The following is a 128,962-nucleotide window of genomic DNA, read 5'->3' on the forward strand; positions in this document are numbered from 1 at the left end:
ATAGATAATTTTTCCGGCCGCAATCTGTGTTCATAATGGAGAGAGAGCTATCAGAGTTTAGTAGATGGAGGAAAGAGATCGGAGATCGTGACTCCTAAGGGAGGCTTTGGTGGAGAAAGAGAGAAGAAGCAGCCATGGTTTTGGGAGGAAGTGTGTGAGAGAAAAGGGAGAGATACAGAAGAATCGTAGATAGAGAGAGAGAGAGAGAGAGTCTGAAAATGGGTGACTTTCTCTGATTAAAAAAAAGTGGGCGTGTGAGGGGAGAGAGAGAATAGGAGCGAGAGAGAGAATATGAGCAATTTAGGAGTGATTTGTAGCTTTTAGGGGTAAAACAGTAATTGTAGCCATTAGGGTTTTGGAAAAATTAGGGCTTCAAAATTGACTTGGGACAACTTTTATATATAGATAGATTCACACAATCAATATGAACATGAATCGGTGGGAGAAAGAGAGTTACAACTTACCGGTGACAATTACGAAGGTCGTTTGTTGTTGCGGCGACAATTGCGGAGTCGGCGAGATGTGCGTGGATCAGTGCGATAAATAATTTTTCCGACTGCAATATGTGTTCATAATGGAGAGAGAGCTATCAGAGTTTAGTAGATGGAGGAAAGAGATCGGAGATCGTGACTCATAAGGGAGGCTTTGGTGGAGAAAGAGAGAAGAAGCAGCCATGGTTTTGGGAGGAAGTGTGTGAGAGAAAGGGAGAGATACAGAAGAATCGTAGATAGAGAGAGAGAGAGAGTCTGAAAATGGGTGACTTTCTCTGATTAAAAAAAAAGTGGGTGTGTGAGGGGAGAGAGAGAATAGGAGCGAGAGAGAGAATAGGAGCGATTTAGGAGTGATTTGTAGCTTTTAGGGGTAAAACAGTAATTGTAGCCATTAGGGTTTTGGAAAAATTAGGGCTTCCAAATTGACTTGGGACAACTTTTATATATAGATAGATATATTAAGATAATAGGCCTGAGTCACATTATTTATAACCTGATGACCCATGTGAACACACGGGTGTGAACGCATGAGTGTGAAAACACGAGTGTGAACGCACGAGTCTTATAATAATAATTATTTCTTCAAAGATATACCAACACTAAAAATGTTAATTTAACGATAGAAAACAATAAGCATTATCCACATGCAAGATCAATATCATTGACTATTTAATAATTTTGATAAATATATAGAGATACTTGGAAATCTTGAAAATAGGTCCAAATATAAAAATGTAGCTTCTTCAAGATGATCTTCTATGTTGATGATTCTTCAACAGATGACATAATTTTGATTTCAAAATGTAAAAAAAAAAACATAAAACCTAATAAAGTTAGCGAAATGAAACTTAATGAGAAAAAAATAGGCGTGAATCACAGTATTTATAACTAAATCAGTGACGCGTGCGACAAACAAGTCTTACAGTAAATATTATATGATGTAAATATATACCTGCACTAAAAATGTTAATTTAACAATATAAAACAATAAGCATTATCCAAATGCAAGGTCACATCATTGATTATTTAAAAATTTTGAAAAAAATTATATAGATACTTAGAATTATTTAAAACGGGTCGAAAGCAAGCTAGGGGGCGCAGATGGGCTTGGTTCAGGCCGGTTCAAGGCTGAACCGGTTCGGCCTGTTGGTCTATATATGGGGGAGTGCTGGTTTTTTATCATTTTTCAAAGAAGTTTCTCTCTCTTCTCTTCTTTGAGAGCAGAAAGCTCTCTTCTCTCTCTGTTCTTGTTCTTCATAAAACTCAAGAACACTTGAGTTTTCCGGCGAGCCTTGATGAAGGCCGTCGTGGTTCTCCAGATTCCGGCGAGGTAGGTGGTGGTTTCCGGCGGTGGTCGATCTCTCTCTTCTACCTTTTTGTTTCTTTTCTTTCTACTGTTTTTAAAATTAAAACTTTTAAACTAAATTTAAAAAAAAAAAGATCTGGATCTAAAGATGAGACAGTTTTGTTGGTGTCGATTTTATGTGTTAGGTTTGGTCGTGCGGTGTTGTATGGTTTAGAGACTGAATGTGTTGTGATTTGAGTCTGGTGTTGGTGTCGGTTGTTATAACGTGTTGTTTGTGAGGGTTCTTGTGTTGTGCTGTTGGGTTTTGCGATTTGTAACTGTGATATGGGGTTGGGGATTGATTTCGATGGTTTTTTAATGGCTGATGTGTTTTGATGTACTGGTTTCTTGAGGAATTTTGTGCTTCTGTCCTTGTGTGTTTTTGTGATTACAGGTTATTTGTGATGGTTGTTCCCTGGCTCGGTGTTCTTGTGAATTTCTTGCAGGTTTTAATTTCTTGCGTGTAATTTCGGCTTTTGTGTTGGATCGAAATTGGCTCTTTGGGTGTAATTTTGCTGGTTGCAGGTGGTTTGTATTTATAGAGTTGGATTCAGACATACAATTTGCTAAAGCAGTGGCTTGGATTAAGGGGACAGGACAGGCTGTCTTTGAGTTGGATTTGGATATTTTCGGACAAGCTTTGATTTTTTTTTTAAAAATAAACAACAACAATACTAATAATAAAAAAATTAATAATAATAATAATAATAATAATAATAATAATAATAATAATAATAATAATAATAATAATAATAATAATAATAATAATAATAATAGAAAGACTAATAAATTAAAACAAAAATGAGATAAAAAATAAAAATAAAAATTTAAAATGAGTTCAAAATTAATTAACTAAAAGAAATTTTTAAATAAAAAATGAAAATTGAGAGAAGAGGGCCCGACTCGGAACCAAATATGAGGTATTTTAAAATACCTCTCTGCCGAATTTTTATTGAAAAGGTTGGGACCGGTCGGGGTTAAAGAACACGTGTCTGTTCCATCTTAGGTCAAAAATTGGGGTATGACAGGATTGTAAGTTGGTTCTTTTAAGGAAATTGGTTGGTCTTAATCAATGTTCTAAAGTGAAGTGAATAATCCCATTCCACCTCCAAAGGTCTTGGGGGTCTTTCTAATTGTTCTTACAATCGAAGGGGATTCGTTTACCGGACGTATCATCGAAGACTTGAGTGAAGAGTTCGAAGGGGTGCACGGGTAATCATGGATTCGAAGATTCAAGGAGCACCAAATTCAAAGGTTATTTGAAGTTTGGGGGGTGCTTACAAGGAACTCTTGTAATCACATTTGTATTCAACATTGTTACTGTTAGTGGATGACCTTAGTGGAGGTGTTTTTCACCAAGAAGAGTTGGCGTAGCACGAAGCAAGGATGAAAGGGTGAACAACTATAAAAATATCGGTGTCGTTCTCTTTCCTTATCCTCTTTAATTTTCTTTAATTGTGTATGCATGTTAATTGATTAATTTATAGTGTATAAAATTGATAATTGATCTAACTAATTTTGATAAAAATTGATCTAATTCATTGAGTTAGGTTTTACTATTGTGCTTGGATCAATTAGTTTCAATTCCTATACAATTCATCAATTGCATATACATTGTGATTTTGATTGATAGCTTCGTTATATTTCATTATAGGTTTGGATTTGAAATTGTCTTGTTGTGAAAATTGTCAAGAACTATTAATATTTGATTGTAATAAGATTTATATTGTGAATCTCTCAATTCTATATGGGCAAATTACACTTACCTCCCCTGAGGTTTAATGAAATAGAATAAACACCCCCTCTAGTTTTCAATTGAACACTAACTACCCTTAATTGTTTGATTAGTGACACATTCCACCCTTGCTTAACGCCTGTCTCTTGACAGAATTAGAGAATCTCTTTTTCTTAAAAAATAATAACCAGAGATTCTCTTTTAAACGGGGTTCCGCCACACCATTGACACCTTCCTCTGCAAGAGTGCTAAGTTTCCCCAAATTTTGAGCTAATTAAAAATATGGGTTTGATGATAAATATCAAGATAATCTCAAAACTACCGGTATCAGTGCGAGAGCTCTGAATTAAAAACACACAAAAGTGCATTTTATTACAAATTTAGTAATCAATTTCTATTATCAAATTTAATCATGAATTACTGGTACATTCTGCACCAAATTGGTTATTGTTTCAAACACATAACATATATCTCGAGTATTTCCAAAAGAAAAAAAAAAACATATATCATGAGAAAGGAACAGCGGCGTCCAAAATTTCAGAGTTGTTCCAAATTTTAATGCTCGGGAATCATGGAAGAAAGCCAAGACTATTTCAGATTCTAGGTATAAATTTTCGACAAGAATATGCTTCTTTTTCTTTCCTCTCTCCATCTAACTGATGTTTAACAGTGTTAGTAACAAGGGAGGTAAATGTGAATTGAAAACTAGAGGGGGTGTGTGTGCCATTTCACTATACCTCGAGGGAGGTCAATGTAATTTCCCCATTCTATATTGAATCTTATTAGCACATAGTTTTTAGCTTTTTGTAATTGTTGTGATTGTTCAAGTTTGTTTCCACTTAGTCAAAACCTTTCAAATCTATTCTAACAAAACTCTGTAAAACTTTTTCAAAAAGCTATTTGATGGTCAGATATGGCAAGTGTACCAAATCGTTTACCAAATAATAAAGTGATAAGTAGAGTATCGTATCCACAGGGATTGTCCTTTCGTCCAAACAATTCTCGTTACTTATTTTTGTAAGTTTGACGGTATAAAAGATAGGTTACAATTTTTATCTGTTTGCAACAAAGCAAGTTACCTGTTTTTAGTTGCATAAAAATAAGCAATGGTTAGGATTCTTCGAATTCCCTCTGTCTATATTGTTGGATGTTAAATAACAGTAGTGTCACGTTTATTTATCTTAGGTAGACTATACAAATGATAAAGTCGTTGGGACATTACTAACCTACTTTGGTTTATCCCTCCGATGGCTAACTGCACCTGCTGATGATCCTTAGGTGCGGGGTCTTGCTAATTCAAAGGTAATTGAAACATAAACTTAAATTGACTTTCCAGTGTTTCCCGACGCAATGAAGGCCAAGGTTTTCCTTAGGTCTGCCCATCTATGAATCTTAGGACACTCATAACACATTCTTTGGACGCTTACTTAGTAGTTCTACAAACGGGAAGCCATATTCTACAAATTAAATTAAATAAGTAGTGAACAAAAAATAAAATATAAACGACCTTAAATTAAATAAATATCCAACAAAAATAAATAAAGGTTCATCTTAGAACTCTAACCTATAAAGATTTAGTTACACATGGTAACTAAAAACAAATTACTAAAGATAAAAACATACCCTGGAAAATCAAGGAGAAGATAGAAACTCTCTCGAAGCTCCAAAGTTGCTTTCCTCTTGAACGACCATAGTTCTAAACGAGAACTTCTAAATCAGGAAGGCTGGTACTTATAGTGATAGTTTCTACCTGGGTTTGGGCTAAAAGCGTGGGCTTTACCCAAAATAAAAGCATGAAAAGAAGTTTGTGCTCTGAATTTTCAGTTGCACGCGGCACATACATAGTGCTCCTAGCGCATGGGTGTATGTCAAAATCCATCCCCTAGGCGCATGAACAATGCCCTACGAGCATGGGTGCCACTCCCATGTTCTAGGCGCATAACTCATATGCTAGGCGCATTGTTCATGTGTTAGGCGCATGAGGTCTTTCCTGGGCCCAAATTCTTCGATTTTCCGTCGTTTTAGGTCTTCGTCTTCAAATAACTTGCCTCGGAACTAAGGAACAGAATTCCTCCCCGTTGTAAGTCTTTTGAGGCCATTTGAATCTTCATTCTTTATTACCTTGAATCTTCACAATTCTTCAGATGTTCTTGATTTGCCGATTTGCATGAATTCTTCGAGAATTACTTCAAAACCCCCTAAAATTGTCATGTTTCGGGAAAACTAGAATTACAGACTAAAATATAGAAAACATTACAAAAGTCCCGAAATCATAGGCAATCGTTCTAATACTCCTCCTTTTTGCTGCTAAATCCTACTGAAAATAACTGAAAAACATGCTAAGAATAACGTGAGATGACATGTCATCACTATTCACCCCCTTTAACTTATAACCTTATTGGCCATATAGACCAACACCTTCTTGTGTTTTTCTCACCTTCAAAGACATATGGGATTACATCAAAAAATAATATAAGGGAAATGAAAGAACCAAAAACATGCAGATACATTACTTGATTCAGGAGTTCGAGATGCTAAAAATGAAGGAGGCAAAAACCATATAAGAGTATGCATATAAGTTGTTAGGCATTGTTAACAATGTGAGAATACTTGGTAATGATTTTTTTTCTGATGAAAGAATTGTGCAAGAAAATTTGGTTTTTGTGTCTGAGAGATATGAATCAAAAATTTCTTCATTAGAAGAAACAAAAGATTTGTTGAGCATTTCCTTGGTAAAATTGGTGAATGCATTGCAAGTTCATTGTGGTTTACTTTATTCCGCTCTTTGGGGGTCTTCGTTGCGTTTTACTTTGATTTTCTGCCTTCATTGCAGCCTACTCTATTCTATCTTCATGATCACCGGCTCGACTGTAATGAAGGCAGCCCAAATGCCGCAGTTAGGCAGCTAGTGGTGGACCAAAATAAAGGCGGAATTTTAAACAAGTTAAAGGGAGAAGAGTAATTTTGCAGGGGAACTGAACAAAAAGATGGAGACAATTTGATTTGAGCCTTTAAATATTGAAAGAAGTGTCTTATAATTTCCTCATTCACGTACAGATGGTATTAAAGCTATATATAAGAAGTTACGAAGCATAAAACAATAATGACAAGCTTGATTGTTATAGATTGAAAATTATTGTGTTTGCATTGATATTGAAAAATCATATTCAAATCCTTATTGAGGTTAACCTATGAAGCAAGGATACGACACTGACAATAATACGCAGAAACCGTTGATAATTTGAAAAAAAATCACATATTCAGTGTAATTATATGTGTCAATGTCCTATCAGTGTCGGACACCGACGCGTGTCCGACACTGGGATATGTCTAATCTGAGGATTGTCCGTGCTTCATAGAGGCTAACTATCTTAAGCTACAAGGAATTGAACAATCAGCCATCCAACCTTATAATTAAATTTAAATTAGCAACAAGCCTAATAATGTTAAGGAATATTCAGGAAAAAAAAAAAGGAAAAAAAACATGGCATTCAAAATGGTTTTGGTTGACTTTAATTCATTTTATAATTCAATTTAAATTAGTAACACGCCTTATAATGTTATGACCATTGTATGTCATCAAATTGTATGATGACAATAAGTTTCTTTTAAGTAATCAACTCACAATTTCAAAATTTAAACAATCTGTCTTAGGCTTCTGCGGCTGGCTGTTTGTATCCGGATCAAAAACACTTCCAACGAAACTGTAAAATTCAGCCAAGCCCAGCAAACTTGTTATTCATACATTCTTATATCTTAGATCAGCGTAAGAAACCGAATACCAACATAATAAATAGAAATGGATATTTATAACGAATAGAAAACTTATATCAACCAGATTCTGAACAGATCAATAAAATTGACGAACAAGTGAAAATTGGAAACTAAATCAAAGAAATGAAAAGTTCACTGATTTGATGTATGTTATCTGAAAATCTTGAAGAATCAGAAGAAAAAATCAAACAAGTTTATCTTATGGAAATATAAAGTACCGCTTCCAGTTGCTACATCTCTTTCTAGAATCGAGAGCAATAGTTCCGAGTGAGTTCTAAAACCAAATCAAGAGTGACTGACTACACAAAACCAATCTCATGGATCTATGTTTGAGGCGTGGCGCTAGAGGTATAATGGTACGTGAGAGAGTGACGAGAGAATTGGGAGAAAGTGAGTAAAAGAATCAATCAATTTTGGACGAGAGCGAGAATTGTAAAAAATCGAATGAGAGCCAGAATTGGTAACATGGCAAAACTACGGATCTTGCAACATTTTATAAAACATGTTGTAGGTGGACATTAGCAACATTAAAAAATGTTGATCATCAAAGTTTAAAACACTAGTGCTGTACCCGTGCATACGCACGGGTTGCGCCGTTGGCGCATTTTTTTTTGCCAATGTTTATATTTTAATTCTAGAGTTTTTTAAAAATGCTAATTTTTTTAAAAATAATTTTCTTTGGCAGTAATTCTATTTTGTTTTGGAATAAGTAAGATTTGGCTAACTTATAATTATCATAAATTCATATAAATGGTAGCTTGGTGAGGAAGTAATAGGAAGCAATGTTCCCATCGTAAGTTTTGACAAAGTAAATGGAAGGTATTATAAAATATATTCCCGAGTCAACATGGTACTTAGCATTAAGCAAGATTAGTAGTATTGGATAGATGATTTTAAATAGGTAGATTTATGGTAACAGAAAGCAAAATGCAACTTCATCAATGAACATATTCGAATGTGGATTACACCACTTGCGGACGCACGGGTTGTACGGTTGGCGAATTTTTTTTCATCATTGTATAAATTAGATTAATGGAATAATAATTTGGGTAAATAAGAATGTATAAGGACTTTGGACTATCTTTTGCTCAAAAAAAAAAAGGACTTTGGACTATCTGTTTAGATTTTATTATAGATTAAGAATATAGAAGATTAACTTTTTGTAAATTGAGTATATAAATTTAGGACATGGATTCTCTAAAAAGCATGGATCCTAGCAATATCCATTGTTGAAAATTTTAAAGTGAATATCTTATTTTTGTAATAGATTTAATTTAAAATCAGTAACAACTTCTCCCGGGTATTTTAATTCTTTTTCAAATTGTAGTCAATGTCAACTTCTTTTGTGCTTTGTAGCAAAAGAGGGCTTAAGAGCAATGACTCTTTTGTGGAAAATTATTTTATCAATGACCACTCAACAAAAATTATTTTATCAGCGACAACTTGTCTCTTTTATCAAATTTAACTCCATTTGTGACAACTTATCGCGTATACTTGAGTTATTTCTAAGATTTTATAGGTGACAACTTGTTTAGCGTATTCCTAAAATAAACTTGTCTTATGTATGAAATTTAACTTTATTAATGACAACTTATCACTTTTTTCTTTGTCAAAAAAAAAAAACTTATCACTTTTTTCATGCATTTTAGTTAAAGAGAGTTTAATATCGTTGTATAATAAAAGTTATGGTATAAATAATTAGTGAAAGAAGATACTCTACATTGAATCTTATTTAATATATCGATAACAAAGAGTATTTTATTAATGACCACTCAACAAAAATTATTTTATCAGTGACAACTTGTCTCTTTTATTAGAGTTAATTCCATTTGTGACAACTTATCATATACATTTGAGTTATTTCTAAGATTTTATAAGTGACAACTTGTTTAGCGTAATCGCTCTTAAAAAAAAGTTCTAATCTTATGAAATTTAATTTTAGTACTGATAACTTATCACATTTTTCATGCTTTTTAGTTAAAGGGAGTTTAATATCGTTTGTATAGTAAAAGTTTATCAGAGCAAATTTCATTTGTGACAACTTATTCCGTACATTTGAGCTATTTCTAAGATTTTATAAGTGACAACTTGTATTTTTTATCAAAGTTTTTTTCATTTGTGACAACTTATATTATACATTTGAGTTATTTATAAGATTTTATAAATGACAACTCATTTAGTGTGTTTACTCCTAAATAAAAACTTGTCTACCGTATGAAATTTAACTTTTCCTAGTGCTGTACCCGTGCATACGCACGGGTTGCGCCGTTGGCGCATGTTTTTTTGCCAATGTTTATAATTTAATTGGGGAGTCTATAAGCAATGCAATTTTTTTAAAATAATTTTATTTGGCAGTAAATTTTGTTTGTTTTTGGAATAAGCAAGATTAGAAGAAAAAAAACTAAACTTATAAAATTTTAATTTGATTGGTAGCTTGGTGAATAAGTAATTGGCAGATTTGTTCCCATAATAAGTAAATAATTGGATTGAAAATGATGGAAAGGATTATAGTTATATTTTTCAGTCAACATGAGAGTTAATAATAGTAAGCAAAATTTCTGGGACACACAAAGGAAAGGGCAATTTCATTAATCAGCATATGTAAATTTGGAGTACACCACAGTTTATCATTGCATAAATTAGATTAATGGAATAATTGGTAAATAAGGATGTATAAGGTCTTTAGACTATCTATATAAGGACTTTAGACTATCAATTTAATTTTTATTATAAATTAAGAATAGAGAATATGACCATTTTATCAATGACCAAAATATGTTATTAATGACAGTTTATCTATTTCATCACAGCTAATTTCATTTGTGACAACTTAACAGGTGCATTTGAGTTATTTCTAAGATTTTAAAAGTGACAACTTGTTTAACGAATTTACTCCAAAAAAAAACTTGTCTTTTGTAAGAAATTTAACTTTATTAGTGACAACTTATCACTTTTTTCATGCATTTTAGTAAAAGAGAGTTTCACATCGTTATATAATAAAAATTACGGTCTAAATAACAGTAACATTGTTATAGTGACATCATGTTTTTTTTATATATTAGTGAAAGAAGATACTCTACATTGAATATTATTTAATATATCTATGAAAAATATAATTTTATCAATAACAACTTAATAAAAATTATTTATCAATGACAACTTTAGAGCTAATTTGATTTGTGACTATCTATTTAATTTTTATTATAGATTAAGAATATAGAAAATGAACATTTTGTCAATGACCACTCAATTAAAATTATGTTGTCAATGACAATTTATCTCTTTTATCAGATATAAACTTATCATGTGCATTCGAGTTATTTCTAAGATTTTAAAAGTGACAATTTGTCTAACGTATTTACTCCTCAAAAAAAAAAAATTGTCTCCTGTATGAAATTTAACTTTATTAGTGACAACTTATCACTTTTTTCGTGCATTTTAGTTAAAGAGAGTTTAACATTGTTGTATAATAAAAGTTATGGTCTAAATAATAAGAACATCGTTATATTGATATCATGTTTTTTGTATATATCAGTGAAAGAAGATACTCTACATTGAATAATATTTAATATATACATAAATATGAAAATATCATTTTATCAATTACCACTCAATAAAAGTTATTTATCAATGACAACTTCAGAGTTAATTTAATTTGTGACTATCTATTTAATTTGTATTATAGATTAAGAATATCGAAAATGAACATTTTATCAATGATCACTCAACAAAAATTATGTTATCAATGACAACTTATCTCTTTTATCAGAGTTAAACTTATCATGTGCATTCGAGTTATTTCTAAGATTTTAAAAGTGACAACTTGTCTAACGTATTTACTCCTCAATAAAAACTTGTCTTCTGTATGAAATTTAACTTTATTACTGACAACTTATCACTTTTTTCGCGCATTTTACTTAAAGAGAGTTTAACATTGTTGTATAATAAAAGTTATGGTCTAAATAGAATGAACATCGTTATAGTGATATACTTTTTTTTGTTATATATCAGTGAAAGAAGATACTCTACATTGAATATTATTTAATATATCTATGAAAAATATGATTTTATCAATGACCACTTAATAAAAATTATTTATCAATGACAACTTTAGAGCTAATTTGATTTGTGACTATCTATTTAATTTTAATTATAAATTAAGAATATAGAAAATTAACATTTTATCAATGGCCACTTAACAAAAATTAAGCTATCAATGACAACTTATCTTTTTTATCAGAGTTAAACTTATCATGTGCATATCAGTTATTTCTAAGATTTTAAAAGTGACAGCTTGTCTAACGTATTTACTCCACAAAAAAAACTTGTCTTCAATATGAAATTTAACTTTATTAGTGACAACTTATCACTTTTTCCGTGCATTTTAGTTAAAGAGAGTTTAACATCGTTGTATACTAAAAGTTATGGTCTAAATAATAGGAACATCGTTATAGTGATATCATGTAACTTTTATATATCAATGAAAGAAGATACTCTACATTGAATATTATTTAATATATATATATATATATATATGAAAAATACCATTTTATCAATGATCAAGCAATAAAAACTATTTATCAATGACAACTTCAGAGTTAATTTTTTTTTTTTGAAGTAAACTTCAGAGTTAATTTGATTTGTGACTATCTATTTAATTTGTATTATATTAAGAATATAGAAAATGAACATTTTATCAATGATCACTCAACAAAAATTAAGCTATCAATGACAAATTATCTTTTTTATCAGAGTTAAACATATCATGTGCATTTGAGTTATTTCTAAGATTTTAAAAGTGACAACTTGTATAACGTATTTTCTCCTCAAAATAAAAACTTTTCTACATATGAAATTTAACTTTATTAGTGACAACTTATCACTTTTTTCGTGCATTTTAGTTAAAGAGAGTTTAATATTATTGTATAATAAAAGTTATGGTCTAAATAGTATGAACATCGTTATAGTGATATAATATTTTTTTTTTTATATATGAGTGAAAAGAGATACTCTACATTGAATATTATTTAATATATCTTTGAAAAATATCATTTTATCAATGACCACTTAATAAAAATTATTTATCAATGACAACTTTATAGCTAATTTTATTTGTGTCTATCTATTTAATTTTTATTATAGATTAAGAATATATAAAATTAACATTTTATCAATGACAACTTATCTCTTTTATCACAGTTAAACTTATCATGTGCATACAGTTGATTATATATACATGAAAGAAGATACTCTACGTTTAATATTATTTAATATATCGATGAAATATATCATTTTATCAATGACAAATAGTCTCTTTTATCGGAGTTAATTTTATTTGTGACAACTTACCCCGTGCATTTGAGTTATTTTTAAAATATTATAAGTGACAACTTATCTAGCGTATTTGCTCCTAACTTATCACTTTTTTCATGCATTTTAGTTAAAGAGAGTTTAATATCGCCGTACAATAAAAGTTATGGTATAAATAATCGCAACATCTTTATAGTGATATCATGTTTTTTTTATATATCAATGAAAGTAGATACTCTACGTTGAATATTATTTAATATATCGATGAAATATATCATTTTATCAATCACCAGTGAACAAAAATTATTTTATGAATGACAACTTGTCTCTTTTATCATTGTTAATTTCATTTGTGACAACTCATCCCATGAATTTGAGTTATTTAATTTCATTTCTCACAACTTACCCCATGCATTTGAGTTATTTTTAAAATATTATAAGCGACAACTTATCTAGCGTATTTGCTCCTAACTTATCACTTTTTCATGCATTTTAGTTAAAGAGAGTTTAATATCGTTGTATAATGAAAGTTATCGTTGTATAATGAAAGTTATAGTATAAATAATCGGAACATCTTTATAGTGATATCATTTTTTTATATATATATCAATGAAAGAAGATACTTTTCATTGAATATTATTTAATATATTGACGAAATATATCATTTTATCAATCACTACTCAACAAAAATTATTTTATCAATGACAATTTGTCTCTTTTATCATAGTTAATTTCATTTGTGACAACTTATTCCATGAATTTGAATTATTTCTAAGATTTTATAAGTGACACCTTATCTAGTTTATTTGTTCGTAAAAAAAAAAACTTGTCATCTGTATAAAATTTAACTTTATTACTGACAACTTATGACTATTTTCATGCATTTTAGTTAAAGATAGTCCAATATCGTTGTGTAATAAAAGTTATGGTCTGAATAATAAGAACATCATTATATGGATATCAAGTTGTTTTTTTATATATCAATGAAAAAAGGGACTCTACATTGAATATTATTTAATATATCGATGAAATATATCATTTTATAAATGACCACTCAACAAAAATTATTTTATAAATGACAACTTGTCTCATTTATCAGAGTTAATTTCATTTGTGACAACTTATCCCGTGCATTTGAGTTATTTCTAAAATTTTATAAGTGAAAACTTGCTTATTTGTTCTTAACTTATAACTTTTTTCATGCATTTTAGTCAAAGAGAGTTTAATATCGTTGTATAATAAAAGTTACGGTATAAAAAATCGGAACGTCATTATGATATCGTGTTTTTTTTAAAATATCTCAATGAAAGAAGATGCTCTACTTAGAATATTAATGACCACTCAACAAAAATCATTTTATCAATGACAACTTGTCTATTTTATCAGAGATAATTTCATTTGTGACAACTTATCATGTGCATTTGAGTTATTTTTAAAATATTATAAGTGATAAACTTATCACTTTTTTCATGCATTTTAGTTAAAGAGAGTTTAATATCACTGTGTTAATTCGTTATAGTGATATCATGTTTTTATATCTATCAGTGCAAAAAGATACTCTACATTAAATATTATTTAATATATCCATGAAATATATCATTTTATCAATGACCACTCAACAAAAATCATTTTATCAGCGACACCTTGTCTCTTTTATCAGAGTTAATTTTATTTGTGACAAATTATCCCGTGCATTTGAGTTATTTTTAAAATATTATAAGTGACAACTTATCGAGCGTATTTGATCTTAACTTATCACTTTTTTTCATGCATTTTTGTCAAAGAGAGTTTAATATCGCTGTATAATAAAAGTTATGGTCTAAATAATAAGAACATCGTTATAGTGATATCATGTTTTTTTTTTATATATCAATGAAATAAGATACTCTACATTGAATATTATTTAACATATCGATGAAAAATATCATTTTATCAATGATCACCCAACAAAAAATATTTTATCGATGACAACTTGTCTCATGTACCAGAGTTAATTTCATTTGTGACAACTTATCCTCAGCATTTGAGTTATTTCTAAAATTTTATAAGTGAAAACTTATCTAGCTTATTTGTTCCTAACTTATCACTTTTTTCATGCATTTTAGTTAAAGAGAGTTTAATATCTTTGTATAATAAAAGTTACGGTATAAAAAATCGGAACGTCTTTATGATATCGTGTTTTTTTTTTAAAAAATATATCAATGAAAGAAGATACACTACTTAGAATATTATTAAATATATCGTTGAAATATATCATTTTATCAATGACCACTCAACAAAAATCATCTTATCAATGACAACTTGTCTATTTTATCAGAGATAATTTCATTTGTGACAACTTATCTCGTGCATTTGAGTTATTTTTAAAATATTATAAGTGATAACTTATCTAACGTATTTGCTCCTAACTTATCACTTTTTTCATGCATTTTAGTTAAAGAGAGTTTAATATCATTGTGTACTAAAAGTTATGGTATAAATAATCATAACATCGTTGATTCGTTATAGTGATATCATGTTTTTATATCTATCAGTGAAAAAAGATATTCTACATTAAATATTATTTAATATATCCATGAAATATATCATTTTATCAATGACCACTCAACAAAAATCATTTTATCAGCGACACCTTGTCTCTTTTATCAGAGTTAATTTTATTTGTGACAACTTATCCCGTGCATTTGAGTTATTTTTAAAATATTATAAGTGACAACTTATCGAGCGTATTTGCTCTTAACTTATCACTTTTTTCATGCATTTTAGTCAAAGAGAGTTTAATATCGTTGTATAATAAAAGTTATGGTCTAAATAATAAGAACATTGTTATAGTGATATCGTGTTTTTTTTTATATATCAATGAAAGAAGATACTCTACATTGAATATTATTTAACATATCGATGAAAAATATCATTTTATCAATGACCACCCAACAAAAATTATTTTATCAATGACAACTTGTCTCATGTACCAGAGTTAATTTCATTTGTGACAACTTATCCTCTGCATTTGAGTTATTTCTAAAATTTTATAAGTGAAAACTTATCTAGCTTATTTGTTCCTAACTTATCAGTTTTTTCATGCATTTTAGTTAAAGAGATTTTAATATCGTTGAATAATAAAAGTTACAGTATAAAAAATCGGAACGAATTTATGATATCGTGTTTTTTTTTTTAAAATATATCAATGAAAGAAGATACTCTACTTAGAATATTGTTAAATATATCGTTGAAATATATCATTTTATCAATGACCACTCAACAAAAATCATCTTATCAATGACAACTTGTCTATTTTATCAGAGATAATTTCATTTGTGACAACTTATCTCGTGCATTTGAGTTATTTTTAAAATATTATAAGTGATAACTTATCTAACGTATTTGCTCCTAACTTATCACTTTTTTCATGCATTTTAGTTAAAGAGAGTTTAATATCATTGTGTACTAAAAGTTATGGTATAAATAATCATAACATCGTTGATTCGTTATAGTGATAACATGTTTTTATATCTATCAGTGAAAAAAGATACTCTACATTAAATATTATTTAATATATCCATGAAATATATCATTTTATCAATGACCACTCAACAAAAATCATTTTATCAGCGACACCTTGTCTCTTTTATCAGAGTTAATTATATTTGTGACAACTTATCCCGTGCATTTGAGTTATTTTTAAAATATTATAAGTGACAACTTATCGAGCGTATTTGCACTTAACTTATCACTTTTTTCATGCATTTTAGTCAAAGAGAGTTTAATATCGTTGTATAATAAAAGTTATGGTCTAAATAATAAGAACATCGTGATAGTGATATTGTGTTTTTTTTATATATCAATGAAAGAAGATGCTCTACATTGAATATTATTTAACATAAAGATGAAAAATATCATTTTATCAATGATCACCCAACAAAAATTATTTTATCAATGACAACTTGTCTCATGTACCACAGTTAATTTCATTTGTGACAACTTATCCTCAGCATTTGAGTTATTTCTAAAATTTTATAAGTGAAAACTTATCTAGCTTATTTGTTTCTAACTTATCACTTTTTTCATGCATTTTAGTTAAAGAGAGTTTAATATCATTGTGTACTAAAAGTTATGGTATAAATAATCATAACATCGTTAATTCGTTATAGTGATATCATGTTTTTATATCTATCAGTGAAAAAAGATACTCTACATTAAATATTATTTAATATATCCATGAAATATATCATTTTATCAATGACCACTCAACAAAAATCATTTTATCAGCGACACCTTGTCTCTTTTATCAGAGTTAATTATATTTGTGACAACTTATCCCGTGCATTTGAGTTATTTTTAAAATATTATAAGTGACAACTTATCGAGCGTATTTGCACTTAACTTATCACTTTTTTCATGCATTTTAGTCAAAGAGAGTTTAATATCGTTGTATAATAAAAGTTATGGTCTAAATAATAAGAACATCGTGATAGTGATATTGTGTTTTTTTTATATATCAATGAAAGAAGATGCTCTACATTGAATATTATTTAACATAAAGATGAAAAATATCATTTTATCAATGATCACCCAACAAAAATTATTTTATCAATGACAACTTGTCTCATGTACCAGAGTTAATTTCATTTGTGACAACTTATCCTCAGCATTTGAGTTATTTCTAAAATTTTATAAGTGAAAACTTATCTAGCTTATTTGTTCCTAACTTATCACTTTTTTCATGCATTTTAGTTAAAGAGAGTTTAATATCGTTGTATAATAAAAGTTACGGTATAAAAAATCGGAACGTCTTTATGATATCGTGTTTTTTTTTAAAATATATCAATGAAAGAAGATACTCTACTTAGAATATTATTAAATATATCGTTGAAATATATCATTTTATCAATGACCACTCAACAAAAATCATCTTATCAATGACAACTTGTCTATTTTATCAGAGATAATTTCATTTGTGACAACTTATCCCGTGCATTTGAGTTATTTTTAAAATATTATATGTGACAACTTATCTAGCGTTTTTGCTCCTAACTTATCACTTTTTTCATCCATTTTAGTTAAAGAGAGTTTAATATCATTGTGTACTAAAAGTTATGGTATAAATAATCATAACATCGTTAATTCGTTATAGTGATATCATGTTTTTATATCTATCAATGAAAAAACATACTCTACATTAAATATTATTTAATATATCCATGAAATATATCATTTTATCAATGACCACTCAACAAAAATCATTTTATCAGCGACACCTTGTCTCTTTTATCAGAGTTAATTATATTTGTGACAACTTATCCCGTGCATTTGAGTTATTTTTAAAATATTATAAGTGACAACTTATCGAGCGTATTTGCTCTTAACTTATCACTTTTTTCATGCATTTTAGTCAAAGAGAGTTTAATATCGTTGTATAATAAAAGTTATGGTCTAAATAATAAGAACATCGTTATAGTGATATCGTGTTTTTTTTTATATATCAATGAAAGAAGATGCTCTACATTGAATATTATTTAACATACAGATGAAAAATATCATTTTATCAATGATCACCCAACAAAAATTATTTTATCAATGACAACTTGTCTCATGTACCAGAGTTAATTTCATTTGTGACAACTTATCCTCAGCATTTGAGTTATTTCTAAAATTTTATAAGTGAAAACTTATCTAGCTTATTTGTTCCTAACTTATCACTTTTTTCATGCATTTTAGTTAAAGAGAGTTTAATATCGTTGTATAATAAAAGTTACGGTATAAAAAATCGGAACGTCTTTATGATATCGTGTTTTTTTTTAAAAATATATCAATGAAAGAAGATACTCTACTTAGAATATTATTAAATATATCGTTGAAATATATCATTTTATCAATGACCACTCAACAAAAATCATCTTATCAATGACAACTTGTCTATTTTATCAGAGATAATTTCATTTGTGACAACTTATCCCGTGCATTTGAGTTATTTTTAAAATATTATATGTGACAACTTATCTAGCGTTTTTGCTCCTAAAACAAACTTGTCTTGTGTATTAAATTTAACTTTATTAGTGATAGCTTATAACTTTTTTCATGCATTTTAGTTATAGTGAGTTTAATATCGTTGTATAATAAAAGTTAAGGTATAAATAATAGGAACATTTTATAGTGATGTCATGTTTTTTTTATATATCAATTAATGAAGATACTCTACTTTGAATATTATTTAATATATCGATGAAAAATGTCATTTTATCGATCACCATTCAACAAAAATAATTTTATTAATGACTGCTTGTCTCTTTTGCCAGAGTTAATTTCATTTGTGACAACTTATCCCGTGCATTTGAGTTATTTATAAAATTTTATAAGTGACAACTTATCTAGTGTTTTTGCTCCTAAAACAAATTTGTCTTGTGTATTAAATTTAACTTTATTAGTGACTATATATAACTTTTTTCATGCATTTTAGTTAAATTGAGTTTAATATCGTTGTATAATAGAACCTACGGTATAAATAATAGGAATATCTTTATAGTGATAACATGTTTTTTTTTAATATATCGGTGAAAGAAGATACTCTACATTGAATATTATTTTATCAGAGATAATTTCATTTGTGACAACTTATCCCGTGCATTTGAGTTATTTTTAAAATATTATATGTGACAACTTATCTAGCGTTTTTGCTCCTAAAACAAACTTGTCTTGTGTATTAAATTTAACTTAATTAGTGAAAGAACATACTCTACAGTGAATCTTATTTATTATATCGATAAAAAATATATCTTATCAATGACAACTCAACAAAAATTATTTTATTAGCGACAACATATGTTTTTTATCAGAGTTAATATCATTTGTGACAACTTATCTCATGCATTTGAGTTATTTCTAAATTTTTATAAGTAACAAATTATCTAGCGAATTTGTTCGTCAGAGAAAACATGTCTTACATATCCAATTTAACTTTATTAGTGACAACATCTTTCTTGCATAATAGTTGAATTAATCAATATAAACTTATGAAAAACATTTTGGGCTATACATGATACACACATTTTGGTTTCCACTTTAAAACCAAAATAAAAAAACCATTTTTATGATTTTGAATATATTTAAAACCATTTTTTCGTATGCTTATTTGTACATACATATAACTTTATTTCTTTGTTGAATTAGTAGTATAACTTATATGACTTTGTTGTAGGATAACGATGCTAGTTAGCAATCCAGATTATTTTTTATGTAAATAAAAAAACTATATTTTTTCCTTAAATTTTTATGTTCTTATATAATGCTTTTATTTTAAATAAGTTCTTATATAATGTATATTTTTGAAAGAACCCACACATAAAAAGGCCAACCCAGTAACCCATTAAAGCCCAACCCAAGAACCCACACATAAAAACCTATCAGCAACACACAATCTCTAACCCTAGCCGCCGCTCTCTCCCAGTCTTGCATGTATGTGGTTTCTTCCTCCTCTCCGACAACCATCATCTTCTCTCTAAATTTCAACAAAATCCAACCATTAAAACCAGCATTCTACTCCTCTCATTGTCCTCAAGAAAACCCATAAATTTATTTTATGTTTTGAGGAGTTAAAATTTTGAGTATCCATCTTCTCTTATATTTTCCGGCCACCGCGAGCCACCGATGCAAAAACCAAACTCCAAACTGACAATCTGCTTATGCTGAGCATCAACAACAGAAACCCACAAAAAATGACCGTTGGAGTAACTTCGCCTGACACAGCAACACCGATGATATCCTCTGTCATGCCAGCATACATGCAACAACAACAATCAAAACATGAAATTAGATTTGCTTCTGTTGTATTTTTAAGAGATGTAAGATTCTTTTTTCTTTCTTTCAAAGATGTAAGAATTTTTGTGTTGATCGTTATGTTTTTCTTTCTTTCAAAGATGTAAGCTTGTTTAGAGATCTGGTACGAATGGTAGTCTGTTGGTGATCCATCTATTAGATCTGGATAAAAAACGTTTTTTTTTTTTTTTTTTTTACTTTTGTTCAGCAAGAATCAGTAAAAAAGATTAAAAATGAGGACTTTTCTAATCAGGAAATAAGAAGATTTTTTTAATGGATGAATAATATTTTTTAACAAAAATTATTATACTTTACTTTAAAAATTAAGCTAAAAATGACACTATTAGGAAATCGAATGACGAAAAGAATGTAATAAGGGGAAGATTACTTTTCAGTCATACTTTTTTTATTTTTTTTTTATTTTCGCATAAATAAAGAATAGAATCGGAGATGAGAATTATGATTTTTTTTAAAATAGTAACGGGCTGTAAAAACAAATTAATGGTAGTGAAAATTGTAGACACACATTTTATATCATGCAAAGTTGCTGTATCTTTTTGATGTTGTACTCATCTTCATTTTCTTATGTTTTTTTCCTCTTCTTAATCCTTCACGGTAGTTTTCATTTTAATTTATACTCTATTTTTTATTTATAAAAAATAGTATCATCTTTATTTTTACTCTATTTCTTTCTTCAAAACTTTTAATAATCTAAAGGAAGATTGTGCAAGTTTAGAAGTATTTGAAAAAGTTTGTACATAACATTATAACACAATTTTACTTTTTTGAAAAAGCTTTTTTTCTCTTGAAAAATTATGTCTGACCATATTTCAAGTGGTATTTATTTTGTTGCCTATGAAACATAATAATTTTAAAAAATTGATTTTTATTTTGCAGAACATCGGCTTCTACTGTTGACTGGAGAATGAGCAACTTGTAGATCTCCTGCAACATTAAGAAGAACATAATATGAAGTTTAGGAAAATGTATAAGAGGATAAAGTGAACAAAAGCTCTTAATGAGAGAAGTAAGATTTTATTCCTGAAAATATTCTTGAAAATATAATTTTGAATAAAGGGATATTATTCTTGAAAATATTCTTGAAAACAATCACAGATCTGAATATTCCTTCAAAAAAAATCACAGATCTGAGTATTATAATTTTTTTTATAAATGTTATTATAAATTTTTATGACAATTATCCCATTCAACTCACCTTTTTTTTATAGAAAATATTGGTATAGCATAAAATATAATATTTTTTGTACAACATAGAATATATTTTGATTGAATGTATACTTTTTTCCCTCAAATGAAAAAAAATTAATTGTGTTGTTAAACTTTCAGATTACCTCTTTGTATAAAAAAAAAACTTCAGAATGAAATAAAAAAACTGTGGTTACTTCCCCATGTGAACTCTCACACACATATGTATATGTTGGCTCTTCCTCTCGGTCTTCTTGTATCTTCAATAATTCTTCAATAAAATCACAACAGAAATATTGATATTTCTTTTGATCCTTGTATTCATCTTCCCTTTCTCGCTCATTTTCAGGTTCTTACTATTTCATACCGGTATTCATCATCTTCATTTGTTGTTTATTTTTTCTGTCCAACAAAACAAAGGAAAAACTGTGCAAGAAAATAAGTATTTGAAGAAGATTGACTATGGTGTAAAACTTTATTAGATATTTGAAGTAATCTATTTATTATAATTTGAATATGAATGTTGTTTGATACTTTGAAGTACAACTTGTTATGTTATACAGTTGGAAAAAAGTAAACTCAGTTTAATATGATGATACTTTGGACATAAAGAAACAAAGAAGACAATTTTACAAAGGAAAAAGAGTTCTTATTACCTTACCATTGTTCTTCCTGCAACAGTAAAATGAAGACAAAAAAAATAAAATAAGTAGTTTAGTGATAATTTTGATAGCTTTGTTAAGAAGAAAATGAATTCGTGTACCTGCTGTGTTCTTCTTTTTAAAATAAACAATGTTCCTGCAATTTGAGAAAAGAAAATGGAGTTCAAAGAATGAGGCAAAGACAGAAGAGAAAAAGGAAAATGAGAGAAGAGAGACATTTGAGAGAATGAGAGTATTTTTATTTTTTGAAAGAGAGAGAATGAGAGAGTATTAAATTATCAAAGAGTATTGAATGAAGAGTATTTGAAATTTGAAATTGTAAATTTGGCTCCATTGTATTTGAAATTTGAAATTGAAACTTTGCCTCCATTGATATTTCAAAACTCTTTATCTACCTTTCTTTGCCACGTGTCACATAATGAAGCTACCCACTTGTCAAGCAAAGCTGCAGCCAATTGGCACATATACACGCTGCCAGATGTCGCCTTGTGGATGAGCGTGCACTACTTTCTTATATTATAGTAGATGTTGTAGGTGGACATTAGCAACATTAAAAAATGTTGATCATCAAAGTTTAAATGTAGTAGTGTATGGTATGCAATATCAATGTTCAAATGGACTCTAGTCAGCCTCAAGTAGCAGATATTAATCAAAGAATTGAGCAGGAGAGGATATATGGTCCAGTGCTTCCCAAGTATGACTTAAAAAAACACAATTTAAAAATATTCAAATGAAATAGGAGAATAAATTTTGGATATGCTAGTATCAATAGAAACCTATATAATTATAACCTGGTAACCTACTAAAGATAAAGTAGTCATAACCTTAATATCAATAGCAATTCCTACGATCGTGTCATCAATAGGTTTTGGATATAAGGCAAACAATATTTATAAGTTACAGTTGAATTATGGTACAAATAGCATTTCATACATATGTAACTTTGAATTCCTTATAAGATGTTAGAAAATATGGAATATAGTAAAAACACATATTCAATAGAATCTGCATAAAGAAGTTACAGTTGGCAAGATAGATTGAATTATGGTACAAATAGGAATAAATAGCTTGAAATTAATTGAAGTTATTTCATTACCAGCTGTACTGAAAATGCCATGGATTCGTGGAAAATATAACATGAAATTTCAAAGTTATTATGTATGCCTATCTAGACAAAATGATAGAGAACAACATGTTGGGTGATAAAGGTGTCCGGAGATCTTCATCACATTAGGCTTTGAGCAATCACATAAGTGAGTTCAACATTCACTCTTCCATGTATCCAATGTGAGACTCTAACTCACTTTTGATGTACCAACACAACATTGATACCTCATAAGAACAAATTCAATCATCGTAAATGATTAATAGATTCAAATATTGTTTTTGAAACAAAAAAATTTATTGCACAAGCAAAAACCCAAGAACATAAATTGTATGTGATAGTAATTACAACAATTGAAAAGCAAATCCGCAAAGCGAAGGTATTGCGTAAACGAAAAAACAAAACAACAGCAGCAACAACAACAGCAACAACAACAACAACAGCAACAAAAAACCAGGGCCTCTCAAACGTCTTTGACTCAACCAAAATCTAACAGCCAACACTACCTCAAAATAGTGAAAAACAGGCACTCGTAACCACAAACCATAACAGTCAAACAACTAAAAGAAAACACCTTGAATCAACCCTGAAAAACACAGAAATACAGTACTAAAACGGCACTGAAATACCCTCCATATGGTAGGTCATGGCCAGCGATAAGAATCAAAACATAACCTATAAATACCACCCACAGTGCAGAATTCAATTATTTGGCCTCAAAAGTAACTCTTTCGCCAACTTCAAAATAAGTAAGAAAAATTGATACCAAAGCATTATATAAACTGAAAGAAAAGCAAGCACTAAGCATATATATAACGACATTGCAATTCATTGATGAATAAAACGAAGCAAAACATAAAACCAACAGAACAAATCCTTGACTGAAATTGTAAAATGTTGAAATAGAGTCTCTTAGCTATCTTTAAACTAGGAAAATATAAAGATAGAGACTAAACCCTAAAATTTAATCATTCAAAAGCCCATTGATTTTCGCGACGAAGTTCCTCCTCCTCTTCTTTAGTGAAATCATTCTCAATGTTCAAAGTGTTGCGAATCTCCTTCGGTGTCTTACCCTTGATCATGTCTGCTACAGTCATACATGTAAGATCCAATACTCTTGATATGTAAATAGTTAGCTGCCATGATGAGATCAAAGAGTGTAGGCTTATCAACATTGACGAATTCAGCATCCCATTTCTTCAATTCATCCTTAGAGCAGTTTCCATTGGAACTCTCAGCCTCAACATGCTTCTTGCAATACTCAATAACCTTCGCCAAGATCCTCCCGGTTACCTCAGAAATAGGGATTCCAGTGTCGCTGCCAACATCCTCGATCAAATTCTTGACCGTTTCAGATTTCATAGCCACCGCCTTTGCAATTACGAAGGTTTCGCCGTCGGAACTCTTCAACATGATCTTCTTAGTCGATGATTCTTCAACACCTGACATGATTTTGATTTCAAAAGGTAAAAAAAACCCTAAATCCTAATAGAGTGAGTGAAATCAAACTTAATGATAAAATAATAGGCCTGAGTCATCGTATTTATAACTGGATAACCCGTGTGAACGCACGAGTGTGAACGCACGAGTGTGAACACATGAGTGTGAACACACAAGTCTTAAAATAATAATTAATTCTTCAAAGATATACCATCACTAAAAATATTAATTTAACAATAGAAAACAATAAGCATTATCCAAATGCAATATCAACATTATTTTTTTGAAGGAACAATATCAACATTATTGAATATTTAAAAATTTCGACAAATATATAGAGATACTTAAAAATATTGAAAATGGGTCGAAATATAAAAATGTAGCTTCTTATCTTCTTTGTTGATGATTCTTCAACAGATGACATGATTTTGATTTTAAATGCTAAAAAAACCTAAACCCTCATAGAGTGAGTATAATGAAACTTAATGAGAAAATTATAGGCGTGAATCACAGTATTTATAACTAGATCAGCGACATGTGCGACACACAAGTCTTACAGTAAATACTTAATTTTGTAAAGATATATCTAGACTAAAAACGTTAATTTAAGAAACATTATCTGAATGCAATGTCAAGTTAGCACTAAGGTGCAAGTTAGCAAGCTACACCCACCTAAAATTATTAAGGTGCAAGTTAGCAACCTATACCCACTTGATTATTTACACTCATTTTTATAAGTATTATTAAGGTGCAAGTTAGCAACCTTTACTAATTTACACCCACTTTCATCATTCCAAATATTGTTTCCTTAAAAGTTTGTCTTTATTACATGTTTTGTACCTTAAGCATGTCATTGTCATTTTTGTTTCTTTTTTTAAGGATCTTTTTTAAGCTAGTTACAAAATTGCCCTTTTATTTAAAATTAATTAGAATATAAACAAAAGGGTGTTTTAGTAAATTATAAGTGGGTGCAGCTTGCTAACATGCACCTTAGTGTTTTTAGGTGAGTGTAAGTTAGCAGCCCCATATATATATATATATATATATATGGGTTATTTAGCTTCTTCAAAAAAAAATTTGTTGCTGCCTCAATCTTCTTTTCTACTGTGATTTGTAAATCGACAACGGTACTTCACATAGAAGGTAATACACATGACTATTGATCTTTCATTTTGAAAATTACTACTCCGGTCCTTGAGAATTGGTGGATATTTCAATACGTGGTATTAGCCAACACCATTGTTGGAGAGTTGGTTTGCGTGCATCATCACCACCAATTGTGTGGAGTTATTTATAACTCAATTACATTAGCCTGGCTCAATCATACTTCCGATTTTGATTGCTCTACTGGTTCGTTGTTTCATCTATTCTCCATATGTTGGTTGTTGCTTTCTACCCACCAACTGTTTGTGGAATCGCCTAAGGCAGCCCGCATAGCCTACAAGTGCCAATGGCCATGTGTTTCTGAAGCTGCACCTACGTCAGATATGGTGCACCAATCTGTTCCAGCATCAACAATGGACTTGGCAATAACAGAACAACCTGTTTCAGCACCAGCAATGTCCTTTGCAGCAGCTCTTGCGGGGAAGACGGTAATTGATGACAAACCCTTCCCTTCTCCATGCATTAAAGGTGGTGCGTTGAGCATCAAAATCTGCCAGGAGGAATACCGTAAGGGAGTAGAAGATTGTCGGAAGGTGTTAAGGGCTCGGTTGACTCTTAACAAAGGAGACAAACCTTATTCGGCACGTGATCTCAGTATTAAAATTGATAAGACTTGGAAGACAATGGCAGGATGGAAAATGGTGCCTCTTGGCAAGGGGTATTATGACTTTCATTTTGACTCGGCGGAGGATTTAAAGAAAATATGGGCAACAGGCACGGTAAATCTCAAGCCTGGTTTGTTGAGATTTTCACAATGGACCAAAGACTTTAAACTTTTGACGCAGAAATAGACTCATGCTTCGCTTTGGATTCGTTTGGTGGAGCTACCACAAGAGTATTGGCGGGAGAGAACCTTGATGGAAATTGCAAGTGCAGTTGGTACTCCTATAGATATCGACGAACCAACTAGAAATCGTTCCTTTGGTCATTATGCTCGCATTTTAGTGGACATTGATTTATCTAAGAAAGCATATGATGAGGTCCTTGTGGAACGTGATGGTTTTGCGTTCATAGTGGAGGTACAATATGAACGGAGACCTTTGTTTTGCCATCATTGTTACTCAATTGGGCATAATATCACCACTTGTAGATGGTTAAATCCGCAAGCTGCCAAAGAGAAAGTGGATCGTGGGAAACAACCGGCCAAAGATACTGTTGTGGCGCCCCCTAAGCTTAATGGTGAGGGTGCCTCTACTATGGCTATTGGAGGCAATGGATCGTGGATTCCTATTTCTGTCAATTCCACAATTACAACCACTTCTAGGACTATGGTCCCAGTTCCTCAAACAACACAGGCTACATCTTCTCAGATTCCAGTCAACACTATTACTCAATCAATTCCGGTTTCTTTACCTGTAGTGTCGGTTTCAGACATTACCTCAAATTCGTTCAGTTTTCCGCTTCATAATGTTTTTGACCGTATTAACCGTATTCCGACTGATGAGTTACCTTTGACTAGTACTGTGTTGGAGGAGGTTGTTCCCCTTGTAGCGCACGATGTCGTGCAACCCATAGAAGTGGGGAGGTCGTATCAGACACGGGAGGTGTTGGAGAGCCCCAAGATGGCTGATGTTACTAATCCGCTTCTGGATAGTGTGGATCATAATCTTGTGAGCCCGACGGAGCTGGTGGAGAGTCCTAAGGGTTCTAATGAGCGCGATACACACTCATCCCCTCTTGGGCGTGAGGACATACGACCCGACAGAGTGGCACAAACAAATCAGACATCGCGGGGGGTGTTGGAGAACCCCAAGGTCGATGATTTTTCTGAACCACTTCAGGATGGTGTGGTACATGATCATGTGAGCCCACGGGCGCTGGTGAAGAGTCCCAAGGGTGCTCATGAGAGTGTTGCACGACCATCCTCATTTGAGCATGATGACATGTATGAGGTATATGTTTGTTTCGAAGACCATCACGATATATCTCTCATTGATCCTCCAATTGTTACACTTGAGAACTCTTATGGGTCTCTGGATGGTATAGATGATGTTCTTGTTGTTTCACAAGCCTTGAAATCACCTATGGTTACCGAAGCATCAAGCGTGGTTGATGGGGGTATGCCCACGGCAAAGGAACAAAATGTGGTCATTTTGCAAAGACAAGAGGTTCATCCTAGCAATAATATCCAGCATGGTTTAGATTTGTGGGAACGAGTCCATGCTTATGATGCAAGATCAGTAGCTGAAGCAACTGATGGTTTCATGTTTGTTCTTACACGAAATCAGAAACTGAAGCTTAAGGTACAACACATCTTATCAAAGCAGCCATCCAAATCCCGTGCACAGGGTGACACTCAACCGTCTGCTCAATGAATTTTCTCTCGAACTTTTCTTCCATATGAGGTGAAGATTGGTTTTTTTTTTTTTAGGGTCAAATGTGGGTTACCTAATTATAGATTCCCTTAATCTAGTTTTGGGCTGTTTTGTTGTTTTTCAGTTTCTTTTTCTGTTTTTAGCTGGGTTTTTTTGGAGGGTTTTGGTATAGTCCCCCCTCCTTTTGTAAATTTATTTTCCCCCTTTTTTAATAAATTTTTCGAGATTGGCGGCATAGGATGGAGGTATTTCGGGGTGCCAACCTAGTTGGGATGCCGATGATGTCTCCTAATGTCTGTCCTCTTTCCTTGCTTATCAAAAAATATTTATATATATATAGGGGGCATATCACATGAGAATGGCAATCATATGTGAGAATGATAGGAATAAATTAGAGCCATTAGATTAAAAACAAGGGCTGAGATTAAAACACAATCTCCTTTAATATAAGAAAAAACTATGTTGTGGAAAATCTAATTATACCCTAATCCTTTTATATGTTAATTTACCATTTTTAGGGGTATATCTGGTCTTTTCTCCTACATTGAACAACTATCTGTCTGCAAAATATATTTATGCCCTTATCCTTTTTATAGTAAGCATTGTCATTGACCCATTTTTAGGGGTAAGCATTGTCATTCACCCATTCACCCATTTTAATATTGCAGTGAAATGGTATGGGCAATCTCCTCATTTAATCAAAAGCTTTTTGAGGCATACTGACATCCAAATAACGTGAATGAGGGAATAATTTTTTTTTAATTGCTTTTTATAAATTCTTGGATGCCGTTAAACTATACTTATTTTTGTACTCTTATCCACCTTTTCAATTTGAATCCTTCTACAAAATTTTGGCTCTCAGATTTGAAATTCAAATTTGTTTTGCTCATTCAAATGTTTCCCACACATTTCATTCTTTCTTCATACTATATTAATCCCTTTTTCAGTTTCTTTTTCTCTCTACATCTCCTCTTCTATTTCTATCATTTTGCTCTTCATTTTCCTCCTCCATGTGTAATCTTAAACTCCCATATCTAACTGTTGATTGTTTTTTTCTGCAGAAAACATTAAAGATATCCAACTCTGCAAAACCAAGAAGGAAACCGGTAAGTAAATGACAATAACACCAATTTCTTTTGCAAGTAAACACTCCAACAACTGAAGATAACATCTATAATTTCTTTTGTAAGAAAGATAACATGTATAAATAAATAGTTGAGCTTTTGTTTGCAGGACATGTTGGATGAACGAATGGCGAGAAAAAGCCATAGATATTGGTAACACCTTTGGTAGGTGACGGATAAATGTATGTTACCGATAAGTGAGAACAAATAAACTGAATACCTTGATTTTTAACCAATTTTATTTGCTAGGTTTTCAAACTTTTATAATCTCCATCTTCTCTTGAAAGCTGTCCTCTTGAAACTTGAAAGTTTTTTTTTTATAGGGAACTTGAAAGTTGAATATTTTTCAACTGCAAGTTGAAGTCCTGTAAATAAAAATTAATTTATCAGATCTACAAGTATATTTGATGTCTAAACTTTACTCTTTTCATTAAATTAAATAAATACATACATAAGAATGTTATTCATCTGAGTCTTATTCAACTGACATTTTTTGATCTATAAATGTTATTGCACTCAAGTTGAAGTCTCTTTATTGAACTAATAAATCAAAAAATAATAATATAAAATGAATTTTGAAAAAAATAATTGTTATGGTGAGAAATATTCCAAACACCAATAAAAAAACCTTTTAGTTCTTAAACAGAAAAGTCTGAGAGAATTTGTGGTTTATTCACCTGTGAAGATCTGTAAACAACAACTTTCAATTCTTAAAGTCTCCATTTAAATCTTTTGATTGTTGTTGTTGTTGTTGTTGCTGCATGTTTGATGACTAAACTGAGGCTATTGTTATCAATAGTATTCATTGAAAATAAAACAAAATAAACTTGGATGAAAACATACAAGATTGGGGCATGTATCAGATGAGTGTTTGTGTAAAAATTCTGACCTAGATCTGGTCCAAAACATACAAGATTGCAAGCTCCGCTACGGTGGTAACCGGAAGGTAGTCTGATCCTTTTTTTTTTACTGGGTTTTGTAGAGAAGATTGAGAGGACTCTTTTTATGGTGATGGTTTTTCAAAAGTTTGTATGTGGTTGTCGAGATCTAGCCGAAAAGATGATTGTAGGGAAATTTAAAATTATCTTTGACATGAAAATAAAATTGATAGAGTAAAATTTATATACATTAATGTTTTTTGCCGATTTGTTATAAATTATTTATTTTTTCAAACATAAGTTAAAATCTTTTTTTCTATACACATAAATATAATAAATTATACAAAAAATATAATAATTAGGTCCGCACATGAAAAAAAAATAGTTGAAAACAACTCAACTTTCGACCAATTATGTTTCCTCACAAGAACAATGGATACAAATCAATGCCTTTTTTCCTTTGATAAATGTGATTTTGTTGTTGCCTGTATGTTTGAAAGAAGATATGAATATATAATCTGACCTTAACCATGACATTGAATCCTCATCAACTAAAACGGACGGAAAAAAATATCTTTATTTTGACTTAATTATGATCTTTTTGCAGGAAAAAATTAAAAAAATTATGATCTTTTTATTTGACAAGGGTTGAAATCTCAAATTAATATCAAATCTTAATGATTTTTTTTTTGGTTACAAATCTTAATGATTTCGATGCACAAACAAAGACAAATGATATAATTAAACAAAATAACATGAGAATAGTTTGTTTGTGCATGTTTAGTTTCAGATTTCAGTATGTAGATTTAATAAAAAAATAAGTTAGATGTTTAAATAAAATCAAAAATCCATCAATTTAAAGTAGAAATATGTGAATGCTGAGTTATTGTCCCAATACAAGTTATTGTACCGGTAAAATAGAGAAGGAGGAGGACTTACCAAGAACAAGAAAGATAATACTCCGAAACTTTGATAGTAGAAAGATTTAATACTGCAGTTTGAGAAAATTTCAAGATATTTCCTTTTGAAAATCTATTTTGATAGAAAGAAAGAGGAGAATGAGGTGATGAATAATATGTAATTATTTTTGAGTAAAGGTCGTCGGAAAGATATAGATCTGGCGTAAGTTGTCGGTGACAGTGGTTCATGGTGAAAGAGAAGAAGAAGGGATGGTTTCAGGCGAGAGAGAAGGGAAATATGTGATAGATTCACTTAACCGACAGATTTTGTTAAAAGTAAACAAAATATTATTTTTTGAGAAAGAAAGTAAACAAAATATTGAATAATGTACAAGTTGAATGCACATGAATATAACATAGTATATGCCCACTAACTAATAGGTTCATGATATTAAATAGGTTCATGCAGAGCGAGAAGATAATATAGCATATGTGATACTACCTCCGTCCCTAATTATAGGACCCTTTTGAAAAAATAACGGGAATTAAGATAGTGGATATTTGTATTAAATATGTTTGTAATTGCTATTGTTTTTACAATTTTATCCTTTAAGAGAGAGGGTTGGTTTATATTTTCAACATGTTATTTATTGTTGATTGAAGAAAAAGATGTATAATAAATAGGGGCATGTATGTAAAGAAATAATTAATGTAGTTGGAAATAGCAAAAGGGTCTTATAAAAAGGGACAAAAAAAATTCTCAAAAGGGTCTTATAATTAGGGACGGAGGTAGTAGTATATACCCACTTTTAATAATATTGAATGCACGTGAATTAAAATCCTATTGAAAATAATTACTTATTCAAAATGTTAACTTGATAAGTTTTTAAATGGGTCCTGCTAACCTGTGCCCCGAGGACTGGTTAAGCATATCATAAAAGGGAATTCAACTATAAAAAACACACGGGATCAAAATTTGTGAATAATCAATTTATAAAATACGGGACAAAGATTTGTGAATGATAAATATAAATAAAACGGAACCAAAGTTTCGGAATGATAAATTTACAAAAAGCATGAGACTAAAATTTGTGACTTATAAATTAAAAAAAAAATACGGGACCAAGTAAATTTGCTAAATTTAAATTTGGAACCACAAAAATATTGGAGACCAATATATTCTAAATATGGAGACCAATATATTCTAAAAATATTGCTTTATAAAAATACATGACCAATATATTTGAATGATAAATATAAAAAAAAAATGTGGAACCAATTTTTATGTATGCTAATTAATATATCCAACAAAAATATATTTATAAAAAATTCTATGTTTACTATTTTCACTGTACCCGTGCGTCAGTGATTAAACTAACCCTGCACGGCTAAGGTTTTGTTGCTAAACCTTGAAGGCCACATGAAATAAAGTGTTTTTCGATGAAACTACGACGTCAACTTCACGATTTTGAAAAAAAAATAAACGAATGGATAGAAAATACAACATGAGAGGAAAAGATTGAAAGTGTTGGTATGGTTATTGAAGGTCGGACGGTGCGTGGTGGCTGCACAAGAGGGAGGCGGCTAAGGTTTTGTTGAGAGAAGAGGAAACCTGATGGGTTTTTCAATAAGTGAAGAGAGATAGAAAAAAATCCAAATGATACAATTATTGTGTGTTGTACGTGAGGAATGCAATATTTTTTTTTGAGTAACATAAATCAACGGGATAAGTTGTCGCTGATTAAACTAACTCTCATACACACAATTCAAAAAAAAATTGTTCCTACTAAAATTATAAAAATTACTCTAATACATGGGCGAAGTCATCAGTGATACACATTTTAAAATAATTGATATAGACGATACAAGTTGTCATTGCTCAATATTTAAAAAATTTATTCTAATACACGGGCGAAGTCGTCACTGATACACATTTAAAATATTTGATATAGATAAGACAAGTTGTCATTGCTCAAAAATGCACTTGACAGTTTTTAGCTAATAAATTTTCAAAATTGATTAAACTAACTTTAATACACATGACATGTTGTCACTAACTAAAAATAACGTAAATACATGAGAGAAGTGGGTATTGACAAAAATTACGAAAGTAACTCAAATACACGGGATAAGTTGTCACTAACTAAATTTACTCAAAAGTAACATAAATAATTAATGTCATATTGATAATTAAAATATACATTAAATTTTAATTCTCAAATTATAATTGCACCCGTGCGTCAGCACGGGTTTTTTTACTAGTTAAGTGAATCATGTGCTACAGAATTAAAACACCTTTAATCCTGCGAGGCCTCATTCTTCTTCTCCCTTTATTCTGGGTTGTTGTTCCAGCTTTCATTCCTTCCTCTAATTTCTTTCATCTTCGTTATAATTTCTCTCGCCCTCTTTTGCCCTTCCCATTTTTCTTCTGGGTTGTAATTTCAATCTTATTTCTTGAATTGTTCTTGGGTTTTTGTGTTGAAATCTTTTTTATTTCAATCTAATATTTTATAATTATTTTGTTTTTGAGGGGTAATTTCTTATAACTACTGGACTTCTTATTCAATCTTCAGTAGCAACATACAAAATAAATTTTAGAAATTCAATCCTGCTTATCTAATCTCTAACAACAACATACAAGAAAAATTCCTAAATTCTCAAATTACAAGATCTGCACTTGAAGAGGAGAGGGTAGAAAATGATTTAAAAAAATTGAGTTATTCTATGTTTTATAAAACAGAAAATAACTGAAGGCATGAGATAATTCAGGCTCCAAATCTTCGAAAATTGGACATACAGAGATCTATAGTAAGGGTTGAAGAAAATCGACCTTAGCCATGGAGAACAAGTAGTGTTGTCGGTGGAACGAAGGAGGTGAACAGGTGAGAATGAGAAAGAGTGCACGTGAGTGTTTATTGTGGTGTTTTAATCTCGGCCCTTGTTTTTAATCTAATGGCTCTAATTTATTCCTATCATTCTCACATATAATTGTCATTCTCGTCTCGTGTGATATGCCCCATATATATATATATATATATATATATATATATATATATATATATATATATATATATATATATATATATATATATATATATATATATATATAGGGTTTTGCTAGAAGCCACCCATGAAGGTGTCTTTTAGCAACCCACACCTTAAGGTGTGATTTCCACTTTTTAGTTAGAACTTTGCTAAAAGACACCTTCATAAAAATTAGTTGGTGTCTTTTAACAAATGCTCATAGAATAACTTGCTAAAAGACACCTTCATAAAAGGTGTCTTCTAGCAAAACCCATATATATATATATATATATATATATATATATATATATATATATATATATATATATATATTGAACATAGATAAATTGAAGAATTCCTACACAACAAGTTTTAATCTTAAATGCTTTAAAAAAAAAAGTTTTAATCTTAAAGATACTGTAGCAATGTTTTCTCCATGTAAAAAACAGTAATGCATCAATAAAACCTACATATGCTAGTTTTTTTTTTTTTTGATGATACCTACATATGCTAGTTAAAAGCTAAAAATATATTAAAAATTGCAAATAATAAGGAGCGAGGCTCCTCCTCGTGTGCTTTCCTAGAAGTAGTACCCATTCCATAAAGAGGACCTTTCTTTGCAGCAGCCGTGTGAACACGATATCCATCTGCGTATGGAGGTGGGAAACCATTGATCGCTGTCGTGCACGATCAAAAATAAGTATTTTAAAACAAATAGCACAAGGCAGTTAACCTTGGTCGTCTTTCAAGGATTTCTGATTTAACAATTACCAATAACAAGAACAGCAACTATGAATTCAAAAATATAAATTGGGGGTTTTTATTTTGTTGTAAAGAACAGTAAATAGGATGATGAATTCAATTAATAGGAAAGCAATCCACTGGTTTTAGGAAACTTTGTTTATCATCTATCACAGGTTCTCAGAGAATATTTGTTTAAGAGTTTATGCTTTGGTTGATTATAAAACTCATTTAACTAGCGAAAATCAGTTTTATATAGAATTCGTTTGATTAAGCTGTTAACAATACAAGTACAAAAGAGAGAAAGAGTGAATAACAGAGACGGTGGTTAGAGTTTCATTAGAATAACAATAGCTTAACATTACAAAAAGTTATAAGAGAAAATATATACTAAAACCTAATGGACTGCTAACTTGCTAATATTAAGGCCCAATGACTTAAGCCCAATACTTTATTATCTAACACTTACCCTCAAACTCATAATGCATCACAAAGAAACATTGTGAGTTTGTCAAACAAAATACGAAGAAACATACTAAATAATATAAAGTTCTAACACTACCCCCTCAAGCTGAAGCTTACTAAGCTTTAAGCTTGTTACAAATTAACCCAGAAAAATAAACCAAATCAGCTGGTAACAAAACCAATGGAGAGTAGCAACCAAAGTGAGTTATTTTCATAGAGAGAGCAGCAAGAACCATCACTATCAACCAATCAAAGAGAGAATCATCCAAACAAAAGAACTGATAGAGAGAAGCAATCATACAGAAGAACAAATAAAGGAGCAATCAGAGAATCATCAAAAGTGGGAGAAGTGCAATCAGAAGAATCAAAAGGGGGGAGAAGTGCTATCAATCAGAAGAATCAAAAGGGGGGGGGGGGGGGGGGGGGGGGGGAAGAAACCAAATTATGAGCACTCGACTCACCAACCAAATGTGAGAACTAGACTCACTCACCAAACAACCAAATTGAAGAATCAAAAGGGGGAGAAGAAACCAAATTGTGAGCACTCGACTCACCAAACAACCAAATTGTGAGAACTAGACTCACCAAACAACCAAGTTGAAGAATCAAAAGGGGGGAAAAACCAAATTGTGAGCACTCGACTCACCAACAAACCAAATGTGAGAACTCGACCCACCAACAAACAAACGAACCAATTGTGAGCACTATTTTGACTCACCCAACAACCAAACAAACTAAACCAAACGAAACTAAATCAAGACAAATTGAAGAAGCAAAACGAACCGAACCAAACAAACCAAGACAAACTGAACCAAAGCAACCAAAGACAGACATAGACGAACAACCTATTAACCACACACAAACACAAAGAAACACACGAAGACTAAAAGAACAAACAAACCCACAAACAGAGGACTAGACTCAAATAAATAAACTAAAAATAAAGGAGACGACCCGAACATAAAACTTAAACAAAAATAACCAAATGGAGCCAAATGGAGAGACAATTAACCAAATACAAAGGAGACGACCCGAACATAAAACTTAAACAAAAATAACCAAATGGAGCCAAATGGAGAGACAATTAACCAAATACCATCGCACATGAAAACAAGACACCTTTGTACCGGAATGATCACAATCACGAGGAAGAACAAAGCAATATCCGAAACTGTAGAAGGACAATAGATATCCAAACAATAAATTCCAGAGCCCAGCAAGTTACCAAAACCAATGCAAATTAGTGTTTGGAGAGAACAATGAGCTATGGGATGACATCATCACACCAATTTGAATCCCTTTACTAAATTTTGCAGTTTTTTTTTTATCAAATCCAACCTCTCAATAGCCGTGACCACCAAATCAAACCATGATTTTTTTTTGAACAATATATACTATTATTCAAGTAACAAAGAACGACACATATACGAATATCGACATTTGACCAATACCCACAAAACACAAACACTTGGCCAATACCGAAGCTGTGATTTTTACTTCGGACACACTAAACACACAATAGCCACAAAGCACAAAACACAAAACTTGACCAATATCGAAACTGTGATTTTTACTTAGGACACACAAAACACAGTAGCCACAAAGACACTTCCCACCTCAAAACTTGACCAACAAAAAATTCGAAAAGACTAACACTATAAATTAAACCAAATCAATCACACAACATTCTCAAACGTTTGAGAATTCGACAGCGGAAGCAACAAGTTGTTCAAGGCGGATCGAACCATGCTCTTGATACCATGTTAACAATACAAGTACAAAAGAGAGAAAGACTGAATAACAAAGACGGCGGCGGGTTTCATTAGAATAACAATAGCTTAACATTACAAAAAGTTATAAGAGAAAATATATACTAAAACCTAATGGACTGCTAACTTGCTAATATTAAGGCCCAATGACTTAAGCCCAATACTTTATTATCTAACATAAGCATCATACGTGTTCAACTAACTATGGTGATGATCAAGCGTCACCAAGAACAAAGTTAATATCATAACAAGATTCGATCAACCCTTTTTACAAGCGAAAAAAGCATAGTTTTCTGTTCAAATTAATTTAAACAAGCGATGAATTAATTCGAACAATCTCAATGGTATGAATATGAAACAGAATAATTAAGCATCAATTGTACCAAATTCATACACATAAGTGAGGCAAGAAAATTGATATATGATCAGCATAAACATAACAAATTGCTATTAAAACCGAACCTCAAGAGTAACAACAAAGTTCCTTCACCAATGGATCGAAAGAGAGATTAGTTCTCCATAGCAAGCGGCTGCCTTAGGGTTTCTATTTTCTGAAATGTGAATACAGAATGAGCAGCCCTAGCTGTGTTTATTAGTTTTTATATTACATGGGAAAAACGGGCCTTACAAGTATCGGGCCGAAAAACAAATGTTGTCTCGAAATTAATTATTTAAAATAACGTCTGGAACAAAACACGATTATTTGACTCCTTTTCGCTCCGAACTGGGTTCTGGCCTCAACATGAAAGTTGTAGCATTTTCTCTTAGCTTTCCAACGCATGGTCGCGGGCCTCAAACCGATAAACGCAGCTCCAGTTATGCCCTGCGCAATGAAAGGTGTCAAATTACTGTTTATTCAGAAAATAAGTAGCGAAAATATAATAAATGCAAAACTAAACTAAACTTAGAAAACACATTAAAAACACTAAAAATAAAGGGAAAAATCATAGAATTGCCATAGCATAAGATAGAAGAAAGTACATTAAAAATACACTGATCAACCACCTTCTGGACTACCAAAATTTGTTCCATAAGGCACACCATCTCCACAATGTCTTCCATATATGCGAACAAGCTCAGCAAAAAAATTGATCTATAAACCACCCTCTGGAAACCGTGTTTTTCTCCATTGACTGTCTCTGTTAGTAGCTCTATATTTTTCCATGTTCATTAACCAAAACCCAAAATTCTACGTGACATTATTAACCTAATACTTTAGGGCAATAACTATGCTTATTTCTCTCTTTTTCCTTGTAATAATGCATATAATGTATTCAATTGTAATCAAAATTAAGCGTCGTGTACAGATTGTATATAATTGGATATGTACTAAATACATTTCATATGTAATGATATATTTTAACAATGTATCAAATTAGCCTTGTTTCTATTATGCATTATGGGTATTTTAGAAAAGAGCATTTAACAAAAAAAATTATTAAGAAGTTACAAACACTTAATGCTCAGTTCAATGAGGATGGATGAGTAGCAACAATGGCGGAAAGTTCTCTGGTATGACGGTGACGGTTTCAGGTACGGCGGGTGACGAGTCTTCGTGGTGGAACGAAAGGTGCATGCAGGCACGTTAGTGCTCCAACGCTCAAGTCAGTAATGGAATTGAGTAAGTGTGTGTAGAAAGTGTTGTGAAAAGTGAATCATACCTTGAGGGTGAAGCAAGGTCACCCTTATATATCCGCGCGTTGGGAATAACGGCCTCCGGGTTTCACGGTGTGTGTTGCGGCGCATCAAAGTTGGTGTGTTCCCTCAAGCGCGGAGCCTTAACACGGTGTAAGTTAGGCCATGTGTCAACGTGTAATTGGTCTTCAGACCAGTCTAGAACACTTAACTAGTTTTTACAATCACTATAAGATAAAAATGAACTAGTGTAACACTAACTAGTTGTAATCAAACTAGTAATGTTATACATCAAAATCTTCTAAGAATAGATCTCATATTGTACCTCCAGCATAAATAGAAAAAGGTAAATCACAATATGTTCCACTTTTCCTGAATGGCATTACAAATCCCTGTAACACAGTAAGCAACATTTAAAGGAACCAGAAACTGCAATCAGAAAACACAATGAAGTAAGAAAACAAAGGGTCATGCTACCTAGTTTCCCTACAGAACTTGCTAAGAAAACAAAAAAAAGTAAATTTTATTTTGAAAAGAACATTTTTTTACACTTCTAAATGGTTAAGTTACAAGATAATTTTGATGAAAGTTTTAGTGTTTAGTCATAGATCACTAGATACAAATTATAGCATATCATCAGTAACAAAGAAGGAACAAGAAATTGTATACCTTTGAATTAGGTTGATGAAGGATAAACGTAGACAACTCCGACAACTATGAGAGGGATAACTTCCCTCATTCTGTCTAGCTCTAGGTTTTCACCATGACATTCAGCATAATTAACCGTCTGATGGGATGACGAATAAATAGCTAAACGGCTGAGGGCAGAGACCGGACTTATCTAAATGGTCCAACCCATCACGGTCCATTTAGTAACAATAGCCCAATCTCTCAAATTCATCAATTAATTAGTGCTTAACACAATAGACCATAATTTATAATATAATATTAACTTATAATAATTGATTATTGTCAATCCATAATTGATTAATTAAATAATTAATCCAACCGTCTCCCACTTGGATGACAATACTCAATTACTGAAAGAATTCAAAATTTCACTTGTCATAAAGAATTTGGTCAAAGCACTAATAAATCAAAAGAGAAGTGAGCTTTAATGCTGCAGAAATTGAATCCGATAGGGAAAACAAATCATACAGATCAAAGATTCATTTTTCTAACAAATGATGATTTTATAGTGACACGTTTGAATTAAAAAGAATGTGTCACTAAAGAATAAGCATTTTAAAAAATGCTATAACAAACTCCCACTAACCCAAAATAACATAGACTTGATCAAATCATTATGAGTTACAATACTCATATATATAAGTCTGTGGTTAGTGGTTCTGCCAATGAGTTTTCAATATTACAGAAGTCTTATATCCACATAGGTACACGAATAGTAATTACTTATAGGGATAGCCTATTAAGAGTGTAATTACATATAGTCAAAATCAATAAATGTTCTACGACATTCAATTAATCCAAGTTTTACAAAAAATGTGACTATGAAAATCCATAAAAGGAAAATAGGAAATTCAATAATCCCCAAATTGGATTAACATAGACACTTAGTTTAAAGAAAAAATGTGGATTAATGTGGCCACTAGAATGTCAATAACAAAAGAACATCTATGATTATCTCAAATTATAAGTACCACAAGAACACAATATCATACTCGATAGGAGTATTGATATTATACATTGTACTTACTATTTATGACCTCAAAAAATGTGGAATGTTGGTAAAACAGAAGCACAATGTATATTTGCATGCCAAGAAGTTATTGTGCATATTCCAACACAATTGACTTAAACATCCAATTATGATGCTCATTGAGATCGATAGAATTTTAACATATATCTCAATATAATAGAATGAGACTAAAGTTTAAAATTTAAAGTCTCTTAAGATATGCCATATTTTATAGTGTGCACAAGAGTATATGGCGATAACGAGAATAATATTGTGTGCACATTTCTCTTGATCTCACATATATATAAACAAGAGTGAGATTTCTCATTTGAGCTCATAATATATAATGGTGTGTACACACTCCCACTAATCCCACATATATATAAACAAGAGTAAGTGAGATTCTCATTAGTGATCACTAATACAAAAATATTATAATAATGTAATATTCAACAGTGGGATACTTAATTACCAGTGCAAGATTATCAGCATAAGTGGTTATATAATTTTAGCCAATAGAGTTTCATGAACTCAACCACATATTTTGCACATGAGCATAGCAGAATTATTAACACAAGTGGTAACTCAAAGATAATATGAAACCCCATAAATACATATTTTATCAATGACAGATATTATCAAGAATTGGGTTTCTTAGTTAACCACATATTCTGCATTTACAATTAAGGAGAATGTAAATTTTTCATTTAAGAATTTTATAACACAAGATCTCTTTTTTCACAATTAAAATTCCAAAGAATTTTATAAACATAGTAACCGTTATATGACAGAGTATGATGATTATATAAAAAGTTTATCATCATATGAGTGAGATGAGTCTCTAATTATTATAAAATAGGATATAAGACTCTATTCACAATTCTAATAACTCACTCAAAACTCAAATGTTACAATTATACTTACACACATTTGAGAAAAAAAACATTAGGTTACAACCAGCGGAAATACACAAGACTTATATTTTATTATTATTGAGGATATAAGAGAAAATAGTCATAAGCTTCCATAAGTATTAAAGAATAGCAATAGCATAACTAATATCCTCAATATAAGTCTCTACAAAAATTTCATATCTAAAAATATGAAACAAATAAATATATTTGTTTATGAGATATAGTTAGTTGACATGTAGAATTTTCCTCACTTGTTGAAGAATTATATTTTCTCCACTTGGTGGAGAATGATACTAATAAGGTATTTTTCTTACCCACAAAAGGATGATTATGTTAAGTAATGTCATACCGATAGGGTATGTCCATCACGTTACACAATACATAGCAACGATTCTCCCACTTGATAGAGAATAAACAATGATAGTTGAATTAAAAGGTTTGAAATATATTTTAAATAAATTATTCAACTATTTCTCTATCACAAAATGATATGTTAAGTAACGTCACACCGATAGGGTATGTCCGTCACTCACATAACAAAGGGATAGTAGCAATCCAAAATATTTATATATATAAAAATCACATTTAGGTAGAAATTTAATTCAAAATATAATAATATTGGATTGCAAAATTTATACAATTTTCTACATATCTTTTAATAGAGTAACTTACTTATTGTAATGTCATTCGAGGACCTTAAGGATAATAATAAGTAAGAACTATATCATCACAATGTCAATTCTTATGTCTCAAAATTTAAACATTGATAGAGTATTATAATTGACATGAGTATAAACATTTTAGGTACATTGAATAAGAACAATTATATTAATAACAACACACCGATAGGGTATGACTGTTACCAATATAATGCTAATCTATTTAACAAAATTTGCATAATTGTACCCACGATAGGTGAGATTACAATTATACAAATAAATAATGTTTATGCTTAAGAGAGTATGATAATAATATCATGCATAAACAATTGTACTTAATTTACTCAACTTCGGTCATATTCAAATGATAGAAAAATGTGCTTAACAATATTTTAAATTAGCACATCATAAATATGACTTTAGAATTTCTTTTATATGAAGTAGTATAATAACAAAAGTTATTATTTGAAATACAAGTGTGTCAAATAGTTTTCTAATATATCCAGAATAGAACTCTTAGAATAAAATTTTTCAATACTCCCACTATAAATTAGAAAGAACATAAATACAAAATGGAGTATTATAGTAAGAAAATAGTATATAACAAAAGAGTTTTGTTTAGAATATTCTGGAAAAAATGATTTAATTTCTATAGGATATCATAATTGCACAACAAAAGAGAAGAAGAACTAAATTTCTTCATATGTGCAATAATAACCATGACGGATACACCGTCCGTGGTGTGTATCAAATGCTCATGCGGCAGGAGATGCATAACCATGACGTCGTTTCGGATGCTCCTTGGCATAAGAATGCTCCTTTGAAGGTTTCTATTTGCGCATGGCGTCTTCTCCGCAATAGATGGCCAACAAAGGATAACTTGATGCGACGAGGTGTTATGTCTAATGATTCCCAATTATGTGTTACAGGATGTGGACAAAATGAAACAATAGATCACTTAATCATACATTGTCCTTTTTTTGGTGACCTATGGCAACAAATTAAGACTTGGATTGGTTTGTTTTCTGTGGACCCTCGACAGGTTTCGGAACATTATTATCAGTTTGTTTACTCTTCAGGTGGTTATGCTCCAAGAAGGTCTTTTCTTCATTTGATTTGGCTATGTGGTATTTGGGTTCTTTGGAATGAAAGAAACCAAAGACTCTTTGCCAACACAACAAAAACAACAGAGCAATTACTTGAAAAGGTTAAGATTACATCTCTCAAATGGTTGAAAGCAAAAAATGTATGCTTTCCATTTGGTTATCATATGTGGTGGCAGCGTCCCCTTGCTTGTTTGGGGATTGGCTGATGTATTTTTCCTTGCTGTCTTTTTTAGTTTTGATCAGTACTATTTTGTAATCTTGTTTTGTTTCCTTTGGCACTCCTTGTGCTAGGGACCAAAACTTTTTGTTAATATATCTCATTTTGGCTTGTTCAAAAAAAAATGTGCAATAATAAGCAATAAGTCACAAGAAGATAAAATAATTAAATAACAACTTACCTCGCAGAGTGTGACATTCATCCTTATACTTAGAGCCAATGCCTTTTGATGACTTAACGAGAATATCTTATAATATAGTCATCTCAAAATATTCCACAATAGAGAATAAACAATTATAAATAAGCATATGTGAGACTCTAATTAAAAAAATAAATCAATATGATTTATATAAGAATTCAGATGTAAGGATGATACATATTTTAAAAATTGCCTCAATTCTTAATAAGTTGTTTTGATAATAGTTGACGGATAAACAACAAAGAGGGGTACAAATTTTAATTCATAATTAGAATTTTAGCATTATTCACTATATATAAAATATATAGTTTAATATTATTGTGATCCAAATATTTAATTACGACAAGACACATAATAATATTTGTCACAAAATTTAGAGTAATAAACTACGGGTCTAGATTAGAGAGTATAGTAGAAAGCATAATATATATTAAAGAGAAATATGCCAATTTTAAATTCAATTAATACAAATGACATATATATACAACTCACTATACTCATTTTGAAAACAAAATATTATGAGGACCCGTCAAAACAATTTGTGACAAGAATCAAAGACAAGTGTCTTAGTTTAAATATGTCGCCAAAAAATGATCAATTAGTAAATTTTGGATCTTTATGCTAAAACAATATGAATTAAAGAATATATTATATTCAATATATTTGACATTAGAATTAATAAATTGAACCTTCTAGAAATTCACAATAGTAACATTTCAATTGATTAAATAGTTAGTGTTACATGAGAATATATGATTTGAAGAGAAATTATTCTCAACGATCCTTTTAAGATTTGACAAAATTTTTGAAACCCATAAATCAAGAATAGTATAATAGTCAAGTTATTCTTGACACGACAAATAATTTTGAGGGTATCAACAAATCTCAAAATATATATTAGTATAGAATATTTGATGCAAGATAGAATATTTGATGCAGGAATATAAGTCTGAGTCTAAGAATTTTTCACAATTATAACACTTTAAAAAGAATAAATTTACATAAGTGTTATATTTTAGACTCAAATCTAAAGAATTCATGATTCAAAAGAACATAAGATTCTCATATTAGTATACATCAAATATTTAGAGATCTCAAAAGTAATTTAAATCCCAAATTTTAAGGGTATAAAATAAATCAAATCTTCCGAGTATTTTGGGTACAAGATAAATTATATTTTTATCCCAAAATAATATAATATTTACTAATTAATTTGGAGATGTAAAATTTTCCATTGACACATTAATCGCATATGAGAAAGTGAGATTTCTCACAGTGTCAAATAAGAGTAAGGAATCTTACCGTAAGAGAATATGATATTTTAGGTGTAACACCCATACTAGACGTATCTAGAAAGTCTAGCACGTGCGTTGAATTTAGTACTAGATACATTAAAATATACAACAATAAAATTCCGAATGAATTTCTATACGACAAAACGCGTTCGTACTATATCAATACATCATAACTTATCTAATTTAAAATGAGTACATCCTTGAGATCCATATTCTTCATGCTTCGGGTACGAACGAGCTCTTGCTGAAAAATCCATCCGGCTACTACCTTGACGTCCAACCTGATATCTGAAACAAATAAGGATTGGGATGAGACATAATGTCTCAGTGAGTTCCCCTAAATCCTAGGCTATAGGTAACCTCAGGGGAAACCTACGGTCACCACGTGTCTACATTACAACCTGACGGTTGATTATACGTGTGTGGTCATGCTTTCCTAGACGGTAGTGCATGCTAGACCCGTCATAGGCTTATCTCACTTGTTATAGGCTTCTCTCCCTATACGTGTCATGGCGGTCGAGAGGGAACCTAAACCGCATTGCCAAGAATACGATCTATGTATCAAGGCCTAAGCATAACATAATCATGGCACGATTCTAAACCTGACGATTAGGGGAAACCTAAGATCGTCACCGGCATCATATTTCTTTTCTAGCTTCTACTTGCCTGAGTATGTTGTATCTAACAACATGACCTCTCTTATCTCATAAGTGGTTCTTTCTAACTTACTACTTCTTGACAAAGTACGCCAAGTCTCTATGACATAACATATACATGAATAATAAATATGCATAGTCAGCTTCGTTAATTATGTTAGCGTGTAACAAACATCTTATCTGAGTTCATTTTACAGATTAGTTCCGAGTGGAGTAACCCCGGAAGTTCATCCCTTACTACCGGTGAAAATGCTTTGCAATAGCGCACCGGACTCCCTTAGTGAACGTGCGGGTCCCTTACGGCTTGCCCCATTCCCCTAGGAGAACCTTTTATATCCAACCTTGGAAGGTATATAAAAGACACGACACTTTAACTTAGTGAAATGCGGTTCCCTTTCGGCTTAACCATTCCCCTTGGGGAACCCCTTGAACCCAACCTTGGAAGGAATTCAAGAGACATAACACTCTTATTATAATCTTGGTCTTATGCATGTATGAAGTTTAAACCTAATTATACTATCTCTTTTACCTCGGATCCTTGAACGATCCCACTAGAGGTAAACTAAAGGCTTGCTTAACTTACTTTGTGAATGAATATGAAATCGATTCACGTCTTGCCATACTCGTATGGCCCTTGCTTCTTCAAGAAGATAATACTCTTAAAATATATATACGAAGAGCTTAAACTTCACGTCTTATCATTCCAAGGATTCTTGCTAACTAGCTAGTTCTCGACGACTATGTCGAGGCTCTAGTTTTCCCTTACTTAATGGATAACTTACTACCCGATTCATGACTTGTTTCTCTCGTATACTATGCCTTACTAACATGCATAATACTTGCCTCTTTAACATAAGAATCTTGCTTTCCTTGATCATCATTTGGGACCTTGTTTTGAGGGGTTTACATTTATAAAAGACTGCACAAAAGATCCGGAACGAAAATCACCAAATCTGCCAGAACGAGCAAGCAATGCCAGGAGACATCACTTGCTCGCCATGGCGAGTAACATTACTGGGGAGGCGAGCAACTGCTCGCCATGGCGAGTAGGAGGCGAGCAGACCCCCCTGTTTGACCTTCTAGCTCGCCGTGGCGAGTAATGACAGTCCAGAACCCCTAAAACTGGTATTTTTGACCCAAAAACCTCAAATCAAGTGTCCCTAAGTGTTTTGAAACATATTTGATCATAGGAAACTTGTAAAACATTCATTTGGAAAGTATAAACATGTTTTGTAAGCATGGCAAGAAAAGGGCAACTAACACAATACATATTCCTAGACTTTTTCATAGTTTTTATAATAAACTAACATGGCATAAACATGGTCCCAAAGGTTAGGAAAACTAGCTATGGAACTCACCTAAAACAAGTTCTTGAAGCATCACTATGTGCCAAGCCCAAACATGCCAAAACCCTAGCTTTGTCCCTCTTGCTTCCTTTGCTCAAACCATCACTATCTTGATGTCTTTTTTTGCAATCTAAGACATCATGATCCTTGATTGATCATGAAGAAACCATACTTGAAGCATCTTTGAACTTACTAACCAACAACCCTAACTCTTGCTTCTTGCCTTTCTTGAAACCTAGCCCTTGATTCCAACTTCTATTCATCTTCTATATTCATGGAGGAACCACATCTTGCACTAGATCAAGCTCCCACTTCCAACATAACCAAAACCCTAAATTCTTGATTCACTTATTGAGGGAAAGAAGTAGAGAAATCAAACACAACACAAGCTTCTCTTAGTTCAAAAGATCATGAGGATACTTAGTTTAGAAGCTTGCCAAAGATGGGAGAAGATTTGGAAAACTTTGGTTGAGAGAGGAAAGAAAGATGGCGTGGGAGAAGAGAAGAGAGAAGGAGAAGAAAATATTTTCCCAACCCAAAACATATAAATATTCCTCTTCGTGAAATTACGAAAATACCCTTGCCTTAGGCGTATTTAATACGTCATTGATACTTTATCCGTAATAAGCTGGCATCTCATAAAATATTTCCATTAACTTACTTTCCATGATTTTAAATCCTCTGACACGGTCGACTGGTAATATACCGATATTGACTGGCGGGATATTACATTAGGAAACAATTTATTCCCCAAATAATAATATATAAAATATTTATAAGTGTCAATAAAATTCCAAAATAATACCAAAATATTCAGAATAATAAATATTAATTATTTGGTAAAAAAATTAAATTAAATTTGGAATATTGAAGGGTTGGCACCCACGCGCTTGATGAGTGAGTGGGTGTTCTCAACAGTTTTTATTTTTATTATATTTTTTTTTATTATTTACCAATTTCCCCCTTAAGCGGATTCTATTGACCCGATACGATCTCGTTGAACAGGGAACATAAAAGAATTGGCTTGAATCATAGATGGTGTTCACGTTTATGTAGGTAAAACAAAATTATAATACCTCATCATGTAATTGAGAATGTATATTCCAATAAAACTATCAAACATTAATGCATCGACTTTATGAGAATGAACACGGTACAATTGGAAAACACAAAGTTCATATATACACACAATTCAATCAGTCAAAAAAGGTTTCAATTGCAATCAAATATTTAAGGGTTTGTGTGAATTATGAATTATTCAGCCACGTAAAACAAAGACCGATTGCAATTCAACAAATAGCCATAACATGTATCTATTTGGCTCTGATACCAATTGATGAAAGTTTTAGTGTTTAGCCATAGATCACTAGATACAAATTATAGCATATCATCATCAGTAACAAAGAAGGAACAAGAAATTGTGTACCTTTGAATTAGGTTGATGAAGGATAAACGTAGACAACTCCGACAACTATGAGAGGGATAACTACCCTCATTCCGTCTAGCTCTAGGTTTTCACCATGACATTCAGCATAATTAACCGTCTGATGGGATGACGAATAAATAGCTAAACGGCTGAGGGCAGGGACCTCTCATTGGACTTATCTAAATGGTCCAACCCATCACGGTCCATTTAGTAACAATAGCCCAATCACTCAAATTCATCAACTAATTAGTGCTTAACACAATAGACCATAATTTATAATATAATATTAACTTATAATAATTGATTATTGTCAATCCATAATTGATTAATTAAATAATTAATCCAACAAATTTTACTATATATATTAGATTACTTAACACTTTTCCAAGGAGCACTTGTCTGCTTTTTGTCAAGTTGTTTTCATATAAATTATAAGATTTTTCATATTAGTTGTTCGCATCTTAGAGAGCTTATAGAAACAAAGTTAAGATTCTCTCCATTTAACTTAAACAACTTACAGGCATGTTATGAGCTGTTTCCATCAACTCTCCAAAACAGTCTGACAAATATCTAAATTAGATCGTTTTAAGAAAAAGTGAATACAAGGATGAACTAGGTCATTCAAAAGTTAAAACCGGCTTCTCTGAACTAAAAGGTGAAATTAACATTCAAATGAAGCAATACTTTTAAGAGGAGAAAAACGCAAATATATGTACATCAAGATTTGGGAATCCTTCTACAGTACACAAAAGAATAAACGAACAAAATGAACATGTAGCCTTCATGAAATAAGTATTGCTTAATATAGGCGATGTTGCAGCTACAACGCAACAGAATTTGAACAAATGGCTATTGTTCTCTGATACGCTATTAGTATAAAATGTAATCAAATAACAACTATAGCAACCCACTTGGGTCGGTCTGGTATTATTGGTTTGGGACCTGAGAGTGTGTTCCTCCTTAAGGTCGGCTAATTTAGCTTCTTAAAAAAAACAGTTATAGGAATGTGGAGCGTGCCGATTGTGATTTTTGGGGAAGAAGAGGAAACCGCAACGAAGACGAAAAATGCCTAAGCAAATCAATGAGATTAAAGACATCCTCCTCACTGCCAGGAAGATGGACACACGCTCTGTGAAAATCAATAGAAGCAAAAATGTTGTCAAGTTCAAGGTTCGATGCTCTAAGTATTTGTTCACCCTTTTGTGTGTTTGATACTGGGAAAGCTTGTAAGTTGAAGCAATCACTTCCTCCAGGATTGAATGTGCAAGACTTGTAATTTTATCCAGTAAAATGTGTATTGACTGAAGATCAAGTGTTGTTTTGGAGTTATGATTTACCAATATATTTTTGTCTTGTAGTTTTGTTTTTCATTAACGACTTACGATTCTCATTATGAATGATCCAACTCTATTTTCTTGTCGTAACAAAAAAACAGCTATAGCAATGCTATTGGACTATAGATCAAAGAAATTTGAACAAATTGCTATTTTTTGCGGTCCTCAATTGACAAACACTCCATGGAAGGTTTGTGTTAACCATGTTGTTCTTACCACTGATTCAACTTTAATGCCATCATTTATTTATTGATAACTCTGACACATGAACATGCCCAACAGATGGTTGGCAGACTGCAAATTGCCCTCAAAGCATGAAACGCAAGGCAATGCAACTCATTCGCAGTGACCAACTCCAACTCGATGACGTATACCACATCGCGGTGGGTTTAAATTTGATATTGATGTCTCTTTTTTGACTCAATGGAACCACACATGTATCGATATGTGTTTGCGTGATGACGAGTATCTTTTGTTCCGATGAAAACTATGAGCTTTTCACCTTTTTGTCTAGTAGATGTTAGGGCAGCTTTGGGTTTTTTTTTCCACACTTTGCAATGGTTGAACGACAAGCAATTTGATAATATCAATTTCACAGTGGATTAAAAAATAACCAATGATGCTTTTCATTTTAACCGAGATGACGTTATAGAATTCAGTCATATTATTACAACGTACGAATATCCCTTTACTACTCAATTTACAAACTCTTAGGTCGAGATTAATCGACAAAAAGCAAATTAGGTTGTTCATGTTTTCAAAGTAGAGACTACGTTATCAACTAGTCCCAACATTTTTATTTATATTCCTCACATTAACAATCTTATTATTAATGAAATGTCATAAACAAACTTTCATTCAAAATAAAAGTGAATAAATGAAGAACCGTGGTTCCACTAATAACAATTATTATTAGGGGAATTAGTCACTTTTGTTCTTGAATGGGAAAGAAGTAGTCATTTTAGTCACTGAATGGAGAGAAATTGCAAAATAGTTGCTGAATGTAGACTCTGTTGATCAATTTCAGAGACTAAAGTGACTAACAGAGTCTACATTCAGGGACTAAATTGACTAACAGAGTCTGCATTCAAGGACTAAATTGACTAACAAAGTCTACATTCAGGGACTATTTTGCAATTTAATAATAATCTCCCTTATTAATAATAATAGGGTTAATTATGTTTTTGGTCCCTACAAAATTGCGACCTTGTAAGTTTAGTCCTTACTTAATTTTAATAGCATTTTTAATCCCTACAAAAAGTTTCTGCACTCAATATTAGTCCTTACTCAATCCAAATTTGTTTAATTTATACTTAAACTCTTAAGTTTTTCAACAATTTTTTACAGGTGTGTTAAGAACGTTATTAAAAGGTCATCCGAAAAAAATATCGCAAAAATTTGATTTCTACGTCCATATTTTTGTTACTTATATCTTAAACTTTTGTCGTTTTAAAAAATTCATATTTAATTTATTTCATGTTAAAAAATTATAGATTTTAGTAAATGAACCTTTCATAGTGTTCTAAACTTGTATAAAAAGAATCGTTAAAAAAATTAAGAGTTTAAGGATAATTAAACAAAATTTATTTTAGCAGGGACTAAAATTATAAGTAAATTTTTTTTGTAGGGATTAAAAATGCTATTAAAATTAAGTAAGGACTAAACTTACAAGGTCGCAATTTTGTAGGGACCAACAACATAATTAACCCATAATAATAATAACAATAATATTATTATTATTATTATCTTCGTGTAAAAGTGGAGGGAGTGGAGGTGGCAGCAAGAGAAGAAAGAAAGAAAAGCCAAACACAAATAAAAACACAAACACTCCATTTCCCAAACCAAACACAGACGCAACAATCAAAGAATGTTCACAATGACAAACACATGCACAGGAACATCACTCCGATATCAACAACAACAACCACACCTCCCACCCTTCAACCGCCGTCACCGCCACCACCGGCAACCCGTGACAGTATCATTCAAGAACAACAACAATAAACCAAATGATATGGATAGGGTTTTGAAAGAAGCGTGGCAAAACGCTAACGATGGTTTTGAGCGGTTATTATTTGAAGCTAAGAAAACCGCTGAAAGGATTGACCGTCAGTATTCCGTGTCTAAACGTCTTGCTTCTGTTGCTTCTGCTGCTGCTGATAGAGCTCGTGAAATTGATCGTGATTTTGAAATTGGTGTTAAATATCGTAACTTTTCTTCCGATTTTGCCCTTAACTGGCCTAGGGTTAGTTCATTTCTACATTTTTTTTTAATTCTCTTACATTTTTGTGTTTTGGGATAACAATTTCAATTTAATTTTTTGTTGGTTTTTTATTTTTTGCAGTATAGGATGCAGATTAGTAAATTTTTGGATAGCCCAGTTGGAAAAAGCTTTACGGTTAGTATTGATAATTTCTTATTCTTCTTTTTACATTTTTGCGTTTTAGAAATGAATTTTTGACATTAGAATTTTAACTGTCTAATATGGACGGTGTCATTTGGTTTTTTGTGTGTATATGTTGCATACAGTGTCTGTATTTTGATGTTCAAATAACACAAATGATGCATTTTGTGTTTGTGAATATATAGTGAAGAATGGATTAGTAGAAAGGTAGAATTGTGTGAGATGAAATTAGAGTTTCTGTTATAAGCTTTGGATTCTGTAAGGATGGAATAGAGGAAAACAGACTGGTTTTTTAGGTTTTACATTGCTGGGGGGCAGAGCATCTCAATGATAGGTGGGAGTCATGGCTCCCGATAATGTATGTGTATGAGTCAGGAATCGTTGACACCAATCTTAATTGACTAGACAAAATGCATGAGCTAATTTAACAAACAATTATGGACGTATGGATTACACGAGATAGATGGTTGAGATTTGCCGTCAAATTGAAGTTTAGTTTGACGTTGGTGTTAACGGATATTGACTCTATATATAGATTTTTGCATGGTTATATATAAATACGTAGTACGTTCGGTGTTAATAGTTTCTAATATTTCTATTGGTGTAATGCTAAGCCTTACTTTTGTAACGTTCCTAATATCGATTCCTACAAAATTGTTTTTTCTATAAGTTAGATTAAAAAAGTAACAAATGTGTCTTCATGGAATCGAACGTGGTTCGCCTACCATCATGCTATGCTGTAATGCTACATTGACACTGGCCACAATATATATTTGTTAAGGTGCCGCAATGTTGTCATGTGACTGAAAGGTCACGGGTTTATGTCCTGGAAACAGCCTCCTGTGTAAAATAGGGTAAGGCTGCGTACAATACACCAAATGGTGGGACCCCTTCCCGGACCCTGCATATGCGGGAGCTCTAGTGCACCGGGTTGCCCTTTTAAGGTGCCGCAATGTATATATACTTAAATTTGATTCCCTAAAAAATATATACTTGCTCTTGTTGAGAGTAGAACTCAAGACCTCCCGCTTACTAAAATGTTTATAATTCGTGTATACTTAAATTTGGTTCCCTAAAAAATCGAGTCAATCTTTGCCATTGTGTTCAAGTCAAATACGATTGAGCGGCCCCAATTGCAAAGAATAAGGAATCTTGACATCGTGGCCATAGACGTGGCTGCAGACCCTTTTTTTCTGGAACCTAGCTTGTTTTATCCCATTTTGCCCAAATTGATACGCAGGAAAAAACACAGTATTCAAATGGACTGAATGCATTTTTCATTTTATTTCGGTCTGTTCTAAACAATGAAACCCGTTATGAATCCACTTAATTTCACTTAAATGCTTAAAAAATGGTAAAGTATCAATGTCTTGACACATATGTGATACTGATACGCATCCTGATATGTCACAATATGTATCCAGACAGAAACAAATAATTATATATTTTTTTTAATTTACCTATAAATTCCATATGCATCTTTGATACATCTTACCAACAAAAGACACCACTGTCACCCGGATACTGCATAATGATAGTGGCATTTTTTTTACTTACTTTTTTCCCATTTAACCTTGTTTCCTTATTTCACAATCCCACTTTTCCAGTATGGGATTCTAATTGCACACACTGTTAAATCCATTTTTGCTTTAGTTGGAACTTCTTTATTCTAGGTTGCCTGTGTTTGATGCACCTGCGTCATTGTTCTGGTTCATACATTTTCTGCTTCCCCGTGTCATTTTCTTGTCCTAGCTCCTGTTTTGCTCTACTCTTTGGTCCTTCTGCAGAGTTGCTCTAGGTACAGAGTTGGGAAGTTCTGAGCTGTGCAGCTGTTGTTCATTGTTTGCATTGATTTCACTGTTGTTCTCGCTTCATTCTCACTATTGTATTTTGTGCATTTTTGTTGCTCTGATTTGCACATTTTCTGAGTTCACATGTTCTTATTTTGCTTCCCTAACCTCTTTTCTTGCTCTACTTTTTATGTATCTCTTTTTGACTATTATCCATTTATGTTATATTTGTTTATTTATAAATTTCTAATATCATGTCTAGATGGTGTCTGTTGGAAATTCCGCCTTTATTGCGGTCCACCCCTAGTCGCATAACTTGCGACCTTTGGTTTGCCTTCATTGCAACCTCCAACACCTTCATTGTGTTGGCTTTGAGAGGGTGGAATTAATCCCACATCGGATAGATAGGACTCTTGAGAAGAGTTTATAAAGAGGAGGCACACCTCACCTTACAAGCCGGTTTTGTAAGGATGAGTTAGGCCCCAAATTTCAACAATATCTTGATTTTTTTTTAAAAAGCTTTACGGTTAGTATTGATAATTTCTTATTCTTTTTACACTTTTGCGTTTTAGAAATGAATTTTTGACATTAGAATTTTAACTGTCTAATATGGACGGTGTCATTTGGTTTTTTGTGTGTATATGTTGCATACAGTGTCTGTATTTTGATGTTCAAATAACACAAATGATGCATTTTGTGTTTGTGAATATATAGTGAAGAGTGGATAAGTAGAAAGGTAGAATTGTGTGAGATGAAATTAGAGTTTCTGTTATAAGCTTTGGATTCTGTAAGGATGGAATAGAGAAAAACAGACTGGTTTTTTAGGTTTTACATTGCTGGGGGGCAGAGCATCTCAATGATAGGTGGAGTCATGGCTCCCGATAATGTATGTGTATGAGTCAGGAATCGTTGACACCAATCTTAATTGACTAGACAAAATGCATGAGCTAATTTAACAAACAATTATGGACGTATGGATTACACGAGATAGATGGTTGAGATTTGGCGTCAAATTGAAGTTTAGTTTGACGTTGGTGTTAACGGATATTGACTCTATATATAGATTTTTGCATGGTTGTATATAAATACGTAGTACGTTCGGTGTTAATAGTTTCTAATATTTCTATTGGTGTAATGCTAAGCCTTGCTTTTGTAACGTTCCTAATATCGATTCCTACAAGATTGTTAACAGTATATATATTGTGTCCAGTGTTTTCATGGAATCGAATGCGGTTCGCCTACCATCTTGCTAGGCTGTAATGCTACATTGACACTGGACACAATATATATTTGTTTAGGCACCACAATGTATATATACTTAAATTTGTTTCCCTAAAAAATATATACTTGCTCTCGTTGAGAGTCGAACTCAGGACCTCCCGCTTACTAAACGGGTGCTCTGACCAATTGAGCTACAAGATCTTCTTAAAAATGTTTATAATTCGTGTGTACTTAGATTTGGTTCCTTAAAAAATCGAGTCAATCTTTGCCATTGTGGTTGTGTGTCGTGATATTGAAAATAATTGTGGTCAAGTCAAATAGGATTGAGTGGCCACAATTGCAAAGAATAAGGAACCTTGACATCGTGGCCAAAGTCGTGGCTGCAGGCCCGTTTTTTGGAACCTAGCTTTGTTTTATCCCATTTCGCCCAAATTGATAGACAGGAAAAAACAGAGTATTCGAATGGATGGGATGCATTTTTATTTTATTTCAATCTGTTCTAAACAATGAAACCTGTTATGATTCCACGTAATTTCACTTAAATGCCTAAAAAATGGTAAAGTATCAATGTCTTGACACATATCTGATACTGATATGCATCCTGATATGTCACAATATGTATCCAGAAAGAAACAAATAATTATATATTTTTTTAATTTCCCTATAAATTCCATATGCATCTTTTATACATCTTACCAACGAAAGACGCCGCCAGTGTCACCCGGATACTGCATAAAACTGATAGCGGCATTTTTTTACTTACTTTTTTCCCATTTAACCTTGTTTCCTTATTTCACAATCCCACTTTTCTAGTAAGGGATTCTAATTGCACGGACTGTTAAGTCCGTTTTTGCTATGGTTGGAACTTCTTTATTCTATGTTGCCTGTGTTTGATGCACCTGCGTTATTGTTCTGGTTCATACATTTTCTGCTTCCCCGTGTCATTTTCTTGTCCAAGCTCCTGTCTTGCTCTGCTCTTTGGTCCATCTGCAGACTTGCCCAGGAAACAGAGTTGGGAAGTTCTGAATTGTAGAGTTCTGCAGCTGTTCATTGTTTACATTGTTTTCACTGTTCTTTTCGCTTCATTCTCACTGTTGTATTTTGTTCATCTTTGTTGCTCTGATTTTCACATTTTCTGAGTTCACATGTTCTTATTTTGCTTCGCTAAGCTCCTTTCTTGCTTTACTTTTGACGTATCTCTTTTTAACTATTATCCATTTATGTTACATATGTTTATACATTTCTGTTAACAAATCTAAGTGATGTCATATCTTGATTTTTTTTTAAAATGCCCTGTATCCTTGTATACATGTCAGACCCGAAACATATTATATGTATCTGGTCTTCTAAGATATATGTATTGCGGGTGGTCCGCAGTGGCTACGTCTTGCTTTTGTAACATTCTTGGTATTACTATCGATTCCTATAGAATTGTTTTCGCATTTTCACATTAAAAAATTGATGAACAAATTGACAAGTGTGGCTTCATGAAAACCAAAGCGGTTCACCTGGTTACCACTGTGCTGCTCCATAATGCTACATTGACGCTGGGTGCAGTTTATACTTGTTTAGGCATCACAATGTATATATTAAATTTGGTTCACCAACAAAATTGAGCCAATCTTTGCCATTGTGTTTGTGTTGATTGATATTGCTAATAATTGTGGTCAAGTTGAATATGACTGATGCGGCTGCAATTGTAAAAATAAAAAAATCTTGACATCCTGGCCATAATAGATTCATAGCTGCGAGTCCTTTTTGAAAATCCTAGTTTGTTTTATCTCATTTTGCCTGAATTGAAATGGAGGGAAAAACATAGTATTGGATTGAATGTATCGCAATGCGCGTTCCATTTTATTCTGTTGTAAACAACGTAACCTGTTATGATTCCACTTCATTTCATCCCCTTACATTAAATACTTCAAAAATGGAAAAGTATCGCTGTCTAACGAGTATCATATAATAATATGCATCCTTATATGTCACAATATGTATCTGGAAAGAAACTAATCATTAAACGTTTTTTTCCTAATAATTTCCCTATATATCTTTGATACATCTTACCAACTAAAGACACAGTTGTCACCTGGTTGCCGCATGACACTGGTAGGACCACTTTTTACTTATTTTTTTGCCACTTGACTCTTTCCTTACTTCACAACCCATAAAAAAACTTTTTGTACTTCCATATCACTCCGCACATCAAAACGGAGCTCCTTTTTACCAGTTAGGGATTGTAATTGCATGGTGTTCTAGATCCATTTTTGATCTGGTTGGCTCTTATGTGTTCTTAGTTGCTTCCGTATGTGGTGCACCTGCTTCATTGTTCTGGTTCACACGTTTTCTGCCATCCCGTGTCATTTTCTTGCCCGAGCTCCTCTCAAGCTCTACTCTTTTCTCCATCTGTGTTGTTGCTCTGGTTGCATAGTTTTATTTTTTGGAGCTGCAGAGCAGCTGTTGTTCATTGTTTGCTTTGTTTCTACTGTTCTCCTTCATTCTCACTGATGTAATTCGTGCATCTTCTTTGTTGTTCTGATTTGCACATTTTCTGAGTTCATGTGTTCTTATTTTGCTGCCCCAAGCTCCTTTCTTGCCCTATCCACGCATCTCTTTCTCAACAATATGCATTTAGTATTTATGTTATACATGTTTATACGTATAAATTTCTGTTAACATATCTTGGCAAGGTCATGTCTTGATTTCTTAGAGATGCCCTGTATTGTTGTTTCCATGTCCTGGACTTCTTAGATAACATGTATATCGAATAATTGCGGTTCTTTCTCTTATAAAGGAGAAAATTTTAGTCCTCCCTCTGATTTTTCTTTGCTCCAAATATGTTAAATTTCTTTTGAGGAAAAAACTAAGCATACATGTGAGTCGCTATAATTCTAAGGAAATTGTGTAAAATGCATGAAGATGGACTTTTTCTTCTGCTTTTTCTAATCTTATTTAAGTTATATCCATTCATTTTCCGTTTCACTTATTTGTGTTCCTTTTTAAGATGTAAAAGCCAATTTGAACTCTAACTAGTTGGTTCTAAAGAAGCCAACACTTAGTCCCCTGTTTTCCATGAATTTTATTTTTCATACGTTTTGAGTTTTGTTCATATCAAACATACATATAGGGTATTATTTGATATTTGGTATGCATTATTTCTTCTAGTCTTTATCTTTTTCATTGTACTCAATATCCATGTTACCAATTGATTTTCTTTTTGCAGACAATTTTCTTCATCTGGTTTGCATTCTCTGGCTGGCTTTTTCGGTTCCTGATAATCGCAACATGGGTACTTCCATTTGCTGGACCTCTTCTAATTGGGACATTGGCCAACAGCCTAGTTATTAAGGTATCATTGCTATTGGATTTTTAAAGTATAAATATATGTGCATGTATGTAATGTCTGAATGACAATCGTACTCAACAGTGTACGGTTTTAATCAATTCCAATGAGCATGAACTTTTACTTTTTCTTTGAGCATCCTCTAGAAGAGAATTCACTGAAGAAGGGAAAAAGGGAAATAATAATGGTGGATGTGAAATTCTCTTTAGAAAAGCACATGAATAATACTGTGAAATATTACAAAAGTAGCCTTGTATGCCAATATTTTATTTTTTTTTTAAAAATCCTCGTTTCTAAGCTTTTTGATCTAACCAAGAATAACATTTTCCTTGAAACAATAATACCAAGTTTTGATTAGCTTTATTCAAAAACTGAGATACTTCATATATTCAATTAATTTTATGTTAGCTTGGTCATAAGAAATAGAAGTAGATGTAAATTATCGTATTCAAGCTGGGTGGTTGAAATGGAGAAGAGCCTCGAGTGTTTTATATGATAAAAAAGTACCCTTAAGTTGAAAGGAAAGTTCTATCAGACAGTAGTCAGACCGACGATGTTGTATGGTACGGATTATTGGGCGGTTAAGAGCCAACATGAGAACCAAGTAAGTGTAGCGGAGATGAGGATGTTGCATTGGATGAGTGGTAAGACTAGACGGGATAGGGTTAGGAATGACACCATTAGATAGAGTGGGGGTAGCACCTATAGTAGAAAAGTTGGTAGAAAGCAGGCTTAGATGGTTTGGGCATGTAGAGAGAATACCTATAGATGCTGTCGTAAGAAGAGTAGATCAGATGGAGGAGTGTCAAGTCAAAAGAGGCTGAGGAAGACTTTGGAAAACCATAAGAGAAACCATTAGGAAAGATTTAGAGGTCAATGAGTTGGATCCAAATATGGTTTATGATAAAACACTATGGCGTAATTTGATTCATGTAGCCGACCCACACTTGGTGCCTAGTGGGATAAGGCTTTGTTGTTGTTATTGTTAGCTTGGTCATACCAATTATGTGAAGCTGATGTAAGTTGGACTTAAATCTTAGTTAAACTCGAATTCATACTAATTAGCACATACTTAAGTACATCGGCTTAGAATACTATCGAAGTTATTTATGGTAGTTAAGTGTGTAGTTAATTTAGTTGTGTTCTAATGACCATTTGAATTTTAACATTTTATGCACTTCATTTTGAAATTCGCTAAAAAATTATGCTTCTGCTGTAATTGGACAGGGCTCTTGTCCAAATTGCAAGACGCAGTTTGCCGGGTACAAGAATCAAGTAGTTCGATGTACAAGATGTGGCAACACTGTGTGGCAACCTAAAGGTAAAGGGGATTTCTTCACAAGAGGTGGTAGAAACAACTCGTCATCGAAGTCAGACCCTAACATCATTGATGTCGACTTTGAGGAGAAATGATGATGACATTATCAAGTTACCAATTCTCTCTGGATCTGACTCTGCATACAGATGGATAACAGTGCTCATATATATATATTCGTTTAATGTCTCCGGGTTATTCCTTGATTGAAGTTTGTTCTTGCATTTGTGTTGTATGAAGCGCATATAGTTTCGGTGTAGTTGTAAATCTTTATAATATGATGATAGCATAGATGGGAAAGAACAAGAAACATGAAACAATAAAAGATGTCTGTTCAAAATGCATACAATTTTGGGAGCCATATAGGCAGGATTCTTAAGTTTTGCATATGTACTGTTCAAATTCTCCCCTAAAAATAATGGGAGGGTTTCAAATTCTCAAGGATTAGCATCACTTATTCTCAATAATTCATACCTCTCAACTGATATGATTTTGCCATTTTGGATATTGTTTACAGTTCTGCAGGCATCCCTTCCCACCCTTTTACCTTTTTATAATCATCTGCTCTCTCCCAAGGATAATGTGAAGTTTCTAATTGGGTAGTGGATACTGAACAAGTTTCTTCTTTCTTTAGTCAAGTTGTTTAGTGGTTAGATAGTCACCCGATAAAGTGCATAAATGAAGAATCTGGGGTTCGAATCTCAACCTCTGAATATTACACCTCTGCATATTACATATAATGTTCCTATCAATTCAGCTATGTTCACGACGATTGAACTTGTTTCTTCTAGTAATAATTGACAATTTTAGTTGTCCAACTCCGTATATGTATATGGTACCATATATACATACGACTTTGTTTTTTAATTATTTTTTCTCTCTTAAGTCACATCAATAGTTATAAATGATGTGTTTTGTACAGCGGGCAATACAATGTCAATTTTTAGAAGATCAAATAAAGTCACTCATCATAAGAGAATATGTGATCTTTTTTTAATCAACAAAATATGTGATATATATTTGTACAAATTTGTACGTTGTTTGGTCAATTTGATCTTTACTATAAAAATCAACTAAAATGTCTCTAAATTATTCTCTCATCAATCAACTTGGTCTTTACCGAGGGACTATATTGATGGGTGAAAGTCTAGTTTATAGGTCTTTTAGTTGATTTTAATAGTTCAGAGATAGTTTAAGAACTAAATTGACTGTTTATTTAGTTGAACAAATAATATTTTGTCGATTAAAAATATTTTTATCTGATGACACTTAATAACATCAAAAAATTTAGTTAATATTTTTATGTGATGAAACTTAATAATGTTTTTATAAATTCTTAGTGCATAAAAACGATATATTAATCATATTCATCAAAAATAATGATTTGCCATGACGAGAATTTTATAATCTATTTCAATACGTGAATTATATAGTTACACCAGCTCACGATATTTTGCTCGACATTTATCTCTGCAATTAATTCTTTTTCACAATAAAATATAATGATTTTTAAGGTTGGATTCAATTTCAATCATGGTTGAAACTTCAAGCATGTATGCAACTTTCATGTGAACACTTCCTTGATTTACGAACTCGTCTTTTTTCCCCCCTCTAATTGGTGAAGAAACGATTGGAATTTATAGGAACTAAAATGAATATGTCAAGGAAAACAAAATTCGATGCTAAGTATTGTGATAATATGTGACACAAAATCACACACGTAAATTTTATTTCAATTTTATATAACCATAACATAGAACACTTAAACAAAATCTATAGCACAATAATAGTAGTAGTACGTAATAATATAGATACTTGATTGGAGATATACCCAAGAAGCTAGCTATCTAGCTAACCAATAAAGGTCCATAAAGGTTATTATTTAACTATATAATATTGATATATCATAATATTTTCACACTCACACAAACCATGACAACAATCTTGCCTTCATCATGGAAGAATTTCACCTTTAGGATCACCACTTTTAGCTGCGGTTGATTGGAGATCTTTGTTAGGAGAACATATCTTATGATGCAGAAGACAAGCATAAGGATCATCGAAAAAAGTACACATTTGATACATACGGGGACAATCTAGTTCCACACCCTCAGCACTATAGCCTTTCAGAATTGCTACAACAAAGAGAACTAGAACAAGTGAAGCAATGGTTTTTGCCATAGTGATTATGAATGAGTATATTTACTTTCTTAATATCTCTATTGTTTTGCATGGAATAAAATGGCTATAAATTACACCAGTTTATAGTAACAGTGATTTCCTTAAATGAGAAGTGAATGAATTAATTTGATTTTGCGTGAGGATAAATTATGTTCACAAAATTAGTGTGGGAAGTGGGAACCATAGTCTTAAATATTAAGGTTGACCTGTTAAATGATATTGCAAAACTGTTGAATGATATTGCAAAACTTGTTAACATAATTCGGCCATTGATTATGCATTTGTTTCATTTCTCAAATATGGAAAGAATGGTCAACACACTCACGTGGAAACTTGGTTGTATATTTCTGCTCTCATATATATTTTTCAAGTCATATTTATAGACTATAGTGTAACATTTATTCTTGATTAATTTGTTGCACAAGAGTATGTAAATGGAATTAGTTTTTTGTTGTTGATTATTTTTTTCTCAGTTGGGAGTACTTTTCAATTTGAAAATGGGAGTGTAGTTGGGAGTAGGGTCATAATCAAGTAGAGTCAAATGCAACACTTAAAATTCGAGAGTTTCTTTGTGAACAAAATATATATGATATGAACTTAATTCTTCTACACTTAAAAGAAAATGGTCCAACTTACGATTCCACAAATAGTATCTTTTTTTTGTTGTTGTGGTGGTCGAGGTTTGAACCCCAAACCTTGCATATAGTATGTATTATCCTAACCAATTGAGTTAAGCTCACGAGCACAAATAGTAAGTATTTATCGAAACAATACTTAGGATTTCACAAATAGTAAACATTTATTTTTGTGCTAACCGAGGTTTGAACCCAAACCTTAATATATTATGCATTGTCCTTAGCAATTGAGTTAAGTTCACGATGACAGATAATAAGTATTTATCGAAACAATAATAATTTTCAAATTTTAAGAAGAACCAATTAATAAGTTAGAACTTCTCTCTCTACCCAAACACTCGCTTCTCTCTACAAACAACAGACAAACTCCACCGCCCCTTTTCCTTCCACAATCCAAATCCGCCCTGATGTAGATCTTGAAGGTCCCCTTCGCTGTATGGGGCTCTTTTTCCTCTCCTCAGCTGGTGGCCGGTTTCTCTTCGGATCTCCTCAGTCGTCCGCCGTTCGTGGTCTTGTGGTTGTTTGATTCGGGCTCGGTCTCCGTTTTGGTTGGTATGGACAGGTTCCCTCTTCCGGCTTTGTGTTTGTGCGTGTGTCGTGGATGGGTTAGGTGGTTGACGGCGGCTCCGTCGTATCAAGCTGGCTCCTGGTGGTGGTTCGTGGATTTCTTGGTGGTTGGGCGTCGCTGATTTCAGGCGGTTCTGTTTTGGCTTCTCTCATACTCTCCTTGCTCGGCCTCTGATTGCTGGTTCCTTTCATCAGATTTGTTGAGATCTGCAGATTCTTTGGCTATTGTTTCGCTCCCACCGCGTCGGTGCTCTTGGTGACTCATTTTTGTTCGTAGTTTTTGTTATGTGCTGTGTTTGTATTTGTTGTTGGTGTTGTGTTTGTTGTTGCTAGATTGGGAGGGTTCGGCTTAGACCTTTTTGCAGTGGATGGTTCGTAAACCCGAAAGGATCTGTTGTGTTTCAAAAACCCGAAAGGGTCTGGTTGCTAACGTATTGGACTCATCCCATGATCTGAGTCTTTACGCGTTGTTTTGCTCGAAAGGGCATTTTATGTTTGCTGTTAATCAGGGAGCTGTTGGCACTTGGGTTTGTTACCGTGTTGGTGGTCAATCCATTCGCCATTTTTAGACTCTAGTTGTTCTCAGCAGATTTTCACTTTTCATGCTTTTTTTGTAACTTGGTTTCGCGCCCGTACGCGGGTTTGCTGGGTTGCGTTTGTGATTAGTGTTTTTTTGTTAGAATAGATTAGAGTTGATCCATTTTGGACTGTTTCCACATGATGTATTCCCAGTTGGGTTATTCCTAGGTCAGGTCAAATGCCCCCCAATCTTTGTAACTTTTTCCTTCTATTTTATATATTTTCTATTTTGCCTAAAAAAAAATTTAAGAAATAAGTTAACATAGTTTAATTTCTATATGTTAACATTTCCCTTTTTTTTTCTCCATTATGCACATTTTTGTAATTCTTAAGTTAATCTATTTTCCTTGGAGAAAGAAATGCTAATAATATTGTTCATAAGATGAGCGCTAATAATTCTCTCTCAAAAAAAAAAAAAAGGATGAGTGCTAATAATATTGCACTCTCCTTTCCTCAAAAAAATAAAATAAAAGAATATTGCACTCTCCAATCACGATTTCTCCTTTGAGTTAAAATTTAAATGGGTGGATTTAAATTTTCCTCCTTCCACGATCGAACCCTATACCAACACATTTATAGGACCAATCGATAAGTTTTTCTTCACTCTCATTGAAATTAATGTTGTTTGTAAACATGCGAAACAAGCAAAAATTTTGTGTAGGGCCAACTATAAACAAAAAATAATTTTTTTTACAAGCATATTAAATTTAAGGATAAAATACTTTTTTAGTCGTATAAATTATATTTTTTTAGGTTTAGCCTTTAAACAAAATTTATTCAATTTTTGTCTCAATTTTTAAAATTTTACAAAAAAAAAAAGTGTTTTTAGTCTTGGATTTAATCTCTATAACAAAAAATTTCTACCAAAGAAAAATCTCTATAACAAAAATTAAGGACTAAAATTAAACAAAATCTTAGTAAATTAACTTAAAAATCGCAAGTGTTGTAGAGACTAAAAACAAAATAATATAAAAATTAGCTAATACATAAAAATTAACTTTGAGTATCAACAAATGATAAAAATTGACAATAACTTTTTAAGAAGTTGGACAACATGTGTTTCAAGCAGCCAATTTTATCCATAATTGATTAATTACAAAATAGAATGATAATGTCTTCTCCAATTTTAAAAATTAGATCATCTGCAAGAGACTTATTGCTCATTTAATATGTTTATGACTATTGTCTTGATAATTTTGATTGTTAAAAAAGTTTTCTCTATAGTTGTTATTGCGATTGGAAATACCAAACAATTACAAATAAATCTATCAATTATGTAGTAAATTTTTACTTTATTATTTATGCTAATTTTCGACAACTGAACTTGTTTGGGGTAGCTCAATGTTTATAATTTGAGGTAGTTAAATATAAATACATACCTTTGTCAAAAAAAAAAATATAAATACATACCAATTAATTCAAGACTAACATATTTTTTTGGGTAGCCAAGGCTACCCCTTGTATATATGAAGGGCTACACCCCTGTTTGTAGATATCTTATTAAATGGACTAAAATCTCATCTCGAAAGCTAGTTGAAAAGATGAGGGTGTTCAAACATATATTTATACATCCAATAGTTTGGAATCTGAGTAATGCGAGACTCCAAACAGAACAACTTCAATACCCACCCTTGTGCCTAACATCCTGACTCCAATTCCCTAATTGCAATCTTTAACACGACTTTGATATCATGTTATTCAATTCATAGGACTGGAACATATGTTTTGTCCTTACTCTATTTTGTAATCTATATTGTAAATCTCCTCGCGGACAATAACTGGTATTGCAATTTAGGTCTTCACCAAAAAGCTAATTTTGTTTGTTTCTTTGCTTGAAGATCACAACAAATACATTTTTCTTGATGCGCAAACATGTGATGGAGAGGCATGAAATTGGCAACAAAACACTTCCAAACCGTGTGCCGTCCATTCTTCCCTTACATCCAAACGCCTCCGATTCGATGTAGCCCTTGCCCTTGATCCCTATATTATTAAAATCAACTAAAAGGTCTACAAACTATACTTTCATCTATCATTTTAATCCTTATCGGGGGAATAACTTGATGGGTGAAAGTATAGTTTAAGGGTCTTTTACTTGATTTTAATAGTTAAGGAATAAGTTGGTGAAAGTGTGATAGCTTAAGAGCTAAATTGGTAGTTTATTCGGTTGAAAAATTGAATATACCGATTATTGAACACTGACAATGTAATAAAATGAAACTTAATAATCTTTTTATAAATTATTGGCACATAACAAAGATATACCACCTTCTTTCAGACAAAAAAAAACAAAGATATACTAAGTATAGAATAATACTAATCATATTCATCAAAACAAAATATAATGATTTTTTTTTCCCTCAAAAACAAATATAATGATTTTTCTTGACGAGAAATTTTTTTTTTTGGCATGACTTGACGAGAATTATATAATATATATTTCAATACGTATATAGTTGCAATAGCTCATGATATTTTGTTCAACATTTATCTATGCAATTATTTCTTTTTCACAATAAAATATAATGATTTTTCAGGCTCGATTCAATTTCAATCATCGTTGAAAGTTGAAACTTCAAGCATGTAAATTTTATGTGAACACTACCGTGGTTTATAAACTCGTATTTTTCTTCCCTCTAATTGGTGAAGAAACGATGGAAATTTATAGGAACTAAAATGAATATGTCAAGGAAAAAAATTCAATTTTAAGTATTGTGATACTATGTGACACAAAATCACACACAAATTTTATTTCAATTATATATAACCATAACATAGAACACTTATACAAATCCATAGCACATTAATAATAGTAATAATATATATATATATATATATATATATATATATATATATAGACACACACACACTTGATTGGAGATAATACCCAAGAAGCTAGCTATGTAGCTAAAGCACAACCAATAAAGGTCCATAAAGGTTATTATTTAGGTATATAATTTTGATATCATAATATTTTCACACTCACACAAACCATGACAGCAATCTTGCTCTCATCATGGAAGAATTTCACCTTTAGGATCACCACTTTTAGCTACGGTTGATTTGAGATCTTCACTACAAGAAAATCCTGTATTTCCTACAAAATTTTCCTACAAAATTACCTAGGACACGTTTACCGAGGAATTACCGACGAAATTTTCGTAGGAACGCATCTGTCAGTCAAAGAGGGTCCCATATACACAGAAAAGTGGTGCGTGGCAGCTTGTGAATGGCTGGATTTACCTAGGAAATATTTTGTAGGAAAGCAGCGGACCCACATGGAGAATAACATTAAAAAATGGTACGTGGCAACTTGTGAATGGCTGGATTTACCTAGGAAATATTTTGTAGGAAAGCGGCGGACCCACAAGGACAATAACGTTTAAAAAATTATACGTGGCAACTTGTGAATGGTGGATTTACCTAGGAAATGTTTCGTAGGAAAGCAGCGGACCCACATGCAAAATAACGTTTAAAAAGTGTACGTCTCTTGAAGAGATCCGTTGTTGTTACCGTTGGCAGCATGTGTATATATATGTGCTTCTGCATTCTACCTCACCGTACCAATTCCAACTATTTTCCTTACCATTTTCTTCACTTAATTCTCAATCAAATTTTCTTAATATCACTCAAATTTTATTCTTCATTATTTACACTATTTTTCATCATTTTACTATCATTGTTGAAGTTTCTAGCACAGGTTATTATTGTTATTTTTTATAATTGATTTCAATTTTATGTGTTTGAATCTATATATTTTTAATGTAGTTATTAAAATAAGTTACGTTTTTTTTTATAGTTTTGTTGGTTCCGATCGATTTTGAGGTTGGTGGTGTTGTTCGTTGCTGTTGATTTTGCTGCCTCCAATTAATTCGTCGACTTATTATGAGGTTGGTATATTTCTAACTTAGTTTAAATAATTGCTACAATGGTATGATATTAGTAATAAATATTAGTTATTAGAAAAATAGTTAGTAAAATTATATTGTAAATAAAAATGTTATTGGGCTTTTTGTATAAAAAAAATGTTAGTTGGATTAACTTCATCAAAAAAATATTTAGTGGGATTAAATTTAAATTTCAACTTATTAGTGTTTCTTTCAAAACAAAAAAAACTTATTAGTGTTAGAGAGTATAATAAAAAAGGTGTTATCTTGTAGAAAAACTTGTAGTTTAATTAGTTAAAATAGTTATTAGAAAAATAGAAAAATAAATATTAGTTCTTAGAAATAAATATTAGTTATTACAAAAATAGTTAGTAAAATTATATTGTAATAAAATTATATTGTTAATTTAGTTATTAAAATATGTTGCATTATTTTTTGTAGTCGGATTAACTTCATCAAAAAAATATTTAGTGGGATTAAATTAAATTTCAAATTAGTGTTTCTTTAAAAAAAAAAACTTATTAGTGTTAGAGAGTATAATAAAAAAGTGTTATCTTGTAGAAAAACTTGTAGTTTAATTAGTTAAGATAATTATTAGAAAAATAGAAAAATTAATATTAGTTATTATATATAAATATTAGTTATTAGAAAAATAGTTAGTAAAATTCTATTGTAATAAAATTATATTATTTATATATTGTTAATTTAGTTATTAAAATATGTTGCATTATTTTTTGTAGTTTCCTTGCTTTGGATCCATTTTGAGGTTGGTGTTGTTGCTGGCTGGTTGTTGCTTTTTTTTTTTTTTTGCATCCACTTGTCCATTGGCTTGTTATTTGAGGTTAGTATCTTTTATTTATTTAAAATTAACTCAATGGATTAGTAACAAAAATATTAGTTATTAGAAACATAGTTGGTAAAATTACATTGTAGTAAATATGTTATTTAGATAAAATTTGTTTTACTTAAAAAAAATGTAGTTAGTAAAAATGTTACTGTAGTTCTTTAAAAAAAAAGGTTAAGTTAGTAAAGAAATATGTATAATAAAGTTTGTTAGAAAAATAATGTAAATTAGTAAAAAAATTATGAAGTTAATTAATATGACATATGTGAATTATTTTGTGGGAATTAGTTTTGGTGTCCGCGCTTAACATTTATTTGTGGTTCGTAAGTTGTATATGCGCGCAATTTATTTCATACAAATTTTAGAAAATGTGATTTAGATTACAAAATGTTATATATTTCAGTCATAAAATATAAAATATTATATAATTTTTATGCGATACCATGTTTATTTTGTACAAATTTCTAAATATTTAGGTGATTAGAAAAAAATTGTTATTTATATTAGAAAAATATTTACGTATAAAAAATGGAACTAATTTGAGTCAACTGCAGTGACGCGAAAAATGGACCAACATATTTTCCATCGTAGTTGGATGTACGATAGAAAATATCCGGGGAAAAGGAAACTTAAGGCGGCTTTTGTGGATGGAGTTCGTGATTTTGTTGCTTACGCCATGGCGCAAGATGCCTTTCAATTGGAGGGAGGGATAAGATGTCCGTGTGTTAAATGTACGTGTAGGTTGATTCGGAGCCCAAAAGATGTTCTAAACCATTTAAAGGAGCTTGAGTTTATGGAGAATTATTATGTGTGGATTTATAACGATGAACAAGAGCCGACAAATAATACCGAGTCTGATGTTAATATGCACGCTTCAAGCAGTGAGGCGCGTATGGAGTTTGAAAACTTTGGCGTGATGGAAGATATGGTCGTTGATGCTCTTGGGGTGAACCTGTCTTACAATGAGGGTGGTGAAGAGGAAACAATCCCGAATGAGAAAGCGTTGAAGTTTTACAAGATGATGCAAGAAGTAAACAAGCCGTTGTTTGAAGGGTCGTCTGATTCTAAGTTATCCATGAGTGTGAGGCTTTTAGCTGCCGCGTCAGATTGGAGTGTAGCCGAAGAAGGCTCAGAGTGTTATACAAATATCATGAGGGGCACAACTCCTGTAAAGGACAATTTGCCCTTGAGTTATTATGAGGCTCAAAAGTTGGTGGAGAAGTTGGGATTGGAAGTTAAAACTATTGATTGTTGCGTTAATAGGTGCATGTTATTTTACGACAACGAATTTGGTAAAAATGATGAGGCGTTGGTGGCGTGTAAATTTTGCAATGCACCGAGGTATGAAGTATGTGATGATGCCGGTTCTCAGAAGAAGAAACAAGTCTCAGTCAAGTCAATGTTTACTTTGTCAATGGGTTTAAATTTCATACTCAATCGCGGTCAGTGGGCAAAAAAACAATTAACAGTGGTGTTTACGTCAAAGGAATCAGTGATGGAGGTGAAGATGACTTCTACGGTGTGATGAAACACATATTTGAAGTAACTTACCTATATGTAGATGAACCTAACAAAGTTGTATTGTTTTATTGTGACTGGTTTGACCCTGCAAATGGGATGAAAATTGATCCAAAGCATAAAACTGTTGATGTACGAATGAACAGGATGTATAATGCATTTGACCCTTTCATTTTGGCAAGTAAAGTTAGTCAAGTGTATTATGTACCCTATCCTTCTCATCACCGACGCAAACGTGGATGGTGTGCTGCTATCAAGTGTAAACCAAGAGGTCAATTTGAGACAGAAGTTCTAGATCAAGAAATACCTTACCAAGATGATGAAATATCACATGTTCCAGATGTGATTGAAGTCGATCCTGTTACAAATTTGGTTGACAGAGATGTTGACGGTCAGCAACTTGATGCTGATATGTTAGCTCAAATGTTACTTATTGACACTGATAGTGGGGAGGAGTCAAGCAACTCTAGAGACAATGGGGAAGATGCAAATAACCCTGACAACAATGTGGATGATTTTTATTATGATGATGATGAATAACCCTTGATAAAACACATGATGCCTTTAATGTTATTATTTTATCATAATAATAAAACATTTACGTTCAACATAATGATTTTATCATAGGGTTAATTAAGTAAATGGTCCCTATAAAATAAAATCACAATTTTTAGTCCCTATAAAATTTTCCATCAACATTTTTAGTCTCTATAAAATTTTCCATCAGCATTTTTAGTCCCTATAAAATTTTTTCATCAGCATTTTTAGTCCCTAAAATGCTTAAAGAAAATGTCACAGGGACTAAAAAGTGTGATTTTATTTTGTAGGGACTAAAAACAAAACTGTGAATATTTATAGGGACTAAAAACTTAATTAACCCTTTATCATATTAGTTATATATATTTAACTTCTTATATCATTTATCTATATATCTATCTAATATATTAAAAAAATTAAATTATATTTTATAAAGAAATTAAATTATTTATAAGATATTGTAGAAAGTAAAATTATATCCCGTCAATTTCACTCTCCCTCCAGGATTTTCACACTCCCCCTCTTTTCCAAATTCCAATTTCACTCTCCCTCCACACCTCCAAAACACTTAATCCCTCAATCTCACTTTCCCCCCAAATCAAAAACCTAAGTCTCCATACACTCCAAAACCTAATCGATTTTCCTCTTCTTCACCGTTCCTCTCCTTATTTCCTCTTCTTCATCGTTCCTCTTCTTCACCGTTCCTCTTCTTCTTTCACTGTTCCTCTTCCGTGGCTGACCGAATCGAAGCAATCGAACTGTTCCTCTTCTTCACCGTTCCTCATTCCTTCACTCAATCGATTTTGCTTCAAATCTCCTTTCCCAGCTCAAGGTACACTCTAACCCTAATTTTTTTCTTACCCTAATGTTGTTTTTTTATTTGATTTTTGATATAATTAGTTAATTTGTAACCTAAGCTGTTCATGTTCGTCCTTGCTGGTGGCAGCTTGTTCGGTGCAGCAATCTATTTCAGCAATCTATTGAAACCCTGAGGGCTACAGAAGATATCAAAGAGCTTCTTAGGACTAAGTTCTCTCATCCTCTTACGGTAATTAATTTCCTGCTGCCTTTTTGAATGAATGAAATATATTTTCGACCAAAAAAAAAGCTTTTTATTTACATTTTTTGTGGCATAACTGCATTGTTTGTCTTGGTTTACTCTTTTATTAGGATTAGAACCATATTTTGTCGATTTTACAAGGATTATTACATGGATATTATTCATCGGAGGAATGAAACAATGAGATTTGATTCAGTGGAGGATGCTAGTCTCTCAGATTAGTGTAAACCAATGTTTGAGTCCAACAAAAGAAAGATGTATGACTTTAATGTCAGACCATACCTCAAATAAAATAGCTTTGTATTCATCTCTGAGTACCAATTCAAATATTCAATGCTTCTGAAAATTTACTATGTATGAGATGCAACCTAATTCACTTTACATTTTCAAAAGGAAAAATCTCTACAGTTGTGTTCAGATGTAACCTTTTGTTAGTGATATCATATCATATAATATCTCTCATCTTTAGTATCTTTCATCCTTTTGACTTTGCTATCATCTACTAAGCTGAAATGAAAACCACTATGCCACTGTCCATTTCATCATTCTCACATTCCATTTTTTTTCTCTTAACTAAATTTTCATGGGTTCACATCTAGCTTTGGAGCAAAATCTGCAACAGCTGCTGCAACAGTGAGGAAAATATTGTCCTGACCAATTATGTAAGCCAAATTTGATGTGTAAAGTTTGTCTCTCACTGCTGAACCAGGATTTGCAAGAACAAGCTGCTCAAACAAGTAACGCACTCTTGGTAAGAATTAACATATTAACTTGTCCTATCATATAGTATCATAATTTATATCATATAGTATATAAATGAACCAAGATTCTTCATATACATATATGGTAAATCTTAGCAGACATGATTAATTTTGTTACCTGAACACTTCTTTTTTCAAGACTTCTATGTAATTCTTCAAAGGCATGAATGCCACTCGTATCGATGTCAGTAACGGCTGAACATATAATCACAATTTGTTAGTCTAAAACAAATTACTCAAGAAGTATGAGAGGCTAAAACAAATTAAGGACAAAAATAAATATATACTAACATGACATTTCAACTATCAAAAATTGAATTCTTGTATATTGCAGCATGTCATTTACTGTTTTCTTTGTCTGTCTGGAATAATTTATAGGAGTAATTTTGTTTGAATGCAAAAATGAGACAAGCGTATTCACTTATATAGATAGCAATGTCTTTTATAAATTTTTAAATACTCTATCAAATGAATGTGATCAAGAAACTGCTGAGAAATTCACTATTTCAAATGAGTATGAAGTAAAGTTTTTGTGTCCGATAGTGAAGAAGCCATAACTGTGTTTGCAATTACAAGTTCTGACTCAATTATTATTTATTCAACATTGGCTTGTTTTGATTCTTTTACTATGTTTTGTTTTGTTTTGTTTTGTTTTACAACTTTTATATCATTTTCGTTATACACAGAACTGAAGTAGGAACTAAGCTTTTAACTCACTGTTGTTTGCATCTGTATTAAGACTATACATTTGAATGAGACAAAACTAAAGTAGGAACTATGCTTAAGCTTTTATCTAACTGTTATTTTGGATTGGTCAAATCTGATATAGTTCTCTATGATTAAATCATTTATTTTGCAGTTTGTATCAAAATGGATTAAGTTTTAGTTGTAGGCCTGCAACTTTGTTTTCCTTAAATTTAAGTGTTGGTTACTCTAAAACTATGATGTTATATAGCAGCTAGCATTTGTAGAGTCTTAGTCAATCACATCCATCATTGTTGAGTCTCAGATGCATGTTTAATTGTGGAATGATTATTGTAGCTTTTGCTGGTGCATTTTTTTGTACGACATGCATGTTTCTTATTTTAACAAAATTTGGATTTTTTTTTGTAAAATTTGGTCTTAAAATCTGGATATTTTTAAAACCAAATCATATCCATTTAATCTGGATTAAGTTAAAAAAATTGATACCGAACCGTTTTTGTTAAAATAATTGATTTTTTGCTTTTCTTTTAATAGTACACAAGAGAAGAGCTTCCATGGAGAACGTAGATATACTTGAGGATGCCAACGAGCGTATGAATATATCGAAGTAGCTTAATCAAAGACTGTAAGAGCCGAGGCTTGTTAACAGTCCATTGCTGCAACTAGGTAATATTTGGTGCTGCCACTGAATGGTAGTTTATGTTATTTCTTGTGTGTGTATTCCTTTTTATTTAGTTGAGTGGTAATGAAATCGCGGCCAAAGAAGTTGTGACAGTAAGACATCATGAAACAATTTGAAGTCTTGAGTACATTGATATAAGGTGCTAATATATACAATTGATTTACAGTTCAAATTGGACAGAATTGATGTCACCTATGCATTACCATTTAGGGTCACCTGATTGAGTTATGTTTATTGTATAGAATTCTTTTACGCACACCTGCACACTACTTCCACTCTAATTTTACTTGGTCATCCTTAAGCAAACACAGAGTCAGATGCACATACACTGGTTTGGTGCATAACAATGAAGGTATTAGTTAATCATTATGCCTAGCTTAGGCTCCCCTTATTTGAAGTAATGTTAATAAGTAATGCTAATGATTACAAATAATATACAATGATATTTCTAGAGTCATTTTAGGAAAACAGACTCCAAAAGATCATCACCTAATAACAACATGATCGTTGACTACTATACAAGCTTAATGAGAATTCAATGCTCCTTATGCTACAGATTTTATTAATTTTGACATCTATGATTGTATTCATGTATATTATAGAATGATTTTATTTCTGCATGATGTGTTAGACTGTGCCATGATATACGTAGTGGTATATAGTCAATGTTTGCTGCACTTGGTTGTTGAAGTTAAAACTTCAAACTGATTCGTTTACTCTTTCTTCTGCTACCTCTATTAATTTTTTTTATTGTATAATTATGACAGGGATGTCTGGGCAAGACAAGGATAGGGGTAAGGCTCATGTTGTAGATCATGGGAAGTCGAAGAAAAAGAAGAATGGAAGAATAGATGTTTCCTCGGACCCTACCAGACAGTGGGTTCGGCCGACGGGGGTTACCTTCCGTAACATTGATGAACGGACAGGTACTCCTATTCGTACTGCTACTAGTCCACCTCCTTACTCCACTCCATTCCCGACTATTCCTTCTGCACCATTCCCGCCTAATCCTCCCGCACCATTCCAGCCTAATCCTCCTGCCCCATTCCTGCCTAGTCTTCCCGCATCATTTCCAGCAGCTACTACTAGTCAGGCTACTACTAGCCAGCCCCCCATATATTCTAATCCTGGTTTTGCCATGCCTGGATTTACCCTGCCATCCACACACTCACCAAATTACAACACCACCCCATATAATGTCCGACAAGGCTTTAACACATCCGTTCCATCACAATCATCAACGGAACTGATGCAAGATCTTATGCAAACTGGCAATTTCCTAGCCTTACTTGCTGATCAACGGCCTCAACAGCAAGAACAACAACAACAACAACAACAACAACAACAACAACAACAACAACAACAACAACAACAACAAAACAACCAAAATGAAGAGGTACCATCTGGGGGTGATCAACAACGACGACAACGGCGTCACATCATTGAAGACTGGGAGTATGTGGATAAACTTGTTGTGGTTACACCAACACCTGAAACGTAAGTAATAAAAATTTAATTTGTTACCTATGTTTGACCTAATTCTTATTAGTTTTTTAAATGCATAATTTAATTAACAATTCAAATTTGTAGGTTGGAGCCATCCCACGGAGTATCAGAACATATTAGAATGGCGATCCAGACGTTTTACCCTAAAGATAGGCGTTGGGCCGTATATACAGATCTTACTACTGAAGACAGGAATGACCTTTTTAAATACTTTTCGGTAAATACTTTTCTCCTTAGTTCATAAATAAAAAAGAACCTCCAAGTTTTGATTAGTTAAATCAAATTTCTTCAATGAGCCATTGTTTATTGTTTTTAATCTTTAACTTTGATTGCAAAACATACAAATTGATTTTGAAATTGCTCTTCTGCAATGTGGTTTGTCATAATAATGATCTCCTTCATCCATAGCATGGAGCCTCAAGTAAATTCTTTTTGTTCAATCTTTAGTGTTGTAGGAGACCATGTATGATTTTGATGTCTTGAGTTTAGAGTTTGCTTGATTTTCTTTCTACTGTCTTTTGTATCTTGATCCATTAGCCAGCCAGATTGTTCCTTCCCTGATTGCTTAATTTCAACTTTTCCTATAAGCGATCTTAGGGTTATGCTTCTCTTCACTCTTCTTTTACGATACGTTATCAAGAATTATTTTTGCAATTTTTGGATTATTGAATATAAACATCATTGGAAAATTAAGATACAATTGGACGTTTTGCAATGAGCTAAGAAGTCTTGATGACTAGAATGGTTTGATACGAAAATGGGGAATGGCTCCAGATAGATAAATCATTTTTTTTATTGCAGGATTTTTGTAGATGGGAATCTCATCATCACACTCTTGTAGAGAGAAACTTTCATAGGGTAGCTGCAAGACGTTTATCAGATTTATTGTATGATGAACGGCAGGAATTGAAAAAACGTAAGGGCAGTTATCGTACAGAATGGATCGGAGAAAAAAGCTGGGACTTATTGTTGACGTATTGGAATGAAGATCCACATTTTAAGAACCGGTCCAAAGCTAACAAGGCGAACAGAGCATCTATTGTAGGAGGACAGTTGCACGCACAAGGCTCTGTCAGTTCCGCTACCCATGCTAGAAATTTGGTAAAAAAATATATTTAACTATTAATATTTTTTATATATGTATATATTAATTTTGCCAAATGTTCTAATTGGTTAATATTTATGTGTACAATTAGCGAAATAGATTGGGTAGAGATCCTTATCCGGAAGAGATCCATGATGAGACTCATTTCAGTCAGAATCTTGGTCGGTATGTCGATGCTAGAGCTAGCAATACCCAGGTAAATTTTTAATAATTTTCTGTTCTCTGATGTGTTCAAAGGATGTGTCGGTCATATGTATGCATTGTCAATTGGTGCCCTTCATTTTTATTTGATGCTTATAAATATCACATTGTTAGTTAAATTATTAAAGCTTGCTGCTGCCCAGAAAATGCTGTCCTGTTATGTTTTGTTTGCCTGCATTTTTTGTTGGTTGGTGCCTTTCATTTTTGAGATTGAAGCTATCAGCACTTTTTGTTTGTGGCTTGCTTGCTGCTGATGTGTCTGTGTTTTTTTCCTTCCCGGTTTTGACTTTATTGTTTATTACTTTTCTTTATAGGCAGCTTATCGCACGAATGCAGCGGAGTTTTTGGAGGAGAATCTTGAGATTCCATCATATCCAGAAATTCCCTTCCCTATTAAACTTCAATTATGGGCAAAGGCTGCAGAAAAAGGAAGACTGGATGGAGGAAAAGGAAGAAAGGGTAGAATGTACGGTCTTGGGCCGTTAGCCGGTAATGTGGTACATGGAGATTTGTTCTATGTTCCTCCTCCACCAGAGTCCTCATCTCGTTCTAGGGATCTGCCTCTTGAGATGCAAGCAATGATACAACGAATGAACCAGGAGTTGCAATCTCAAAAGGAGGCATTGGCAAAGAAAGAAGAATCGGAGAATGAGTTAAGGGAATTGCTGGCCAAACAAGCAGATGAAATGAGAAAATTCAAAAGGATGGTTACGAAAAGGATGGGTGGCATGAAGAGTAGGAAAACATCGGAATCATCGTCGCCATCGAGTCAATCGTCACCATCGGTTCAAGAAGACCAATCACATGACGATGATGACAACGTTGATGATGATGATGAGGACGACGAGCGGGATGATGATCATAGCGAGTAATTTTTATTCTTGTTGTGTATTTTGGTGTTGTTTTTAGCAGGTTTTTTTGGTTAGGGACTGGTTTGGGGCACTTTTCGGGTTGTTTTAGGTGGTTTGCAGTGGTGATGTACCACTGTCAAAGAAAATTTTGATTGCCTCACCACTGTTAAAGATAATTTTAGTTGCCTTAATGAATTTTATGTAATTATTATCAACATTATAGAAACAAATTCTCAAAATTTTTTGGGTGTTTTTGAAATTTTGGCGCACTTTACTTATTTGTTTTTTTTTTAATTTGAATTTGTTCTGAAATTTTGGCGTCATTTTCATTTCAAATTGAAAATTTGGATTTAATTTAATGTTTTTTTAATTATTAATGTTTCCTAGGAAACTTTCGTCGGAAAGTGTGGGGTAGCTTGCAAAATGCTTTCCTACCAAAATTTTGTCGGAAAGCATGTGTCAGTTTTGGCAGTCTGCAAAGTGCTTTCCTACAAAACTTTCCTCGGTAAATTCCTCGGAAACAACATTTCCTCGTAAAACTTGTAGGAATAGATCTAAAATTTCCTACAACTGGTTTCCTCGGTAATCCCTAGGAAAACAATGTTTTCCTACGAATTAGGCTTGTTTTCCGAGGAATTTTTCCCTAGGAAATCAAGTGTTTTCTTGTAGTGCTTTGTTAGGAGTACAAAACTCATGATACAAAGAACAAGCATTAGGATCATGGAAAATAGTACACATTTTATACAAATGGGGACAATCTGTCTCCAGACCCTCAGCACTATAGACATTAATAATTGCTACAACAAAGAGAATTAGAACAAGTGAACCAATGATTTTTGCCATAGTGTGTAATGTATGATTGAGTATTTTTTATTTTCTTCTTATCTCTATTGTTTTGCATGGAATAAAATGGCTCTAAATTAGTCTAATTTATAGAACTAGTGATTTACATAAATGAGAAGTGAATGAATTAATTGATTTTGCGTGAGGATAAATAATGTTCACAAAATTAATGTGGGAACCATGGTGTTAAATATTAAGGTTGAGTAGTTGATTGTTATGGAATGGTTATTAGAAATTATTTAGTTAAATGACGTGGCAAAAATGGTTAACAAATGGAAATTTGGTGTGATGATGACTTTAGACCATTGATTATGAATTTGTCTTCACTTCAAATATGGACACTTATTGTTGATTTTATTTCTGCTCTCATATATATTTCTAGTTATATTTATAGTGTGACATTTATTCTTGGTTAATTTGTTACACAAGCGTGTGTAAATGGGATTACTTACTTCTTGTTGATTTCTTTTCAAGTATGAAATATTCTTCAATTTGAAAATGGGAGTCTAGTTCGGAGAAGGGTCGTAATCAAGTAGAGTCCAATGTAACACTTAAAATTCGAGAGTTTTTTTTTTAAAAAAGTAAACGATAATTCATTTACTTAAAGGAAAATGCTAGTTGTTGCCGTCAATTGTTAGGACAAAGATCGTTTAAAATCAGGAAAGTGTAAAGTAAGAAAATCAAGGGTTCTCTTCAAAATAATAAAGAAAAGCAAGGGTTATGTTTCAAAAAAAGAAAATCAAGAGTTGTTTTTGTAACAAACTCATGATTTGTTATTGTTCTGGACCGGCCAGAAGGCCAATCCCATAGCGACAGTTTTAAAGTCCACCACACTAAGGCACAACGCTTGAAGGAACACACCAACAACAGTGCACCGTATCACATTCGAGCATGCCTCCGTCCAACAATCACCTTACAGGTGTCCTCTAATCGCTCCCTAATCACACACCGCATATCCCGGAGACGATTAATCTCACGCGCGCTTATATAAGGGTGACTTAGCTTCACCCTCAAGGTACGATTCACTTTCACCACACTTTTTACACACTCTTTCTTAGTTTCATCACTGACTTCAGCGTTGGAGTGTTAACGTTCCTGCAGCCTGCGGAAGCCGGTTGTTTTCCTTCGTTGTTTTTCGTCAATCAACTTCTCGCACTATCAAGCTTTTCCCATTGTGCGACATCCTACTGTTTTGTTTTTGTAAGTCATTTTTTTTTTTCTTTCTTGCCGATAGTTTTCATAATTAACAATGCTCTTATTTAAACATATAGGATTGTGTTATTTCACGAAAACAATCAGGAAGAAATGCAAGAACTACTCTTATACACGAAACAAAAACAAAACAGTAGGATGTATACACCACAGGTTGAAAATAAGATATGTAGTTGAGTTGAGATTATATTCTTCGCTTTCGTTTGGCAATGAGCCTTAATAAGAAGCAGTTTCATTAAACTAGTCCAACTTAAATCTTCTACTTGGTTGCATTTCCCTTGTATATTTTTTATCTACATCATACACTTCTTTTGCAATTACTTTAATTAATATATCTAGAGAAATGCAAGGTTTAAACTTAATTCATTTTGAGAGTTGAGAGTTTGCTTTGTGAAAAAATGTAAGGTTTGAACTTAATTCATTTCTTGACCAAGAAAGAACTTAATTCATTTATTTAAACTAACCTTCAATCTTTTTTTTCTTGGGACAAAAACCTTACTTAAATCTTGAACTTGGCTTCATTTAGCTTATATATAAATAACAAAAGTTAGTAAAATATTATTCATTATGAATTTAAAAGTAGAACAATTTGCAATCTCACTGGTATAGTATTATTAAAAAAAATAGTATTTATAATAGCTATGTACGTTGATTTAAGTTTGACTTTTTACTTTTTTTTGGTAGAACTTATTTAATTTATTGTTTTACCGAATAATTAATGAATGGGTCATGTTAACTTGTGCTCTTAGGGCACAACAAGTTAAGGATTTAAAAAAAGAATTACTCCCTCCGTTTTAAAATGAGTGTCGTTTTAGGTGTTTACACACATATTAAGAAATGCAATGATTAAAAGAAAGAGAATGGTTATTTTACCAAATTATCCTTATTAACTATTAGTTAGTTTTAAAAGTAATACTTTGGAAGTAGTGTGCAGAGTATTAATTAGAGGGTACAATTGAAAAGAAAAAGTTATTATTGCATTGGAAACTGAAAGCGACATTCATTTTGAAACAAATTTTTTTGGCTAAAGCGACACTCATTTTGAAACGGATGGAGTAAAACATAAGCTTTGTATTGAAAAACTAAGTTTTTTAACTTTTCAAGACATTGAATGCACTATTTTCAAAAATAAATTTCTACATTTGGCTACTAAACTTGTGTCTTAAGGGAACAAGTTAGCATTTCCCTTAATGAATTGATCGCAAGTTTACGAATAGTTTAATCGGAAAACACTTTTTGCCACGAACCATGAAACCACGAAAACCAAGAATTTCAATTACCACCACCCATGTTTTTCACCAAAAACCAATTTAATATTTATTCATTATTTAATTTTAAAAAAACTGTCAAATATTTGTGTGGTATCGTTGAATTCGTGGCTTGTGCCTTCGTGGTATATAGCGTTAGCCGTATCAATACTTTTTTTTTTTTTGAAAGAATAGTATCCATACTTTTGATGATGCAGTTAAAAGCATAACAACATTGTTTACAAGAGTGTTAATAGTATTACACTCTCCAATCACTTCCAAACACAATTTCTCCTATTAGTGAAAATTTAAAGAGTATTACTTTTTCCCACCCTATGCCTTTCCTCGCGCGCCCTATTTTTTTTTCCAATTTTACCCTCGGGACATTCCGGATTATATAATCCGGAATGCACCAGTGCACAGAACTGAAACAGATTTGCATGTCATTGTGGTTTTTATCATTTTTTTTTCCAATAAATCATTATATATGTTTGTATAAAAGACAATTAACTTAAATATTATATCAAAAAATGATTATATATATATATATATATATATATATATATATATATATATATATATATATATATATATATATATATATATAGAGGACATATCAAATGAGAGCACATTTTATAATGAGAGGATGAGAGGAGGAAATAATAGCCTTTGGATTAAAATGAATGGTTGTGATTAAATTTCCTTTTAATGAGTCATAATTCTTTTACTTCCTTGTAACTAACGCCTATCTCTCTCTTCCTGAAACCTTTCTTCTTTCATCTTCCTCTCTGCATCACTCTTCCTTGCCTGTTGAAAAACAATCACAGATTCAATAGTGCTGACGAGTCTCCGACCTCTACCTTACAACCAATCAATTAGTTGCCCCTTATTTGCATCTCTGTGACATTTTTTATTGCTGAAGCTATGCAATTCATTCTATCCTATTCTTGTTAATCTGCAGATTTTTTTCCAAAGGAATTGAAGTATATTGAAGCTTGAGGCGTAAAAACTAAAATCTGAAAATTTATTGAATTGATTAAAAAACCAAAAATTGATTGAATCCATTGCTCCTAATACCCAGAATTTGATTAAATTAAAAAAAAAAAAATAAGAAATTGATCCAGTGCTACAAATACAAATGAACTCACAATCATGTAAAACAAAATGATTAAAAGAAAAAATCGATGAAAATTTTTCCTTTCAACAGAGAAGACTTCTGTAATTCAAGACTTGACCATGGGATGAGTAAAACCACAAACCATTGAATGAAAGATTAGCAAAAAGATCCGTTAGTTGCTTGTTGATTGTCCATGATGGAACACAATCCTTACATCCCAATGTATTAATTTAGGGTTCTTCATGTTTGCATTAGAATCGTACAAAAAAAAAAATACCATTAGTTGGGAACAAGTGAGTGAGCGAGGGAGAAATTATATTATGAGGTGCAGTTAGAAAACTTAAACTCATTTACAATCATTGATTTAGATCCAAGGGCTATTATTTACTCCTCTCATCCTCTCATTTAAAAAGTCCTCTCACTTGATATGCCCTCTATATATATATATATATATATCATTATACCAAAAAAGTCGAATTTATATCATTACACATTTCACCTAATGATATACATTTCAACTAAACTAATGATATATATCTAATCTATGACGCCGAAAGATCAATGAGACTATCATCCACTTCAACCTTCACACCAGGAGCAGGACCAGCACCAACCCTCTCATCGGGATCAATATTTTCAACAATGTACAATTCTTCATCATCTTCTATGACCGCTACACCCGCCGCCCGACTTAGCTCATTATAATCTGTCATCCGGCTGATGTAACGCCCTCCTTTTATTTATATATTTTTATTAAGTTAGAATCTATTTATGTGATTTATTTTAAATCTGTGAGGTGTTGGTATTTTATTAAGTGGCATTATTCTATTATTTATTAGAATATGAGAATTATTAGTGTAAGTAGAATTGGAGGTTAGAATAGAAAGAAGAATAAGTTATTGGGCCTAAATAGATTTAGGAAGAGTGGTTAGTATTATAAATAAGGAAGTTTAGGTTAGAAAGAGTTTTTTTTTACGTTAAACCGCTTTTTGGAGAAAGAGGAGAAAGAGGAGAACTTAGAGAGAGAACCTAGGAACGAAGAACGCTGCTTTTGATTTCAGAAAAACAATCTAAGGTAAGGGTGAGACTATCCTTCACTAATATTAGGTCTGTGAATCATTAGATTGCATATAACATGATTTTCATCATAAGGGTTGTATGAACATATGGGTGGTGAAGGGTTTGTGTTCTTTTCATGTTTTCATGACCTTTAATCAAATTCATATTAAAATTATTGCTCTAATTTGTTGTTGTGATTTTATTTTTGAATAGTTGATGAATCTATGATTAAACTTGTGCCCTTTTACGGTGATGCTGTAGTTTGAAATCTATAAGAAAAAGTGAGTAGAACCTATAGATAAGGTTTTAAAGTGTTTGCGTGTTAATGAAGTTTAATTCTATGAAAAGTTATTTTAATAGTTTATTTGTGGGAATTTATTTAGAATAGTTGGATCTTGTTTTCGTCTTCAGCCTTTAACCATTGTTTTGAAATTGATTAATAGACAGAAGCACTAGTTTAATTGAGTATGCATAATTGTTAACTAAAGCCATTAAAATCTTTGTATCGTTCAGCCCGGTGTGTTATCATCGAAATCTATTAAAATCATTCCATAATTCGTTGCTGCAATGTTCACTGCAATTTAATTGAATCTAATTGGGTTCAACTCGTGTTAGCTAAATAAGTGACCGAATCCTTCAAACAATCGTAGTATCAGTAACTACTTGATAAGTTGGCCCATACCTCTACTAGTTGTCCTATTATTTGGAAATATAAATAAACTAGTAAACATAGATGGCTAATAGGGATAAGTATATACTCATCGACTAAATCCTTCCAATTTGAATAACAGTTTAATTAGAGTGGAAGGTGAGAGACTGCCATATGACTAGAAAAAATAAGTTGCTTATGATATTCTAACACTTATTCTTGATAATATCCCATGATGTACGTGTCTCCTATGCCTTTATCATTAGATATAATTAGTCTAGTTTTAATAATAAAAATAGGCTAAGATGATAGCAGGTTACTATATGTGCATGAGCAAAAATATTAAGGACACATTATCAAAATGATTATAGACAATTTCTATTTGATTATTTGTATGTCTTATACGTGCAAGTATTTTTACCCTATATCTTGTTAATATTCTATGGAAGATGCTGATTTATTAATGAGTTATTTAACGAGTGTAATTGATGAATTATTTGACTAAAGGGTAATTTGTGAATTATTTGATAATGTGAAATTGATGTGGTATATAGATGTGCTATTTGAAGATGTGTTATATAAAGATGTGCTATTTGAAGATGTGTGATTTAAAGATGTGTAATTTAAGATGAGTTATATAAAGATGTGCTATTTGAAGTTGCGTGATTTAAAGATGTGTAATTTAAGATGAGTTATATAAAGATGTGCTATTTGAAGTTGCGTGATTTAAAGATGTGTAATTTAAGATGAGTTATATAAAGATGTGCTATTTGAAGTTGTGTGATTTAAAGATGTGTTATATAAGAGTTGTTATATGCTGCACTTGTTGCTGTTTGCTGTTGTTGACCATTAATGTTATAAGTTGTAAATGTCGGTCTAAGTTGTAAAGTTGTAAGATGTCGTCCAAATTATTGGGGTCATATCAGATGTTCATGATGTTCAAGTTGTAGGAAGATTGAGTCCATTGCATACTCATTAAAGATGAGGGCTTTAGGCCCGGCAGCCTTTGTGCTCATTAAAGTTGGGGGCTTTAGGCCCGGCAGCCTGGTGCTCATTAAAGTTGGGGGCTTTAGGCCCGGCAGCCTTGTGCTCAAACTACGTTGGGGGCTTTAAGCCCAGCAGTTTTATGCTCACACGTTGAAGAGCCTAATTACGCTCATTTATGTTGTTGATTGGTACCACATGCATTTGCATATCAAGATGATTTAAGATGATTTTAAGAAGTTGAAGTTGCATAGTCGAGTAGAGTTGTTAAGAGGTTAAGATGTCGAATTGTTAAGAGGTTAAGATGTCGAATTGTTAAGAGGTTAAGATGTCGAGTTGTCAAGAGGTTAAGATGTCAAGTTGTTAAGATTGATTTATAAGTTGAATACGAAGTTGATGTTGATGATTGATTATGAAGCTGACCATGAATTGATTATGAAGATGTTATGATAATGCTATGTTTGATAATGCTATGATGTTTATGATTAATATTTGACGATATGTGATGATGTTTGTGATTAATATATGTGATGATGTTTATGATTAGTAACTGGTGTTATATGATGATGTTTATGTCTATGATTAAGATGATATAAGATGAAGTATATGACTAATGTAGGAGATTAATGATGCTAGTTAATGAAGTTTAAGATATGTTAATGATATTTAAGTTGTTAAATGTAATTTATGATTTATAAGCTTAATATTATTGTTTGAGAAATCTCACCCCTTCTGCTTGAAAATGTTGCTCTTCGTATGGGTAACTTGCAGGTAATCAAGATTAGCTGCGGTCGTGGGTGACTATCTCTCACTGTGTCCTTAGGTGCTCTGATACGTAACGGGATGGAGATTTTAATACTATTTTCTGTTCCTTTACGTATTGCTTTTGAAGTTTAAGAATTATTTTTGAACTAAGATTTATGAGACTTTTATGATGAGGCCTGCAGGCCAAAGACTATTTTAAATGATGAATAATTCCGCTGCAAAGTATTAATTAATTGTTGATTGAATTTTGAAGGATAAATATTAATTTATTCTATGTATGATTTTTAGAAATGTGACATTCCGTTTTGTGATGAAAAACTCTGATAATTGTTATGAAATTTTTACGTTGGGAAAACGGGGTGTTACAGCTGACATATCTATCAGGCCAGGTGTCTGCATCCTCTCGATGGTATTGTCTCCATAGAGCGGAAGTGGGAGGAATCAGACAACCATCCTTCAATTTCAAGGCCATAAAATGGTTGTCATTCACATATGCCAGACATATCAACGGATCGATAGTTGGAGGCGGCGGTGGACCACATAGAGGGAAAAAAGGTTTCTGATTTCCCAATGGACAACATAACAACCGTTTGGCTGAATTTCTGTGCGATGAGGAACCCCATATCCGGCATTGTCATCCATTTATCCGGTGGTGCATTGCTAATACCGGAGTAGGATAGAGCGTCTAAGACCTCGTTATACCCCCTATCATCATTAATCATCCTCCGATAGCGGCCATTTTCTACACCGATAAGCTCTTTGTAAAGGTTGTACCGGACTAATACGTGATCATCAACAGTCAAGTTACGTAGGACCGCAACTGCTCGGAACCCACAATGGCCATCACCGGGTACATCCGTAACCTTTTCAATAAAGTCATGCATCCAAATTGGGATTTGGTCTTTGTGTGATATGTGGACTTCAACGGGTGTTGGCTTCTTTGGATTTTTTGGAATTGGCTTGGGAGGAGTAAGAGACATGTTGCTTTTCGGTGCACTCTTTCTACTCGTCCCTGTTGACCGTGTCTGTGAACCCTGTGTTTCTTGCTCCTGGGAGTCAACAATCACCCATGGGGAAGGGGACCGCCTTGTCGATCGAATGCTTTGCTTATCTTTCTTTGGAGCTCCTTTGGTGGTGACCTTATTTGGCGGTGGACGCATAGAGGTGGTTTCCGGTAAAACAAATTGTTGGAATTGTTCTTTCAAATGCACCTTCATGTTGTAATCGGCGTCCTTGAACCGGGCCTACAATGTGTAAAAAACTGTCATTATTGTTGTTGATGGAAAACAGTCAGAAACTTGCATTCTGTTACTACTACTGATACTATCCGGATTATATATTCCGAATTATATAAGGTAATCCGGATTATAAAATCCGGAACTTCCCGATACACCCTATGCATGAGCCTTAAATGCACTTGCATGGGGCGTAAATGCTACCTCTCCGGATTATATTATCCGGAACATATCAACTATGTCCGGATTATATAATCCGGATTGCACCAGTACAGAATACAGAAACAGAAATCCTGGGCAGAACATAAACAGAGACAGTTTTGAAAAAAAAAATACCTCGAGAATATCCCATTCTGGCAATAGAGAGATGTCTTCTTTTTGAAGCTTCGGGTCAACCTCGTACTCGAACCTCAACCACTTCCAGTGGGTGTGAATTTCTTCCAAACGGATGGCGGTGTCGTTCTTGATCTTCAAAGCTATCATACACGCACACGGTAATCCGTAAGTGATCAAACTCAAACAACCACATCTTGATTTATCCGTACCAATTTCAAGTGATTTATTGTACTCCACTATGAGATGATGCAAAGCTTCCCTTGAAATGTTCCGGATCAACCTAGACCACAACACCTTGTCTTTGAACCGATGTTCAAGCATGATAATGCTCGTCTGAAACGAAGCATGTATTGCGGTATGTTGCAACTCTAGCATGGCATGAACGGATTTCCAATTTGTGCTCAAATCACCCATACTACTACTCAGATACTTTTTCAACCGAGCGTGTGTAGATTCAGCTCTGTTTGTTGTAGTATTCCCCATATGAAGGTTTTTGTCAACCCAAAACCTCACAAACTTCTCCTTAACTGGATCCAAAATTGTCTTTTCAACATAATCCAAAAACTTGGGAAATTTTGCGCATACAACTTTGAACCGGGTCCGATTATCAATATATGCTTCCTCTGTGTCGGAGTCCACAATATTCATCCATGCAGCCATCACAGTCTTCACCACCGAAGCAGGCTTAATCGCTTGCCCATTCTTGCCTTTGAGATCCGTCACTTTGCAATCCAATTTACACTTTGCTCTCACATTTTGTCCAATGTGATATGAGCACAACAAAGTAGTAGCTTTAGGGAAAACCTTTTCCACAGCATTGATCAAAGCATTGTCCCGATCAGTGACAACTACTTTGGGATAGAGATCTTTGGAGTGCAACATCTCACGACACCTCTCAAGAGCCCAATAAACATTGTCTTGCCTCTCAGACAGCATATAGGCAAAAGCAATAGAGTATGTTTTCATGGTAGAGGTATTACCGACAAACTCAAGCAATGGAAGACGATACTTGTTTGTCTTGTATGTTGAATCCAACACAAGCACCGTGGAGACCGTGTTAAACAACTTGATAGAATCTGGATGTGCCCAAAAAACATCACCGACTTCATCAGAATCATGATACTTCCTACAATGATAAACGTAACCATTATCAACCAAAGACTTCAAGAGATGTTGCATGTCATTCCTCGTACCCCTAATGGACCGCCTATACCTGTAAGTAGCATTATAAACGTGTTTGATGGTAGTTGAAGTGGTACGGTTCCTCTTCTTTAAGTTGGTAAGCATTTACCTCGGAGGAACGTTTGATTCCACCATCTCTTCAAGGTGAACACGTTCATTTGGGTTTAGACGACCGGCGGTTTTATGACCTTTCAACACATCGGTCATGCCATGGTTGTGTTTACCATCACCAACTTTGAGGCTCCAATCACCACCAGTCAACAAGTAACCTCTTAGCCTAAACGGACACTCGCATTTAACCGAACCAGCTATCTCACGTCGACTTTTTCTCTTGTACTAGGAGTATGAACCTCCCCTTTCACATATTAAAGTAACAAATGTGTTTCTTTTGTTGCCACCGTTATCGGATTTACCAATAACAGTGGAAAAACCAAGCTTCCTAGCTTTCTCCCGAACCCACTCCAACAAATCATTGCGTGTTGCAAACCTGTGTTTGGTGGTAAAATGTTCTCGCTGGTCAATACAAACAGCAACAACTGGAGGTGGTACAACAGGAGGAATAGGAGGATGAGCATCCTCTACTTTCGGGGGTGGTGGTGGGGGATTCTCGGATTTGGCATTTCCGGAATCATGCGCATCTTGAAGTAAAAGAAGCGGCAACACAACAGGAGGTTCATTCTGAGGTAGATCATCATTTGGGGGATCAATAGGAACAACCATGACTGAAAACAGTGTGAAGCAGAGTCAGAAAATGAACACAGTTTCTGCACTGGTACAGTCCGGAATACGAAATCCAGAATGCAGTCCGGATTACATATTCCAGAAAAGTACTGCAAAGATCATACAATGTGATCAAATGTTAATCGCCTAAAAATCGACTAGGGAAAAGTTTATATACACATTACCTTTGCATTCAGTCGAAAATGATGATGTTAACACCCCTTGATCGCCAGATTGCTGCTCCAAACCATGATTTCGCTCAAATGGAGTGTTTTTTTTTAGAGGTGTAGGGAGTGTTTTAGATAAAGGTGGTCTGCTTCAGCTAGGTTCTGGAGAACTATATATAACCTAGCTGTCCGGATTACATTTTTCGGAACAAAACGACTACTTTTCCCGCCCGGTTTAAATACAGGGCGTGCGGATTTTCTTCTCCAGAATACAACCATTGTGTCCGGATTATGTTTTCCGGATTGTATTCACCCTGACCAAACCCAAGTTACGCAAATTTCCTAATTGTTTCGGATTATATGATCCGAATATTTTCCGGAATATATAGTCCGGATAAAGGGTATTTTGGTCAAAAAAATAGGGCGCGCGAGAAGGTCATAGGGTGGGAAAAGTAAATCTCAAAATTAAATGGGTTCGGTTAAATTTGCCTCCTACAGTCAAACCCTAAGCCAACAAACCTTGAAAATTGCTTTTTTAACATCAAAAACTTCCTAAAAACACAAGTAAAATACTAAAATGCCTCCAGGTAGTTGACTATTGCTGGCTTATAACTAGAAAACTGGGTTTTTTAGTCATTTACATGTGTTTCTAGGAACTATTGGATGTCAGAAAAGATCACAAACCTTCATCCATGAGAACTGTATCTCAATTTAGTTTTCAAAGTGGTAAGGCAGATTGGTAAGATTCTTCTTCATTCTCGTCGAAAATGAATGTGTTTGTGAAAGGAGAATAAATCTCCTTCCACAAAGAATGCAGTTGTTTGGCGGACGCACAACCACAGCCATGGATGACTCCAAGAATGGAGGTATGAAAGATAAAATTTGGATGGAAGAGGAGGAACAATTAAGTATAAAGGTTCCATTGTATAACCATAAGTAAAATAATCATCTAAAGCCTAAAAAATAGAGGGCAACATAAACCAAAAAAAAACTATAAACATATCCTACAAGCAGTACCATAAGTAAAATAATCATCTAAAGCCTAAAAAATAGAGGGCAACATAAACCACAAAAAAACTATAAACATATCCTACAAGCAGTAAGATTGTAGTGTTATATAAATTGATGCAACCCACCATAATTTACATAGATGATTTTCCTTTTGTTATGTACAGTGGAAGTTGGACTAATCTAACATTAACTCTAGTCAGCCATATGAAACAACTCTAATATAGAGAATCCTTCTAATGTTACATTCTTTCGTATATTACATTACATACTCTCAATTACATCGTGTAGGAAGCGATAACATCAACTGCGTATGCATGGAAATATCATCCCAACATGTGTCTATAATAATGTGTTTAGAAATCGGATGCAGTGTTCTTTGCAAGAAACCTTCTAGCTTTGATTGAGAAATTTCTGGCCTTGACCTTATCGGTGAAAGTCAAAGGAGCGTCTTCCTCAACAGTGTCTCTTGGATCATACCAACCAACAGAAGTAGCCTCATGATGCGAGCTTCCAGCGCTATATACAGTTGACGAATTGTGTTCTTCTGGTATATCTCGATACAAATGTTTTAATATAAAAAGAGCAGTATCATAGTCTCGCCAATAGTTCCTGCAAACCAGATAAACATTGGAAATTGCCTGAGTTGAGTCCTAAAACAAAACCATTCCAATAAATATGATCGTAATAGAATGACGCCAATGTGAAATTCTAAATACACTTACGTGTGTGATCCGAGGGCTTGCAGATATGGATGCTCAAATGTCTTATCCTACATTGCAAAAACAAGTTGAATTAATAAAAACTGGAAAGACCACTATATTGGAAGTAAAAATACCCAAATGAAAGAACCTAGGGATAAGGTAGTGACATTTCCTTCGAAACTTTTTTTGCCTATATTAAATTTTGCTACAAAAAAATTGTATTTTCAGTTTAGAATATGGTCCCAAATTTATGACTAAGCTCTCACTTTCTCTTGCAAACAAGATCTTATTTCGCATCTTCCATTGAGAATAAGTTAGTTAAAAATAAAACATCTAGGATACAGACTAAAAGTTGGATAAGTATTCTTAAGATACCGTTTCACCCAATGGAGATCCAGTAGCTTTTTGTGGTGAGGATATAATTCACCCAATGGAGGATATAATATTTTAATTATTAATATATTTTTAATATTGAGAGCATCATAACAATATAAATTGGATTTGAAGAATTTATCTAGGCCCCCCCAAAACCCTCATCCAATACAATTTTTGAATTCTCCCAAATTAGGGGGAGTTTGTATCATTAAGAAAAATAAACCCCCCAAAGCCCTCCCCACCCGAAGTCAATTCCTTCCACTCTATCCTTCCTTTTTTTGAAGCCCTCAACTCACTTCCCCTCCTAATCTCCCAAACAGTCCCAAGGGTGAGGTATCCCAGGGTATATACTCTAGGATTTGTTCCATGTGAGGGAAACATGCATGTATTGAACCAAGTAGTAGAAGATTCCAGACTCAAAATAAGATGAGTCATTACATTACAGTAACCTAACTCTATGCAGTTTAGTGGTCCTTGAAAATAAAGGTGGGGCAATGTATATATCCAAGGACAAAATGTCGGTTTTATTTCAAATCGACTTCATCCATGGATACAAATATACAATCAAATACATCATTTTGAGCACCAAAAGTTTTATTATAACTCAGTTAGGTGTGTTCTCATTTTGCCCAATACTCCTGTCACCAAAGTGTTTGAAAAGCAAGATAGATAATGGAATGTAATAACTCCATACCTGAAGCATGTGATCAACTCGTCCAGTTTTGCTTCCTGTCAACCTCTCCATCATTAAAGATCCATATGATGTCTCTTCCTCCTCTTCAGAGCTCTCACCTGAAATGCAGATAGATAGGAATTTGAACAAAAACATGAGGGGACAATCTAGTATGTAATACACATTTTACAATCAAACCATAGATGCACCAACATATATATCTACGTGAGGAACTATAAAGCACGGACAGCTTTCCAAACTTTTGTGTCAGGTGTCAAACATGTATTAGACAGTGATGCTTCTAAGACACCTTGGACACTTGTCTCAGACACCAACACTTCTAGGATATGCCATGGACACTTCGTAGAAACATAAAGTCGTATATGTCTTATACTTTTGAGGTTTGTCATTACAAGACTTAAATAGTTGTTTTAAGAGACATAATTAAAAAAGAATGTAGAAGACAAAGAAATTACAGCGCCTTCCAAAATATTTACCAAAACTACGTACTGTAGCATTACAGTTTCTAACTTTATTGGTGGGAAGGGGTGTATAGGAGTAAGTTTCCTGACGAGACATAAATAACAATGAGGAAAGACATCTTTTTGAAAAAAACAAAACAGGAAAGGCATAATATCATATCTGTTCACAAGCCTGTCAAAATAAAAGCATTTTCTAAATAAACAGTGAGCAGGAAAAGCCATATAAAGATTACTAGACATTTTAATTGCTACTACGTCGATGTTCTGAAAAGGGATAGAATTCTCAAACTTGTTATATAAATATGACATTCATAAAATGGCTATCAAATAAAAAGAAACCTGAAACTATATTACCTTCTATGTTCTCCGAAAGTTTTGATTGACAAACTGCTAGTACCCTATCCTGTTTAGGAAAGAGAAATTACAACTGTTACCATGCGTGTGTGTTTTCTAATGAATTTGACAGGCTCATCATAAATTATTCGTATCTTCAGTTTCAAGCTTCGATTTTGCCAATCAGAATAATATTAATGTGTGCTATCCATATGGAGCCGGGTCTGTTACCAACTTACCACACTTGTAATAAGTTTGTTAATAATTATCTACTTTCAACAGGATTTCTTACTCCGACAATTTCAGTCCCACCATTTTGGGAATAAGCCCCACTAAATCATGTGGTTCCCAGATGAATTTAGTAGACCAATATAAATTTCAATCAATAAAGAGTGTGTTAGTTTAGCTAGCATTTCTCACTGTATTATTATACAACGAGAAGAGAGGAGCTCACCCTTGCAGATTTCATGTATCTCTTTACTGCGTGAGTGCGAACTGCTAGATTTTCAGTGAATTCCTACAAGAAGACTTACAGTGTTATTAGAGACAGATACAATTATCCAATCTAGGAATGTAACACCAGTATCTCTGCTGCCTCACCTGAAATCCAATATGCAGCCTTTTTCCTCCTCTGTGATAAGGAATCAAGACAGGGCGTTTGCCAATGTATTCTTTGCAGACAAGTGGCTCTACCCTGTGGTGAATTTAAAAATAGCATGTGATGTCGCACATTGAAGTTTGTATAAATTTTCACACAGCAGATACAGTATCAGAAAATAGAAAAGATTAGCAAAATCACAATTGATTTAATATCATTCCACATGCTGGTGTGCATACACTAAAGAATTATAGGTCATGTAACATGTTATGTAACATAATACTCCTATTTATACAACTACAGGAAAGACAAGCACAATAACTGCTGTATATTACTTTTCGATCTCTCTATCTACATTTTTAGCTTCACTCTCCTTATGTAGATTTAAATTTAAAGTATCACTTATTTTTGGAAAACAATATCTATTTATTGACTTGGAGGCAAGGGCAAAATTGTAAAGAAAATGTGTACATCGAACATTGTATAACCTTTATATATTGTTGTAGACAATTAGGTCATATATTTATCACATTAAGCCTATATAGATGGACTACGTTGTGTAGCACTGTAGCTGATACACGGTTTTTATCATCTCATGCCTGTTTTCTCTATTTCAACACAATTAAAACATTAGAACAGATGCTCCAAAAAGCTGCGGAAGAATTTAGTGAAGAAACGGAAAATATAAACAATCAGGAAAATTGCACAAATTGACTGGTGGCAAGAATTTATATTGCGTACTCACGATGAATGGAACCTCGAAAAGAATTGTGTGCAAGTAAAGATGATTCTTATTAAGTGAAATAGAATAAAAACATCGGAAAATACCTCTTCTACAAGGGTTGATCCGTTTACAACTAAACCACTGCTCTAATTTTTCAAAGTAATAAATCTCAATCTTACTCCTATCTAAGCTAAATCGCTCGTCCTTCCAACCTCACTAACAAATTAATAGTTATAACAAACTGGTAGTTATGCTCTATTTAAATTACTTGTAGAAAATTATCAATGTTTGGGAATCTCCAACACATATTCACCGGGAAAACTTCATTAGGGATAGAATTATAACAAACCTGTATGCTACTGGATCATATGGGTGAAAAATGTTAAACATCTGCCGACAAGCTGGCATTTCTTCAATAATATTTTCCTGTTCCCAATATTCTTGGCCTCTTCCTGGAATTAACAAGAAAGAATTTATCAACTTAGATGCATATAAAAAATTGAACATTTAAAAGAACTAGTATTTGCAATCATAAATTTTTTTAAGCTTAAATGCACTTTTGGTCCTCCTATTTTACTTGAAATGAGATTTTACTCCCCCCCAATCAATTGAGAAGAACATCATAAATAAGTGGGCTTAAATTGAACTTGTGATAAATACAGATTCATAAAATATTATTTAACATAACACTAAAGATGCAATAAGCAATATTATAAAAGAATCACTTCAAAGAGATCTATCAATACCCGAAATAATTTTTTTTTTACTGTATCAAAGACAAGCTAAGAAATTGTTACCAATGCCAATTCGGATATTGCGGAGTGCAAGAAATACACCCAGAGGGGATCCAACAGCAAAGAATGTATCAACCTGCCATAAATTCATTGTTAGTCATATGAGCAACACAATATATATTGTATGACATATACTAAGCAACTATCAATGACCCTTTTTTTTTTCAAGAGTTGAATATGTTAAAAATACTAAGGGTGTGTTTGGATTGAGGGTTTAGGAGGGGAAGGGAGGGGGGGGCTTACTTTTCTTTTTGACATTATAAGATGATTTTTAGAAAATTGCATTAACATGATAAATGATTATATAATACTTCAAAAACACTTAATTTATTTTAAAAAAACATTTTACATTGTTCGTAATTTAAAAATTAAAAGTGAACCCTCCCCTCCCCTCCCCTCCCCTCCTAAACCCTCAATCCAAACACACCCTGAAGGAAATATACTTCTCGATAAGGCCATCCAAGAGTTCACATCCTAGAAACAGAGTTTGTAGTAGTTTTAATACCTTGAATAGAAGCTTTGTATAATTGATATACGGAGTGTAAGGCTTTGTTACATCTTGCATAGGAGGCAACTTTTGAGATGACTCTGGTACTTCCACATTCATGTGAACATCTTTAACTGCATTTTGTTATATATTAGAAATCAAGACGAACATGGGAAAACATCTTATGCTTTTTATTGGACCCAAAATCTAGTAATTACCAGAATCCAATTCTTCTTTCGTATGATCACCATCACATGATTGCAGATCAGCTAGCTTCCCGCTCAACGAATCAATCTAATCAACAAATTGTCAGCTAAAGGCCAAGTTATAAAGGAAGTCAATGTTAGTAGTAGGGATACTATATAGTCATATGAAGGTATTTCATTTTCATCACTCATGAGTTCAACAATGCACCCTTTGTATGTAGTATACAAATGTACACACAAAACCCAAATGAATTACTGCTTCCAAGTATCTAAGTCGCAAGATGTTTACATAACCCAAAGAATTGTGCACCACGCGTTATTTTAACATATTCGAAGCACATTGAAAGAGAAGTCGATATTAGCTTTGTTGAATTATTAAAATAGTTTTGTGCAAATAATTCAGACTTTTATCATGAAATTTTTGTTTCCTTGTGCAACCAATGCTCCCTGCTCACCAGTACATGTGAAGTTGTGAACATGTATGTCATATCATAAGTTGAATCATGTCTTGTTGTGTGTATGTATAAGTCGAAGTTTGGTTAACTTAAAAATAATATTCAAATTTCATAAAAACAATAACTTCATTAATTTGCCATTTTTTTGGTTATGACATATTTAGGAAGAGGACAGGTTAAGTTACCCATCCAAAATGAACTATAGTACTTACAGATGGCCTACTGATGAAATAATACAAACCCAAAAACATTTAAGTTAACACTACTAAGTCACACATACTAGCATCCAAACTAACTATGTAGTATGAAATTATGATATAGCTCAAGCTCTCTCTCTCCCCCTCTCTCTGTAGGGAATCAAGATCCTAGTATCACCTTGGATTACATACCCTATGTCACTCCGCAACTTCTTTGTTTCTGCTTTCATGAACAGATGGGGAGACTAGTCTACAACAAGAAGCAATGTGCATAACAACGAAATCTATAATCAAGCAGTCTATTATTTATTTAGATCTGTTAATTAGTTAAAAGAGAACAATTCGATAAATAGTTTTTCCAAAAAACAATTGGCTAAATAGGGGAAATCAGAATGAGGAGGGGCATTATGTACATTTGACAGCTTTTGAGTGAAAAGAAATATCCCTTGTAAAAGAATATCTTCAATCTTTTGACTCTTTATATTTGGTTTTCCGTCTTACTTTCTGAGTTCCTAACAAAAGCATTCAAGGGCATGGTTTCTTATTTTAGGGCCTCTCAACATGCCTCTCCCTCTCTTGAGTAGGGAAACCTTGCTAGAGAAGTCCATGAAAAACCAAAAAAATAAAAATAAATAGAAATCGGAAACCAACCTCTTCCCGGAGCTTTTTTATTTCTTCATCTTTGTTGTTTGTCCCATTACATTTTTCCTTAGGCACCGGTAGCCCAAGATCCACACTCTCTAGTTTATCCGATGCATCCGTTTTCTCAAAAAATGTGTCACTAGAATCAGAAATGCAGTCAGAAACATCTCGCTCATTACTTGGGCTCACAGGGTTAGGTTCTGCAATGAAGTTGTGCCCACTTGATGAAGCAGGGCAAAAAGTGGAGGACTCCTCGGAAAATTCTGCTTCCATTTCTGAAGTCTGTTGTGTACTCTTCTTTTCATCAGAGGAGATCCTCCCACTCAATGTGTCATCCTGATTGACCAATGAGTGCTGAAAATAATTATTTTTCTCATCAGGGACGGGTTCTTCGTCTTCACTATGTTCCCTGTACATCCAGTCCATTGGAAATGGGGATGACAAATTGTCTTGATGGCAGAGGATATCATATGAGAGGACACTTCCCAGAGAATGACCATATAAAGAAATCTACATAAAAGTCGCCATAAAGTCAACCACTATAGATATTAAAAATGCATAGAGGGAAACACGAAGCAATTTTTTCACAAGCATACCTTTCCATCATATCCAGGATTCCTCTTGATAAATTTCAGATATAGTCGGTTCAGTTGGTTGGATACCTAGAGAAGTGTAAATTCAGAGGTCAAAAAATGAACATTGTTTAGTTCTCTATTACAATAGTATAACATTTAAACCTTCAAAGTAATCCATCCAACTACTGAGATAAAGAAAATGTGAATTCATTATGCACCTGGTTTTTAAAAATGGATATATCTGCACTGCAGTTATAAGTAGTTCTAAAATGAAAAGTAGGTTCATTTATTATTTTTTGCACTACAGGTTTTGCAATTGCAGAACATGTAAGGATACACGCATGCACATACAAGGAGGTTCACAGAACTAAAACTCTAGATAGCTTTTAAAATAAGAAATTTAGGGCTTGTGTGATCTACAGAATCTAAAGAAGATTAAAGTAAGAAGTATGAATCAACTAAACATTATATGGAAGTTTTGAAGACAGACGAAGTCGTGCATAAATCAGCATTGCTGTTCTGTTTCCTTACTTTTTCTAATAAAATACCAAGTTTCTATCAAAACCTCTGGCAGCTAAATGATGTATACTAGTAATCATCCAAATTTTTCAAATATTGGCATTGTAGAATTAGTGAACTGCCTCTTTATGTTTCCTTTTTTCATTTCTTTTCTTTATACGTGTTATGTGCTATGCAAATGTAAAAACTGTAAATGAATAAAAATAAGAAAATAGATGAAATGATCTGTTGATTGTTTTTTAGGATGATTTAAAGAAACAATGAAATCAGTGAACACTGGCACAGAATTTCTTACCGAGTCAATTATGTCTTGACAGTAAATTGGGCTCATGTAATACAAAACATCGTGAACAGTTGCACTTAGTGTGACACGCAATCCCCGAACTCCATCCAAGGTTATTTTCTCAACAGCCGTTTCACCACTCAGCTTCAAACCTTTCCTCCACTAGATAACATGAAATCAACAATTAATTATTAATTGTAGTCAAATAAAAGATTGATTATAACAAAAGTTTCAAAACACTGACTGAAGAGGTTTCAACAAAAAAAGAGAAATGTCACAAACACGCTACAAGGATTTCAAAGTATTTCTCTTTGCCCTTAAACAAGCTTTGGGATTGAAAGCGTTCAAATTATGAATGTTTAAAGAATTGCTTTATCTGACATGATAGACTGTACCAGCATGCTACGAGAGAGAACACGTCGTCTTTTAAAAATAAACATATAAATTTAAAAAATGGAAAACATAAAAAAAAAAGGCAATGCTTCATGAACCTCCTTCTGATATGAGCCGTGTTTACTGGCTGATACAATGAAGGTATCTTTTACTCAGTTGTTAGTGTTAGTTATGTTTCGTTACTTTGCTTTTCTTCTTTTTTTCTTATCCTTTGTAACAAAAAAAAAAAGTATGTTCATTTTGTATGATTTCTCACTTCATACTTAATTCCAATTCTACAAAAACAATTCCGGCATTCAGTATATAAGTTGCTCAAATTACCATATACCATTTTTAATATAAATAATGCATGTTTCCAGGAAACAAAAACCTAACAGCACCACAAACACTCAAAATGGTAGGAAAGGAAAGCAAGTGAAACTGGCAAACAAATTTTCACAACTCCTGCAAAGATTTACAGGGATATCTAGGGAGCTAGTGCACGTTTCTCATTATGCAGTACAGGTTACAGTTTAGGAAACAGTAGTTTAGAAGATCAAATCAATGATACATATTGGCAATTCAAACACTACAAATTAGCTCACAGTCAGTTTTAGTATTAACAGAATATAAAATAAGGTCCAATGTGCCAAAAGGAAATGCCAGGGGTGGGACAACTTAATTTTGTAGACAGGTACATTGCAAAAGGCCTTAAAACAGAGGGACAAAAGCATCATAATCAGAACACATAAACAGTGAAAGATAACTAAACACATCCAATACCTGACATGGGATATAGAGGACCCTTTGAGTGCCAAGTTGGTGTGAAGTAAGATGCTGCTCTGCAAGACTTGCTGTAATATGGCGAAAATTGCCCACATCGTCAACCAAATTAGATTTTTCCAACCTTTGCCCAATCCCATGAACCATAAACACCAAATGTCGAACAGGAACCTACAAACAACTATCGTCATGAAATTGATATCAAGCAAAGGTGAGGGTGGGGACAGCTATACTGTGATCAAATTCAGTTGTTTGAATTAGATGACATATGAAGCGTTCCAGGTTTCAAAAGAAAAGTATGGATCCCCATAAAGAACACAAGGGGACTAGAGTCTAGAAACATTAGTATAATGATGATCATAACCTGGACTTCTGATTACATACCTGAGAACAGTAATCATCCATCTCCTCCTCCTTCTTTTGCCTTAATTCATCCTATTAGAAATTACAAGTTAATACAAATAGAACGGATCTGAACTTACATTCTTCAAAAAAGAACGGGTGCTTAGTTTATTCAACTATCTACAGTATGATATCATACACAAATACAAGATGAACACTTCAATACGATGAACACAAGGTGTGTGTGTGTGTGTGTGCGCGTGTGTGTGAAAATAGATAATATTGTAATATTGTTAGAACAAGAAAAGTTGCCCATTACCAATGTTGTTGTAAATAGGTGTATATCTTGTAATTATGTTAATAATTGTTCTCAGTGGGTTAATCCAGTCCATTAAGTATAGTGAAGTTTATATAAGCATTGGTGACTGTATCTAGATATTTTCAATAATAGTCAGATATATTTTTCCACAATTATCACTGTTGAATATCATGCAGCTCCTAATTTTATATTATAAAATGTGTATTGAAGTATAAAAGATACATATATGGCACGATGGATATTACTATAGCAAAGTTCTTTTATGTCAGTATAAACATAATTTTATAGTCATAAGGATCATATATATATATATATATATATAAGATACATTTACAAAGCAAAATCGGGATCGATTGTCCATATCCATGTATGGAAAGACTGAGCACTACTCTAATGGCAGACTATCTCTACATTATAGCACTATTACCAAAAAATTAGAAACCTGGGTTGGTTTTGGCGAATTTGATGGGGAGTAACCACGTCTTAGTTTGATTCCATGTCCAGTAAGACTCACAAAATTAGCAAAACCAGAAGCATCAACATTTAGCCAGGCTTCCCAGGTATCATCTTCTCCTGTGAAAAGGGCATGCAGGCCCTGCATGTTCAACATCAATATACAATAACATACCATGCATTTAAATGCAAAACAATCTCTATCCATAAAACAATAAAAAATAAACCAGATCATCATTGTCAAAATAATCTGCATACTTGCGTGGAGCCTTGCAAATCAACTCGAGCAGCAAAAAGTCCTGACAGTTGAAATGTTCTCCGGTGCCAAACCTACAGACCCACGTCAAAAATAAATAAATCTTTTGCTTTCAGAACCACACTTAAAGCTATTCATTTGTAAAATTTTGGCAATGACTTCTATATTAAAAATATGTAATTTGAACAATTATACAGACCTGACTACGATAAGCAATCTCTAGTTGTTCTGCAACATCTTCGCGAAGTGGTAGCCAGTCGAGGCCACCTTTACGAGCAAACCAATGGCCTCTTAGAACACGTCGATTTTCTCCATTCCAATAAACAGGGAAACAATGTCTCTTGATCAAATCTACCTGTAATGATGAGCATCACAACCTTGGAAAGATGTTCCCAATTTGTTTCCTTTTTAAAGGAAAGTCATATTCACTCAAATTATTAATATGTTCAAATTTGATATGTGCTCACAACAGTCCAAATATCCCTAGAACTTAAAACATATGCAATAGATACTAATTCTGAATATAATAAATAAAAGCTTAAACACTTCATCCCCCTCTGTGTTGTTGAAATGTTTAAAAAAGTTGAAAAGAAAATCTATGAATATTGTTATATATGATCCTGCGTCATACCTAACTAGCAAAGATATACCAAAAGGCAACAAAGATTCACACAAAAAAAACGGGTTTGTCTTGTGGGAAAGAAAGGATAAACTAGTCTAAAACACAAATTTTGCTTACTGAGAAAAGATGACACAAAATATAAAACAAGTACCTCGTACAGTCCTCCCTTCACAGGAACTCCGACTCTCTCTTCCTCAATTTCACAAAATTGATGTCTATCTAACTTGGTAGTACCAGAAGTTTGTCGTTCTCTTGGTCCAACACTACACTCTGCATATTCTCTCCACCAACTAGAAAGCAATTCTTCCTCTCTCTATGAATAAACACAAACAAAGAATCTTACTATCTAAAGATCACCAAGGCCATGATTCAAATCAAGATAAGTACAAGAATTTAACCTATATAAGTTTTATAAAACTACCTGCAAGAAAGATGCCTCAATTGCCAGAGAATCTCTCATGCCAAAACGAAAATAGTCACTCTTCCCGACTATCTCAGTGCTCGGGACTGACGCCGCCAACTCTGCAACAGAATACCAGCTAAACCAATTCAAAATACATATAGTGGAGTTAGGTGCTGATATATCTATCAGCCAACAACCAGAAAAAAATTTCTCCTCCTATCCTCAGTCACACAAATCTAATACAGTTCCTAAATCATTCCTTTTCAAAAAAAAAAAAAAAAAAATCCTAAATCATACATGTCTTCATGGACACAATACAAATGCAAGTCCATTTGCTACTAATACAGAATGAAGAAACTTTCTCCACCCCCACACGTATTTCTCGAAGTGTATTTTTGGAGGGCATAACGAAAAATGTATTACTTCCATACTGCTCAAAATATGTTTTTTTCCGAACGTGTACATCCGTAACCATGTTGGGGTTGCAGAAAGTTGCTCCCGATACAGAACTCGAAGTGAAAGAAAGCACAAGGCAGCTCTCAAACCCTTACTTTACGCCCACCAAGAAAAAACTTATTCACTATCAGTATTCAGCAAAAACTACATTTTGTTTTAGCAAGTCCTGACTTCTCTGTAACTTTCCCTTAAGAAGATCTCATTTGAAAGTTCACTTTAGTCTTAAAAAGATGTTGGGCCTGTCCAATCCCATGATTCCCAACAATGGTATCAAAGTCCTAGTCCTAGTTACCTTAAATCCTATCTGCATGTGTGTCTCAACACAACTCTTCAAAATATCATATACTACTCATGTAAGCTATATATATATATATATATATATATATATATATATAGATGCATAGATAAATAAACATTCAAAAGCGCACAAAAAGACCAAGCAAATTTCAATGTCTCATTAGATCAATATACAAGAATAATGAAACTTAGAATATGTGTCAAATTTTATAAGGAGCAGATGAAAGGTTTTTTTTTTTTTTTTTTATCTTAACCCACCAGTTCCCAAGAAACAGAGTTCGACCAGGGTTTGAAACTCCAAATTGATTCAACCTTAACTGAATATATATTTTTTAAAACGGTTAATGCTAGTATTGTTAGTTTTTATTGAGGGTGGGAATCGAATCCATAACCCCTCTTTTGAAAACTTGGTATCCAGCCCTAGAACTAACTCATCTAGGGAACCAATCCCACCGTCCACTAACGGGGGCCAGTGGAAGCCAGAGCAAAGCCCTTTATGCTCTTTATGGACCGACACAACATAGGAATTGTTGTCACCTAGGGGATTCAAACCTAAGAACTAGAGACGAGCACACTCCTAGGTCCCAAACATACACCATCACCACCAGGCCAACCCGAGTCCAACCACTTAGTTTATGTTTAATATCACGGTGGGTATGTCAGAATCACGGTAACACTATTTTAGGGTGTTTAGTTTACGTTTAGGTGCTTTTCAAGTGCCGGAATCAATTCTAACTCTACAAAATTATGTTTGACACTTTTTTTGAAAAATCAATTTTGGGCACTAAAAGCAATTCTACTTGAAGCTACTATTTGTAGCTTTTGATTCTAGAATTGATTTTTACACACAAATTTATAATTCAACCGACTTTTACATTAATGTATCCAGACACAAATCACTCTACCCGCAACTCACTTTTAGTCAGAATCAATTCATTCAAAATCAATCTCCGTCATATTAAAGGATCAGAAGATACTAATAAAGTAGTAAAGTAATCCAAAATAAAAATAAAATATTTAGGTTTAGAATTGATTGTTACATACCATTAGGAGCTAAAGAGGTTTTACAAAAATACCAACGAACATCACCGCCATCAGAAGAACTGTTAGTATGAGCGAGATACTTTTGTCTAGCTTTAGATTGTTCAATAACATCTTCCAATCTAGCAATATTAGAAGGCGTGTTTTTCAACAAATCAGGTAGAAGAACAGGAGTATTACTCCCTTCCGCCATTTCAGAATTTGATTCAATTCAATGCTTTGCGTGACGTGAACAACACGAATGATTTCGTGAAATTCAATTGAAAAATTATAAGAAAGAAAGAAAGAAAGAAAGAAAGGAATGATTGTTATGATGTTGTTGTTGTTGTTGAATGTCAGGTGAAATTCAACCGCTTCACCGCTGGCTGGTTGTTGTTGTTGTTCTTCTTTCCCAAAACTCTCTTTTCCCAATTTTAATTCGCTAAATTATTATTATTATTTCCTTCTAGTTTTCATTTTTTATTAATGTTTTTTTTTAAAGGATAAAGTTAAAACTCTATAAATTAATAATATCAGGATCGGAGAAATTTATTAATATAGAGAGTTATTAATTTATCGATAAATTAATAATTATTAATTTAAAGAGTTTTTAAGTAATTATACTGTACATACCAAACAAAAATGCAAATTAGTCTATGCCTCCTAGAATTACGCTGCAACGAATCTTGGGACTCAACGTAAATTAGTAACTACTGTGTTCATATGCATTGGAAATCAATAATGACTTTTGAAGTATAGTAAATGTAAACAAGAGGAACAAATGTGTTCAATCTATTCTTAATATATTTTTTTCAGTTTCTATGAATTATTAATTTATGATTTTCTTGGGACCGAAAATTATAAAAGGATCTTCCGAAAAATTATTATCTTATTATTTTATCGAGTTTTTCAATTTTTTACATTGGCCCAAGTCGGGACCGGACAAAATTATTATTTTAGAGAGTTTATTAATTTACCGAGTATTAAATTAAAGAGTTTCTACTGTATTAATTTATTTTCATTCTCTCACAAAATTGAATTTCTATTCATATTATAAATTTCAAAAAATTTTGTCCTCTCGTGTGCTCAGCTCACTTGGTAATGCATAGAATATACATGACCAGATTCGATTTTTTTAATAATTCACAAGTTGTAATTATTTTTAAGTTATATAAGTTCTTAATCCATACATACATACATACATATATATATACATACATATATATATATATATATATTCAAGTTTCTTTTTATTTTAAATAAGTGCCATGTTTTAGTGGAGAAATTCTTGACCACGAATATAATTGTTTTAGGGGTAATAGTTAGTTTGGTCCCTGAAATTATAATGAGTAGTCAAAATAGTCCTTCAATGTATCAAAACTTCAAAGTAATCCATGATTGTGCATTTTGTTAGTCAAAATAGTCCTTAACGTTAAAATATTTCATTAATATTGTCAGATTAGTCCTCCAATATACTTACTTATTGTCATATTAGTCCTTATAAGTACATGTTTATTGTCATTTTAGTCCCTATATGAAAAGAGTTATTGTGAACATTGAGAGATTATTTTAGTGTCAAGGACTTTTTTGACTAACATAATGCACAATCAGGGACTATTTTGAAATTTTGATACAATGAAGGACTAAAATGACTAATCATTACATATTCAGGGACTAAAGTGACTATTACCCCTTGTTTTAGGTATACATACAAATAGAAATATGTCTAAAGAGAGAAAAAAAATCAATTTATTGTTATTATTATTGAAAACATTGGTTAATGTGTATTTGTTGTGTATTTGTCTAAATGATTTGGATTTGTGTTTGTGTCTATTTAAGAATTTCCCTGATTTAGTGTATATAAATTTTTTTGGCATGAAGTTCGTTGTAGTTCTTATTAAATTTAATTTTGTTTAATTATTTGTAAACTTTAAATTTTTTAATAACTTTTTGCAGACATATTTAATATTTTATAAAAAAGTTCTCTTTTTAAAAAACTTTATAAAAAGTTATTTCACAAAAAATTAGAATTTTTTAGAACAAGATGACTTAAATATTAATTTTATAAATTTTCAAAAGTTTTAGGTAAAATTATTGAAAAAACGGACATATAAATCATATTTTAAACTCATTTTTTAGAGAATAATTTTTTATAATGTTCTAAACATGTCGAAAAGAAATCATTTAAAAATTAGGGATAATTAATCAAGATGCTTTGACTGCATATGTCTTGACTCAGTTTGGATTTTTTTTAGTAATATATATGAAAATAATACAAGAATGGAAGACGAACGGACAACAAGTTACATCATTAGACCTTTTGAAATGGAAGGCAAGTTGATAAATCAAACCGAACTAGAATGACCAAATACCAATGATGGGTGAGTCACACGAACAATTTTATTTGTCGACCAACCAAGTCGATAGATAAAGCCACACAACTAAATACGTATTGGTTGACTTCATAAGTCGATTTAATTTTTCATAATCTTAAAGTTCCCTTTTTATAATAAAAAACAAATGGCCCTAAAATTTCTCGATCGCCAAAGTTCCCTTATGAATATGGAACATGCAAATTGATATGAACTCGATTTAATTTTTTCAAAATATGGACCAAAAACAACACATGGATGAGCAATGAGGTTAGATACTATCACACAAAAAAAGACAAAAATTAAAAGATTCAATTATAACGCTTTAGATGAAAATTTAAGCACGACGAAAGGGGTCAATGATAATAAGAGGTTATTAAGAGGCTATGAAGAGTTTAGGGGAGGAATGAAGTGGAGGGATTACTTTTTGTGTTTAAATTACATACATTATAAATTGTGTTTTTAAATCAATTAAATATGATTAAAATATTATATGATTATTAATCATAATTTTTTTAAATATTAAAATATAGACTTAACCTTCCAATGTCCTCCCCTATGTATTTATGCTTGATAGCTCTGTAAAAAAAGTATTATTATTACACCATTAGTTTTTGTGTTTAACGATTCCATGGCCAATGAAGCAAGCGAATAGTATTTCAGAACAATCAATGCATTTACTTAATAAATAAAGGGAAATGTTAACTAGAAGCTTAATGTCTTAATGTCCTCCCTTCATTTATTAAGTAAATGCATTGATTGTTCTGAATTATTCCCATATATAAAAGCTTCAAGTTATTTAAAGACACATTAGAAGTCGTTATGTGTAGTTTCTTTAACAAATAATTTTTTCATACTTTAAAAAAAAAAAAGTAAATAATTTTTTCATACTTTAAAAAAAGAAGTAATTGTCATTATGATAAACAACCACAAAACAACTTCCGTTTTTTATTTTATTTTAAATCTCTAAAAATTAATCTAACATTTTTAGTATCAAAATCACTTGTTGTAAGTAACCAAAAAAATTCACTTGTTGTAATAAGTTCACAATTCTAGACAATATTTAGAAACAAACAATTGTTGTAACAAACTAGATGATTGAGTTAAAACCATGTTGCCAAAACAAAAAAAAACATTGAAATTCAATAATTAAGTGTATCATTCTATGTAACTTAATTTTGAATTCCAAGAAGGACAACAAGCCTTTCTGCAAAAGTGAAAATAATCCAAAGAGCACATAAACCTTAATGGAATAAGCCAGCAACAATAAGCTTTCAAGGGATGGAAGAGTTTATCATAAGTTAATTTAATCTGATGAACTAAAAATAAAATATACAGCTTTGTAGCATCGACACTTCTAATCTAATACTCCCTCCGTTTCAAAATACATGTCCATTTTAGAGGAATTGCAGTAACCAAGGACAAGCTAGTTTGACACAAAAGTTCCTATTATACCCTTGTCTTTGATTTCCTCCATTTTACATTTATTTACCCCATCTCATAATTACTCCCAATACCAATACCAAAATTAATTAAAGTCAATCATCCTTCAATACCAATAAATACATACGGTTCATCTAGTAAATCACATTGTTTTTGCTGCGGTTATGTATTGAAAATAGCATGCCAATACAAATTTTTTTCAACTTCTCTTATCATGCTTCGGTTATCATCAAATTTTTTTTAAACTCAATTGAAAAACTTCCCTCCATTATTTATACTCTAACCTTAAAATGTTTACCACCAAAGTTAAATTAAAATTTGTTTTTCCCACCATTTTTTCAAAAACACTTATAATTTCACTATATATAAGAATTAGGTACTCATTTATCAAATATATATTATTAATGAAGAACAAATTTTGTTATGGATCTCAATGCTTTTCCATTTGATTTAAACGAAGAACCATTGTTTGATTTAAATGAAGAGCCACTGTTTGATTTAAATCAAGAAGTACATGATGAACCATATTTTTTTTTTTTTTTTGCAAATCTTCAACTTTCAGAGACTTTCCTTTGTTTTCCATTTTTTTTTGTAGTTTTAATTATAAATTTGCCATTTTATATTATTAATGAAGAACAAATTTTGTTATGGATCTCAATGCTTTTCCATTTGATTTAAACGAAGAACCATTGTTTGATTTAAATGAAGAGCCACTGTTTGATTTAAATCAAGAAGTACATGATGAACCATATTTTTTTTTTTTTTTTGCAAATCTTCAACTTTCAGAGACTTTCCTTTGTTTTCCATTTTTTTTTGTAGTTTTAATTATAAATTTGCCATTTTTATAAACAAATTAGAGAGTCCAATTAATTAGGAGTAGTTAGTTACGATGGATTAGTAATTTCTTGGGAGAGTGCATGAGTAAATCCACTTAAAATTGGGTCAACATTTATTAGTGGAAAATAATTATCGTGGAGAAAATTTAGAATCCAATTAATTGGTAGACAAGGGTAAAATAGGTAAAATGTATCCTTAAACTATCAAATGGACATGTATTTTGAAACAAAAAATTTCTCTAAAATGGACATGTATTTTGAAACGGAGGGAGTATAAGACATATGTCGGTGTTCGACACTGACACAACACCACACATGTGATTGCATTCATGATTGACAAAATCAAGGCAAATCTTATTTGTTTGTTCCTCTTCATTGATAATGAATGGAACTAAAAGATGGTATAAATCATGAACTCAAAGTATATTGTCAGCACGGTGAGAATGTTTAAAATCCCCTAAACTTTGTTAACAATCATGAAAAAAATAAATTATCATCCATAATGATTCTAACTCTTTTAATGGCAAGCAATTTCCAAACATGCATCACAGAATGCAAGAAAGTAACAAGCGATGCTTGGTGTCGGTGAGGAGCTGGCCGACGTTGAACTGTGACGTAACATCCATCAAAGGTGCTGCCATGACCACCAACCTGCACCACTGTTAACATGATGGTTATCATGTTATTAAAAATAAGATATCAGTATCCAGTATAGAAATCAGAAAAAGAAATTCTAATAGATATTAACTTGCAAAAATATCAAATGTACTATTGTCAATCTGTTAACGATAGCCAATGCATAATCATAGTCATACAACAATACAATCAAATCAAAACCATCATAAGAAAATGATAATACGATATATTATATAGCATACATGTATTATCACAAATTCAAACAAGTAAATTGTCGTAAAGAAACTTACTTTCAACAAAACGAAACCAAGCTTTCAACATACTCTTTGCAATTGAACAACCAACGTTCATTGATTCTCTCTACTCTCTTATCTCTCAAATTAAACAGAATTGCTTGGCATTCATTATGGTTAGTCAATAGTAGTGTACCACTCTTCTCCGAAACACATAATGGCAACCAATGCAAGGACATGTCTAGAAATCTATTATCTGTTTGAAGATTATGATAACTAATTTTAAGAAATTGAGTCCAAGACTCTTCCACTCCAAATTCCTTCATTTGCCATATAACAAAATGAGTTTGTTCAAAATCATGAGAAAAACAAAGACAATCCTCTAACACACTTGGATTTGGCATAAGAAATGGCACTTGATCAAACCCTTGAGGAGGCCGCAATTGAGTATATTTCTCAGTGCCCAAGTCAAGCGACATAACCACAAATTGCTCGATCGTAAAATCCTCGCAATCATAATCATCGTAGCCATTGTAATTCTGAATTGTCAACCAAAAAACACTACCACTCAAATGGACAAACCCTGACACATGATGAATAACCACAGGTGAATTTTCAATCTTTCTCCAAACATTATCGCCTAAACTAAAAACTCTAGCACTTGTTGTCCCCACGGTAAAATACACCACCTTATAAGTGTCACATGAATTAACATAACCAAACACAAACTTTAACAAATCGCCTTTATCGGGGAAACAACTTGGATCGTTATTAACACCATCACCACAATACCCTAATTTCTTTGATATTTTCCTACTTGCCGGGTTCCAAAATCGAATAGAAATATCCATATAACCACAGGAATCATTGATTTTTAGACCAAACAAGCAAAGCAAACCATTGCAGGAACCCATGATATGGACACAGTCTTTGTCCTTCAGTTGATAGTAAGGATCATCATCTGGAAGGTTGATAATGACCGGAGGGTTCTCAAATAAGCGACAAACGGTGAACGATACCGTCCCGGCAGATCCGAGTGTCCATATTGTGATTTCCGCGGAAGATACAAATGTGAGATCGGGTTTTTGTGAAGATCGATTAAGGTGCAGTTTGACGAAAGTGGGATCGTCGATGATGGATTTCCAGGACTTACACACGGATCTGAGTTGCATGAGAGATTTGACGAGAAGGAAGGAAATAACTTCTGCGATGAGTTCGGAGGGGAGGGTTACCGGAGATGCGTTGGGAGGACGCCGTAGCTGAGACGGTGGGAGGAGATCCATAGACGCAGCTGCGCCGTTGGAGATTGGAGTTGAAACCGTAACGCTTCACCGCGCTTTCTCTTTGTTAAACGTGATTTTGTTAGCGCTTCTGCTACCTAAAATCGATTCTAGCTGCATACACATGCACACAATTAATGTTGTCCAGCACTAAATGTAAGCACTCAAACACAAAGCCAACACTAAAACCAAATGCTTTTGAGAGAGATCAAGATAAATATTTACAGATAGCAAGCTAGGACAACTTACTTTTGCTTTCAGGAAGAGATCATCATAGAAGTCTCGTTCAAATTCTGACTGCTCTCACTCAAACAATTGAATATCAGTTGGTGGCAGGACAAGTACATGCCTGTAAAAACATAGAATAATTGGTAAGTATCATTATCATTACAAATAAATAAATTCTCACTCAATCAATTGAATATGAGTCTGTGGCAGGACAAGTATGGGCTTGCAAAAATATAGTGTAATTGATATATATCATTATAAGTAAATTCACACAGTCATATTTTTAAAAAAGACACAGTTCACGTTGTTTTATCTTGGTTTTCGGGTGTCAAACATTGATTACGTTTGAACCTTTTTAACCTTTGACATCTCATTTTTTCTTGGGAAGGGAAAAAATAAGCAAAACCCTTGAGAATCGAGGTCCGGAGTTGTTTTCGCTACGGGAAGGTGTTAGGCACCCATAACGACTATAGTATCCTATAGGAACCGTCTTTACTTTCTACACGCGCGCTTTATTTTTAAAGGCTATTTGAAAAATGATATTTACACCTAAGAGTTTACTAAGTGAAGAATTGGAGGGAGAAGAAGATGTTTGGATTTTTATTTTAATTTGAATTGAAGGAATATTTTTCCTTGCCTACGTACCCTTTTAAGGGATCAAATCCACCGTAGTTCTCTTCAAAAAAATGTTTTTGTTTTTTGTTGATTGATTTTAAGTTTGAAAATGGAATTTTGAAGAATAAGAGAGAGAGGCCTCAAGGGCATAAGATTGGAAAAGAGTGGGGTGGAATTAGTTATTTTGCAAAAGAAGTCTAAGTATGGTTAAAATTCATTAAGGTTTTTGTTTAAGAAAATAAAGGGAAAATCAATGGGATTTGGATCCCAAAGTTTATTTAGAAAATGATTTGAGTGATGTTGTTCATATTTTTTTGGAAAAGAGAATTTTTCTAAGTATCGTGATTCCTAAGCATACATCTAAACATGCATTCCCTAAGCATACATCTAAGGTATCCATGTGATGTGTGTGCATGTGTCGGTGCTTGTGTCGGTGTACATCATTAGAGTCCATTGTCCTTTTACATCATTGGCCTAAATACATGCTATGGTCTTGCAAGAATTTTAAAGGCATAAGATAAAGTACAAGAATTCCTAGGGTTTTACATTCTAACCTTGCATGAATTTTAAAGTGTAAGAAAATGAAGACTAAGAATATAAGATGGAGGATGCTTTATGGAATGCATGAAACATGAAGTAAAGTGGTTAGTAGCATAGGGTATCATAGAATGGAAATTATAAGCAAAAGAAACACTAAAAACTTGACAAGAAAATGCTAAGATCCTTAACCTAAAAGTAGCAAAATATGCCTAGAGTTTATCCTAACATCAAACAAGTATATGACCTATAATTCCCACACCATGACAATTTTCTAAAGGTTTTATCACAATCAATAATGTGTGAATTATAAGAACACATTCAAGTCAAGAATTATGATATGTTTAGACATATTTGGCACTTTATCTTCACAAACAAGCATTAAGTTGCCTTGTAAAGCAAGTAATTGACCACAACACATTAACATCCAGTAATGACACATCAAATACAGAGGTAAATTCATCACAAACTCACACATCACCAACCACAAACATATATCAAAAAGGATTGGACTCAAAGTGGTGCAAGTTTTCACAAGATTTTAACATGAAACTTCACACATAAGCAAAGAAGACATCACACCATTTCCATCAACATTTATTATGCAAAAACTATCAGCAAATACCAAGAAAATTCTCAAGAAACAAGTATCAAATATTTTTTTGGAATTTTACAAGCAAGAGAATACGAAAATGACAAAGTCAGGGGGGGTGTGTGAAGCAGGCTTGGGGGCGTGGACAGCAACGAGTACAAAGGACGCAGGAAAGGGTTCAGGTCACCCAAACCAGCCCAAACTGGGCCTGGTCCAATAGGCTTACTATAAAAGCCTTGGACCGGTTCACACTCCCACTTTCACACTTCTTTCTCTCTCTAGGTCAAAAAACTCTCCGTCCTCTCTCTATAACTCCTCGTCGGATTCTGGAAATGGTATGAACTTCCCGGCGAGTTCATGAACTTGCCGATGAATATTCCGGCGAACTCATGAATTTTCCGGCGAAGGTTCCAGTAGTCTTCCCTATCTAAAACATTTTTATGCTTTTTAAACCGAAATTTTCTCCTCTTTTCGAAATTAAAACCTATTTTCAAAGAAAATCAACAGATTGGCGTAGATCTACAAAGTTCCTCTCGGATCTTTCCATTTTTAAACCTTTTCGTAAAAAAAAATCTCCAAGATCGATGGATCTATGCCAATCTATATTCTCACATGTTTTTCATGAACGAAATACGTACACAGCTTCGAACGGTTGGACTTGAATCGAAAAGAAAGAAGAGAGAGTGATATTTACCTCGTTGAACTCACAGAAAGATGAAGGAAGGAAAACTTTACGAGGTTCGTTCTTGCTGCTTCTGGTAAGCGAGATCGAACCGAAAATAGATCGGTTTTCTTTTTCTTCTTCGTGTTCTGTGGATTTGTTGTTGGATCTTTCTGGTGAATCTTGATAAACCGGTCCTCCCACTTCGTTCCTTCTTCTTCTCACTCTACCTCTGTGATCGCACCAGATTAGTCCTTGCGACGAATTGGTGCTCGAATTGCAGAGCTCAGTGTTCGATGATGACGATTCAGTATTGAATCTCTGAGAACCACACTCGAATTTGTCGCAATTAATTGTGGATTTTTTTGAATCTGGAAATTAGGGTTTAGTGATGAAGATGAAGTTTCCTCTATTGTTCTTGCTGTAATTGCTGCTTCTAATGATTGTGGTGTCGAATTCTATGTGAATCGATGAGTTTAGATGTGGATTTGGTGATTTTTGTTGGAATTGTGGATGAAGAAAACGGTTAGGGTTTGAAGCTTGCTTCAAATCTTCATCGTGTTCTTGAGTTTTTCTGGATTTTGATATGTTTAATTTTGGAGAGAGAATGGAAAGGTGTTTTTGGTGATGTGTCAATGAATGAATGGTGATCTCTGACTTTGAATTGAGTTGGCACTGTTTTATAGGTGCCAAGTGTGCCCTCTGCCCAATAGGAGACTGCCACGTGTTCCTGAACTTTGGACTTGACTTTGGACCAATCTGCAATTATGAAAATTAAAAGGACCAATCTGCAAATAACAAAATTAAAAGGACTAATATGCAAATAACAAAAAAAAGGACTAAAAAACAAAAACTTGAGACTTTAAAGGACTAGAATGCAATTATTAGAAATTTTAGGACTAAAAATGAAAATTAAAAATAAAACTTGAATTAAAAATTGGTAAATGGAAAATAACGTAAAGTGAAACGAATAAAAAACACAAAAAGGACTAAAACGAACCAACTACTTAAATGAGGTACTTCAAAGTAACCTCTCTCTGCCAAAATTTTGTGTGAAATGACCAAAATGCCCCTAGGGACTAAACTGACTCAAAATGACTCAGATGCAATTTTAAAATGGTTTTTTAACAGGGAGTTAAAGCAAGAGTTCGTACAAGCAAATTGAAAAGACTCAGAGACAACTTTTAAGGATCAAAAGAGTTTTATCACTGGAAATGACTAAAATGCCCCTAGGGGCTAAACTGACTCAAAATGACTTTAAATGTAATTTTTGAAATGGACTTTAACATGAGATTGAAACAAGGACTTATTCAAACCAATTGAAAAGACTCAAACAATTTTCAAGGACTAAAATGAGTTTGAATACAGGAAATGACTAAAATACCCTTTTCATGAATTTTGCAAGTAACATTGAAATAAAATGCAGAGAAATATGCAATTGATCAGAGACAAATTCAAATGACCTAAAATGCAAGGAAAATATTTTTGGATGACTTGAAATGCAAGAAAACATAGACAAATACACATTTGAAAAGATTTTTAGAGCTAAATTGAGAGATAAAGCAGAGTAAAGTGTCAGTGTAAACAATAGCAAACTGGCAATTCTTCAATAGTAATAGACATATATTCAAGATAGAAGAAATATTTTGAATAAGTATTTTTAGGTCCAAAATTAGGGTATAACACACGTGAAGTGAGAATGGCTACCTTCCTTCTTTATCCTTTGTTTAATTGATTCTTAACATCAATGTCCACAAAGTTAAAACATCCCCAAGTAAATTAAAGAAAGAACAAAAAGATGCCTACTGAGTTTTACGAGTTGAAAATTCTCTACCTATTCATAACATCAAACTATTTTTTTTTGAAACAGTGAAAGTATATTAAACTGCAGCACCTCACACAAGAAGTACAAAGGTGTACTGAGAAACAAATACAAGAGCTGTCCACACGAACAGCAGAAGGCATTAATCAAAAACATCACAAATGCACAACAAAAATACAAACACAGCACATAAACACACACACACTACACTGCTAGCACACAAACACTGCCAAAACAGATATTCAAACACTCCCTAACACCAAAATATGCAGGTCAGAAATGCAGAAAAACATACATCATCCTAAAAACTATCAATACCCTACGCTAACTATTTTATGTTTCAGTTGCTGATCTTTCATCCTAACTCTACAACACAGGTGCTAATACATTATGAGTATCTTTATCCAGTTTTTTAACAGCCAGATATGGTTTATAACAAAGCTTAAATCTAGATTATACAATCACACAATGTGGCACTACTTCAAACTAGCAACATTATACATAAAGATAAGGTTTGTAACAGAGCTTAAACTTATCCAACAACTGCTTTTAAGTTGGGAAAATTCTGATCGAATTCTGAAAACATGAATGCTTCTAACCACATTACATTACTCAGACATACATATAGCATCAAATTCAAAACAATTAGTTCCAAAAAGTTCAATTATCTAACCCCCAAAAGCTATATAGCACTAACAATTCAATCCAATCCAAAAGTTTAACTCTCTTACAAAAAGGGATATAACACCAACACATTTCAGATCAAATGTGTGTCTAGTGTCTAACAAGTATCAGTGTAATGTAAGTAACAACATCTAATAACATCAACACATATGGTTTATACAATGACTCTCAAACTATGAAGCACGGATACGGACACCGACTCTGGACACGACACGGACACTGACACGCCGACACAGCTAATAATTTGAAAAAATCACATAATTCAGTGTAATTACAAATGTCAGTGTCGGACACGCACCTAATCCAAGGAGTGTCCGCTTCATAGCTCTCAAATCAAATTATTATCAACATTCGACATTATGTATTGGACATAAAAAACAATTTAAGCTTTTAAACATGCAACTATCATCAAGTAAAAAATAGGAACAAAAATCAACAATCTGTATATTATCAAATGATATTAAATATCAATTCAACTAAAAATCAATTCAGTGAGCGAGAGTAACCTGAGCGATGCGAGAACGGATCGAAGATGGAAATCAGTGAAAACGCAATGTCAATAACGGATTCAGCGAACCAGATTGAAGAAATCAAATGCATTCTAGTGAACGAGATTGATGAAGGTGAATGGAGGAATCGACTTTGGATGCGTTTCAAAGAATTTGGGTTTCTGTGTGAGTGAAATGCGTTTCTGGGATGAAAGGAAAAGATCTTAGGGGAATTAATCACTTTAGTCCCGAATGGAAATGAGTAGTCACTTTAGCAATGCAGAGAAATTGCAAAGCAGTCCCTGAATGTAGACTATGTTGTTGGAACAAAATGTGTTTAACAATGAACCTCAAAGAGTTTTGATGATAACAAGGTATTAAAAATTGTAAATTGGACTAGCTAATATTTGTTCAAGTGTACAGGACCACAGTTAAAAAGTTACTTCATTAATTGGTTCTGAATGAGCAAATAAAGAGCAAAAGAAAATGAAGCTTAGACGATTCTGAAGGCAATACGCTCCTGAAAGTGGAAAGCGCTCCTGAAGTCAAGCTGCTCCTGAAGAAAGTAAAACGCGCTCCTGAAGAAATAGTGCTCCTGAAGACAAGAGGTCCAGAAGTCACATTATCAGAAGCTGCATCATCAGAAGTTGAAGAAGCTGCATCATCAGAAGCTGCATCATCAGAAGCTGCCTCATCAGAAGTCATTTCACCAGAAGCTGAAGATCAACTGGATTTGCAGAAGATTCAAAGATTGAAGAATCTACACTGCAAAAGCTGTCTATTGGACTCGAAAACACAGCAGAAAATTAGTGGAACTTTGCAACGGTCATTTCAAAGGTGTTTGAAGGCATGTGCTTGCAATTTTGGACGAAAGCGTTGACATTGTACCTCTGTACGAACTGTACAACCACCTTCTCCACTACTCTGTTTTGTGTCCACGCTACAAGACAAGAAAACAGCTTCAGAATACGGCTTCGCCTGCAAAGATGTTCCTTTGGATAAGGAAGCGATTTTAAATTTGTTCTTCAAAGGACAACAACCAAATCAGGCAAAATATCATTGGTGAAAGATCAAGCTTCGACAACGACTCTTTAGTGTGCTGGCAATTTCAGAACGTCTCTTTCACACCTCTATATAAAGGAGTGAAGACTTAGAGTTTTGGTAATGCAAGAATGCTGAACAAAAGACTCACAACATTTTTTACAAGTGCCAAACCTCTTCTGAAATTGTTCTGCATTCACTTAGAATTTCTGTGTCTCAAAGTCATATCTTAGAAATTCTTAAGTCCATTGAGTCTGTAACTGATTTATATTGTGAGCACCTCTGATTGTATATCAAGTGTTCAACCTTAAACAATTTTCTGTGTAATTTTGTTTAGTTAGGAAGTCTCTTGCAGTTGTGCTTGAGCAGGAAGTCTCTTGATTGTGTTGTTGAGCAAAGGAAGTCTCTAGCTTGTGTGCTTGAGCAAAGGAAGTCTCTTGCTTGTGTGCTTGAGCATTTGTAATCAGATATTACTCTTAGTGAAATCTCCTTGGAAGTGCAAGGGGGACTGGACTACTTCCGGATTGTGGAAGGAACCAGTATAATTGCTTTGTGTCGTTCTTCTTCTCTCTCTCTCTGTTTTTTTCCGCTGCATTTAGATTCTGACCATCACTTCAGAAGCTGTCTCACTTAGCTTCTGATCAGTGTGTTCAGTTTTTAGGAGAAACGAAGAATTTTTGAAAAACACAATTCAACCCCTCTTCTTGTGTTTTTCTCACCTTCAATTGGTATCTAGAGCCTTGGTCTGTTGTGTAACACTTAACCGTGAAACAGTCAAAGATCTGAGAAAAACATGTCTACTCCTCCTCCTACTGGTTCTAGTGATACTATCTATAAAAATGTCTCACATGATTATAGTGATAGTAAGAAATCCAGTGTTGGGAAGATTCCAAAATTCAATGGAGATGCTGAAGAATTCTCTTGGTGGAAGACCAACTTTTACAGTTACATCATGAGCCTAGATGAAGAATTATGGGATATTCTAGAAGATGGTGTTGGTGATTTAGTCCTTGATGAAGAAGGAGCTGTTATGGATAGAAAGAAACATACTCCAGAACTGAGGAAACTCTACAAGAAGCATCATATTATCAGAGGAGCCCTTGTCACTGCCATACCCAAAGCAGAATACATGAAGATGAGTGACAAATCCACTGCTAAAGCTATGTTTTCTTCTCTCTGTTCAAATTATGAAGGGAGCAAGAAGGTCAAAGAAGCAAAGGCTCTCCTGCTTGTACATCAGTATGAGTTATTCAAGATGAAGGATGATGAAACTATTGAGGAGATGTACTCAAGGTTTCAAACCTTAGTTTCTGGGCTACAGATTCTAAAGAAGAGCTATGTTGCTTCTGATCATGTAAGCAAGATACTCAGAAGCTTACCTGCCAGATGGAGACCAAAGGTGACTGCCATTGAGGAAGCTAAAGATTTAAACACTTTAAGTGTCGAAGATCTTGTTAGTTCTCTCAAAGTTCATGAGTTAAGTCTTAATGAACATGAGTCTACTAAGAAGAGTAAATCAATAGCTCTTTCATCCAAAGGCAAATCATCAAAAGCTCTCAAAGTGGTTGAATCTGAAGAGGAAGAACAGTCAAGTTCAGATTCTAAACCAGATGCTGCTGAAATGGCCATGCTCTCAAACAGACTTCAATATCTGGCCAAGAAGAACAGAAAGTTTCTCGCCAGAAGGGGTAACTCCAGAAGCTCAAGGAAAGAAGATCAGAAGGGATGCTTCAACTGTAAGAAGCCGGGACACTTCATTGCTGAATGCCCTGATCTTCAAAGAGAAAAGTCAAAGGACAAGTCAAAGAGGTCTACATTCAAACCAAGCAAATTCAAGAAGCAGATTAAGCAGAGTTTAATGGCAACCTGGGATGATTTGGGTAGTGAATCTGGATCTGATAAAGAGGAAGCTGATGAAGATGCAAAGGTAGCTGTTGGGTTAGTAGCAACAGCAACTTCAGAAGCTGGATCAGATTCAGACTCAGAAGATGAAAACGAGGTATATTCCAAAATTCCCAGAGATGAACTTGTTGAGTCACTTAAAGAACTTCTTACGCACTTTGAAGTAAGAACCAATGAGTTGAAGGATTTAAAAGAAAAATATGCTGATTTGGTACAACAGCAAAAATCAACTCTATTGGATCTGAAAGCTTCTGAACAAGGACTTAGGGGCTTTGACTTCATGTGTAAAACATATGAAGATCAGCTCAGGTTCTTATGTCAGAAGCTACAAGAAAAGTGTAATGAAAAACCTTTAAGTAACCATGAAATTGCTCTTGAAGATTTTATTATATCTGGCATTGACAGAAGCAGAGTAGCTTCTATGATTTATAGCATTTACAAGAACAATGGCAGAGGAATTGGTTTTCCAGAAGTGAAACTTGAGAAAACCAATCTAAAATCTTGTTGTGAATGCATCAAGGAAGGTCTGAAAACCTTCTTTGTACCAGAAGGGGCTGAGTTGGAAACTGTTGTTCAATCAGAACCTGAAGCTTCTAGTTCCAAGGCTAAGATTACTTCAAAGCCAAAGAACTCTAAGTCAAAGGCTATGATCAAATCTGATTCCAAGACTTCAAAGTTTAGGATCCTGAAAAGATCAGAACCTATTCCTCAGAGTCTGGTGAAACCAAAATCTGGGGTTCTGAAGTCTAAGTTTCAGAAGAAGACAGTTACTGCTTCTGAAGTACCAAAACCTAAGGTGATGGTTAATCAGAAGCAACCCAATTCACAGCACAAGGTACAAGAAGTGAAGAGTAAAGCCTTAAGTACTAACCTTCCAGGACCCATAGAACAATGGGTACCTAAATCTAAAAATGTCAATGATGCAGGTATGTCTAAGAGCAGTGCCAAAGCAAAGATCATGGTACCTAGACAGCGGTTGCTCAAGACACATGACAGGAGACAAGTCCATGTTTCTCAACCTAACAATGAAAGAGGGAGGAAATGTGAAATTTGGAGGCAACCAGTCAGGCAAGATCATAGGTATAGGAACTATTGGTAATTCCTCTACCTCAATTAATAATGTATGGTTGGTAGATGGTCTTGAACATAACCTTTTGAGCATTAGTCAATTTTGTGATAATGGTTATGATGTGCTTTTTGAAAAACCCAACTGTACAGTAATCAACAAGGAAGACAAATCCATTGTGTTCAAAGGAAAGAGAGTTGACAATGTCTATAAAATCAATTTTTCTGAACTGGCTGATCAGAAGGTAATTTGCCTACTATCAGTGAATGATAAGAAATGGATGCGGAACAGAAGGTTGGGACATGCTAACTGGAGGTTAATCTCTAAGCTTAGTAAGTTACAACTTGTGAAAGGGCTACCAGACATTGACTATCATTCAGATGCACTCTGTGGTGCATGATAGAGAGGGAAGATAGTGAAATCATCTTTTAAAACCAAAGACATTGTGTCAACCTCAAGACCTTTAGAATTACTCCATATTGATTTATTTGGACCAGTGAGTACTGCATCCTTATATGGAAGTAAATATGGATTAGTCATTGTTGATGATTACAGCAGATGGACTTGGGTGAAATTCCTGAAAAGTAAGGATCATGCATATGAGGTATTCAGTAACTTCTGCACACAAATTCAAACTGAAAAAGAGTCAAAAATTTTGAAAATCAGAAGTGATCATGGTGGAGAATTTGAAAATGAGCCATTTGAAGCTTTTTGTGAAAAACATGGAATCATCCATGAATTCTCTTCTCCTAGAACTCCGCAACAAAATGGGGTTATAGAGAGAAAGAATAGAACTTTACAAGAAATGGCCAGAACCATGATCCATGAAAACAATTTGGCTAAACATTTTTGGGCAGAAGCAGTGAATACAGCATGTTATGTTCAAAACAGGATCTATATTAGACCTATTTTGGAGAAAACTGCATATGAACTCTTTAAAGGAAGAAAACCCAATATCTCTTACTTTCATCAATTTGGATGTACATGTTACATTCTGAACAACAAGCTCTACCTAAAGAAATTTGATGCCAAGGCCCAAAGAGGAATCTTCTTAGGTTACTCTGAAAGGTCAAAGGCATACAGAGTGTATAATTCAGAGACACTCTGTGTTGAAGAATCTATGAACGTTAGATTTGATGACAAAGAGCTTGAAGATAAAACTTCAAAGCAAGGTGAAAGTTTTGCAGAGATACAGGTTCCTGAAGTTACTCCAGAACCTGATCAGATAGCTGAATCTGAAGATAGTCCAGAAGCTGAACCCACATCAGAAGCGCAAGATGAAGCTGCTTCTGATGAAGCACAAGATGGCTCACATCAAGAAGATCCTCCCAGAAACACATTCAAACACAAGTCTTCACATCCTGATGAGCTAATCATTGGAAACAAAGATAGTCCAAGAAGAACAAGATCACATTTCAGACAAGTAGAGTCAATGATTGGATTAATCTCAATGATTGAACCTACAACAGTTGATGAAGCACTTTCAGATGATGGATGGATCCTAGCTATGCAAGAAGAGTTGAATCAATTTCAAAGAAATGATGTGTGGGATCTGGTACCCAAACCTCAGCACAAGAACATCATTGGAACAAAATGGGTATTCAGAAATAAGCTGAATGAGCAAGGTGAAGTAACAAGAAACAAAGCCAGACTTGTTGCACAAGGGTATAGTCAACAAGAAGGCATTGATTACACTGAAACTTTTGCTCCAGTTGCAAGATTGGAAGCAATCAGGTTACTTCTTTCCTATGCAGTTAATCATGGCATAATATTATATCAGATGGATGTCAAGAGTGTATTTCTAAATGGTGTCATAGAAGAAGAAGTGTATGTCAAGCAACCTCCTGGATTTGAGGATATTAAATATCCTGACCATGTTTTTAAACTGATGAAATCACTATATGGCTTGAAACAAGCTCCCAGAGCTTGGTATGATAGACTAAGTAATTTCTTAATCAAGAATGATTTTAAAAGAGGACAGGTTGATACAACACTCTTCAGAAGGACCCTTGGGAAAGATATTCTTGTTGTGCAAATATATGTTGATGATATAATATTTGGTTCTACTAATGCATCTCTTTGCAAGGAATTCTCTAAGTTGATGCAGGATGAATTTGAAATGAGCATGATGGGAGAGCTGAAGTTCTTCCTTGGCATTCAAATCAATCAATGCAAAGATGGAGTCTATGTTCATCAATCAAAGTACACAAAGGAGCTTCTGAAGAAGTTCAAACTTGAAGATTGTAAAGTGATGAACACTCCAATGCACCCTACGTGCACCTTAAGCAAAGAAGATGAAGGAGCTAAAGTAGATCAGAAGCTGTATAGAGGTATGATTGGTTCTTTGTTATACCTTACTTCATCTAGGCCAGATATTTTATTCAGTGTATGCTTGTGTGCAAGATTCCAATCAGATCCTAGAGAATCTCATATGACTGCTGTCAAGAGAATCTTCAGGTATTTGAAAGGAACAACTAATCTTGGACTCCTTTATAGGAAATCCTTAGATTATAAGCTAATTGGATTCTGTGATGCTGATTATGCTGGTGATAGGATTGAAAGAAAGTCAACCAGTGGCAATTGTCAATTTCTGGGTGATAATCTTATATCCTGGGCTAGCAAAAGACAAACAACTATTGCTATGTCTAGAGCAGAAGCAGAATACATTTCAGCTGCAAGTTGTTGTACACAACTACTTTGGATGAAACATCAGTTGGAAGACTATCAGATAATTGCTAACAGTATTCCCATTTATTGTGATAATACTGCTGCTATTTGTTTGTCTAAAAATCCAATTTTGCATTCAAAAGCCAAGCACATTGAAATCAAACACCATTTTATCAGAGATTATGTTCAAAAAGGAATTTTAGATATACAATTCATTGATACTGAAAATCAATGGGCTGATATATTTACTAAGCTTTTAACTGTTGAAAGATTTGATTTTATAAAGAAAAATTTGAACATGCACTACGTGTCTGATTAAAGTTTGCTTGCTCCTGAATAGGATTTTAGGTTCTGAAGTTAGTTCAGAAGCAGTAGTCCATCAGAAGCTCTGTATTGAGGTTCTGAGGAAAACTCGCTTCTGATGATGACGTCAGCATCTGAAGTCCAGAAGCTGATTTATTGCTTCTGAATAGTTGAATTAGTGGAAACGTTGGGAGTTACTTTTTAAAAGTAACTTCTGGCCCACTAACTTGGTAGTTACTCTGTGAACTTCTTACGTGGCCTGTATGTGTTAGTGTATAACTAAAAGGGCAATGATGATTTAATAGCTTTGAAAGTACTTTTCACGCGCCCCCAATTTGTCATTAATGTTATGTTTGTTTGTCTCTTTTGAATTGCAAACGTTTTTACTCTTAAACACTTTTTCAATTCACACACTACTCACTCACAACAAACACATTTTGCTCTCAAACCTCTTGCGAAGTAAGCGCAAAAACCTTAGAACCCTATATTCTCTAAATCTTCTTCAATCATCATCGAATGGCATCATCAAGTTCGCAACGAGAAGGTTCAGTACCTACTTCACGAATGGTCCTTGAATATGACTACAGAGGAAGAAGCATGAAATTGGAAGAATGGGATTTACAAGTTCAGATAGAGAATCCAGTGGATTTTGATTCTCTGGCCTTTCATAAGTGTTGGATCAGAAGTTACTATGAAGAGCAAGGACTCATGCATTACTTCAAAATGTTGAATGGACCAACATATGAAGCTCTGGTTAGACACTTCTGGGTAAGAGCAAAATTTTACAACAGAGCGGCATCCCTAGCTGAGGAAAGTCAAATGGTGTTAATGTATCCTGAATTAGAAGGGAAGACAAGAGAAGAAATGGGTCTTGCGCCGTTTGTTGAAGACGAAATCAGATCAAGTATCTGCGGTATTCCATTAAGAATTACTCAATGGCAGATAGAAGCTGTTCTTAAGGTTGAAGCATCTGAATACTATTCTGGAATTGATCCTTCGGATGCTACTGAAAAACGCATTTGGAAAAAGCAAGCTAATTTGGTAATATACAATTCTGAGAAGGAGAAGAAATATGCTGAATTGAGCATGGAAACTAAGATGCTTCTGAAGATTCAGAATGAGAACCTGTTTCCATGTGGTGACAGTGTGAAACCAAATTTAGCTCAGAAGGTCCTTCTCCAGCACTTCATCAAAAAGGAAAAAGTGAACGTGCCCAAATATATGTTCAAGTACCTCATAGAGTGTCTGAAACAGAGTCAGCTACTGGATAAACCCTGGGTTCCTTATGGAAGACTCTTATCGGAGATATTCTATCAAGGAGGTGTCATGGACAGTCTCAGTAGATCTCAAGGTTACACAGATCAGCTACTTGACACTAAGACTGGAAAGTTCATTAATGCTCATACTCTCTTAAATATGAAGCTAATCAGTAAAGTCACCAAACTTCAAACTGATTTAAGTGAATCCCATGTGTTGTATGATCTTATGAGAGATTTTCCACCCATTTGCAAACGGGATCCTATTGAAGTGCAGATGAGGTACATCAAGGATCACTATGAGACAACCAACAAGATCATCAGGTTGGATGAAGTACCTGAAGAAATGTTTGGCGGTGCAGTGCCTCTAGCAAAAGGCAGAAGATCTAAAAGAAAAATGACTGCAGAAGATTATCTGGAGGTTGAAAAGACCGTTAAGAAGGCAAGAGTTGCTGCTGACAAGCTCAAGATTGGTGGTTCATCTGTACCATCAATTGAAGAAGCTATTGAAGACATGGATTCGAGGTTGATCATGGATGTTGGCATTACTGGTAATCAACCTGTAGTACCAAAGAAGAAGAGGAAGCCAGCAGTAAGGAGGACAAAGGACTTTCCTCATGTGTCTGAAAAGGGTGAAGCTCCTACTAATGTGTCAGAAGCTATTGGAAAAGCTATGGAGATCGCTTCTGAACTTCTAGAGAGGGTAATGACAGAAGCATCACAACTTCTTAAAATTTCTGGCACTGCTGAAGACGATCAAATGAAGTCAGCTGATTGTTCAGAACCTTCTACAACAGGTAATATCTTCACACACTCAGAACCAGTAGTACATGAGATATCCAGTGACTCTCCTTCACCTTCTTCAAAATCCTCATCATCATCTTCAGATTCTGATGATGATATACCCATAGCTTAACTTTTTCGAAAACCAGTAAAACGCCAGTCAACACCAACCAATACCAACACAAAGCCATCTCAGTCAAGCATTTATGAACCAGTTGGTCATATAATCAATGAGAAGTTGACTGAATTGGCTATGCAGAGAGATAGAGTCATTAATAATATCTTTCGTCTTAACCCTCAACCTCTTAACATTCAACCTCTCAACATGATTGTACCAGAATCTGGCTTTAACACAACCTCAGAAAAAGCCTCTGAGACAACTCCAGAAGCAGCTGCTTCTGATAAAGTTGTTTCAGAAGACCCCCCCTCAACAAAAACCTTCACCAGAAAAAGCCTTTTCACCCCCTACAACTTCATCACCCCCAACTGTTCCTGAACCATCTGTTCCTGAACAAGTCACTCCTCAAAAGACCGTTCCTGAACATATTGTTCCTGAACAACCAGTTGCTAAACCCATTCCTGAACCTGAACCTGAAACTGCTGCTCCTGAACACATTGTTCCTGAGCCAAACCCTGCTTCCATAACTCCTTCACCAGTACAAGTTATCAAGATCACCCATCATACTGGTGTATGTGATATGGACACAGATTCTGAGGATGATCAAAATGATCATGCCTCTGATATGGCAGTTGACCCCACTCCTGACCAACCATCAGTTAGCCAATCCTTAACTACAAATGACCAATCATCATCAAACCTACCCATTATACACTTAGCCCCTCCAAAACCCTCTAAACAACCTTCACCTCCCACCATTTACCTGGATTCTCAAGTACTAAAAGATGTGTGGGAAGATATTGCTTCTGAAGTTCTCAGACTGATAGCAGGAAGAAATGACTTGGGTCATCAAGTTAGCTATCAGAAGCAATGGAGAAGGATAAAAGAAAGGGTCGTCAACCTGATTTCAGCTTTGCATGATTCCTGCATTGAGGCTCAAGAGCAAGCCAAGGAGAAGCTGGAAGATTGGTTGAATGGAATAGAAGAGAATACTTGAGATGTTGAAGTTCTTGGTACTTGGGTGAAGAATCCACTCAGTATAAGAGGCAAAGAACCTGATGAATTCCTGCCTAAGGAGCTGCATCTGATTATTCCTTCTGAGATCCTGGAGAAGATTGATGCACCTAACCTGGCTGTAGCTCAGGAGAACAAGGTGCTCAAAGAAGAAAATGACAGGCTTGAAACAGAGCTACTAGAGCAGAAGCTGAAGATATCAAAATTGGAAGCTGATATGCAAGAAGTCAAGATCAGAGAAGACAACTACAGAAAAGATATGGACAAGAAGTATGCTGATGTTCAAGAACTTCTGAAGAAGATTTTAGAGAAATAAGCCAAACCCATAGTTGCACACTTTTAGCTTATTTTTTTTTTGTCTCTTTAGGCTTTTAACATTCTTTGATCATCTCTGCTTCTGACTTAGTTCTTTTCACTTCTGATATTATAAGCTTCTGAATTCTTCCTGCTTCTGAAAATCTTTAACTGTTTATACCTTGTGTGTTATTATTTGCTTTGATAATAATGCTTGCTATGCTTGTTTATTTAATCTTTGAAGAAGGTTAATATGCTTTAAAATAATTTGAATTATGCTATGAACCTTTAATCTTATGTTTTTCTCATCTCTTCTTTTTGTTTATGTCTTTTTGCTAATGACAAAAGGGGGAGTATATCTGATAGTATTTAACGGCTCTGAGCCCCATTAATAATATTTGAAAATTTTGAAAAATTTCTATCTTTTTGTTTTACCTTTAAAAGGGTGTATCAAAAAGGGTGAAATATCAAATTTCAAATAAAATTAATTGAACCATTCTTCTTATCTATAAGTCAATTCTTCCAAATTTTTTTACTCTGATATTATTGTGCGAAAAATGAATTTAATTAACCTGGATAGAACTTAGGGGGAGCTTACAAACCTCACCTTAAAGACTATCAGACTCAGGGGGAGTTAGAGCTTACAAACCTCAGACTCTGAGCTTACAAACCTCAGAAACCCCAAAGTCAACTCGTTAATTAGATTAACAACAATTGACCAATTTTAAATACTATTGTTTGTCATCATCAAAAAGGGGGAGATTGTTGGAACAAAATGTGTTTAACAATGAACCTCAAAGAGTTTTGATGATAACAAGGTATTAAAAATTGTAAATTGGACTAGCTAATATTTGTTCAAGTGTACAGGACCACAGTTAAAAAGTTACTTCATTAATTGGTTCTGAATGAGCAAATAAAGAGCAAAAGAAAATGAAGCTTAGACGATTCTGAAGGCAATACGCTCCTGAAAGTGGAAAGCGCTCCTGAAGTCAAGCTGCTCCTGAAGAAAGTAAAACGCGCTCCTGAAGAAATAGTGCTCCTGAAGACAAGAGGTCCAGAAGTCACATTATCAGAAGCTGCATCATCAGAAGCTGAAGAAGCTGCATCATCAGAAGCTGCCTCATCAGAAGTCATTTCACCAGAAGTTGAAAATCAACTGGATTTGCAGAAGATTCAAAGATTGAAGAATCTACACTGCAAAAGTTGTCTATTGGACTCGAAAACACAGCAGAAAATTAGTGGAACTTTGCAACGGTCATTTCAAAGGTGTTTGAAGGCATGTGCTTGCAATTTTGGACGAAAGCGTTGACATTGTACCTCTGTACGAACTGTACAACCACCTTCTCCACTACTATGTTTTGTGTCCACGCTACAAGACAAGAAAACAGCTTCAGAATACGGCTTCGCCTGCAAAGATGTTCCTTTGGATAAGGAATGGATTTCAAATTTGTTCTTCATAGGACAACAACCAAATCAGGCAAAATATCATTGGTGAAAGATCAAGCTTCAACAACGACTCTTTGGTGTGCTGGCAATTTCACAACGTCTCTTTCACACCTCTATATAAAGGAGTGAAGACTTAGAGTTTTGGTAATGCAAGAACGCTGAACAAAAGACTCACAACATTTTTTACAAGTGCCAAACCTCTGCTGAAATTGTTCAGCATTCACTTAGAATTTCTGTGTCTCAAAGTCATATCTTAGAAATTCTTAAGTCCATTGAGTCTGTATCTGATTTATATTGTGAGCACCTCTGATTGTATATCAAGTGTTCAACCTTAAACAATTTTCTGTGTAATTTTGTTTAGTTAGGAAGTCTCTTGCAGTTGTGCTTGAGCAGGAAGTCTCTTGATTGTGTTCTTGAGCAAAGGAAGTCTCTAGCTTGTGTGCTTGAGCAAAGGAAGTCTCTTTCTTGTGTGCTTGAGCATTTGTAATCAGATATTACTCTTAGTGAAATCTCCTTGGAAGTGCAAGGGGGACTGGACTACTTCCGGATTGTGGAAGGAACCAGTATAATTGTTTTGTGTTGTTCTTCTTCTCTCTCTCTCTGTTTTTTTTCCACTGCATTTAGATTCTGACCATCACTTCAGAAGCTGTCTCACTTAGCTTCTGATCAGTGTGTTCAGTTTTTAGGAGAAACGAAGAATTTTTGAAAAACACAATTCAACCCCCCTTCTTGTGTTTTTCTCACCTCACTACTACAAAAATGGGCTTATATAGCGTTTTTTTTTTGCTTTAGGTGGCGCTTTTGAAGCGCTATTGTAAATGGCGCTGGTAAAGGTAATATAGCGCTTTTTTTTCTGTATAAAGCGCTAGCTATTACAGGGTTTATATAGCGCTTTATGTCAAAAAGTGCTAGCAAAGGTTATCCTTAGATAGCGCTTTCAAAAATAAACGTCATCTAAGACAAGTTTAAAAACAGCGTTTTTGTTTTAAAAGCGCTATGTAACAATAGGTTTAGATAACGCTTTATAAAGGAAAAAAAGCGCTAGGAAAAGCATTTATTTTATTTTATTTTTGTCAAAAAAAATTCCTTTCCAGATAGCGTTTTTTTTTATTAATTTAAAGTAATATATATATATATATATATATATATATAGTCTGAAATTTAAAGGGAAATGTATATAATTTAGGCACATTATAATTGAGACTATTATTTATCGAATAAAACATAACCATATCATAAAAAATGTATGTATATATAGCATAAAAGTCAGAAATGTATAGCCTCTAATATGGTAACATGGATATCTCTAAGAGTTAC

General features: G+C 33.1%; 8 protein-coding genes, 4 long non-coding RNA genes, 1 other non-coding gene and 2 pseudogenes across 24 annotated transcripts; 8 read left to right on the plus strand and 7 right to left on the minus strand.

The window, feature by feature from the left end:
* Positions 1-20,149: 20,149 nt before the first annotated feature.
* LOC146927732 (uncharacterized) lies at positions 20,150-22,190 on the plus strand. The gene is made up of 3 exons (XR_015005817.1): positions 20,150-20,493; positions 21,365-21,494; positions 22,023-22,190. It is a non-coding gene; the product is annotated as an uncharacterized LOC146927732 (long non-coding RNA).
* A 246-nt stretch (positions 22,191-22,436) lies between these two features.
* On the minus strand, positions 22,437-22,862 carry LOC146927733 (uncharacterized). Its single transcript, XR_015005816.1, has 2 exons — positions 22,731-22,862; positions 22,437-22,471 (listed from the first exon to the last, which is right to left on the minus strand). It is a non-coding gene; the product is annotated as an uncharacterized LOC146927733 (long non-coding RNA).
* A 1,387-nt stretch (positions 22,863-24,249) lies between these two features.
* Positions 24,250-24,933, minus strand: LOC146927734 (SKP1-like protein 1A pseudogene; annotated as a pseudogene).
* A 1,968-nt stretch (positions 24,934-26,901) lies between these two features.
* LOC146927735 (uncharacterized) lies at positions 26,902-28,359 on the plus strand. Its single transcript, XM_085707112.1, has one exon. It carries the CDS (start codon positions 26,902-26,904, stop codon positions 28,357-28,359), a length of 1,458 nt encoding a protein of 485 aa, XP_085563238.1.
* A 561-nt stretch (positions 28,360-28,920) lies between these two features.
* Positions 28,921-31,565, minus strand: LOC146927736 (uncharacterized). Of its 8 annotated transcripts, XR_015005825.1 has the most exons (5): positions 31,301-31,565; positions 30,327-30,846; positions 30,161-30,240; positions 29,704-29,848; positions 28,921-29,442 (listed from the first exon to the last, which is right to left on the minus strand). It is a non-coding gene; the product is annotated as an uncharacterized LOC146927736 (long non-coding RNA). The 8 variants fall into 8 exon arrangements; XR_015005822.1 differs by having other exon boundaries at positions 30,373-31,565; XR_015005821.1 differs by having other exon boundaries at positions 30,161-30,255; positions 30,373-31,565.
* Positions 29,339-31,873, plus strand: LOC146927737 (uncharacterized). The gene is made up of 2 exons (XR_015005826.1): positions 29,339-29,465; positions 29,593-31,873. It is a non-coding gene; the product is annotated as an uncharacterized LOC146927737 (long non-coding RNA).
* An 11,050-nt stretch (positions 31,874-42,923) lies between these two features.
* On the plus strand, positions 42,924-43,478 carry LOC146927738 (uncharacterized). Its single transcript, XM_085707113.1, has one exon. The coding sequence runs from the start codon at positions 42,924-42,926 to the stop codon at positions 43,476-43,478; it is 555 nt and encodes a 184-aa protein (XP_085563239.1).
* A 5,992-nt stretch (positions 43,479-49,470) lies between these two features.
* Positions 49,471-49,831, plus strand: LOC146927739 (large ribosomal subunit protein eL38z/eL38y pseudogene; annotated as a pseudogene).
* Positions 49,832-51,592: 1,761 nt separating this feature from the next.
* On the plus strand, positions 51,593-60,313 carry LOC146927740 (replicase polyprotein 1ab protein). Its single transcript, XM_085700958.1, has 4 exons — positions 51,593-51,990; positions 52,090-52,143; positions 58,381-58,506; positions 59,728-60,313. The coding sequence occupies exons 1-4, from the start codon at positions 51,613-51,615 to the stop codon at positions 59,911-59,913; spliced, it is 744 nt and encodes a 247-aa protein (XP_085557084.1). The 5' UTR covers positions 51,593-51,612; the 3' UTR covers positions 59,914-60,313.
* On the minus strand, positions 55,288-55,361 carry TRNAT-AGU (transfer RNA threonine (anticodon AGU)). Its single transcript has one exon. It is a non-coding gene; the product is annotated as a tRNA-Thr (tRNA).
* Positions 60,314-67,337: 7,024 nt separating the features above from the next.
* On the plus strand, positions 67,338-70,636 carry LOC146927742 (uncharacterized). 2 transcript variants are annotated; one of them, XM_085700962.1, is made up of 4 exons: positions 67,338-67,477; positions 67,577-67,667; positions 68,405-68,505; positions 69,063-70,636. In XM_085700962.1, exon 4 carries the CDS (start codon positions 69,074-69,076, stop codon positions 70,031-70,033), a length of 960 nt encoding a protein of 319 aa, XP_085557088.1. In that variant the 5' UTR covers positions 67,338-67,477; positions 67,577-67,667; positions 68,405-68,505; positions 69,063-69,073; the 3' UTR covers positions 70,034-70,636. The 2 variants fall into 2 exon arrangements, with proteins under 2 accessions (XP_085557088.1, XP_085557089.1); XM_085700963.1 differs by lacking the exon at positions 68,405-68,505 and having other exon boundaries at positions 67,348-67,477; positions 69,063-70,192.
* Positions 70,637-71,133: 497 nt separating this feature from the next.
* On the plus strand, positions 71,134-77,693 carry LOC146927743 (uncharacterized). 3 transcript variants are annotated; one of them, XM_085700960.1, is made up of 9 exons: positions 71,134-71,395; positions 71,481-71,611; positions 72,223-72,374; positions 73,624-73,755; positions 74,539-75,268; positions 75,362-75,494; positions 76,079-76,378; positions 76,474-76,578; positions 76,898-77,693. In XM_085700960.1, the coding sequence occupies exons 5-9, from the start codon at positions 74,541-74,543 to the stop codon at positions 77,453-77,455; spliced, it is 1,824 nt and encodes a 607-aa protein (XP_085557086.1). In that variant the 5' UTR covers positions 71,134-71,395; positions 71,481-71,611; positions 72,223-72,374; positions 73,624-73,755; positions 74,539-74,540; the 3' UTR covers positions 77,456-77,693. The 3 variants fall into 3 exon arrangements, with proteins under 3 accessions (XP_085557086.1, XP_085557085.1, XP_085557087.1); XM_085700959.1 differs by having other exon boundaries at positions 71,510-71,611; XM_085700961.1 differs by lacking the exons at positions 71,134-71,395; positions 71,481-71,611; positions 73,624-73,755 and having other exon boundaries at positions 72,235-72,374.
* An 8,099-nt stretch (positions 77,694-85,792) lies between these two features.
* LOC146927744 (uncharacterized) lies at positions 85,793-88,783 on the minus strand. Its single transcript, XM_085707114.1, has 4 exons — positions 88,484-88,783; positions 88,173-88,399; positions 86,882-88,007; positions 85,793-86,554 (listed from the first exon to the last, which is right to left on the minus strand). The coding sequence occupies exons 1-4, from the start codon at positions 88,781-88,783 to the stop codon at positions 85,793-85,795; spliced, it is 2,415 nt and encodes an 804-aa protein (XP_085563240.1).
* A 1,257-nt stretch (positions 88,784-90,040) lies between these two features.
* Positions 90,041-103,735, minus strand: SGR2 (shoot gravitropism 2 (SGR2)). 2 transcript variants are annotated; one of them, XM_085700966.1, is made up of 21 exons: positions 103,353-103,735; positions 101,574-101,674; positions 101,304-101,465; positions 100,730-100,885; positions 100,533-100,604; positions 100,264-100,416; positions 99,545-99,595; positions 99,161-99,331; positions 98,018-98,167; positions 97,225-97,290; positions 96,638-97,138; positions 95,347-95,422; positions 95,147-95,262; positions 94,645-94,717; positions 94,197-94,299; positions 93,126-93,219; positions 92,980-93,042; positions 92,547-92,595; positions 91,732-91,829; positions 90,684-90,730; positions 90,041-90,570 (listed from the first exon to the last, which is right to left on the minus strand). In XM_085700966.1, the coding sequence occupies exons 1-21, from the start codon at positions 103,540-103,542 to the stop codon at positions 90,315-90,317; spliced, it is 2,748 nt and encodes a 915-aa protein (XP_085557092.1). In that variant the 5' UTR covers positions 103,543-103,735; the 3' UTR covers positions 90,041-90,314. The 2 variants fall into 2 exon arrangements, with proteins under 2 accessions (XP_085557092.1, XP_085557090.1); XM_085700964.1 differs by having other exon boundaries at positions 100,249-100,416.
* A 4,586-nt stretch (positions 103,736-108,321) lies between these two features.
* LOC146927746 (F-box/kelch-repeat protein At3g23880-like) lies at positions 108,322-110,575 on the minus strand. The gene is made up of 3 exons (XM_085700967.1): positions 110,378-110,575; positions 108,906-110,242; positions 108,322-108,638 (listed from the first exon to the last, which is right to left on the minus strand). The coding sequence occupies exon 2, from the start codon at positions 110,129-110,131 to the stop codon at positions 108,908-108,910; it is 1,224 nt and encodes a 407-aa protein (XP_085557093.1). The 5' UTR covers positions 110,132-110,242; positions 110,378-110,575; the 3' UTR covers positions 108,322-108,638; positions 108,906-108,907.
* Between the last annotated feature and the right edge of the window lie 18,387 nt (positions 110,576-128,962).

This window comes from Medicago sativa, chromosome 4 (genome assembly GCF_051527215.1).
Source record: "Medicago sativa cultivar Bolivia chromosome 4, Bolivia_mono, whole genome shotgun sequence".
Taxonomy (NCBI): domain Eukaryota; kingdom Viridiplantae; phylum Streptophyta; class Magnoliopsida; order Fabales; family Fabaceae; genus Medicago; species Medicago sativa.

What these genes read in the sequence shown, in the direction of transcription:
- LOC146927735 (XM_085707112.1), top strand. Translation starts at nt 26,902, where the DNA reads ATGGAAATTGCAAGTGCAGTTGGTACTCCTATAGATATCGACGAACCA.
- LOC146927738 (XM_085707113.1), top strand. Translation starts at nt 42,924, where the DNA reads ATGCGGCAGGAGATGCATAACCATGACGTCGTTTCGGATGCTCCTTGG.
- LOC146927740 (XM_085700958.1), top strand. Translation starts at nt 51,613, where the DNA reads ATGTTCACAATGACAAACACATGCACAGGAACATCACTCCGATATCAA. An exon ending in TTGCCCTTAACTGGCCTAGG is followed by an intron (nt 51,991 to 52,089) that starts GTTAGTTCATTT and finishes TATTTTTTGCAG; the next exon opens with TATAGGATGCAGATTAGTAA. An exon ending in CCAACAGCCTAGTTATTAAG is followed by an intron (nt 58,507 to 59,727) that starts GTATCATTGCTA and finishes GTAATTGGACAG; the next exon opens with GGCTCTTGTCCAAATTGCAA.
- LOC146927742 (XM_085700962.1), top strand. Translation starts at nt 69,074, where the DNA reads ATGGACCAACATATTTTCCATCGTAGTTGGATGTACGATAGAAAATAT.
- LOC146927743 (XM_085700960.1), top strand. Translation starts at nt 74,541, where the DNA reads ATGTCTGGGCAAGACAAGGATAGGGGTAAGGCTCATGTTGTAGATCAT. An exon ending in ACCTTTTTAAATACTTTTCG is followed by an intron (nt 75,495 to 76,078) that starts GTAAATACTTTT and finishes TTTTTATTGCAG; the next exon opens with GATTTTTGTAGATGGGAATC. An exon ending in CTACCCATGCTAGAAATTTG is followed by an intron (nt 76,379 to 76,473) that starts GTAAAAAAATAT and finishes GTGTACAATTAG; the next exon opens with CGAAATAGATTGGGTAGAGA.
- LOC146927744 (XM_085707114.1), bottom strand. Translation starts at nt 88,783, where the DNA reads ATGGTTGTTCCTATTGATCCCCCAAATGATGATCTACCTCAGAATGAA. An exon ending in GGAAGCTTGGTTTTTCCACT is followed by an intron (nt 88,400 to 88,483) that starts GTTATTGGTAAA and finishes TCATACTCCTAG; the next exon opens with TACAAGAGAAAAAGTCGACG. An exon ending in CAGAATGGGATATTCTCGAG is followed by an intron (nt 86,555 to 86,881) that starts GTATTTTTTTTT and finishes TACACATTGTAG; the next exon opens with GCCCGGTTCAAGGACGCCGA.
- SGR2 (XM_085700964.1), bottom strand. Translation starts at nt 103,542, where the DNA reads ATGGCGGAAGGGAGTAATACTCCTGTTCTTCTACCTGATTTGTTGAAA. An exon ending in TAAAAAAGCTCCGGGAAGAG is followed by an intron (nt 95,423 to 96,637) that starts GTTGGTTTCCGA and finishes TTTGTTGATTAG; the next exon opens with ATTGATTCGTTGAGCGGGAA. An exon ending in CAATATCCGAATTGGCATTG is followed by an intron (nt 94,300 to 94,644) that starts GTAACAATTTCT and finishes TGTTAATTCCAG; the next exon opens with GAAGAGGCCAAGAATATTGG.
- LOC146927746 (XM_085700967.1), bottom strand. Translation starts at nt 110,131, where the DNA reads ATGGATCTCCTCCCACCGTCTCAGCTACGGCGTCCTCCCAACGCATCT.